At 56.8% G+C, this 121,896-nt stretch overlaps 11 protein-coding genes and 1 long non-coding RNA gene across 25 annotated transcripts; 8 read left to right on the forward strand and 4 right to left on the reverse strand.

Annotated features, from left to right (window-relative positions):
- The first annotated feature begins 9,794 nt into the window (after positions 1 to 9,794).
- Tubb4a (tubulin beta 4A class IVa) lies at positions 9,795 to 15,410 on the forward strand. Its single transcript, XM_003461107.5, has 4 exons — positions 9,795 to 9,996; positions 10,408 to 10,516; positions 10,637 to 10,747; positions 13,897 to 15,410. The coding sequence occupies exons 1-4, from the start codon at positions 9,940 to 9,942 to the stop codon at positions 14,952 to 14,954; spliced, it is 1,335 nt and encodes a 444-aa protein (XP_003461155.3). The 5' UTR covers positions 9,795 to 9,939; the 3' UTR covers positions 14,955 to 15,410.
- Positions 15,411 to 15,902: 492 nt separating this feature from the next.
- Positions 15,903 to 24,253, forward strand: Dennd1c (DENN domain containing 1C). 4 transcript variants are annotated; one of them, XM_063228745.1, is made up of 23 exons: positions 15,903 to 16,132; positions 16,948 to 17,012; positions 17,083 to 17,126; positions 17,242 to 17,312; positions 17,656 to 17,775; positions 17,866 to 17,935; positions 18,075 to 18,155; positions 18,237 to 18,299; positions 18,387 to 18,440; positions 18,525 to 18,635; positions 19,489 to 19,589; positions 19,684 to 19,729; positions 19,809 to 19,910; positions 19,998 to 20,123; positions 20,916 to 21,020; positions 21,665 to 21,755; positions 21,843 to 21,883; positions 22,155 to 22,226; positions 22,759 to 22,803; positions 22,879 to 22,986; positions 23,159 to 23,226; positions 23,331 to 23,538; positions 23,618 to 24,253. In XM_063228745.1, exons 1-23 carry the CDS (start codon positions 16,116 to 16,118, stop codon positions 24,194 to 24,196), a joined length of 2,388 nt encoding a protein of 795 aa, XP_063084815.1. In that variant the 5' UTR covers positions 15,903 to 16,115; the 3' UTR covers positions 24,197 to 24,253. The 4 variants fall into 4 exon arrangements, with proteins under 4 accessions (XP_063084815.1, XP_063084817.1, XP_063084816.1 ...); XM_063228747.1 differs by having other exon boundaries at positions 15,904 to 16,132; positions 17,263 to 17,312; XM_063228746.1 differs by having other exon boundaries at positions 15,918 to 16,132; positions 23,639 to 24,253.
- A 190-nt stretch (positions 24,254 to 24,443) lies between these two features.
- Crb3 (crumbs cell polarity complex component 3) lies at positions 24,444 to 28,990 on the reverse strand. Of its 3 annotated transcripts, XM_063228785.1 has the most exons (6): positions 28,610 to 28,990; positions 28,371 to 28,449; positions 27,847 to 28,022; positions 27,069 to 27,133; positions 25,074 to 25,217; positions 24,444 to 24,732 (listed from the first exon to the last, which is right to left on the reverse strand). In XM_063228785.1, the coding sequence occupies exons 1-6, from the start codon at positions 28,678 to 28,680 to the stop codon at positions 24,569 to 24,571; spliced, it is 699 nt and encodes a 232-aa protein (XP_063084855.1). In that variant the 5' UTR covers positions 28,681 to 28,990; the 3' UTR covers positions 24,444 to 24,568. The 3 variants fall into 3 exon arrangements, with proteins under 3 accessions (XP_063084855.1, XP_063084856.1, XP_013003754.1); XM_063228786.1 differs by lacking the exon at positions 28,610 to 28,990 and having other exon boundaries at positions 28,371 to 28,388; XM_013148300.2 differs by lacking the exons at positions 28,371 to 28,449; positions 28,610 to 28,990 and adding an exon at positions 28,229 to 28,363.
- A 1,585-nt stretch (positions 28,991 to 30,575) lies between these two features.
- Slc25a23 (solute carrier family 25 member 23) lies at positions 30,576 to 44,121 on the forward strand. Of its 3 annotated transcripts, none has more exons than XM_013148307.3 (11): positions 30,580 to 31,095; positions 32,084 to 32,213; positions 32,792 to 32,879; positions 33,201 to 33,312; positions 34,201 to 34,359; positions 34,608 to 34,760; positions 34,927 to 35,034; positions 36,277 to 36,444; positions 41,490 to 41,640; positions 42,489 to 42,669; positions 43,944 to 44,121. In XM_013148307.3, the coding sequence occupies exons 1-11, from the start codon at positions 30,940 to 30,942 to the stop codon at positions 44,104 to 44,106; spliced, it is 1,569 nt and encodes a 522-aa protein (XP_013003761.1). In that variant the 5' UTR covers positions 30,580 to 30,939; the 3' UTR covers positions 44,107 to 44,121. The 3 variants fall into 3 exon arrangements, with proteins under 3 accessions (XP_004999409.1, XP_013003761.1, XP_004999407.1); XM_004999350.4 differs by having other exon boundaries at positions 30,582 to 31,095; positions 43,331 to 44,121; XM_004999352.4 differs by lacking the exons at positions 41,490 to 41,640; positions 42,489 to 42,669; positions 43,944 to 44,121 and adding an exon at positions 36,666 to 37,259 and having other exon boundaries at positions 30,576 to 31,095.
- A 1,389-nt stretch (positions 44,122 to 45,510) lies between these two features.
- On the reverse strand, positions 45,511 to 50,438 carry LOC134471058 (uncharacterized). Its single transcript, XR_010040401.1, has 3 exons — positions 50,276 to 50,438; positions 49,199 to 49,413; positions 45,511 to 45,670 (listed from the first exon to the last, which is right to left on the reverse strand). It is a non-coding gene; the product is annotated as an uncharacterized LOC134471058 (long non-coding RNA).
- Slc25a41 (solute carrier family 25 member 41) lies at positions 46,736 to 50,430 on the forward strand. Its single transcript, XM_003461110.4, has 7 exons — positions 46,736 to 46,905; positions 46,998 to 47,144; positions 47,652 to 47,804; positions 47,936 to 48,043; positions 49,046 to 49,213; positions 49,325 to 49,472; positions 50,248 to 50,430. The coding sequence occupies exons 1-7, from the start codon at positions 46,774 to 46,776 to the stop codon at positions 50,421 to 50,423; spliced, it is 1,032 nt and encodes a 343-aa protein (XP_003461158.3). The 5' UTR covers positions 46,736 to 46,773; the 3' UTR covers positions 50,424 to 50,430.
- Positions 50,439 to 51,736: 1,298 nt separating the features above from the next.
- Khsrp (KH-type splicing regulatory protein) lies at positions 51,737 to 62,534 on the forward strand. 2 transcript variants are annotated; one of them, XM_063228753.1, is made up of 20 exons: positions 51,752 to 51,885; positions 52,009 to 52,109; positions 53,832 to 53,928; positions 54,493 to 54,531; positions 54,896 to 54,935; positions 55,606 to 55,655; positions 55,862 to 55,933; positions 57,105 to 57,162; positions 57,367 to 57,541; positions 57,662 to 57,760; positions 57,965 to 58,063; positions 58,180 to 58,282; positions 58,916 to 59,016; positions 59,098 to 59,242; positions 59,326 to 59,486; positions 59,566 to 59,675; positions 60,006 to 60,094; positions 60,173 to 60,373; positions 60,471 to 60,548; positions 60,635 to 62,534. In XM_063228753.1, the coding sequence occupies exons 1-20, from the start codon at positions 51,870 to 51,872 to the stop codon at positions 60,910 to 60,912; spliced, it is 2,112 nt and encodes a 703-aa protein (XP_063084823.1). In that variant the 5' UTR covers positions 51,752 to 51,869; the 3' UTR covers positions 60,913 to 62,534. The 2 variants fall into 2 exon arrangements, with proteins under 2 accessions (XP_063084821.1, XP_063084823.1); XM_063228751.1 differs by having other exon boundaries at positions 51,737 to 52,109.
- Positions 62,535 to 73,467: 10,933 nt separating this feature from the next.
- On the forward strand, positions 73,468 to 80,462 carry Gtf2f1 (general transcription factor IIF subunit 1). 2 transcript variants are annotated; one of them, XM_063228770.1, is made up of 13 exons: positions 73,468 to 73,708; positions 73,794 to 73,840; positions 74,377 to 74,449; positions 75,837 to 76,030; positions 77,276 to 77,446; positions 78,382 to 78,566; positions 78,782 to 78,938; positions 79,040 to 79,101; positions 79,221 to 79,349; positions 79,440 to 79,513; positions 79,595 to 79,733; positions 80,026 to 80,143; positions 80,229 to 80,462. In XM_063228770.1, the coding sequence occupies exons 1-13, from the start codon at positions 73,697 to 73,699 to the stop codon at positions 80,431 to 80,433; spliced, it is 1,566 nt and encodes a 521-aa protein (XP_063084840.1). In that variant the 5' UTR covers positions 73,468 to 73,696; the 3' UTR covers positions 80,434 to 80,462. The 2 variants fall into 2 exon arrangements, with proteins under 2 accessions (XP_063084840.1, XP_003461160.2); XM_003461112.5 differs by having other exon boundaries at positions 73,482 to 73,708; positions 79,037 to 79,101.
- Positions 80,463 to 80,846: 384 nt separating this feature from the next.
- On the forward strand, positions 80,847 to 84,232 carry Pspn (persephin). Its single transcript, XM_003461096.4, has 2 exons — positions 80,847 to 83,672; positions 83,758 to 84,232. Exons 1-2 carry the CDS (start codon positions 83,516 to 83,518, stop codon positions 84,078 to 84,080), a joined length of 480 nt encoding a protein of 159 aa, XP_003461144.1. The 5' UTR covers positions 80,847 to 83,515; the 3' UTR covers positions 84,081 to 84,232.
- A 93-nt stretch (positions 84,233 to 84,325) lies between these two features.
- On the reverse strand, positions 84,326 to 85,740 carry Alkbh7 (alkB homolog 7). Its single transcript, XM_003461097.5, has 4 exons — positions 85,492 to 85,740; positions 84,958 to 85,131; positions 84,747 to 84,871; positions 84,326 to 84,541 (listed from the first exon to the last, which is right to left on the reverse strand). The coding sequence occupies exons 1-4, from the start codon at positions 85,693 to 85,695 to the stop codon at positions 84,388 to 84,390; spliced, it is 657 nt and encodes a 218-aa protein (XP_003461145.1). The 5' UTR covers positions 85,696 to 85,740; the 3' UTR covers positions 84,326 to 84,387.
- A 1,731-nt stretch (positions 85,741 to 87,471) lies between these two features.
- Clpp (caseinolytic mitochondrial matrix peptidase proteolytic subunit) lies at positions 87,472 to 93,220 on the reverse strand. Of its 3 annotated transcripts, none has more exons than XM_063228780.1 (6): positions 92,987 to 93,220; positions 92,836 to 92,907; positions 92,233 to 92,329; positions 90,617 to 90,804; positions 89,700 to 89,805; positions 87,472 to 87,814 (listed from the first exon to the last, which is right to left on the reverse strand). In XM_063228780.1, exons 1-6 carry the CDS (start codon positions 93,170 to 93,172, stop codon positions 87,681 to 87,683), a joined length of 783 nt encoding a protein of 260 aa, XP_063084850.1. In that variant the 5' UTR covers positions 93,173 to 93,220; the 3' UTR covers positions 87,472 to 87,680. The 3 variants fall into 3 exon arrangements, with proteins under 3 accessions (XP_063084850.1, XP_003461161.1, XP_063084851.1); XM_003461113.5 differs by having other exon boundaries at positions 87,472 to 87,777; positions 92,987 to 93,217; XM_063228781.1 differs by lacking the exon at positions 87,472 to 87,814 and adding an exon at positions 88,111 to 89,535.
- An 11,083-nt stretch (positions 93,221 to 104,303) lies between these two features.
- Positions 104,304 to 121,493, forward strand: Acer1 (alkaline ceramidase 1). Of its 3 annotated transcripts, none has more exons than XM_003461099.2 (6): positions 104,304 to 104,551; positions 117,436 to 117,550; positions 117,629 to 117,770; positions 118,314 to 118,451; positions 120,227 to 120,364; positions 120,592 to 121,493. In XM_003461099.2, the coding sequence occupies exons 1-6, from the start codon at positions 104,459 to 104,461 to the stop codon at positions 120,758 to 120,760; spliced, it is 795 nt and encodes a 264-aa protein (XP_003461147.1). In that variant the 5' UTR covers positions 104,304 to 104,458; the 3' UTR covers positions 120,761 to 121,493. The 3 variants fall into 3 exon arrangements, with proteins under 3 accessions (XP_003461147.1, XP_063084853.1, XP_063084854.1); XM_063228783.1 differs by having other exon boundaries at positions 117,441 to 117,550; positions 117,663 to 117,770; XM_063228784.1 differs by having other exon boundaries at positions 104,418 to 104,551; positions 117,441 to 117,550.
- Positions 121,494 to 121,896: the final 403 nt, after the last annotated feature.

Raw genomic sequence — 121,896 nt, forward strand, 5'->3', positions numbered from 1 at the left:
TTCTCCCTAGACTCCACCCATTTCCCCGCCCACCCGCCACCTGAGGGCTCCGCCCACTCACCAGTCCCTCCCACTTGTCTGTCATTCTCCCTAGGCTCCACCCGTTTCCCCGCCCCCACCTGCAGGCTCCGCCCACCAACCCCTCCCACTTCCCCTGGCATTCTCGCTAGACCCCGCCCACCCCCCAGTGGGTAGCCTATAGCCCTGCCCACCCTGACCCCTCCTACCCCCCCCATTCTCCCTAGTCCCCTCCCCCAGCTCGGAGCCTCCAAGCCCCGCCCACTCCCCCCCCCCATACTTGCAAGAGGAGCGGCCCTTCCCCGGCCCTCCTTTTTCTCCCATTCTTAGTCCAGCACCAGGCTCTCACCAGGCTCCAGCTCTCTGAGATCCCTTATAACTCCAGTCCTCAACCTTTTCTTGGGATCTGCCTTCCAGGGCCCTGTCCCCTCTTCCCAGTCCAAGTCTTTTGTTTTGTTTTGTTTTTTGAGACAGAGTCTCGCCATGTAATAAAGGCCGGCCTTGAGCTCACTTTGTAGCCCTCGAACTCACAATGATCTTCCTGCTTCAGCCTCCCGCATGCCGGGATTACAGGCCTGAGCCACCAAAGGCCCAGCTCCATCCCCAAGCGACCTCTCTGGCACTTGGGGACCTGTGGTTCTCCACCCCTTGTGCTTACCCTTAGGTTCTCTTTTTGTTCAACCCCGTTTCCCTCCCGGGCCCAGCCTCACCCACCAAGACCCCACCCAACCCAGCACCTTCGTTCCTCCATCTAGATTGCTAACTCACTGACGGATCAAAAGAGGGCGCTAGGCAGGATGCCCTCCCCAAGTCCAGGGGACAGTGGCCACGTCTGTCTACCTGAGGGCCGCCAGCCTGGGGGCCCGCTGTCTGCCCTGGCTGTGTATATATCTCTCCCCGTGTGTCCCTGTGTTCTGGGGAGTCTCCATCAATGGTAAAGAAAGGCCGCACCACACTTGCCCAGGTTGGACTCAAACTTTCCATCCTGCCCGCCTCAGCCTCCCAGAGTGCCGGGATGACAGGTGTGCACCACCAGGCCTGCCTGAGTATTGCATTGGTGCACATCTGAGTGTGTGGGGGGCCCAATTGTGCGTGCACTGTGTCCTGTGTGTCAGACTCTGGGTGTGTGCCTCTGGCACGGAGCTGGCGTCTGCTGCAGAGCAGCCCCTGCCCTGCCCTGCCCAGCTTTGGGAGGTGAGGGCCCTGAGCGACATGGCTCTCGTCCCCAAGGGCTTCCTCCTCTTCATCTCCTTGGTAAGAGGCTGGCCGCTGTCACCCCAGGTAGTGGTGCGATGCCACCGCAAGCTTCCCTGTTTTTCCGGTGGCCTGAGAAGCCCTTCCCTAACGCAGCAGAAGTCTCATCCTCCTTTTGCTGCTCCAGGAAGAAACTTTCCTCATCTCTAAGGTGCAGAGTAAGAGGACGCTAAACCCCTTCCCTCGGAGACAGGAAACCCCCGTCCTTCCGGTGCATAAAGCAGAAGGCGAGTTGCGGGACCTCCTAACGGGGAAGGCCTTCCTCCCCCAGGGACACCGGAAGTCCCATTATTTTCAGGTGTTTAACCGGAAGTCTCTTTTCTTTTCCTGGTGTAACAGGAAGCCCCGCCCCTTCCCCCCCATGAAACCGGAAATGAAATGCTGCCTGTGTCTAATATGAAATAAAGAGATGCCCCACCCCTTTTCGTAGCCTAACTCGAATTCCCACCCCTTAGAGATGTGGGGCAGGAACTCCTACCAGTGTCCGATATAAAATAAGGAGACTGCCCACCCGTTCTCTTGGTGAGATGACAAGCCAGGCCTCTCCTCTGAAAAGATAAAATCTGTCCAAGCCAGGCATGGGCGTGAGGGACGTCTTCCACTGATGTTCGTGCCTTTGCCTAGTTTAGCAGAAAATCAGAAACTCGTACCCTGGGCCAGGCATGGTGGCGCATCCTGTAAGCCCAGCGCTTGGGAGGCTGAGGCACAAGTGTCATGAGTTCTAAACCAGCCTGGGCTACAAAGTGAGTTCAAGGCCAGTCTGCACTGCAGAGTGAGACCCTGTCTCAAAGAAAAGAAAACTGACATCCTCTTTTCCATATAAGAGAGACCGAGCAATCTATCAGAGACAAAAAGTTTGGCTATTTCCCACTCTCTGTCCTCCAGGCCTCCAGCAGTATCGCATACCCCACCCCACCCCACCCCACAGGGCCGCAGATCAACGTGGGAGCGATGATCCACATCCAGTGCCCGAGCTGAGGTCACCGGCTGTCATAAACACCTATGTGGTCCTGCAGCTACGTCACTAATGACACCTGCATCCTCCACGCCTTGAAAGTGGGGTGAGCTAGAGAAGCACCCCCACCCCCAGCTCAGCCCTACTGCTCACCCCCCTCCCAGGAAATCCTCCTATTCCGGGCAAAAACACGCCATTGTCCCCTCCCCAGGCTGCCCACCCGCACCCACTGCTGGGTGCCAGCGGCGCCAGGCACGGCTTGCATAGAGCCAGTGTGTGCCCGGACTCGGGACGGGTTCTAACGGCTCATTCAGCCTCCGGCCCGCACAGTCAGTCCCAGATGGCTCTGTCTCCCCCTCTGGGGGGCAGGTGGGGTCCACACCCAGCGCTGGAGGAAATCAGACCCAGCTGAGGTGTCAGGGCTAAGGTCTGGGTGCTGAGCTGGAAGGCAAGCGGCCAGGGAGAGAGGACAGGGGCACCTCCAGGACAAGGGGGACCTCCAGGACAGGGGTCAGGGGTCCACAGCCCCGCACAAAGACAGCGGAGGCCTGGAAGCTGATTGCGCATGCGCACACGCACCACTGTCCCAGCCAGCTCTGTGGGGGGCAGACACGTGACCCACGAAGAAACTCGACACGTGATGGTCACACGGCTGCCTCCACACTAGCAACATTTTGTCCCTGAAAGACAATCCATTTGACTGCCAGTTTTTCCTTTTTTTTTTTTTTAAAGACCAAGTAACAAAGTTGCTACGGCATCCTGTGCTCTGATAAAGAGCCCAGGGCCTTGGCCTCAGAAATCGCAGGCTCCCTGGCTGTGTCCCCAGCCTCCAGTCTGGGGCCACACCGGACCCGGACCCGGAGCCTCCGCTCCTCGCCTGGAAGGTGGGCGTGCGGTGGCACCTGCTGGTATATTTAAAGCTGTAGGATCTATCTGTGGATGTTTGGGGGTTTGCTGGTTTGTTTTTTATAGTGCTAGGGATAGAAGCCAGCCGGGGCTCTGCCACTGAGGTACGGCCCCAGCTAGAAACGTCCTTTTTGTCATTGATACAGAGCAAAGGACTCCCTGTCTCCCTGCAGGGTGGAGGGGGGCTGGGCTGCATCTCAACAGCGCCAGAAAACTCACACGGAACAGAAATGCCAGCACCACACCTCCAAGAGGGGCAGCTCACAGCTCGGGCAGGACTTCCCCAGGTTTCATGGACCTCAGAAAGGGGGAGACTTGAGCAGAATGCGCCCCATCTCCAGGAACTGTTTCTCCCTTTGTGGTTGTTGTGGGTTTGTTTGTTCTGGACTTGGAGATGGAGCCCAGGGCCTTTGCACTGAGCTACATCCCCAGCCCCTCCTCCCCCAGCGCCCCTTTTTGAGACAGGGGCTCACTAAATCACTCAATTGCCTGGGCTGGGATTGAATTTGTGAGGCTCCTGCCTCAGCCTCCCAGAGTGCTGGGCATATGCGTGTGCGTGCCAGCCTTCCCTGTGACCTCCACATCCCGAGGCCTGAGTCCTAATAGCCACCCTCACGTGCTGGCTGCCCATTTCAAGGAAGGCGATGAGCCTGGTGGTTGAAAAAATAGGAATCTGGGGGCTGGTGCTGGAAATAGAACCCCAGGCTCCGTGCCCACATTGCAGGCAAACAATCTACCGCGGAGCTCCCTAGAAATGGGCACCTTTTGTTTCCCATTTCCCACTTAAAAATAGGGAGCCTGCTTACTTGCTGGCTTGTTTTCCTCTCTCTCTCTCTCTCTCTCTCTCTCTCTCTCTCTCTCTCTCTCTCTCTCTCTCTTTCCCAGGGACACAACCCAGGGCCTCACTCACGCCAGACAAGCGCTAACCACTGAGCCACACCCCAGCAGCTGTTTGCTTTCCGGTTAAAGCTGAGCACATTTGATCCCCTGCAGGAGGAGGGCACCGAGTCCACCTCCACCTCTTGGGTGAGGGCCTGGCAACCCCCATTCCTCATCCAACAACCCCACACTAGTTAAAAGGTGGGAGATCTCTCCCAGTGAGGTTTTGGGGCCAACACCAATACCCTCTCTATGCTAGGGAGATGGAAAATGTACTTGTTCAGGTTTCGAATTTGAGGTTGAAGCGAGACATGAGGGCATGGCAGGCTCATTGGACAAAAAGATGTAGCCTGTCAATCACACAGATCAGACAGGATGGGCCACCAGGCATCACCTGCTAATCACAGCCAGGGCGCATTTAGGAACACCTCCTGAATGACCAGGCCAGGAAAGACGGTGGCCAGTGACTCGAGTGCCACTGTTCCCTCCCTGTTCTCACTCCAGAGTTCAGGCTGGCTTTGAACTCACTGTGTAGTGCAGGGTGAGCTCAAATGCAATGCAGCCCTCCTGCCTCAGCCTCCCAAATGCTGAGATGAGAGGCAGGAACCAGGCCTGGCATAATAGAAAATTAGCCAGGGTAAGCCAGGCGTGGTGGCACATTCCTGTAATCTCAGCACTCGGGAGGCTGAGGCAGGAGGATCTTTGCAAATCTGAGACCAGCCTGGGCTACAAAGTGAGCTCAAGGCCAGCCTGAGCTGCAGAGGGAGACCATGTCTCAAAAAGACAAAAAGAAGATTACCCAGAGTAATCAGTAATCCCTCCATTATCTACCTCTAAGTCCATACTTCACTGGAGAATGCTCTATGGCAAAGCTTTCTGCCTCTTCACTCTGCCTGGGGACGCACATCCCTTACCCACCCATAGCTCCCTGGTCACCAACACAGACCCAAGATATCCTGTAGGAAATGGATCCTTCAGGACAAAAAACCCATAAAGAAAAATCCGGAGAACAGCAGCAGCCAGGCGGGGCCCTGGCTCTCCTCAGCCTGCTCCGGCCTCCTGCAAATAAGTTCAAGCTGCCCACCTGGAGAAGCCAGGGCACTGCCCACGGTGACCTCAGCCTAGGCTGACTCCCAGCATGCTTTGCCCAGGCCCATGCAGCTGTGCACCCTCAGCTCCCAAGGGGAAAGGGTGCCACTGGCCATACCAAACACGGGTCCACCAAGGCCACAAGGCACGTGTTGGGCTCAGCTCGGGCTCCCCCACTCAGGAGTCAGGGAGGAGGGTGGGGGCCCAGCAGAGAGACCTCCCTGGCCCGTGCTCCCAGCCAGCGCTCACCTTGGGCCTGCATTCGGGTCCGCACCAGAGCCAGGGGGTAGCTGGCGATCTGGCCACAGGTGCTGGAGACGGTGCCACAGGCCAGGAGCACGGGGATCCCCGGGTTGGCCGATTCCTGGCTGTACTGCTGCAGCCACCGGTTCTTGAGGGTCTGCAGGAGAAGGGCAGGGTGGCAGCCCAGGGGCCTGGCTGCAGGGGCCTCCCAGGCTGCTCTGCTGCTGGGTGACCGCTGGCAGGGGTGAGCTCAGAGCCCCTGGCCAGGCCGGCCAGAGTTTTGCCTCCATCCCTTCCCGGAACCCTCACCTGCATGGGTCGGGAAGCCCCTGCCACTGGGACCTGAGTGTGGGATCCGGCCCGGGGCACCCAGGGCTTTGCAGATTGGGAGAAGCCAAGGGCTCTGGGGTGAGGAGTCCTCCTGAGCTATCTGAGGGGGTCCACTGTCATCACATTTGTGTTGGGGGTACTGGGCTTCGAACCCAGGACCTTCACACTGACCGACATCCCCAGCTCTTTTTTTTTTTAATCTATTCATTTTCTTTTGAGGCAGGCTCTCACTAAGTTGCCCAGGCTGGGCTCAAACTTGTGATCCTCCTGCCTCAGCCTCCCAGATGGTTGGGATGACATGTATGGCCTCACCCTCTGCCACCTTTATGAAGAATCATAAAGGCTGAGCCCATGCTCAGCACACCCAAAGCCCTGGGACCGCTCCCCAGCACCTAAAATCATAAATAAATCAGATATGGGGGGGGTGAGATAGAGGGGAGATGATTCTATGCAGCTGGCTCTGAAGATGGTGGGAGGGGCCACACGCCAAGGCATGCTGGGCCCTCAGAAGCAGAGAGATGGGATTTCCTGGAGCCTCCAGAAAGACAGGCAGCCTGACAACACCTGTAGTTCATGAAGCACCAGGAGTCTCTGTCCTGGGCTTCTCAGCTCCCTGAGCCTGAAATGCTACAACTGTGATAGTTTGTAACAGCAGCCACAGGAACAGAGGCAGCCTTGGCTAGGTCACTGGGCAGAGGCCACAGCGCTGCCCTGGATGCCACAGGGCGACCTCTGCTCCCAGCTAGGAATCTTGAGTTGCTCTGCCCGCCAGCCCTGTGCCCAGTGATCAGCATTCCAGGAGCAGCCTGGAAATTCTGCAGTGTTAAACTGGGCATGGGGTGCACACCTGTCATCCCAGCAGGAGGCAGGAGGATCCCCATGAGATCAGGCCAGCCTGGGCTACAAAGTGAGCCCAACCGCAGCGTGAACCACATATCCAGACCCTGACTCAACAAAACAAAACAAAACACAACAATTGTGTCTCACAGAAGCCAAACCAAACCGAACTGAGGGTCCATCAGCCCCTGTGCCCTTCCTCTGTGCAGCAGCTGTTCTGATCCTGGCGGGGCAGAGCTCCATTAATCTACTTCTTTGATAACACAGCAGTTGGTTTTGTTTTGAGACAGTGTTTGATACATTTTCCAGGCTGACCTCAGACATGAGACCCTCCTGCCTCAGCCTCCCAAGCAGCTTGGATGAAAGGCATGGGCCACACCCAGCCAGGTAGCAGGCTTCATTGTGTGTCCCCAAAAGGTGTGCTGATGTCACAATCCCCAGTACCCTGAGGTGCAAGGAGGCTCTTGGGGTGCAGTCCTACAGATGAGTGGGTGTCACAGGTATCATTATCTACTTGGCTTTCGGTGCTGGGGATGGAGCCAGGGGATGGTGCATGCTGTGCGCTCTGCCACTGAGCCACATCCCCAGCCCTTTTTGCATTCTGAGACAGGATCTTGCTAAGTTTCCCAGGCTGGACTCAAACTCGTGAGCTTCCTGCCTCAGCCTCCCAGTGTCTGGGATGACAGGCAGGAGCCACCACATCTGGTCCTGGTGTTCTTCAAGAACAGCAGACACACAGAGAGACACAGACACAGGTGAAGGACAAAGGCAGGTGACAACAGAGGCAGAGAGGGGGCTGCCCATAGCCAAGCAGTGCTGCCAGCCGGGTGGCATCCCTGACGCTCAGGAGGCTGAGGCAGGAGGACTGCCCGGGTGCAGGAGTCTGAGGCCAGTTTTGAGACCCTTGTCTGAGAAACAATCAAGGAATAACTCTGATTGTTGGCAAGCAGCAGGACGTAGGAAGGGGACAGCGGGGCTCTGCTGATAATTTAAGTCTGGACTTCTGACCCCAGAACTGGCTAGTAACGCAAGTCTGTGGTTTTAACAAATGGCCTGGGATACTCTGTTACCAGCAGGCCTAGGAAACAGACACCCACAGCCATTCCTGGCTGCCTGCCTTTCCTTCTCTTTGTTTCTTTGTTTCTTTCTTTTCTGGCTTTTCCTGAGACCAGTTCTTGCTATGCAGTTCAGGCCAGCCTTGAACTCGGTGATCTTCCTGCTTCATAAGAAACTGTTCCACCAACCTCCGCCTTCCCGTTTTCCAGACTTGGTCATTTTGCTGTTTGCCTTTTGTTTTGTAAGACAAGGTACACCACACTGCCCCAGATCCTTGCTCAAGTCACACTTCCCAGTGTTTGGGACTCCAGAGACACACTACCACCACATCAGAGTTCACGTCTAGGAATGACACCTCCGGGTAAGGGACACACTCCGTAGAGATGTTAGTAAGCCCGATTCACAGGATGCTTTACCCTCGCTTGCTTGATAGAAGCAAACACCTTGATTCAGGTAGATATCACAGCTGAAGAACCTGTAGCTCTCACAGGTTCTTGCAAAAAGGAGGGACAGCAGGGTACTGTGGACGTGGCCAGGGAAAACCTCGGATGGATGCGTGGGGAGGGGACGCAGCCCTGACAGAGAGGTGCTAACCCAAGCTGATTCCCCATGCAGACGTGCAGCCCATAAAATCAGAGGCTGAACCACCAGAGCCAGCACTGCTTTTCCCACGACAGTCCCCAGCCCCAGCTGTGGGTGGCACAGGCCTGTGGTGCAGGCACTCAGCGGCCGGGCAGGTCGCTGGGAGTTCAAGGCCAGCCTGAAAGTACATGGCAGACCTCGTCTCAGAACAAACCATGGGTGAGCAGGGGGCAGCAGGAGGAGGCGGTGGCTTCCTGGGAGGCAGAGCAGGAGGCAGGAAGTGGCCCCCAGAAGTGTGACCTCCACTTTCAGGCAGCCCCGGAAGTCCTGCAGGTTCCTGATAATAAGTGCACAGATATGACCGTGCTCACCGGCCTTCGCCCTGGTCCCTCCCACAGCCTGGAGTGCAGGCCTTGGCCACATCACCAGGCAGACGACAAAATGCAAACAGAACTGGCCCGAGCGCAGTCATAGAGCTAATAATGAGAGATGTGCAGGAGCTGGGTGCGGTGTGCACACCCGCTGTCCCAGACACTTGGGAGGCTGAGGAGGAGAGTGGAAATTCTAGGCCACTGGGCAAGACTCAGGGTCAAAATAAAAATAAGTTTCATCCCCAGTACCAAAGGGAGAGGGCAGGCATTGAACCATGAAGGTAAGAGAAGGGTTTGTAAGAAATTGGAATCAAGCCGGGTGTGGTGGCTCACGCCTGTCATCCCAGCACTCGGGAGGCTGAGGCAGGAGGACTGTTGTGAGTTTGAGACCAGCCTGGGCTACAAAGTGAGCTCAAGGCCAGCCTGAAGTGCATAGAGACCCTGTCTCAAAGAAAAAAAGAAAAAGAAATTGGAATTAAAAAAAAAAAAAAAGACAGGGGCTGGGGATTTAGCTCAGTGGCATAAGCACCTGCCTTGCAAGCAGGCAGTCATGAATTCGATTCCCGGTACCGATAAAAAGGAAAAAGACCAAAAAACAAAGAGGGGCTGGGGGTTTAGCTAAGTGCCTGCTTGACAAACTCGAGGTCATGAGTTTGATCCCCGGCACCAAAAATAAATAAATAAATACATACATACATACATAAATAAAAAAAACTGAAGCCAGGGATTGTGGCTCATGCCTGTAATCCCAACACTCAAGAGGCTGAAGCATTAGGATCACTGTGAATTTGAGGCCAGCCTAAGCGACTTCATGAGGTCAAGACCAGACCGGATTACATATCAAGACCCTGTCAGAAGAGAGAGGGAGAGACAGGGGAGCAGAGATCTTGATCTGGGAAGACCCATTGTAATCCAGCTGTACATATTAGACTTTGATGTGTCTGCCCGGCTGTGTCCACCTGCAAGGGTGGCACTCAAGCCCAGCAGAGGTGCCCAGGGCCACTCTCAGGACCCCTGGCTACCCGGAGCCCCCAGCTCGGCCTCACTCCAAAGCGCTCCAGGCCAAGCGAAAGTTCTAGCAAAAGAGGTCTGCGTGGAGCAGGAAGGCAGGCACGCGCAGGGAAACTGAGGCAGGGAGGGGGCGCGATGGGGACACGCAGGGGACCCCGCGGCCTCGCAGGCTCCGGGAGGGCCGCGCCTGCCTCCCGCCCAGCACACACAGCTGCGTCCCGGGGCGGGACCGGGGGCGGGGCGGACGGACCGGCGGTGACGGTGACGCGCGCCCGCCGGCCTTATAGCGGCGCTCGGGGGCGCAGGACAGAGCTCGCCACCCGCCGCTGTCGCCGCAGCTCCGAGCGCCCGCGACCCCGCGTCCAGCCCCGCGTCCAGCCCCGCGTCCACCCCGCGTCCGCAGCAGCCATGCGGGAGATCGTGCACCTGCAGGCCGGCCAGTGCGGCAACCAGATCGGGGCCAAGGTGCGTGCGCCCCGGCTCGGCCCCGGCTCCCCCCGGCCTGGCGCTCCGGCGGGACCGGGGTCCCCAAAAGGCCGGCGCCCCCGGGGCAGCGGGGGAGGGGCGCGGGGCGGGCGGCTGGGAACAAAGAGGCGGAGGACGCGCGGGGCAGGGCCCAGCCCCCTCCGCTGTCCGCTGGCCACAGCTGGCCGCACAGCTGGCCGCTGCGCCCTCCGCGCGCGCACAAAGGACCGCGCCCTCCCCGGGCCACGCAGCCGGGCTGGCACAGGCCGTCACCCGCCTGCACCCCGGCCTCCCTCTCTCCATCTCGGCCAGGCCCTGTCACCTTGCCCGGGAGCAGGCTGCAGCCTGAGTGCAGTGCGGGGAGCTGGGCCTGACCCCCATTCGCCCTCCCCCGTCCCCGCACCCCTGTAGTTCTGGGAGGTGATCAGCGACGAGCATGGCATCGACCCCACCGGCACCTACCACGGGGACAGTGACCTGCAGCTGGAGCGGATCAATGTCTACTACAACGAGGCCACGGGTAGGGCAGGGCGCAGGGCAGCCCGCGGGTGGGGCGGGTTGGCGGGGAGACAGCAGGTTCCCGGCGCCTGCCTCGGCTCCCCGCGCTCAGGCCACCTGCCCTCCATCTGCTCCCCCGCAGGAGGGAATTACGTGCCCCGAGCGGTGCTGGTGGACCTGGAGCCCGGCACCATGGACTCCGTCCGCTCAGGCCCCTTCGGCCAGATCTTCAGGCCCGACAACTTCGTGTTCGGTGAGTCCCGGTCGGGCAGGCCCAGGGCGCAAGGAGGGGGCTTCCTTATTCCGTCCACCTCAGGGAGACGCGATGACCTACACCGGTCGTCCCAGCGCTGTGGGAGGCTGAGGCAGGAGGATTGCAAGCTCCAGCCCAGCCTGGGTAACTGAGGGACTTGGCCGGGGATGGAGCTCAGCGTGCAGGCCCTGGGCTCAAACCCCAATGCCAGAAAAAAATAAATGAAAGAAGGGAGAAAGAAAATGTTCCACGTAACTCCACAGAGTCAGTGAGGGCCCCGGGAAATGTGAGGGGACACAAAGGCTACTCGGTACACAGGGATGGAGAGAGCAGACAGGTCGGGAGGTTTCCAGGCATGGCCGCTTCCCTTTATGTTCTCTTTTTTGAGACAGAGCCTTACTGTGTAGCCAGTCAACCTTGAGCTCACCTCACTGTGTAGCCGAGGTCATAATCAAGTTTGCCCTCCTCCTGCCTCAGCCTCCCAGAGGGATGGGATTACAGCCATGAATCACGGTGCGAGGCGGCGTCTTAATGGTGCATTTGCAGGGTGCAAATGCCGGCTCTGCCACTTCACTAATTCAGCAACTAATGAGCAAGGGCTAAGGGGGGTGGCGCACGCCTGTCATCTCGGCACTGGGGAGGCTGAGGCGGGAGGATCACTGCAAGTTCAAAGCCAGCCCAGGCTATAAAGTGAGTTCAAGGCCAAGCTGAACTGTGTAGAGAGACCCTGTCTTAACAAAACAAAAAAATTAAGGTTGTTCACTGGCTCCCGGGAAAAGGTAAAACAGCATTTGTTGCTGTTGCTATTATTTCTTTCTTTTTTTGTACCGGGGATCGAACTCAGGACCTCACACTTGGTCATGCAGGGGTGAAACACAAGGGGGTGGTCTTACCCTGTGATGCTGCTTCAAAGGGCCTCTTCTGCTTCAGGCTGGCTGCAATCCCCACCCCGGCGCACACACACACAGGGCAGGTTAGAGCCTGACATCCAGGGACTAAGGGTATACGCTGTGTGACCCCAAACAAGCGACTGCTCCTCTCTGATCACCTCAGAGATCTGAAAGATGATGCCACGCCCTTCCGGTCATAGCTGTGAAGATCCACCAATATTAGCCCAAAAGTGTGAAGCACCCGAGAGTGACCGCGGTGGTCCCTGGTTGGACCAACAGCTTCTGCGGCCTCCAGGACAAGGAAGGACAGGGACAGGGTGGTGAAAGTGTGGCCCCCGAGCTGGATGTGGTGGCGGACGCCTGTCATCCCAGGACTCTGGGAGGCTGAGGCAGGAGGATCACAAGTCGAGCTCCGTTTGCTAATTTAGTGACTTTAAAGACCCTGTCTCAAAATTTAAAACTAAAAAGGCTGGAGCTCAGTGCAAAATCTGTGGGTTCAACCCCCAGGATCAGAGAAAGGAAAAGATTGAGGGTGACTGGTGTTTGCCAAGAAAAACAGAACGAGGTAAGGGCACGGGAGTGCCAGTTGGGGCCACAAAGGTCAGAGGTGGGGACGTCAGAGATGGCTTTTATGAAGAGGCCACTCTGAGCAAAGACCTGAAGGAGAAGGCAGGAAGAGCTATGCAAAGATCTGAGCAAAAAAAAGAAAATTCCAGGCAGCCTCGAGCTCCATGCAAAGGAGGCCCTGAAGCAAGCCAGAGCCTGACAGTTTAGAACAGCAGACGCCTGTGTGGCTGCAGCCCAGGGAGCCAAGAGCAAAGAGGGGACGGCCGGGCGGGTGGAGCAGGCCCCTGCGGCTGCAGGAGGACTGGGCTTTGGCCCCGGGGAGGTGGGAGCTACGGAGGGCTGAGGGGAGGAGGGAGGAGCGGACTCGCTGCTCACGGGCGCCCTCTGGCGGAAGGGAGGACTTGCGCAATGAGTCAAGAAAGAAATTGGGTGGCTGCGAGCTCATTTATGTGACTTGATTTAGTTTTCCTAGGATGCTTCTGCATGCATGGACACAGATGGAAGCAAGGAAAAGAGTAATCATAGTAGGGCTGGAAATGCAGCTCCGCGGCAGAGCGCCTGCTCAGCTGTGGGGGCTCAATGAATGCTAATATTCCCCATGAATAATAATAATAATAATAATTTCATAGCCGTAGAGAGCGTGCTGCTGCAGACAAGGTAACAGGAGCACAGTAATGTACTGCACATTCCAAACAGCTAAAAGGAAAGACTGTGAAGCTTTTTGCCCTAAAAGATGAATGAGAAGATAGATACATTTAACCTCGTATAAATTTACACAAAGTATACATGTATCAGAGCATCGCGTGGCACCCCACAATATGTACTTTGGGTTTTTTTTTCAATACTAGGTCTCACTATGTAGTCCAGACTGGTGTCAAATTCACAGTGATTCTCCTGCCTCAGCCTCCCCAAGTAACGGGGTTACATATATGCACCATTACACCCAGCTAATATGTATAATTTCTGTGGATTTTTTTGAATCAATTAAAAAATAAATTTGGGGATGGGGCATGTAGCTCAGCTGTAGGACTCTTGCCTGAGGGCTCCCAAAGCTCTGGGTTTCATCCCCAGCCCTGGATCTGGGATGTAGTTCAGTGACAGAGCTGGCACTGTGATGCAAGCCTGTCACCCCAGCACTGTGGGAGGCTGAGGCAGAAGTTCAAGCCCAGCCTGACCACTGAGTGACCTAGGCAGACTCTGTTGAGTCTCAAAAATGAAAAAATGTTGAGAGGGGCCAGAGATGTCACCAAGTGAAGAGGGCCTGAGTTCAATCCCCAGCGTCACAAAGAAAAAGAGGCTGGGGTACAGCTCAGTGGCAGAGCACTGCCTGCAATGTTCCCCAAAAAACCAAATTACGCTAGTAAATAATATAACAGTAATTAGTATCAGGTAATTCATAATCTTTTTTTGGTGGTTTTGTTTTTGTTTTTTGCAGTATCTGGGATTGAACCCAGGACCTTTACTCTGACCTACATCCCTGGACCCTTTTTTATTATTACTTTATTGAGACAGGATCTCTCCATATCATATATTGACCAGGCTGGGCTTGAACTTGCCATCCTCCTGCCTCAGCCTCCCGGAGTGCTAGATAACAGCTGTGAACCACTAGTGTGGGTCCTCAGGGTGGAGCAGACCTGTGCAGGGTGGGGCTCCCCAAAAGCACTCACATGGTCCCCCCGTTTCCCTCTGCAGGCCAGTCTGGGGCTGGCAACAACTGGGCAAAGGGCCACTACACAGAGGGCGCGGAGCTGGTGGACGCCGTCCTGGACGTGGTTCGGAAGGAGGCGGAGAGCTGTGACTGTCTGCAGGGCTTCCAGCTCACACACTCGCTGGGGGGTGGCACCGGCTCGGGCATGGGCACCCTGCTCATCAGCAAGATCCGCGAGGAGTTCCCTGACCGCATCATGAACACCTTCAGCGTGGTGCCCTCGCCCAAGGTGTCGGACACCGTGGTGGAGCCCTACAATGCCACCCTGTCCGTGCACCAGCTGGTGGAGAACACGGATGAGACCTACTGCATCGACAACGAGGCCCTGTACGACATCTGCTTCCGCACCCTCAAGCTGACCACACCCACCTACGGTGACCTCAACCACCTGGTGTCGGCCACCATGAGCGGGGTGACCACCTGCCTGCGCTTCCCGGGCCAGCTGAACGCAGACCTGCGCAAGCTGGCGGTCAACATGGTGCCCTTCCCGCGCTTGCACTTCTTCATGCCAGGCTTCGCACCCCTCACCAGCCGGGGCAGCCAGCAGTACCGCGCCCTGACCGTGCCCGAGCTCACCCAGCAGATGTTCGATGCCAAGAACATGATGGCAGCCTGCGACCCGCGCCACGGCCGCTACCTGACGGTGGCCGCCGTGTTCCGGGGCCGCATGTCCATGAAGGAGGTGGACGAGCAGATGCTGAGCGTGCAGAGCAAGAACAGCAGCTACTTCGTGGAGTGGATCCCCAACAACGTCAAGACGGCCGTGTGTGACATCCCGCCTCGCGGCCTCAAGATGGCAGCGACCTTCATCGGCAACAGCACGGCCATCCAGGAGCTGTTCAAGCGCATCTCGGAGCAGTTCACGGCCATGTTCCGCCGCAAGGCCTTCCTGCACTGGTACACGGGCGAGGGCATGGACGAGATGGAGTTCACCGAGGCCGAGAGCAACATGAACGACCTGGTGTCCGAGTACCAGCAGTACCAGGATGCCACGGCCGAGGAGGGCGAGTTCGAGGAGGAGGCGGAGGAGGAGGTGGCCTAGGACCGGGGACAGCCCTCCCCCTGACCCTCAGCCTTCCCTAGATGGCTGCATCCCTGGCCTGCTTGTGACCCTGCACCCCACTCTCACCTCTGACCGCTCCCCAGCTCCTCCATCCCCCTGAGCCCTGCTTCATGGCCTAGTGGACTCCATCTTTAACTTGAGAGGCCTTCTTCACCTTTGACCTCTCCAAAAAAAAAGTGCCACTAGGCACCTCTACACCTGCACGCCCTGGATGACTTTTGACCCCTCGCCACGGGTCCCATGAGGCCCTGGCCCCCCTCTTTTGCTGCCTGCTCTCTGACCCCCCCCACCCCACCTCCCCTCAGTCTCTCCTACTTTGGCTGAACAAGAAGAGATCAAAGGCCTGAAGCCCCAGGAAAGAGGGGTCCCCACCGTGAACCCCACCATCCTCCCCGCTGCCTCGCCCTCTATAAATAAAGAATTGTTTGCCTGGCCTGTTTCTGCAGATTTCCTTTACCCTCCTGCTGCTGCGGAGGGCGCATGGTGGGCCCTGGGCCCTGCCCTGTGCTCTGCTGGTCCCCTGGTGTCCACGGCGTGAGTGTGCGTGTGTGTACATTGTCTGTCTGTGGCAGTGCAAGAGACTGAAGCCGGGCCTTTGTGCTGAGCTCTGGGCTCAAACTTGTGATCCTCCTGCCTCAGCCTCCCAGAGCGCTAGATGACAAGTGTGCCCCCCCACTCCCCGAGAGAGCCTGGGTGCTGACTGCCCCTTGGCCTGGCCTGGCTCCTGCCTGGCCAGCTCCCCTAGGGGCCCTGGAGGGCAGCTCCATGCACAAGGACCAAGGGGCAGAGCCAGAGTTAAAGGAAGGGGAAGCATTTGGGGCCCAGGGTATCCCCGCTGCTGCTGAGAAGGGGAAGGGAGGTGCGGGCCCAACATGGCTCAGCGGGGCAGGACGGACCTGAGGAGCCCTGCTGCCTCCTGCCCACCCGGCCCGGGCAGGGCCAGGAAGCAAGATCGCCTGGGTTTCTCGCTGCCGGTGGGGGCAGGGGCCTGCGTCCGGGGACCGGGACGTCACTACTCTGTCAAACTTCCTCTGTCAGTCACACAGGAAGCTGAGCTGGACGAGGCCCAGCCCTAGCAAGCAGGGGGCCCGGGACCCCTGGGAGAAGGCCCAGCCAAGCCGGGCCAGCCCTGCGGGGACCATGGGAACAACAGCTGAGTAAGAGCCGTCCCCTCCCTCACCCTGTGGGCTGATTCCGGGCCAGGGCCGGGCAGGCCCGGGAGGTACCGCCACCCACAGGGGCAGGTGGCAGGCGCCAGGGCAGGACCACAGCAGGCCTACCCCATGCGCACTGCTCTGGGCCTGTTCGTGCTGGCCTCGGCCGATCTGTCTGTCTGTCTCTCTCTCTCACTCTCTCCATCTTTCTCTCCTGCTCTGGCTCAGGGATTCAGTCTGTCACTCTGGGAGTATCTGTCCACCTCTGGGTGCATGCCCCTTGGCATTTCCTTGACCTCTGTGGGATGTGGGGGCCAGGGAGGAAGACAGAGGCTGTGGGGCTCCGGGGAGGGATGTAGGGTCAGCCACAGGGCTAGGCGGTGTGCCACTGAAATTTCCTGCAGAGCCACGGCTGAGCCACGGTGTCCTTGCACGCTTTCCCAGCAACACAGCCCCGAGCGAACAGGCAGGTGTGATGCAATCCACCTGTCACACTTGTTCACCGCCCTGCCCCACAGATCCTGGGGACAGTCATCCTTCCAGACAGAACCATACACTCACACGCGCGTGCACACACACAACTGCACGCGCACACAAGCCAGGCACACAGATGCACAGTTACACTCTCACTATGCACAAGCAACTCTGTTGTACATACAGCCTCGCACAATCACACACCACTACATCCCCCTGGGGCCATGCACACGCCAGCACACTTGGGCTGCATGCACAATCACACACTTGTGCTGAGGGGCAGGTACAACCCCACATACCCAGAAGCAGGCCCTGGACCCCTGAAGCCCCCTCCCGTCCCACAGAGGGAGCCCCACTGCCGTGTTTGACTGGTTCTTCGAGGCAGCCCGCCCCAGCTCCCTACAGGAAGGTAAGTGGGGAGCATGGGGAGGGTACGGGGGACTCGATGCCCTGAACTTAGAAGCTTCTCTCCTATACAGATCCCCTCATCCTGCGGCAGTTCCCCCCGGACTTCAGGGACCAGGTATTCAGGGGAGCCCCTACTCCCTCAGGGCTGGGCCAGGGCCAGACCTGGGGGCAGGACAGCAGTCTGTGCTTTGGGCCCAGAGCCTGGGGATGGGGTCTGACCCGAGTGACAGTCCTGTTCCTCTCATCTCCAGGAGGCCATGCAGATGGTGCCCAAGTTCTGTTTCCCTTTTGATGTGGAAAGGTATGGAAGGGGTCAGACACAGAAAAACTCTGAGGATTAAACACCCCAGGGCTCTCCAGGGACCCCAACAATCAGGGGCCCTGACCACCAGGGAGGGCCAATACACATACATATGGACCCAGAGACTCGGGCATTGAAATTCTGACCCCCACGGACCCCGGGCCCCAGAGACTGACTATTCCAGACCCCTCCACTCAGAAACCTATGACAGAATTAGCTACTAAGTGACCAGAAAAGCTAGGGACCTACACAGTCAGGGCCTGGCCTGGCGGGCACAGCACTACCCGGGGGGTGGGGGGCAGCTGGGACGCCAGGTCTCCCCGAGAGCCTCTTCCAACCACAGGGAGCCCCCCAGCCCTGCGGTGCAGCATTTCACCTTTGCCCTCACGGACCTGGTGGGCAACCGGAGATTTGGCTTCTGCCGCCTGCGAGCCGGGGCCCGGAGCTGCCTCTGCATCCTCAGGTGTGGTCTGGGGGAGTCTGGGATGGCGCCCAGTAGTAGAAAAGCCGGAGGTCTCCAGAGGCTTCTGGACCCTGCCTCTTCTCTCCACAGCCACCTGCCGTGGTTTGAGGTGTTCTACAAGGTGCTGAACACCGTGGGGGACCTGCTAGCCCAGGACCAAGTGAGACCAGCTGCCGCTTCCCCGAACCCCAAACTCCCACCCGGACCTGAGTCCCTCGGCTTCTCCCTGACCACTCAGCCTGAGCCAAAACCGGGAGTCTCAAAGCCACCTTCTGACTCAGACCCCCGCTTTCACCCAGGTCTCCGAGGCCGAGGAAACTCTCCTAAATCTGCTGCAGCAGGACCCGCCCGGACCCCAGGCCACACCGCGGCTGGAGCTGGTGAGTGCCCCACACACACTCCCAGGCAGTGATGGGGGGCTGCACCCAGGCCTGACGACCACCGCTCTCCCCGTCCCCCAGGGCAGCGGCGCGGCCATCTCCAGCGGGCAAGGAGCCCCGCCTGTGCCTGGGAAGAGCAGGCTGGTGAGCACTTTGGGGGCCCGGGGTGCTGGGCAGCGGGAGCCCCGAGCCCGGGACTGACCGAGTCCCCTCGCCAACCTGTCCCCACAGCTTCCCTGCTTTGTGGTGCCCGACTCTGGCTGCCTGCCATCCATTCCTGAGAATGTGAGTGGGGCGGCGGGCGGGAACTCGGGGAGCTGATCCCTGCACCCCAAAGGAGAGGCCCAGCACGTGCCCCTCTTCGTGCAGAGAAACCTCACGGAGCTGGTGGTGGCCGTGACGGATGAGAACCTCGTGGGCCTGTTCGCCGCGCTGCTGGCGGAGAGACGGGTGCTGCTGACGGCCAGCAAGCTCAGCACCGTGAGCAGGGCCAGCCCGGCGGGAGGACACGGAGCCCACTCCCACCCGGGGCCCAGCGCAGTCCCGGCGCCAGGGGGCGGGGCCGTAGCTCCGCCCCTTGAGCGCAGCGTGCAGGCTCCGCCCACTGCGCGCCGGAGCGGGCCTGGCTCCGCCCCCTGGACAGGGAGTTTGGAGGTTTACACTGTAGCTCCACCCCTAGGTCAAATGTGGGTGTGGCTAAAGATAGCCCCGCCCCGTGGGTGTGGCCAGTGCGCCGGATTCTAGTCTCTACTGAGGTGGAGCAACCAGGGTGAGCTTTAGCTCAGCTTTATCCCCAGCACCACAAAGAGGGAAAATACCATCTTTAAGTGGCCTGCGATACTCATACGATGTAAATGCTACGAAAATAGTTGTCATGGTACCTCTTTTAGGGACAGCGGAAAGAAAAACATTGGTGCATGTTCAGTACAGTTCTGGGGATGGAACCCAGGACCTTTGCACTGACCTCCATCCCCAACCCTTTTTTATTTTCTGAGACAGGGTCTCCCTAAATTGCCAAGTTGTCCAGGCTGGGCCGGACCTTGCCACCCTCCTGCTTCAGCCTCCCAGAGTGCTGGGATAACAGGCATGCGCTTACCAATGTAAAATTTTTCTAAATATTTTTGACCCGAGCTTAGTTGAATTGGAGCATACAGCACCCCCACCCCACCCCCAGATGCCGACGGCTGACTGCCATTAGCCCGTCCACTGGATTGTTAGAGAGGTCTGAGGTTATGCCCGGTGCCCCAGTATCCGAGAGAGGACGGGGCCTGGGGCGGTCTCAGCTGCCCGCTCAGGCAGGGCCCTTGACTCCGTGACCCCCATTGGTCCCCAGCTGACCTCCTGCGTCCATGCGTCCTGCGCCCTGCTGTACCCCATGCGCTGGGAGCACGTGCTGATTCCCACGCTGCCCCCGCACCTGCTGGATTACTGCTGGTGAGGAGCCAGGGGCTGAGGAGGGCCAGGCCCGGCTAGGGAAGAGGCCTGGGGTGTGGGGGGCCCCAGCATGACCCCGATTCTCTGTGTGCAGCGCGCCCATGCCCTACCTCATCGGAGTGCACGCGAGCCTTGCGGAGGTGAGCGGGAGCCCCGCCCCCTGTCCCCCTCTTCTGCCTGGGCTCTGAGTGGCCATCGCCCCCCTTGGGTCCCCCGCAGAAGGTGCGCGACAAAGCCCTGGAGGACGTCGTGGTGCTGAATGTGGACTCTAACACCTTGGAGACGCCCTTCGAAGACGTGCGGGCGCTGCCCCCCGACGTGGTGAGTGACCCCTAGACCACCCTCCCCCTCCTCCTCGCCCTCCGGGAAGGAGGCTCCCCACAGCGCAGCACCCCCTCTTCCCCCCAGGTGTCCTTGCTGAGGCTACGGCTCAGGAAGGCCGCGCTGACCCCCGGGGAAGGGGTGTCCCGTCTCTTCCTCAAAGCCCAGGCCCTGCTCTTTGGGGGATATCGCGACGCGCTCGTCTATAGCCCGGTGAGCCGAGGGGACAGATGCCAGGGTGGGGGTCTTTCCTAGCTTTGGGAAGGAGTCACAATGTGAAAGATACCTAGCATTGTGGAGGGTTTACTGTCACCTTGTTTTATGGATTTTTCATCTGTAAAATGGGATCCCACTAGCAGCCACCCAAAAGACACTGTGTATAGACACTTGGGGCTGTGCCAAGCATACAGTGAGTGCTCCACTGATACTAGGTTCTGCCATTTCCGTTTAATGCTCGGGGTATTCCAAGACTGATGCTTTTATAGTCCCATTTTACAGCAGGGAAAACTAAGGCTTGGGGAAGCCTATTGAGCCAGGGACCTCCATCTGCCCACTTGTGAGCACTGCCACCCCTCCCCCGTTTTTCACAACTATTCCCTAAGAGATTTGGGGGAGGCCGGCGTGGTGGAGCACACCTGTCATCCAGGCACCAGGAAGGCTGAGGCAGGAGGATCATTACAAGTTTGAGGCCAGCCTGGGCTACAAAGTGAGCTCAAGGTCAGGATGAACTGCATAGCGAGAGACTTGATTGGAGTATCATTTGCACATCTAGCATTCTTGTTGGCCCTTAAGGATATAACCTGTATGTGCCCCTGCCCCACCTCCCCCAGGAGCAGGCTCCTGCCCCTACCCCCATAGTCTATGGTCCAGGCAAGATCAGAGGTTACCTGTCAAATTCCTGCTCTGCCCTCCCAGGAATCCTGGCCCTCTTAAGGGAAAAGGTCAAGCCCTCCCTCCCAGACACCCTGTAGGGCAGGGCCTCTGAAATCACGGGCCTTCTTCCAGGGCCTGCCCGCAACCTTCAGTGAGGAATCCTTCCTGGCCCAGAAGCCTGGGGCGCCCCTGCAGGCCTTCCACCAGCGGGCCGTGCACCTGCAGTTGTTCAAACAGGTTTGCAGAGAGTGAAGGGGTGAAGGGCGGGCCGACCGTGGGGTGGATTCCTCGGAGTGGGAGATCAGGTCCCGGGGGCGGGGCGGGACAGGGCAGCGCAGCCTGGTCATGTCCATAGTCAAAGCTGCAACAGATTCCTGGGTTTTAGGGAAGGATTGGCGCCTCTCCAGTGGGGTACCCCCTCTCCAGGGTCCCCAAGTGGAAGACAGGCAGCCCTAAAACCTGCACTCCCAACAACGGAGAGCCGCTGGACTCTGAGGGCCAGAAACATTTTTAGGCCCCTGGAGGATGAGGTTGGACCCAAATTTCTGGGTCCCTGATCAGGAATGGGGGTGGGGGGGGCAGGATTCCAGTTTGGGTCCCGAGTGTGGGGAAGACCCCTTAGGTCTGGAGTGGGGCTAGACTCGAGTCCTTCAGGGTGTGGCCTGGTTCTAAGGTTCTTAAAGATGGGGTGCAGTTCTCCCAACCAGGCTGAAAGGGGGTGGGTCGTCTGGAGGGCTGGGGTCTGATCCCTGGGGACCAGTCCTGATTTGGGGACTGGAAGGACTGGGCTTCTGGTACCAAGATAGGGATCCACATTCCAGGGTCCTTGGGGTGCGCGGGGTGGAGCACAGCCCTGGCTCTGATTCTCTTCCCAACCCCAGTTCATTGAAGCTCGGCTGGAGAAGCTCAACTCAGGGGAGGGGTTCTCTGATGAATTCGAGCAAGAAATCACCCGCTGCGGAGCCTCCTCAGGTCAGCGTGGGTCCTGGTTGGGGTCCCTAGCCCACCACACCGCAGCCCCTGCCTGCTGGGGTTACCATACGCTCCTCCCTCACCCAGGTACCCTCCGCTCCTACCAGCTCTGGGCAGACAACCTAAAGGTAATGACACCAACCCATCCCTAGTTCTGTGTTTTAGTTTCTGCTGTGTTCATTCAAAGAGCACTGGGGAGGCTGAGGCAGGAGGATCTTTGCAAATCCAGGACTAGCCTAGGCTATAAAGTGAGCTCAAGGCCAGCCTGAACTGCATAGCAAGACCTTGTTTCAAAAAAAGAGGTTAGGGAACTTTGATTCAGGGAAAGAGGGGTCTGTCCTGGAGGGAGGGTCCGCGCATGGGCCCCAGCCAGTCCCCAGTGACTTCCCTCTTTCCTAGAAAGGTGGCGGGGCCCTCCTGCACTCGGTCAAAGCCAAAACGCAACCTGCTGTCAAGAACATTTACCGCTCGGTGAGGCTGGGCTGGCCAGGGCACACTGGCCAGGGTGAGGGGGTGGGGGGCGCACAAAATACTGCTCTGCACGGGGAAGGGGGCACTTCGATGCCCGATACACGTAACCCTTATCAGAACCAGCAGGGAAACCATTAAAACTCTGCACTTTAATTTCCCACTGATGGTATTCGTGGTTGTCAGAATCATCTTTTATCCATTTCAAATCGGCACCCAAGCCTCCCTGGGGAATCTTCGGTCCTTTCTCGGGTCCGCAAACCAAGACCCATACTTGAGATTTCCACCCAACCCCCCAAAGGTTCCTGGACCGACTTTTCCAGCTCAAAACTGTCCGACTGATTTGATTCTTCACTTGACATCAGTTTCCAAGGTCCCTGTGCCAGGCCGTTTCCCACAGAGGTTATTTCTCCAGGAATACTTTCCTATTAGTAGTCAGCAGGGCAAAAGTTTGCACAACTTGGGTGGTACAGAGGGCTGAATTCCAATGCCCAGCGTCCTGCCCTCCGTCTAACCCTCCCATGCCCCTCTGCAGGCTAGGAGCGGCTGGAAGGGCATGCAGAGCTTGCTGGTGTACAAGGTGAGTAGCACGTCAGTGGGCAGCACCCTGAGGGGGACTGCGGTGTGGCCCACCGGCCCTGCATCCTCTTCCTAGGACGGGGACTCTGGCCTGCACAGGGGGGGCTCCCTGCGGGCCCCGGCCCTCACCAGCCGCTCAGAGCGCCTGCAGCAGCGTCTACCCATAACCCGACACTTCGGACAGGTAAGGAAGTCGCCCTCCCCACGCGGCCAGCGCAAAGGATCCCCTGAGACATTCAGCTCCTTCCCTACTCACCCCACTTCTAACTGCCTTCCTCCTCTTGGGAAACCCCAGCCCCCCGACTCTGCAGCCCCTGAGACCCCCAACCCTCCCTCCGGACCTTGGTCTTTTGCAGAACCGGCCCCTGCGCCCCAGTAAGAGACTGAGGCTGGAAGAGATAACTTACAAGCCCCCAGGGGAGAGGTGAGGCTGGGGAGAGCCAGCATGAATCAACAGGGTCCCCAAACTCCAGGGAGGGGGGCAAAGGGGGAGTCTCAGGCAAAAAAAAAAACATCCATTGGACTCAGGTCACCCTCTCTGAGCCCTGAGGACACCCCCGGTTTGTGGCCAGAGGAAGCCCTGGACAGCAGCTTTTTGGGGTCTGGGGAGGAACTGGATTTGTTAAGCGAGATTCTAGACAGTCTGAGCATAGAGACGAAGAGCACAAGCAGCCTGCGGCCCAGCCAGAGCTTAGACTGCTGTCACCAAGGCGACCCAGGGACCTGCTTCAGCCTGGTGAGAGCCCCCACAGCCAAGCCCCTCCCCACCGGTTCACCCAAAGGCCAGCTGCTTCCCCCCATCGACACAAGGGCAGTTTGTCTTTCCCTCTACCCAGCCCCACAGGCCCGGAAGAACCAGCTGGCAACCAGAGGATCAGACAGAGCTGGAGCCCCAGCCACGCTCCCTGCCTGGGGACTTGTCAACCCTGCACAACTGCCAGTCTCTGGACGCCACAAGCTACCCCCAAAACCCTACCGCCCAGACGCGCCCCAAGGCCAACCAAGTTCCATCCCAGTTCTCAGCAACCGCTGCAGACCTGAGCACAGAAGGAAACCCCGAGGCCTCTCCTGCCATCCCTCCCGGGATCCAGCACCACCCAGGCTCCGGGCTTTCTGCAGAGCCCACTCAGCCCAGCCCTCCAGACAGCCCACAACTTCTTCTGGTCCCCCCAGAATCCACCTCCGACACTACCTGGACATCCCCATCGCTTGAGTCTTCCCTGGACCCCAGTTCTCCAGAGGACCCCGGAGCCCAGCTTCCCGAGCTCCTGCTACCGCATGCTGAGGAGCAGGGGATCCCTGACACCTCTGTCTCCCACACCCGCGGCGGGCCAGAGCCCCAGGCTGCAAGGCGGCCCCGAGTTGCTGATCTAAAGAAGTGCTTTGAGAGTTAAAGAGGTCAGGCTCTGGAAGAAGCCCTGGTCCCCTAATAAAGCCACACAGAGCCCACAGCCGGTTTTCCCTGGTGGCTTCTTTGGGGCCTCTCTCTGCTGGGAAACCCCCCCCCATCTACCACCTCTGATGGTAGACGCTCCTAGGGGACTCTAAAAGCCCCTCCTTTGGGGGCCCCCATCCTGGTTCCCTAGGATTCTTGCCACCTTATGCCTCCGTGTCATCATCTAGGCTAACACTGCCACCAGCTCAAAAAAGAAAACTTTATTACAGCTCACTACCAATGTCATATAAATATATAAAAAGTGAACAGCCCGCCTTGCCTTGCCTCGCCCCTGGGGCAAGGTCCTTAAGCACCTTCTTCCCCTCTATGCTTAAGCACAGGACGAATCTGATTGCCCAGAGAAGGCGCTGCCTTCCCCCAAGGTCACACAGCAGGAAAGGGAGATGGGGGAAGAGAGGGGACCTAGATGGGCAGGCAGCCCCGAACCTTCTCCTTGGAGTCCTGGGGGGCCCGGGCCTCGGCCGTGTGGGAGAACTGCAAGAAAGGACAGGGGTTGTGGGGCGCGCAGTGGCAGAGGGCTAGGACACGGCAGCGCGGAGCCGGTGGGTGCCGCAAGCGGGGAGGTGGGTCCCAGCCCCGAGCGCGCGGCTGCATGCAGAGTTAAGCAGAGGCAGCATGCTGCAGAGCCCGGGGACCCCACGTCCCCCGAGTCGTCCTGAGCCGTCAGAGCTGGCATCTCGGTGGCGGCTGCGGGGGCCAGGGTGTGCCGAGCGGTCCTTTGCGGTGGCGGTGGCTGTAGCTGGCCCCAGCGTTCAGATGAGCCGCTCCTCCGGGGGCAGCTTGAGGTTGGGGGGTGGGGGCGCACGGGCACCCACCTGCTCCTCCACGCTGGGCCGGTAGGTGCCCTCTGTCTGCCGCTTCTCCCGAAGTTTCCGGACCAGCAACACCAGCAACACGATCACAATCAGGGCGCCGAGGATGGAGAAGACCACGATGATGGCAGTCAGACCCTCCGTGGACTGCGGGCAGGGGAGGCAGGTGTGACCACCTGGGGGCCAGAGTCCCACCCACCTGCCTGCTGTGCCCTGCACCTGGGCTCCTCCCCACCCCACACACACCTGCCACTTCCGGTGACCTGCCCCTACCTGGGGGTTCTGGGACCCAACACTCCTTCCCCCACACACATACACCTGCCACACCTGGGGCTCCCGTCCCCACCGCACCCGCCAGCTCTGGGCTTCTCAGCATTGACACAGGGAGCCCCCACCAGGTACAAAGAGTGATCCCAAAACATGGTGAGTGTTAAAATTGCAAAAATGTAAATACGGCTGGGTGTGGCGGCCCAGGCCTGTGATCCCAGCCCTCAGGAGGCTGAGGCAAGAGGATCACCACGAGTCTGAGGCCAGCCTGGGCTTCGAAGTGAGCTCAAGGCCAGCCTGCACTGCACAGGAAGATCCTGTCTCAAAACACTGAAAAAGAAACAAACAAACTAAAAGACACGTTGGCGTCTTTCTTAGTATTTTCCGAGCAGTTCTGAAGTCCCCGTGCATGAGATTCTAGGAGGTGTGGTGATCAGAAATAGGTTCAGAGCCCGGCCTGTGCACATGGCTGTAATCTCGGCATTTGGGAGGCCGAGACAGGAAGGGCTGCCGTGGTTCCAGGTCAGCCTGAGCCACAGGTAAGTTTAAGGGGAGCCTGAACTGCATGGTGAGACCCTGTCTCAACAAAGAAAATAGGAAAAAAAAAATGTATATATATATACACATATACCTGTATTCAATGCGGCTGCCCGTGCCATCCAATGGAAAGGCTCATAAAAATATGCCAATCAAAGTGTAAAAGAGGACCAAAATGTGTAACAGGTATTGTGAAAGATGAAAAACACACTCAAATGGGGAAGGGAACAAGGGGGTGGAGGAAAGCACAGAAAAGTACAAAAAGAGAACAGAAACAAAGCTTTTGTGAATGGTGAGGAGACAGACAGAGGAGGAAGAATCAGGTTACAGCACCTGCAGGGGGATCCCTACAATGCATGCGATCATCCTTATGGGTCTCTAAAATGTACCAATAAAATTATTTTCTTTGGGAAGCAAAAACACCATGGTGGTGTCCGCATCTATCCTGTTCACCAGATCCGTCACCACGCGACTTCTGGTTCTTCCCCAAGCTCAAAATGAGCACAGAAGGGAAATATTTTGCACCAATTCAGGACACAGAGATGTAGCTAAGGACTCAGGAGAGGACTTCCAAACCTGCCTCAGAGAGGGCGTGAACAACGGGGTGAGGAGCAACACTCTGCAAGGGATTCATGGGACTGCACATTTTGCTATCATAAAAATGAATTTTTATTTTTTACTTAAACACATAACCATGTTTTTGTTTTGTCTTTTTGGGACAAGGTTTCACTATGCAGTTCAGCCTGGCCCAGGCTGGTCTCAAACTCGCAAAGATCCTCCTGCCTCAGCCTCCCGAGTGTCGTGATGTCAGGCGTGTGCCACCACGCCCAGCTTTTTTTTTTTTTTTTTCTTTTTTTGAGACAGGGTCTCACGATAAACTCAGGCTGGCCTCAAACTCATGGTATTCCTCCTGCCTCAGCCTCCAGAGTGCTGGAAGGACAGGGCTGTGCCACCTCGCCTGGCCAAAACCATATTTTCAATCACACCTTGTCGTTCCATCTCCCCTCCTCTGGGGGATCCTAGTAGCCTTATTCTGAGACTCCAGGTCTGCTGGCATCTTGCTGGCATTCCGGTCTCTCTGGCTTGGGAGTTCTCCAGTGCCACCCTGTCCGGCTCACCTCAGTCCCTCCACCCCCTGCTGCTTATGGCAGAAAGGCACCCAGGTGCTCTCTTCCCACACACACCCCAACTCACCAGGCCCCCTACAGTGGTGTGGCCATCCATGGTGCTGCTGGCAGTGGGGGATACTGATGTAGAGTCTGGGTAGAGAGGAAAACTCAGTCCACATCCAACCCTGCTGCCTCAGCCTACCTCCCCCTCACCACCAAGAAGGGCCCAACTTGGCCCTTCCAAGTCCTCCTGAGAACAGAGATGCAGGTGGCCACAGGTGGCCGGCCCCACCCCCACCGCCTGCTCTGGGTCACTCGGCCTAGCAGGGCCCAGCAGGGAGTAATCGGTTGGTTGTGTGAGCAGGAGACTGTTAGGGTAGATGGTGCCCCAGATGCCACCCGAGAGTGGCCACTCCTGGCCCTGGGCTCTAAGGACCTGGGCGGGTCCTGCCTTTCCCAGCAGGACCTGACTCACAAGCCTCCCCCAGGCTCCCCCAAAGCAACAGGACAGAGTGGCCGACTGGGCCCACACCTACAGCCAGCCGCGTCAGCCTGAGCTCAGGGGCCGGCAGCCTTCCTCCCTGGTCCCCTTCTGTCCCACACTGTCAACTACGGGGAGTCAGGGACACCTGGCTGCCCTCCCCCAGCCCAGCGTCCACCTCCCCACCCTGAACGCTGGAGGTCTAACCCAAACCGCCCTGTCCAAGAAGCAGCCACAAACTCCACAGCCCCAGGCCCTCCCCGGCCAGCCCCAGGCCCACTGCCCAGGTCTGCACGCTCCGGGCGCCGCAGGTGCCCGGCACCTCTGAGCCCAGGAATGCAGGCCCCTCCCCGCTCCCCCAGGGCCCCGGGCCGGTACCTACTTTCGCCCCGGGCTCGGCCCCAGCGGGCAGGCAGCAGCATCAGGCCAAGCGCCAAGAACAGCCCCAGGCCTGGGGTCGCCATGGGCTGGGAGTTGAGTTGGGGACTCCAGGAACCGGGCTCCAGCGCGCGCCTCTCCTACTGCATCTTGGGCTGGGGGTGCAGCTGCACCCGGCACCTGGGCACGGGAGGAGGAAGAGAGGCCCGGCGCGGCGGTGGGGAACCGACCCGGGCGCAGGCAGGCGGGACAGGACACCGGAGCAGCCCCGCCTCCGCCGCCGAGGGTCAGAGATTAAAGATTAACTCGGGGGCGCGATCCAGGGCTGGGCAAGGACGGGCCGGAGCGGGGGTGGGGACGGCCATCCGCGCGTCCTTCCGCCTTACCTGGCCCAGGTGTCTCTGACCTCTCACCCGTGCCCTGTCCCGGACCCGCGCTCCGCTCGCACCCCTGGGTCCGTGGTCCGCCGCTCCCAGCGACCCCGCTGGCCCCGCCCGCTCACGTGACCCGGAAAGTTTAGTCACTCACCTGGGAGCGCAGCGCTTCCGGCTTGTGCACCTGAGCTGGGGGGCGGGCCCGGAGGGGCGGGGCCGCGGCGCCGGCGCACCTGCAATCGCAAGGGGGGGGGGCAGCGAGAGGGAGGACGCGCGCAGGTGCACGGACTGCACACCTGGCCTGCGCAGCTGTAGGGCCGCACAGGTGTGCAGACGCACAAGGCACGGAGACGCAGGCGAATGCGCCCGGGGAGCTCCGGAAGAAGTAAACACCTGCGTAGACGACGCCTGCAGGTAAGGACTTTGCGGAGACTGCGACATTCAATCATCACCAGACGGGGCATAGCTGAATGAAATCACAAGGTGTGGGGAACGTCTGAATTACATCCGGAGGTGCGCCTGTGTTGGACCACACCTGTTTTTTTGGAAACGAAAACTGCTTGGCTCACCTGTGAAGTGTACACTGCTCGAATGCGGAAATTATTGTGTGGAGATGCGTAGGAAATACCTGTCTTGAGACAGGCCTGCATTTAGATGCACCGTGGGGGACCCTGTTGCATAGAAATACACCCGTATGGAGGGATAGCTGACCGGAACGTACCTATGCGGTCCTGTGTAACACATGCCTAGGTACAGGGCACCCGCTTGAAAACATTCCTGTAATGTAAAAGAAGAGCATGGATTAAAAGCACTTGTCTACGACTAAGCTTTTTTTTTTTAATGGAACAGGCTCTCATTATGTAGCCCAGGCCTGCTGGGAGGTCACATCTGTCTACCTACCCGCCTGCTCAGCCTCCCGGAGGAATGCAGGGACACAGGCATGCGCCACCACACCCAGCACACAACAGCTCCTGGGAAGTCCCAGGAGCATCTACAGGAGGCGCCCGCACTGGGGCGCAGCTGTGGAACAGTGGGCAGGACAGACGGTCCCGTGCCCTGAGCCTCCCTGGGCAGGGATGGACCGGGGAGAAAATCAGCTCTGGGAGCATTCCCATGGGAAAACATCTGTACCCCCCCCAGATGTTTTCCCATGGGGAGGGCACGCGAGAGGAACATCTGTGAATAAAACACCTGTTAGCTCTCAGAGGTTTCCTTGGGACCCACCTGTTCACAAACACCTGTCTGGCAGAGGTTGGGCTGGAACCGAATGAACCCTGAGGGCTGGGCTGTGTATAGGAGGGTGATGGGCAGACGATCCAGTCCCGAGGACTCATAAGTCCAGAGTGACCGGTGAAGGGCGGTGATTCCCTTCCAGAGACTAAAGGAATGGTTGAGGATCCAAAATGTATTTAAATCCCCGCTCTAAACCTGGCGTGGTAGCACATGCCTGTAATCCAGCACTGGAGAGGCCGAGGGAAGAGGCCAGCCTGAGCAAGACCCTGTCTCAAAACAAAACAAAACAAAATCGCTGCATTCCTGGGTGCGAGGACTGGGAAATTTAATATCTCCTTGTCCATAAAGTGGGCCCTTACCGTAAAGGGCCAGGCCAGGACAATGCGAGAGGTGAGAAAAAGGCCTAGCAAGGGCAGGGCAGGAAGTGGAGTTAGCTATTACGATCATGATCATTATTATTATTGTTGTTATAATTATTATTATTATTCGAAGTCAAGTGGGCCCCCCTCCCCCTAACGGCGATTGCAGAAACTGCTCCCGAAAGTACTGGGCGGGACATGAGCAGGTGCACCGAGAGCGCAGGGCTGGCGCCCCGCCTGCAGGGCAAGGCCACCGCACGGCTGACCACAGAAAGCCTCCAGGCTGGGGGCAGTCAGCCGGGCGCCCGAAGCCGGCCGCGGCCCCTTTAAAAACTCCTGGCGAACCCTGCGGCGCCGGGACCTGAGGCTATTCAGGGTCATCAGGGAAGCCCCGCCCTTGTGGGAAGGGCGGAGGAATGGGCGGGCACAACTCAGGCTCTGACCAATAGGAAATCGACTCTGCAGCCGCGCCGGGGGTTGATTTTGCGTTTCCCGGCCCGAGTGAGCCCGAGAAAGGAGGGGCGCGGGAGGGCTGAAGCAGAGCCCGGACGCTTGATCTTGAGTTTCTGTCACCGAGTGGAGAATCTGAGCGCGCGGACGGGCAGAGGCAGGGTTTAGTCGGCTCAGGGTTCATGCGTTCGTCTGGGAAAAGCGAGAACTTTACTTCCTGAAGAGGATTAGTAGAAGGAGGTCAAGTGGAAAAGGGATTATGAAACCCCATCCCTGACGTCTCCCTTCCTCCTCCCCTTAGAGACGGGGGAAGGGGTAAACTGAAGCAAGCTAGGGAGAAGTCTGAAACCAGAACGAATCTATTGAGCTTGCTCTCCTTTTTCCCCGGTGCTCCCCGCCCATGCCATCGCGAGCATCCTGAAACATCCCTCCCCACGCCCCCAGCTCCGCCCCCGCCCCCCACGCGGGTGGGGAGGAGACTCAAATTCTGGCGCGGGCGGCGACAGCCAGCACTCATCCCTCCAGCCGGTGCCCGATCCGGCTTTGCAGCGCAGAAGCGCCGGCTTCCCCGGTCGCGGAGCTGGCCCTGCGGGGCCCGGGGGGGAGGGGGAGCCCTGAAGCCCCCGCTGAGGCTGCCGCCGTCAGGCCGCCCCTCCCCCCCACCCTCCCCGGGCAGGCACCATGCGGGGGGGCCCGGGCGACGCGGAGCGGCGACAGCGCTGGAGTCGCCTTTTCGAGGAGCTGGACCGTAACAAGGATGGCCGCGTGGATGTGCACGAGTTGCGCCAGGGACTGGCCAGGCTGGGTGGGGGCGACCCAGATCGCGGCGCCCAACAGGTACCCTCGCCGCTGGGGACCCCTTTCTTGGTGCACCCGCTCTGGATCCCCTGGAAGGAGCCGTGGCAACCCCCAGGGACTACCTGTGGCTGGACTCGAGGACCTCTGGATCCTGCGTTCCCTTCCCCTGCCCACCCGGGTCTGGCCTAGTGGGATCAAAAGGCAGGTGGCCAAGGGCCCGCGCCTGCAGGCTGGCTGCCGCTCTGGTACCCTGGAGCTGGGCTGTGTCTGCCAGGAGACAGGACAAGGGCTTCCCTGCCCACTGTCCCAGGCACACTCTCCCGTGGACTCTGCATAGCACAGGACATGTCCTGCCTCCCAGAGGACTCACTCTCCGCCTCCTGTGGGCACCCGCCATCCGCTCTCTGCTTATAATCCCTTTCCTGGCCTGGCTCTGTGCCCCAGGCTGTGCCCAGGCCGGGACTCTGTCCAGTCAGAGGCCACCCTGAACTCAGGCTGCACCTGTGGCCCTTCCTTCTGGCCACCCCACTTTGCCCGTCCTTTGTGCCCGTAGCCCCACAAGTGCACCTGAGTCTGCTGGCAGCATCCTTGGGAACTTCAGTCCCAGCTCCCACTTTCCAGATGGGGAATGTGGAGGCTGCTGGCCTCTGGGCCCCACGTGGCCCACAGCTGGCCCTAAAGGACTGAGGCAGGACGAGGCTTTTGAAAGTAACAGCTGGGAGGATCCCCTTTGGAGACCAGAATCCAAGGTTACCACTTTTCTGGCTCTGTGACCTTGACCTAGTTACGTGACCTTTGCAGAACCTCAGTTTGTTCACCAGGAAAAGGGGACAGCGGCCACCACCTGGCCTAGCCGTAGTGGCCTCGGGCATCTTGCTGAGAAGGGCGCTGATTAGGAGTAGGGGGTGACATCCTCTGTCCCCTTCCTGGAATGGCTGGGATCCTGGGGCATGGAGCTCCTCCTCGGGGCTCCTTCAGATAGGGTGCTGCTTCCTGAAACCTGTTCTGTCCCCTTCCCCTCTGCCAGGACCTCTGCCCCGAGGAGGGAGAGGCTGATGCAAGTGGCGGCCTGGACCTGGAGGAATTCTCGAACTACCTGCAGGAGCGGGAACAGCGCTTGCTTCTCATGTTCCACAGCCTGGACCACAACCAGGACGGTAAGCCCCGCTGCAGGTGGGGCTCGGCATCGGCATCGGCATTGGGCTGATGGGGTTAGAAGTGGCAGCCAGCTGGGAGCATCCAGGAGGGGGAGGGCTTCTTCTTCTGGTGACTCATGAACTATTTTGGGAGTTCTCCTCACCCCCATCTAGGTGTTGCAGTCCCAAACAGCCCAGCCCACTTCCGGTTCCCTTCTGGAGCAGGACCCCTTAGATGTTGCTGGGCATGATTCTCCCATAATGCCTCTGGGTTCCTTAGGGGACAGAGATGCCCTCCCCCCAGGAGCTCCTGGGATCTGAATATTACATTGTAATAACTTGTAAGGTAAAGACCCTTGTGCTTGGCCCTGGATTCATTCATTCATTCATAGACCAGAGGACTCTCCGGTACTTACCTGGCCACCTCTCTGAGCCCAGGATATCGGGGACCTTGCTGCACCTCCTACAGCCTTGCCCTGGGTTTCTGGTTCTCCTGGTCTTGCTAGATCTCCATTTCAAGCAACACTAATCCTTAGTCCCAGGGTCCCCCAGAGCCTCCCCCCCACAATGCCCTTCCCCGCCTCCGACCCACTTTCCAGGTCATATCGATGTCTCAGAGATCCAGCAGAGTTTCCGAGCTCTGGGTATTTCCATCACGCTGGAGCAGGTGGAGAAGATTCTGCACAGGTGAGTGGCTGACGGCGCCGAATCCCGGGTAACTCAGGCCCCCGGGATCCCTTAGACACCACCAGCTTCTGAGCCACTGAGTCAGTTCCAGGGAAGGCAGAGCTGAGAAGTTGGAATAGAGCCTCAGTTTCCCCTTGACTGTAAGACGAGGGTCCCAGGGTGCCCTGATGGGCTGGAGCGAGGAATGGACGACCTAGGGAATGTGATTAGAGCAGTCCAGGAAATACAGAGAGCTCTCTCTCTCAGTGTGCCCCAAATCTGCAGACCCCACAGCACCTCACCCAGCCTGAGGCCCTGAGCTTGTCCCAACCCTGCCCCCAGCATGGACCGCGACGGCACCATGACCATCGACTGGCAGGAATGGCGTGACCACTTCCTGCTGCACACGCTGGAGAACGTGGAGGACGTGCTGTACTTCTGGAAGCATTCCACGGTGAGCAGCCTGGAGGCCGGCAGGACGCCCTCTCTTCCTCAGCGAGGACAGCTGTGCCTCGACTGCCCGGCTGGGAGCCTCTGAGGAAGGGAGCTGTTTCTCTTCTTCCTGAATGTGGGGTTCAGGGGCCTGGGGACCCAGCCAGGGCATCTCTGCTGTCGGGGGCGGGGGGCATGTCTAGGGGGCCTCTGGGGACAGAGGGCACAGGGGAGAAAGCTCACCGGGTGGCTTCCGGCCCCCCACACCCACACGGCTCCCCTCCTGCTCTTCCTGTCCATGGAGGATCTGCTCCTGGATAGAAAGGTTAGGAAGCCCCTGGCCTTGTAGGGCCCAAGGGATCTGTCGGAAGTGGGGTGGTTGCTCCCAGAATCACCAAGATTCTCTGGAGTGATCAGAGACTTCCATGCCAGGACATGTCGGGTGGACCCGATTGAGAATTCCACAATGGGAGGGAGGGATCGATGGGAGACAGAGGCCTCAGGAGGGACCCGCTGGGCTCCTTAGATAAGAGGGTCCTCGTAAGAGCTGGTGTGGCTCCGCAGGGATCTTCTGGAAAGGTCTACGGGAGACCTTTGAGTGGGATCTAATAAGCTCTGGCGGGACCCTCCGATGGCAGATGCTTGGCTAGGACCCATTGGTGGAATGGCTGGATCCTTTGGTAGGACCTCATGGGTCCTGTGGTGGAACTGGTGGGCGGATCTCAAAATCTTACATAGGGACCACCGCGGCGGGTGTTCTGGTGGCATTCCTGGGGTCCCAGCAGGACCTCCTGACCTCTCCAGCAGCACTTATTAGTGGGCTCCCTAGAGTGTCCCGGGATTCATGGAGGAGGCACCCCATTTAGGACCCCCATGGGGCATGGCACCTCCAAGCCCTGCCTGTCCTTAGGTCCTGGACATTGGTGAATGCCTGACGGTGCCCGACGAGTTCTCAAAGCAGGAGAAGCTGACGGGGATGTGGTGGAAACAGCTGGTGGCCGGTGCGGTGGCAGGCGCTGTGTCCCGTACGGGGACAGCCCCTCTGGACCGCCTCAAGGTCTTCATGCAGGTGAGGGACCCTGTCCCCCGGGTCAGGGATCTAGGATGAGATTCTTTTTTTGTCTTTCTGGGGTCTTTTTTGTCTTTTTGAGACAGGGTCTTGATATGCAGTTCAGGCTGGACTTGAGCTCACTTTGGAGGGTCTCAAACTTTGCAAAGATCTTCCTGCCTCAGCCTCCCGAGTACTGGGGTGACAGATGTGAGCCACCACACCCGGCTTAGGCTGGGATTCTGAAGTCACCGTGTCTCCCTGCTCAGGTCCATGCCTCAAAGACCAACCGGCTGAACATCCTGGGGGGCCTGCGGAGCATGGTCCAGGAGGGGGGCGCCCGCTCGCTGTGGCGGGGCAATGGCATCAACGTACTCAAGATCGCGCCCGAGTCGGCCATCAAGTTCATGGCTTATGAGCAGGTGAGGGCGCGGGGCTCGGCCTGGGCTCGGGGATTCGGGGTTGGCCGGGGTGGGGTGTGCACGGGGCTGCTCTCCCCACGATGCTCACAGAGTGGTGGAGCAGCTGGTGAGCGGGGTGTTCCGGGCCTGCACCCCGAGGCCCACCCGGCTCCGTCTCCTCCTGCAGATCAAGCGGGCCATCCGGGGACAGCAGGACACACTGCAGGTGCAGGAGCGCTTTGTGGCCGGCTCCTTGGCCGGTGCCACGGCCCAGACCGTCATTTACCCCATGGAGGTGAGGAGGCGGCAGGCGGTGGCCCATGGAACGGTGCCCTTCCCCATCGGCCTGTCTGGGAATCACAGTGCCAACTGGCTGTGGCCCTGTGGGCAGTAACTTTTGGGAACCAAACCTCGGCCAGAGCTCTTTGGGTAGTAGCCATAGCAACCAGCGTTTCCAGATATCTAAGGGATGCATTGTTGTTCCCAGAGGAACGAATCCCTTTAGGTTTCAGGTGACGAGGTGTAATCGTGAGGCTTCTGAGAGTGACAGAAAACCCTAACAATATAAAGCAAGTCTCGAAGCTGGGCCTGGTGGCACACGCCTGTCATCCCGGCACTCAGGAGGCAGAGGCAGGGGAATCTCTTGTGAGTTCGAAGCCAATGTGGGCTACAAAGTGAGTTCAAGACCAGCCTGGACTGCATAGTGAAACCCTGTCTCAAAAAAGACAAAAATAAATAAGTAAAGTCTTGAGATGAGTAAGTCAGGCCGGGGGTGGAGACCCAGAGTGACCCCGGCTTCCTCCGTCCATTTTCCCGTCCCATCATCTTGGCGAGCAGCATCTACCTCCTGGTCCAATGTGGCTACTTGTGCTCCGCTCATCACCTCCCACATTCCAGCCAAAAAGTCCCAAAAAAAGGAATACTCCTCTTATCTTTTTGTGAAAGTCATACTTACCTCTTTCCTTTCCTTTCGTTTCATTAGCTAGGAGTTAGGAACAGGGCCATACACCTAGAGAGGCTGGGAGAGAGGTAGAGTCTATTTCTTTCTTTCTTTTTTTGGTACTGGGCATCGAACTCACAACCTCACACTTGGAGGCAGGCGCTTATGCCGCTGAGCTAAACCCCCAGCCCTAGATTCTATTTCTTATGGCCGTGTGGGTAACAAGGTCTTGGGGGATTGCCGTTTGCTCCCCTGGGAGGCATAACCATTTCTAAGAGGTTTGGGGACAGCAGAAATTGTCAAGTGTATTCATGTTTTTACTTTAAGGCACTGGGGACCAAACCCTGGGCCTTTGCTCTGAGCTACGTCCCCAGCTCTTTTTATTGTTAATTTTGAGACAGGGTCTTGTTAGTTTGATCAGTTGCGCAGTCTGACCTGAAACCTGTGATCTTCCTGCCTCAGCCTCCCAGGATACAGGGATCCAGTTACAATTTTTGTTTCACTCAATTCTTCTCAGGGTGTCTGCTTCTAGGGGTGACTCTTTCTAGGTATCATCGGGGCTGAACCCCTCCCGTGGGGGTCACTGGCTTCTTTCAGGTGCTGAAGACCCGGCTGACCCTGAGGCGGACTGGCCAGTACTCGGGGCTGCTGGACTGTGCACGGCGGATTCTGGAGCAGGAGGGGCCCCGCGCCTTCTACCGTGGCTACCTGCCCAACGTCCTGGGCATCATCCCCTATGCGGGCATCGACCTGGCCGTCTACGAGGTCTGTGAGCAGCCCGCCCTGCCCTCCCGGTCCCCTCTGGGGTCAGTCCTGGGGGACGCCCCTCTTTCCCCTGGGGATGGCTCAGGAGACCTCCTGTAGCCAGAGAGGGGAGTCGTGGGGTGAGCGTGGCAGTAGGCCTTGCAGTCCTGGGGACCTCCGGGTGCCAGGACCCCCTGCCCCATCCCCACCAACTTCCTGCTGCAAGAACCTTTGATTGGCAGCCCTCCCCCTGGGAGCTGGGGGTCACTCAAGCTCCTCAGAGCCACCATGGAAGGAAAGCGAGCCCCAGAGAGGCCCACCTGGAACGTGCCTTCGCCTGGTCTCAGAACTCCTTGGGCCCGTTGGAACACCTTGTCTCTTCATGAACCGAGGCCACGCCAGGCATCTTTCTGCCTGTGTCGGCAGAGACCGGGGTGCAGGGGGCTCCCGAGAGCCCATCTGCCACTTAAACCCCTCCTGCTGGCCTCACGGGGCTCTCCCAAACATCCTACTATATTTGAACAAAGAGCCCCATATTTTATTATATATCAGATCACCCCCCTGCCCCCCCCTTTGGTACTGGCGATTGCATTCTCCCTGAGCTACAACTCTAACTTTTTTTGTTTTTATTTTGAAACGGGACCCAGCTAAAGCATTCAAGCTAGGCTCAAACTTGAGATCCTCCTGCCTCAGCCTCTCAAAGAACTGAGATGGCGGGCGTGCACCCCCACACCTGGCTCTGGGCTACATTTTGTTCACTCGTCCTACATTAGGATTCTCAGTAGCTGCCCCAGCAGCAGGACTGAGACAGCCAGATGAGATCATTCCATCCGTTGTCCATGTCTTGATTCCTTTCTTGCTTCGTACGGTCACTTAGTTGAACCTTAATAAGCACCCGCTGTAGGCCGGGCATCACTGCCGCAAGTTCATTCATGCACGGGACCAAGGGCGGATGGGATGGTGGCAGCTCCTGCCCTGCTAAAGTCTCTCAAGATCTTAAGGCAGAATTGGTCAGCAGAAGCAGTGGTCAGGAGGGGGTAGAGGATCCCTGGAGTTAGTGACATGGGAACCAGGACACTGAAGCCAAGCACACTGCCAGGAAGGAGTGGACCCCATGATGATCTGTAGGGGTAGCAGCCTTGAGGGACCAGAGAGAAAAGATTGGGGTCCATGAGAGGAACCTGGTTTACCTGTAGTGTGCGGTGAGAAGCCAGTGAGGCTCATGAGCAGAAATAAGATGCAGAATTCTTTATTTCCGACCGGGTCTCCCCATGTGGTTCAGGCCGGCCTTGACCTCCCTGAGCGGCCCAGGCTGGTCTTCAGCACATGGTGATCCTCCTGCCTCAGCCTCCCGAGTGCTAGGCTTACAGAGGTGCACCACAATGCCTGGTTTGTTTTTGGCTTTTGGTTTTCTGGTTTGTTGTTATCTTTTGTTTTTAGATTCTGATGCTAGGAACCAAAGCCGAGACCTCCCAGGTGCATCCTGCACCCCGGAATGGCTCTTAACAAATCACTTAACTTCTACTTGGAGAAAGCTGCTTTAGACCCAAAAGAAGGCTGATAAATGTGCAAAGTGCTGGGTGCCGGAGCACTGTAGTCTCAGGCACTGGGAAGGCTGAGACAAGAGGGTCACCTGTGTGCAGAAGCTCAAGGCCAGCCTGGACATCACGGCGACAGCCTGAGGCCCTGGCTTAAAAGGGAGAAAAAAAAGCCAAGCAAATAAAATAGCTACATTTTTATTCGTTGCAAAAGCAATAAAAAGCTCTCCTCAGTCACTCAGTCTACGGCTGGGCCAGCCGGTGCTGTCAATCCCAGTACTGAGTCCCTCTCAGCACTGCCCCAGTTGCCGACGATGTTATGAATGGATTAGAATTGGCATAGGAGGCCCGGTGTGGTGGTGCACCCTGCAGTCCTGGCACTCGGGAGGCTGAGCAGGAGGACCGTTGCGAATTCAAGACCAGCCCGGGCTACAAAGGGAGCTCAAGGCCAGCCTGAATTGCATAGAGAGACTCTGTTTCAAAAAGACCAAAAAAAAATTGGCCTAGGAAATAGAAACCTGGGCACAGGTTTGTAAAGGGCTGTCCCCACCGAGGGCGAGGTTCACCTCGCATGAGTGAAGCCCTGGGGTCCATCTCTGGCTCCACAGAAATGGGGAGGGGGAGGAAAAGAAACTAAAGTTTTGGCAAAAGCCGGATTTGCAAGCGCGTAACTACCCTGAAGACTTTAGGCCGCTGGCCGGCCATTACCAGCACCCAGAGGCTGAGGCAGGAGGGCTGCCACAATTTCGAGGCCACCCGGGACTACAAGACCAGACCTTGTCTCAAAGGCGTGTCGGAAGTCAATGCACAGGTCAGGACTGCGCTGTAGCGATACGGTTTAATTACCAGCCAGGGTGACCGGTGAATGGGCCGTGTAATCCATTCCATCTTCCTTTGAGATCTTCCAGCAGTGGCCTGACCAGAAGCTCGATTGAAATTCCCTGGTGCCTCGATTTCCTCCTAAAGGAAAAAACCTTCACTTCCTATTGGGAAACACGAACAAACAACTCCACAAATCCGAGTGTTAATCTTAGTTTAAGAACTAAACACAGAGGGGCTGGGGATTTAGCTCAGCGGTGTAAGCGCCTGCCTTGCAAGCAGGCAGTCGTGGGTTCAATCCCCGGTACCGATAAAAAGGAAAAAGACAAAAAAAAAAAAAACAAAAACTAAACACAGAGAAGTAAATCATTAATTCTGTCTCTCTAAAAAAACAAAACAGAAAAAAAAAAACAGATCTGAGACAGGAATGCGAGAGCAAGTGGTTTATTGAACTAGGAGACAAAAGGGGAGGCTGAGGCAGGAGAATCTTTGCAAGTGCAAAGCCAGCCTGCACTACACAGTGAGTTCTGAATTATACAAGGAGACCCTGTCTCAGGAAAACAACAAAAAAGAAAAGAGAAGGAAAGGCAGGCAGCCAGGAATGGCTGTGGGTGTGTTTCCTAGGGCTGCCGGAAACAAAGTATCCCAGACCATGTAGTTAAAACCACAGACGTGTGTTATTAAGGTTGTGAGGTCGGAAGTGCAGACTTAAATTATCAGCAGAGCCCCGCTGTCCCCTTCCTACGTCCTGCTGCTTGCCAACAATCAGAGTTATTCCTTGATTGTTTCTCAGACAAGGGTCTCAAAACTGGCCTCAGACTCCTGCACCCGGGCAGTCCTCCTGCCTCAGCCTCCTGAGCGTCAGGGATGCCACCCGGCTGGCAGCACTGCTTGGCTATGGGCAGCCCCCTCTCTGCCTCTGTTGTCACCTGCCTTTGTCCTTCACCTGTGTCTGTGTCTCTCTGTGTGTCTGCTGTTCTTGAAGAACACCAGGACCATGTGGCAGCTACTGCCTCCCAGACAGTGGGAGGCTGAGGCAGGAAGCTCACGAGTTTGGGTCCAGCCTGGGAAACTTAGCAAGATCCTGTCTCAGAATGCAAAAAGGGCTGGGGATGTGGCTCAGTGGCAGAGCGCACAGCATGCACCATCCCCTGGCTCCATCCCCAGCACCGAAAGCCAAGTAGATAATGATACCTGTGACACCCACTCATCTGTAGACTGCACCCCAAGAGCCTCCTTGCACCTCAGGGTACTGGGGATTGTGACATCAGCACACCTTTTGGGGACACACAATGAAGCCTGCTACCTGGCTGGGTGTGTGGCCCATGCCTTTCATCCAAGCTGCTTGGGAGGCTGAAGCAGGAGGATCTCATGTCTGAGGTCAGCCTGGAAAATGTATCAAACACTGTCTCAAAACAAAACCAACTGCTGTGTTATCAAAGAAGTAGATTAATGGAGCTCTGCCCCGCCAGGATCAGAACAGCTGCTGCACAGAGGAAGGGCACAGGGGCTGATGGACCCTCAGTTCAGTTTGGTTTGGCTTCTGTGAGACACAATTGTTTTGTTTTGTTGAGTCAGGGTCTGGATATGTGGTTCACGCTGCGGTTGGGCTCACTTGGTAGCCCAGGCTGGCCTGATCTCATGGGGATCCTCCTGCCTCCTGCTGGGATAACAGGTGTGCACCCCATGCCCAGTTTAACACCGCAGAATTTCCAGGCTGCTCCTGGAATGCTGATCACTGGGCACAGGGCTGGCGGGCAGAGCAACCTGAGCTTCCCAGCCCTGAGCAGAGGTCGCCCTGTGGCAGCCAGGGCAGCGCTGTGGCCTCTGCCCAGTGACCTGAGCCAAGACTGTATCTCTTTCTGTGGCTGCTGTTACAAACTATCACAGTTGTAGCATTTCAGGCTCAGGGAGCTGAGAAGCCCAGGACAGAGACTCCTGGTGCTTCATGAACTACAGGTGTTGTCAGGCTGCCTGTCTTCTCCAAGGCTCCAGGGAATCCCATCTCTCTGCTTCTGAGGGCCCAGCATGCCTTGGCGTGTGGCCCCTCCCACCATCTTCAGAGCCAGCTGCATAAAATCGTCTCTCCTCCATCTCACCCCCACCCCATATCTTATTTATGATTTTAGGTGCTGGGGAGCAGACCCAGGGCTTTGGGTGTGCTGAGCAGGGGCTCTGACACCAAGCTCCAGCCCCTGCCTTTATGATTCATGGTGGCAGAGGGCGGGGCCATACATGTCATCGCAACCATCTGGGAGGCTGAGGCAGGAGGATCACAAGTTTGAGCCTAGCTTGGGCAACTTAGTGAGAGCCTGCCTCAAAAGAAAATGAATAGATTTTTTAAAAAAAAGAGCTGGGGATGTTGCTCAGCGTGAAGGTCCTGGGTTCGAAGCCCAGTACCCCCAACACAAATGTGATGACAGTGGACCCCCTCAGATAGCTCAGGAGGACTCCTCACCCCAGAGCCCTTGGCTTCTCCCAATCTGCAAAGCCCTGGGTGCCCCGGGCCGGATCCCACACTCAGGTCCCAGTGGCAGGGGCTTCCCGACCCATGCAGGTGAGGGTTCCGGGAAGGGATGGAGGCAAAACTCTGGCCGGCCTGGACAGGGGCTCTGAGCTCACCCCTCCCAGCGGTCACCCAGCAGCAGAGCAGCCTGGGAGGCCCCTGCAGCCAGGCCCCTGGGCTGCCACCCTGCCCTTCTCCTGCAGACCCTCAAGAACCGGTGGCTGCAGCAGTACAGCCAGGAATCGGCCAACCCGGGGATCCCCGTGCTCCTGGCCTGTGGCACCGTCTCCAGCACCTGTGGCCAGATCGCCAGCTACCCCCTGGCTCTGGTGCGGACCCGAATGCAGGCCCAAGGTGAGCGCTGGCTGGGAGCATGGCCAGGGAGGTCTCTCTGCTGGGCCCCCACCCTCCTCCCTGACTCCCGAGTGGGGGAGCCCGAGCTGAGCCCAACACGTGCCTTGTGGCCTTGGTGGACCCGTGTTTGGTATGGCCAGTGGCACCCTTTCCCCTTGGGAGCCGAGGGTGCACAGCTGCATGGGCCTGGGCAAAGCATGCTGGGAGTCAGCCTAGGCTGAGGTCACCGTGGGCAGTGCCCTGGCTTCTCCAGGTGGGCAGCTCGAGCTCCAGTTTGCAGGAGGCCGGAGCAGGCTGAGGAGAGCCAGGGCCCCGCCCGGCTGCTGCTGTTCTCGGGATTTTTCTTTATGAGTCCCCCCTCCACGATCCATTTCTGTGGGTATCTTGGCACCTGTGTTGGTGATTTTTTACCAGGGATCTATGGGTGGGTAAGGGCCAGGGGTCGTCAGGCAGAGTGAAGAGGCAGAAAGCTTTGCCATGGAGCATTCTCCAGTGAAGTATGGATTTAGGGGTAAAGGGGAGCCATGGGAGGGTCCCCGAAGTGGTAGCTTGTGCATACAGCTGGGGTGCCTTCCTAGAGGTAGGCAGGAAGGGAGGTGGGGTTTGAGTTCCAGGAGAACATTTCTGCCCTCCCCCACCACACACGCACACACACGCACCCCATTCTGTCCCTGTGCACCCCCTAGGGTGGGCCCTGTACAGGAGCTGGCCCCTGTCCCCGGCCTGTGCAGGTCCTGCAGCTGCGAGCTGGTCCGGCTGTCCGTCTAACCCCTCCTTGCTAGTGCAGCCTGGGGTCCTGAGGGGGAGTCGAGGGGGGCTCTTTGGCCTCACTCTTCCCGCCCCCCCAGCCTCCATCCAGGGGGCCCCGAAGCTCTCCATGACGGGTCTGCTGCGACACATCCTGGCCCACGAGGGCGTATGGGGGCTCTACCGGGGCATCACCCCCAACTTCATGAAGGTTATTCCAGCTGTGAGCATCTCCTACGTGGTCTACGAGAACATGAAGCAAGCCCTGGGGGTCACGTCCAGGTGAGGGACCCGGAGCCCCTCCCCACCCTGACCCCTCACCCCCATCACGACGTCCCCCACCACTGACGTCCTGATAACGGATCCCAGATCCCCCCACCCACAGCACTGGATCCCCACACTTCAGTCCCCGCACCCCCACTCCCGATCCTCGTCACCCCCCAACTGCTGCTGGACCCCGCACTTCAGTGTCTCAAGTCTGATACCGGAACCACAAGAGCCCAAAAGATCCACACCCGGGTCCTTAACACCTGGTCCCCCAAGTCCCCGGATCCCGCATTCCTATACCCCAAAAGTGGATCCCACGGCTCCCTGTGCCCGGACCTGTGTCTTAATCACTGGATCCCCAGCCCTGGAGCCCACGTCCTCTGTACCTCATCATCAGCCGGCCCCCAGCCCGATCCCTCAGGCCCCAGGGGCAGACCCTTGCCAGCCCTGGGTCCCTGGGCCCGGCCACACTGCTGCGTCTCCAGCTTAGGCCCTGGATCCCGGATGTGGAGAAACCTCAGCCCCGGGACCCCGGCAATGCAGGGCCTAGATCCCGGGGCCCCCCACCACTGGATCCCAGATCCCTTCACCCGGCCACTGGATCCCCGAATTCCTTTACCTTGACCCTGGGTTCCAGGGCCTTCTGCTCTGACGGCCGGACCCCTTCCATTCCCAGCACCCCCTCCCAGCCCCAAACTGACCACTGGCTCCCAAGTCTCCAACCCCCCAACCAGTGTGGGGGCCCCACCGCACAGCCGGGGGATCCTGGCAGCTGAAGCTGCTGGTTCCGGATTCCGGATTCTACATTCCTTCCCCCCGCCACTGGTGACTGACCTCTTCCCCACGGGGGGCACAGGCTGACCCCCCTGGGCACCGGATCCCATGCACCCCCATCCTAGGCTCAAGCCCGGCCCCCAAGGGGCAGGTGATCAGGGGAGTCCAGCGTCCTGCTCCCACCTTGCACCCTAATTCCCCCCAGAGTCCAAGTCTGTGGGAAGCTCTAGTCCCTCTTCCTGGGGACTGGCAAAGGGCACCTGAGATGGGGTCACATTACGGGGTCCTCCCTACCCCGCAGCACCCCACTGCCAGCCCCTCCTGAGCATCAAAGATGCAGGAGCAAATCCACTTGCGTAAACCCAAGCACCCAAAGGTGCAGAAAGAAGTGAACAAGAGTCACCCCCAAACTCACCCCAGGTCTATTTTTCTACCAGAGAGAGGTGCAAAACCCCCACCGCCACCCCGCACCAGCCTGACACCCCCCTCTGCCCCCACGCCTGTGCACTTTACAGATGTCCTGAGCTTAGAACGGAGCCCCCACTCCTCCCAGGCCTCAGGGGACCCCGCGAAGGGACTGTGAAGGGGCTGGGGGGCCCCGTGACTGCCACCGCCACCTCATCCCTTGCCCTGCCCGTGTGTGTGTTTCAAAGGGGAAAAAAAATCCAGAAAGAATAAATTTTCTAAGCTCTTTCATTGTGTTTTTTTGTGAAAAATAGTAGACGGATGTGGGAGCCAGTCAAGCCACAGGGAAGGGACAGAGGTGCTGGGGGAGGGGGGCAAATGGGGAGACTCAGAGTACAACTTCCATGACCTTGTTGTTGTTGTTGTTGTTGGATTTTTGATAGAGGCTCAGGCTGGCCTTGGCTACAGCCTCCTGCCTCAGCCTCCCAAGCGGTGGGATTACAGGCATGCGCCTCGTCACCCAGCATAATCTCTTCTAATTTCATGCATTTTTTCTGATTCTACATGCTTACTAGTTTCATACAACTGCCACAACATATTACTATGAATTGAGTGGCTTTAAAAGCTGGGCGTACAGCCGGGTATGGTGGTGCACACCTGTAATCCCAGCACTCAGGAGGCTGAAGCAGGATCGTTGCAAATGTGAGACCAGCCTGGGCTACAAAGTGAGCTCAAGGCCGGCCTGAACTGCATAGCAAGACCCTGTCTCAAAGAGACAAAAAAAAAAAAAAAAAAAAAAAAAAAAAAAAAAAAAATCATTGTTCTTACAGTCCTTACGTTTCCAATTGAGAGAAACTAAGAATCAGTGAGCAAATATGTAACAGTGTAGAAATCAAATGTGCACACAGCAAGGGTGGTCCTGGAGGGCCACATTAAAAAGGTGAGCATCTGAGTAAGTGTTTAAAGGTGGTGAGGGAGACAGCTACGGCCGTGACTAAAAAAGGCAAGGTAGGCAGAGGGTGTAGTATGTGCAAAGGCCCTGGGGGCAGAACAGAGCCCTTGGCTGTGTGGCTGGTGCAAAAGGAGGAGAGGCTGGGGGGGGGGGATGGGAAGGTCGTGCAGGGTGCTTCAGGCTGCAGGAGGATTTGGGCTTTGGTGGGCGCCATGGAGGGCTGAGGGCGGAGGAGGGAGGATCTGCCTCAATGTTCATGGCGCCCTCTGGCTGCTTGGGAGGGACTGCGCTAATCCCGCAGAGCCCAGGAGCCTTGGGGGCCACAGATACTGTCCCATCTGGCTGCTGACTAGAGTCTGTTGACCTAAGCGACTCAGAGGATGGAGGTGCTCACAGATCCAGGGTCCTAAGCACACAAGAGAATTCAAGCCTTCCTATTCAGAAAGGGAAACTGATGCTCAGAGAGGAGAAACAAAAAAAACTTTAAGGGGACATAGCAAGAGCTGGGCCTGGTGGCACACATCTGTGACCCCAGCACTCGGGAGGCTGAGGCGGGAGGATCACTGTGAGTTCGAGGTCAGCCTGGGCTACACAGTCAGACCCTGTCTCAAAAATAAATAAAGTAATAAAGAAAAGTAAAGTAAAATAGGCTGGGAACAGAGCTAAGAGCAAAAGGTCTATGTTCCACCCCACAAAAAAATAATACTAATTATAGATCAAGGGGCTTTAGCGAAAGGTATTTATTTCTCAGTGCTGGGAGGCAGGAAGGCCAGGATCAAGGCTATAGCTACGTCCAGTCCTGGCGAAGGTTTCTCTTGCTGTGAAGTTACCTCTTGTCACGTCTGCTCTCAGGGCGGGGATGGAGCTCAGCGGCACAGCACCTGCCTGGCAAGTTCAAGGTCCCAGTTCAATTCCGGGTACCAGGAAAAAAAAAATCTTTGCTCTGCCCTCCTCTCCAGTTCTGGAGATTGAACCCTGGGCTTTCACACTGACCTACATCCCCAGCCCTCTTTATTTTTCATCGATGTCCTCCTCGTTCTTTTTGGTTTTTTGATGATGTGGTTCGAGTTGGCCTTGGGTTCACTCTGGAGCCCAGGCTGGTCTCGAATTCACAGCGATCCTCCTGCCTCAGCCTCCCGAGTGCAGGTATGACAGGCGTGCACCGCCACACCTGCTTAGGATTTTTACTTTGAGATGGGGTCTCCTTAAATCCCTGAGTCATCCAGGCTGGATTTGAACTTGAGATGGTTTGTACCTCAACTTCCAGTCACACCTCTGGCCTCCAGAGACCCAGCTGTCCAGCCAGGACCTGTGTCCTAACCCCACACCTTGGAATCAATGAGTGTAGCCACTGAGTCCAAGCAACCCCAGGACCCAATCCCTTTCCAAAGTCCCACCTCTGAACATGTGTGCCTTTTGGGGGACATCTAGATCTAAATCATCATGTAAAGTCACATGGGCCTAGCGTGGGGGTGCACACCTATCATCCCAGCACTGAGGAGCTGAGACAGGAGGATGGCCAGGAGCTAAAACCCAGCCTGGGTAACACAGTGAGCCCAAGACCAGCTTGAGCAACACAGCAAAACTCTGTCTCAAGAAACAAAAACAGGGCTGTAGATTTAGCAGCTCAGTTGCACAGCGCCCACCTAACAAATGTGAGGTCCTGAGCTCAATTCATGGTACCGCAAAACTAAGGTCACTAAGCCCATCCATGTGGACCCAGCAACACATCCTCCCAAATTCCCAGCCTCCAAATTCTATGCCACGGAGGGGCTTTAACACAAGACTTTCAGCAGGACACAGTTTAAGCCCAAGGCTGTGACACAGTCACAGGGCTGGGGGACAGTGTGGGCCACTGCTGTGTAGCACAGCCTCAAGGTCACAGGGGTCTCTGTGACTTCACCCCTAAGACTTAAGGGGACCAGGTGTGCCCACCCACTACTCCTATCTGGCAGTTGCTAGATGCGGTTTGAACGTCTGAACTTGCCATGGCTGTCGGTCCTGAGGACACAGGAAAGTCTCCCTCTGGGGTCCAGACCCCTCCCTCCCACTCCTCGTCCCGGAACCCTGATGGCACACACAAGTGTGCTCACTTAGGTAACCAACTCCCAGCCCAGCAGGTGAGTCTGGGGGCCGGGAGGGGGAGTCCAAACCTGGCCCAAAGTTGCAGGACCAGTGCTAAGGACTGGTGTGACCTGGGTCTTCCCCAAAGGTGCTGGACACGGGAGAACATCTGATGGTCCCCATGGAGGTGCACCCCAAAGGGGCTCTGTGGAAGTTCCTGCTGTCGGGGGCCATGGCCGGGGCGGTCTCCCGCACGTGCACTGCGCCTCTGGACCGAGTAAAGGTTTACATGCAGGTGTGTGCCCAAGAGGCCCAGCAGGGAGAGGGTCTGGGGGCGGTGCAGGTGGCCTTGAAGGGACTCGGGAGGGGGCCCCCGGAGGTGACACTGGATGGGAGTTGTGTTGGGGACCGGTTGTAAGGACCCTACTGCGCGGAGGTTTTGGGGTCCAGGGAATCGGGGATGGGCAGTGGGGAGCAGGGTTTTCTGGATGGGTTTGAAGACTAAATGGGACGCCGAGGTGTCACACAGCTGCCATTCCAGCCCTCCAGGAGGCCGAGGCAGGAAGACGGAAAGTCTGAGTCCAGGCTGGGCACCTAATAAGCTAATGTCTCAAATTTTTTAAAGAAGGGCTGAGAATCTAGTTCAGTGTGCAAAGGTTTTGGGGTTTCCTCTTCAGTCTCCAAAAGAGGAAAATAAAACAGAGAAAATGAAGCTGGGAATTGGGCGGATGTCGGGCGGGTGGGTGAAGGTGGGGATGGGGTAGGAGAGAAGATCAGCTGGTGCTCCTCTGGGGACCCCCAGGTATACTCGTCCAGAAACAACCTCCTGAACCTGCTGGGAGGCCTGCGGAGCATGATCCAGGAGGGGGGCGTCCTCTCGATGTGGCGGGGCAACGGTATCAACGTGCTCAAGATCGCGCCCGAGTACGCCATCAAGTTCTCGGTCTTCGAGCAGGTGGGGAGCCGTCCAGCCTGGACCCCAGAAGTCCAGCTCCTAATCCCCGGACACCCCCCACCCTGCAGCCCTTCTCTTTGGGTTCGGGGCAGGAAGCCCTGGCCTCTCTCACTGGGCTCTCTCCCACTCAGTGCAAGCATTATTTCTGTGGGGAGCAGAGGGCGCCCCCCTTCCAGGAGCGGCTGCTGGTGGGCTCCCTGGCCGCGGCCATCTCGCAGACACTCATCAACCCCATGGAGGTGAGCGACCCCCATCTCCCCTCTCCTGCTTTCCTTTCCTCTTCTCCTCCTCCTCCTCTCTCCCCTCCCCCCTCCCCCCCACCCTCCAGCCCTGACCATTGTGAGCTAAGTGCCCAGCTTTGACCTGGCACAGTCAGGCACTGTGCACTGGACATCCGCCCCTTCAATGACCCAAGATGGACCTTTGAAATTTAATTTACTAAGTTCCTATGTATATCTAGTTGATTCGGGGCCTTTCTAATCCCCCCCCATCAATGGTATTGAACCCAGAGCCTTCCCAAAGAGCTACATTGCACAGTCCCTCCCTCCTTATTTTCTGAGACAGGGCCTTGCCAACGGCTAGATTGCCCAGACTGAGCTCCAATTTGTGATCCTCTTGCCTCAGCCTCCCGTTAGGATTATAGGTGTGTGCTACCATGCCCAGCAACTTGGCACCTCAAATCAACAGGATGCTGGGCATGGTGACAATTGCCTGTAATCCCAGCACTCAAGAGGCTGAGGCAGGAGGATCACAAGTTCAAAACCAGCCTGGACTATATAACAAGAGTATGTTTTTTATAAAATAAATAAGTAACAGGGTGTGGTAGCGCACGCTTATAATTCCAGCACTTGGGAGGCTGAGGCAGAAGGATCCAGGAGCTGGGAGCCAGCCTGCGCTATAAAGTGTGTTCAAGACCAGCCTGAACTACACAGCAAGACCCTGCCTCAAAATAAAAAATTAAAAATTAAAAAAACAGAAGGAAAGCGAACACAGAACTCCCTCGGCCCATATCCATTCCCTGACCCCTTTGACTCAGTTGCCACATGAGCTCTGGAACCCACAACTCCAGGTGTAGCAGGCAGGCTCAGGACAAGGAGTGAGACGGGCCAGGGGTTAGAACCCTGCTCTTGGCACCCTGGGCCTCCGTACCCTCGATTCCAGCATCTGTAGGGCGGGGTGGGGGACGATGACAGTCACTGCTGAGGTCATGAAGAAGATTAAGTGAACCCCACCCTCTCCAGGTCCTCAAGACCAGGATGACCCTGCGCCGGACCGGCCAGTACATGGGGCTGCTGTACTGCACGCGGCAGATCGTGAAGCGGGAGGGCGCCCGGGCCCTGTACCGCGGCTACCTGCCCAACATGCTGGGGATCATGCCCCACGCTTGCACTGACCTCGCCGTGTACAAGGTACGCGCCCTGCAGAGCCGCATAAGAACGACACCTCTTGTCCCACATGTCTAGGTCGAGGGCTCGCGGCGGCAGCTCTTAAGGATGGTATTCTTGTCCCTTGTCTTGCAGGCACTACAGTACTTATGGCTGAAATCAGGCAGGGATATGGAGGACCCCAGCAGCCTGGTCAGTCTGTCCTCTGCGACACTGGCCACAACCTGTGGACAGGTGGCCAGTTACCCACTGACTTTGGTGCGCACGCGGATGCAGGCCCAAGGTCAGCCTGGCCCTGGTGGCCACTGCGCCTGCCCTTGTGTCCTCTCCCTTGACACAAGGATTCTTCTTGATTTCCTCATCCTCTTGACCTGACTCCTGGGCCTGTTCAGCCCCGCACTCAACAAGACTTTTTTTTTTGATACCGGGGATCGAACTCACGACTTAGCATTTCCCAAGCAGGCACTTTTGCTGCTGGGCTAAACCCCTGGCCCTAAGACTTTTTTCTTTTTTTTTTTTTTTTTTTTGCTACCAGTAATTGAACCCAAGTCCTTTCCAGTTAGCTACATCCCCAGCTTGTTTTTTTTTTTTTTTTTTTTGAGCTAGGGTCTTGCTAAATTGCCCAGACTCAAACCTGTGCACCTCCTGCCTCAGCTTCACAGACTATTGGGATTACAGGTGGCAGACAGCGCCATGCCCAGCTGCACCAAGACTATATTCAGGCATCAGTTTGATCTCAGGTCGCAGATCAGTACTTTCAGAAGTCACTACAGCTGGGCATGACTGTGCACATCTGTAAATCCAGCACTCTGGAGGCAGAAGCAAGAGGACGGCCTGTGTTACACAGTGACTTCAAGGCCAGCCAGAACTACAAAGGAGGAGACCCTATCTCAAAAAATAAAAACAGGCAAAACAATCACTAACGCTAACATCTGTCTCCCACATAATTCCCTCAATAGGTGATCCAGACATTCACACTGACCCCCAAGAAACTCCCCAAATGACCTCCCGGTCTCACCAAATCAGAGCCAGTTCTGAGCCCGTTTCTGTCCCCACAGACATGGTGGAAGGAGGAGCCAAGCTCACCATGAGTGAAATCTTTCGAAAGATCCTGGCCGAGCAGGGTTGGCAGGGGCTGTATCGAGGCGTGACTCCCACCTTATTGAAGGTGTTGCCAGCGTGTGGCATCAGCTATACGGTGTACGAGGCAATGAAAAAAACATTGGGCGTATAGGCCACGAGCTGGATGGCACGGCCTAAGAAGGAATAGGACTGCAAGCCTCAGGGCCCCTGGGCCCAAAAGAACCCACCGGGGACACCAAAGAGACCACTGGTGCCGTTTTCGGTCTCAAAAGCCAGCTAGGGACTGGACTTAATGATATGTGGAGGGCCCTCCCCAGACCACAGCCTGAGACTTGAGTTTGGCATCCAGCCTGGTTTCTGCTTGGCTCCTCGTAGCTCCAGGACTAAATGCGGACTACGGAGAGAAGCGGATATAGTTTCTACTGGATATATCTGGGATTCGTGATTCCAGGAGGGGAGCTGGCAACCTGAGAATCCTTCGTTCCAAGGTGGGAGCCAGGGCTTGGATCCCTAAATTGAAGGCAGTAGGGAAGGAGTAAAGATGGGAAGAGGAGTTGGTCCCATAAATCTCCGATGATTAGGAGCTCTAGAATCCCTATGAGTTTCCTCCAACTCTCAGGCCACCTCGATTCTAGCAGCATTCAAGCTACAAGGCTTCAAGCAGGCCACGTGCCCGGCCTACCCAGCCAGGCTTCCTAGGCGCTAACCCAGACTGCAGGCCTGACTTCAGCTAGCCGGTCACCGCCGCCCACGTAGACTGCCATTCACCCTGGCTCCAGCTAATCCCCTCACTCGTTCTAGTGACCGACTCCGCCCCAATGCCGCTGCGCTTCCATTGGCTGCCACCAAAACTGGGCAATTTTACTTCCTTTATTGCCACTTGCACAGAGTAGTGTCAGTCATCTAACACCCGCCCCCGTCGCTCAACTATTGGTTTAAGAAGTGAAAGCTAGAAAAGGATTCTGGTTTATAAGAAAAGCAATCAAGAGCAAATCCAAGCTCGTCACTCTATATTCATTAGTGATTGGTTTAAATTGACTGACAATCACCACAACCACTGGCTCTCTTGTAGGTTCATTGGCTGTGTGCACGACAAGCGCCCGCCCTACCAGTCCTAAGAGATCTTTGCTAAGCCCCGCCTTCCAGCCCACGTGACTCTTCGGCGCCATCAATGTAATTCCGAAGCCGCCCCGGGAATCTAGAACTCACACCTCATTGGGCGGCCTGCCTTCCCAGACTGCCACGATTTGCTCGTCCAGCGCAGGCAACCCGCAGCCCATTGCGTCTAAGAATCGTCAGTCACTGGGCGCCTTCCGCCCACTCTCTCTCGGGGCACTCCCATTGGCCGCCCGCTTCGAAGGCCCGTGATTGGTGTGCGGGGAGCGACGGCCGCCCCCCATTGGCCCAGCTGCACCGTCCGTCACGCCGCCGGCGGGAGGGGGCGACCCTCTCCCCCTCGTCGTCTTCCCTGCCGCTGGGTTCCCAGAGTGCTCCGCGGCCGTGTGGAGCGAGGCCTTGTTCCCGCGTTGAGCCGCCGCCGCCGCCGCCGCCTCCTCCTTAGCTTCAGCCTCCGCGCCAGGCCCGGCCCCGCCGCGCCATGTCGGACTACAGCACGGGAGGACCCCCGCCCGGGCCGCCGCCCCCCACCGGGGGAGGTGGGGGAGCTGGGGGAGGCCCTCCGCCGGGCCCGCCGGGCGCGGGGGACCGGGGCGGCGGCGGCCCTGGTGGCGGCGGCCCGGGCGGGGGCTCTGCCGGGGGCCCCTCGCAGCCGCCCGGCGGGGGCGGTCCGGGCACCCGCAAAGACGCGTTTGCCGACGCCGTGCAGCGGGCCCGCCAGGTGAGGAGGCCGCGGGCCGTAGGGGCGCGCGCGCGCCGGCGGGGGAGGGGGTGGGGGTCACGTGCGCGCGCGCGGGGTCGCCGGGGGCGGGGGCCCGAGGCCGTCGCCGGGTCACGTGGGTTTGGCAGGCGGGGTCCTGGCCTTCCCGTGGGTTTCTCGCGGGTGACCCCCCCTCAGGGGGTAGGGGCGTACTGGGGGTCCCCAAGAGCAGCCCCTGAGCGTGTAGGGAGCCCGGAGTTGGGGCACCCACTTTGGATCTCCTTTAGACTTAGGAGGACGTGCATGCTCCAGTCCCCTGGAGAAAAAGGGCGCTCCTTCCCGAGTGAAGGGTCTTGCTTTTGCGCCCTGCCATTTCCACATGAGAGCCAGGGGCTGCGTTTGACCCCAATTCTCCCATTACCCCCCACGCTAGGACGAAGGGACTTGCAGGGGCAGTCCCACATCTTGTTTGGAAAGTGTTGCGGGGGGGATCTTTTTTCGCCCAAAGTGGCTGATCATTTGGGTGAAATGGGGAAGAAGAGCCTACCGATTGGCCCTGGGTGGCTTTGGGAAAATGGAGAGGGTCCCGTGGCCGCGTTTTCAGGCGTGATGGCAACAGGAAGTGTCACACATTGGGTTCCCCGGCCCTTAGAATGGGCAGACCTTTCAGGAAGCAGATCGGCTGTGTGGGCCCGACTCTTCGAGGTTGTCCCAGTGCCTCCGGGCTGAGAACTGGCTCCTCCCAAGGTGGGAGGATCCGTTAGACGCCAGCGGTTTCCCCAGGTGTGGTCTCTGGCCGCCTCGCCTCCGGAGTGAGAGTCGGTTGTAAGATGCATTTGATTTGGTTGCCCCTTCCCCAAAATCTTGATTCTGAGGCAGCTTTAGCTGGGGAAGTTGGTCCTGTCAGTTGGGGTGCTCTATGATAGCATCCCAAGAGATTGGTCTCATGGTAAGCATTTGTTAAAATTATTTTTGAGAGCGTTGGAAAAATAGATTCTGAACTCAAAAGATTTGGGCTGCGGTCTTAAGTTTTATTTACTGGGTGAAAGTTTATTTGAAAGTTACTGTTAGTGTATCTAAAATGTAGCATGTGTATTCAGAGGGGCCTTTGAGCCTTGGAAGGTGGCCCTCACCTGTAATCACCTAATCCCTTCACTCAGGAGGCTGAGAGGAGGCTAACCACAAGTTCAAGGCCAGCCTGGGCTACATAGTGAGTTTAAGGCCAGTCTGGATTTAAGACCCTGCCTCAAAAGAGGGTGGTGGTTTGTTTTGGTCACGTGAAGATTGCAGGTGCCTTGAGGCAAAACGTGCCCTGGTGTTTGTTCCATATACTTTTCGGGAAGGTTTTGGAAGGTGAGGGAGAGTTGTGCTGGTAGTTGGCGCGGAGAGAGAGCTGAAGTCGCACATTCCAGCTGTCTGTTTGCAGCTGGGTGCCTGCATGTGTTCCTGCTCTTGGGGGTGACCCCAAGACCCTCCCTCAAACCAGAGCTGCTGTTTCTGTGACCCCTCGGAAAAGAATCCGTATGGATGTCAGCCTGGCTGCAACAGCCACGGCCCAGATCTCACCAAGAAAGGGTGAGGGGAGATGTCGGGGTTCCTAGAGGCCTTCTGAAGTCTCCTTCCGGGGCGCTTCACACCTGCAGGCTCTTCCCCAAGTGAGGGAGCAGCTCCTCCCAGCCGCAGCCACCCCCGAGCTGCTGGGCTCGGGGTGGTAATTTTTCTGTGCTTTCTACTTACTTCCAGATCGCAGCCAAAATTGGAGGCGATGCCGCCACAACCGTGAATAACAGCACTCCTGATTTTGGTTTTGGGGGCCAAAAGAGACAGTTGGAAGATGGAGGTAACTCCTGGCAGGTGCCTTCCCATTGGGAGGCCAAGCCAGGGCAGGGGCAGCACTTGATCCCGTGGCTGGCTGGGGCGCAGAGTGGGCGCTGCTGTGCAGTCTCCTAAACCCTCGCTGAGCCCAGCTTTGTTCCTTGTGTTTTGTCTGCCACCCTGAGGTGTCAGGTGACTGAGGAGGGTAGATTGATTGTGGCTGGGGCCAACTTGTAAGTTCCCAAGATCGTTGTCCCATAGTGGGAGGCCAGGGAGCCAGGGAGCCTGCCTGCCACTGTTGGTCCAGCCCTAGGACACCACGTAGGGGACAGCCAGTGACCTTCCACTTCTGACCAAAAGCCCCCTGGCCCTCAGGCAGGCCTAGTCTGAAATAAACTGGGAGAACTCAGCACCACCGTCACTGTCCACTTGTTAAAATGGGCTCGGGGTCTTCTTGGCAGGGTTGCCGAGGGGTGTGTGTGTATCCCCTGCCCCCCAGCCTGGTTTCTGTGTCTGTCTGGGCTCCCAGCAGGGAGGGGCACCAGTGTTGGGTGGGTAGGTTTGGCAGCTGACATCCTTCCTTCCACAGATCAGCCAGAAAGTAAGAAGCTGGCTTCGCAGGGAGACTGTAAGTTCGTTGGGTGACACGGGCATGGGCAGCTTCAGGGCTGGGGGCCGTGGGGAGGCCAGAGCAGGCCGCAATGAGCAGACAGCGCTGCTCTTCCATAGAAAGCCCCAGCATTCACGTTCCCGGGCACCTGTGCATTTAGGGATCCCAGAGCCCCCTGCGGCTGGGGCTGAAGCCTGTGTGAGACGGCCCTGCCTGGAACGCTTGTGTGGGGAGGGTCCGTAGTGCCCATCTGGTGTGGGAGCCAGCGCAGGACCCCGTGATAAGTAGCCATTGCCCTGCATGGGCAGGGGTGCCTTGCGACAGGCACGTGTGTGCCCAAAGAGGAACCCCGCCAACATTTCCTTGGGATTTCTCTCCACAGCGATCAGTTCTCAGCTCGGACCCATCCATCCTCCCCCACGGTGAGTTGTGGCGTGGTGCGTCCTCTGCAGTATGTACTTCCCATCTGAGGTACACCGTTGGGGGTCTTCTCCCATGGCAGCAGAAGGGGGGTGGAGAGCCCCCTCCGTGTTGTTGCTGCCGCCGCCAGGCCCAGGCTATGGCACGGACGGGCTCCGGGTGGTCTTGGCCCCCATCACGCCCTCTCGGGGCCTGGGGATGCCCAGGCCGAGGTCCCACCTTGGTCCACTCCGTGGTCTGGGCCCACGGTCTTTGCTACCTTTACATGGGTGAACCCGATCTGGGCTGTTTGAAAGGGGCCACAGCTTTTCTTTTCCCAACAGACTGATAGTTGTAAAATTATAAGTTAAAAAAGGACTTAACTGCAAAACAAACTGAGCGGGATATGTCAGCAGCTTCTCACTGAGACAGAGAGTGACTGTCGGCTTGCTGTAAAGACTCCCAAGCTCCTGCTCCCACTCTGAGCATGCGGGCTTCCGGCACAGACGGTCACTGGGGCTTCATCTCATCGGGCTGCTTAGGCCTTGGAGACTTGGTCCCCAGCTGTGGGCAGCAGGGTGTGCGCTGGAGGGGCAGGGCTGTGGCTTCCAGCAGGGCATTTGCTCTGAAGGACCCTCTCGGGCTCCTCTTTCCGGTCCTCCCGGGGGAGACTGACCCCCTGTGTCTCTGCAGAACTTCGATGACAGAAGAGTACAGGGTCCCGGATGGAATGGTTGGCTTAAGTGAGTGGGGGCTCCGTGGTGAGGGGCAGACTCACTGGCCTGGGGGGCTCCTGTGTCCCTCTCATGAGCAGGGAGGGCAGGAGAGCTCTGGGATGACTTGGGGGTCCCCCCCCTCAGAGGGGCTGCCCTAACCCCCTGTGCTGTGCTCTGCTGTGCTCTGGGCTCCCTCAGCTCATCTCTGCCTTTCTCCTTTTGTCTCCGTCTAGTCATTGGTAGAGGTGGTGAACAGATTAACAAAATCCAACAGGACTCGGGTTGTAAAGTCCAGATCTCCCCAGGTAAGTGTCGGAGGGCCCGCTTCCTGCCGGGCGGGCCGAGATGGGGGACTGGCGACTGGGCTCAGCCTTGGGCTTGAGCGCTTTTCTTTAAGGCTTTGATTTGTCCTGGGCCTCCGTGGAAGTCTGCGTGGCTTTTTACTGGGTGCTGATCGTGTGCCAGGCGCAGAGCAGTGCTGGGATCGGGACAGCGCTGCGGGAGTGGCTGGGAGTGGCTGGGCGGCCTCTCTTCCCGGCAGCGGCTCCCGCTGGTCTCGGGAGCTGTCACTGAAAAGAGATGCCCGCAACGGACCGAGAGACGGGTGCCCGGGGTGGGGTGAGAGGTGAGCCAGGCCTGGCTCTCAGGTCAGAGGGAGCCTCGCGGCCCTGGGCTGCGGCGCGGCCACCGGCAGGCACCTTGCTGAGGCATCTCAGCCGGGTGACCTGCGGAGTGGGCGTGGCGTGGGGTTCAGACCTAGAGCCCGCCTCCCGGCCCCTTGGTCTTTTTCTCCCGTGAAGGACTGAAGGTTTTTGTGTTTTTGCCTTGTTGTTGGTGGTGGTGGTGGTGTTTGGGAGTTTTTATTTTATTGTCAGGTTTCAGTTTTAGCTCCGCTGTAGGGAATCTGTGCCTGTGCTGCCTCCTGCCTCTTTCCCTGCGCCCGCCCTCCGCTCCTCAGCTGCTGTGTGCACGTTTCCCTCTCTGGTTGCCCCCCTTCTCCCCACCCCTCCATCCCCTTCTGGTTTCCCAATGTGTCACACACTTTGGTCCTTAGGTACACTTTCAGTTTTCACAACACAGACACGGTGCTTAACTGTGTCCTGTGTTTCACTTCAGGGTATTGTTTTAAGGTGCATCCGTGTAGCTGGAACGTGTCGAGCAGGGTAGTACTGTGTTGTATAAAAATACTGCATCTTTTTCACCCACCCATGAGTTTTTGGTTTTTTGTGATGGTCTCACTGTGTAGCCCAGGCTGGCCTTGAACTCCACGAGCAAGCCTGCCTCAGCCTCCCCAGTGGTGGGGTTGCAGGCATGCGTCACACACCTGGCTGGGCTGGAGGTTTCTTGACCGAGTCTTGCCTCAAGCCATGGGGGCAGGGGGATAAACTGGCTTCTGGAACCTTCCTCTTCACCCTCACAGGCCTGCCTAAGGTGTGGGCCTGGGTGGGCCCTGACCCTCACTTCTCTTCTCTCTAGACAGCGGTGGCCTGCCTGAGCGCAGTGTGTCCCTGACGGGAGCCCCAGAGTCCGTTCAGTAAGTCCCCAGTGGGCCCTCTGAGGAGGGGGCTGAACAGGGTTCCCGCTGCAGAGAAGTGGGCAGGTTGATTCCCACATCTGGGAAATCCCCGGGCCCTGTGTCTGACCCTCCTCTCTGATGTCTGGGGTGCACCTCCTCTTTGTGCTGGGTGGGGCGCTGGACCGTACTGCCCCTCCAGCAGCCATGTTCTGTTTTTCTCAGGAAAGCAAAGATGATGCTGGACGACATTGTATCGCGGGGTCGAGGGGGCCCCCCTGGCCAGTTCCATGACAACGCCAATGGGGGCCAGAACGGCACCGTGCAGGAGATCATGATTCCTGCAGGCAAGGCTGGCCTGGTCATCGGCAAGGGTGGGGAGACCATCAAGCAGCTGCAGGTGTGTGTGGGGCTGAGGCTGAGGCCGCACTGCTCCCGTGTCTGCACAGGCACACCCCGCCCCGTCCTGGGCGCGGGAGCCCCTGAGCACCGGTGCTGACGATTCCCCTTGGTTGTCTAGGAGCGTGCCGGGGTGAAGATGATCTTAATTCAGGACGGATCCCAGAATACAAATGTGGACAAACCCCTGCGGATCATCGGGGACCCTTACAAAGTGCAGGTAAGCACACCCCGGGGAACAGGGCTCAGGGTGTTTTGGGAGGCTGCCTGTCTGCTCTGTGTGGTGAGCACTCGGCCCAGGTCCCACCTTTGATCACTTACCTGGAGACACAGCTGCCCATTTGGGTAGCAGAGATGGAGCTCTGTGGGACATTGTGGTCTCCCGGGGGCTGTGCCTATGCCCACCACGCCCCCATCCTTGCAGCAAGCCTGCGAGATGGTGATGGACATCCTGCGGGAACGTGACCAGGGTGGTTTTGGGGACCGGAACGAGTATGGATCCCGGATCGGTGGAGGCATTGATGTGAGTCCTCGTCCACAGTGGTAGGGGAGGGAGGGACAGGAGGTGGGTGGTGGCCGCCCCTCTCAGGGCCCCTGGGGAGAGAAGTGGACGCAGCCCTTGTCTCCCTGTCGCCTCAGGTCCCCGTGCCCAGGCATTCTGTCGGGGTAGTCATTGGCCGGAGTGGTGAAATGATCAAGAAAATCCAGAATGACGCAGGGGTGCGAATTCAGTTCAAGCAAGGTCAGGCTGAGCCTGGGGCATTGGTCAGCCACGTGGGTGGGCAACGGGCCCCTGTCAGGGCACGGTCACAGCTCGGGGCCCACCCCACCTGCCCACAGTCCTTCCTTGGAGGCCGATCGGAGGTAGTGAGGCTTGGTGGGCAGGCAGCAGCCTCCGGGCCCTTCTCTCGGGCCCCCAGCAGAGCACACCTAGTCTCTGAGTTCCTCTGGGGCAGCTATGTTCCAGGCGGCCATATGGGTCTTTCCAAGTCCACAGGGAGCATACTGCTGTCCCCACTAAACAGCCCAGCACCATAAGGCAGCCCAGGGCCCTTGCTCGACTGGGTCACACTGCTGTGCCAACTCGGACCCTCGCCAGCCCACATGTAGGCCTCTGAGCAGCACGTCTGTGGGCAGAGGTGCACACATGCCCACACAGCTCCTTGGAAATGTGTTCTGGAAAATTGCTCAGTGGGAACTGGGTGCTGAGGCATGAGCTCTAACTGGCCTGCCTGGCCCCTAGTCTGGGCCGGCCCCCAGGATTGGCACCTCCCTCTGGACCTGCAGGCAGCTGGCTGGGCCAGGGTCTCAGGAGTCACAGATAGGGAGTTTGGTTTGTCTCTGAAATTGTTCTCTCTGCTCCCTGGTGCCTCAGATGATGGCACAGGACCCGAGAAGATTGCTCACATCATGGGTCCCCCGGACAGGTGTGAGCACGCAGCCCGGATTATCAACGACCTCCTGCAGAGCCTGAGGGTAGGTGGCCCGGGGGCCTCTGGCTGGGCTGTAGAACCCAGGGCCAGGCCCATTCCCTGAATCCTTCCTTCCTGTCCACAGAGTGGTCCCCCAGGCCCTCCAGGAGGGCCGGGCATGCCCCCAGGAGGCCGAGGCCGGGGCCGAGGCCAAGGCAGCTGGGGCCCCCCTGGCGGGGAGATGACCTTCTCCATCCCCACCCACAAGTGCGGGCTGGTCATCGGCCGAGGTGAGTCCGCCCCTGCCTTCCTGCCCAGGAAGCGCCCTGTGCCTACCCGGCGCCACCACCTCTCACTGCCACCCCGTCCACAGGGGGTGAGAACGTGAAAGCCATAAACCAGCAGACGGGCGCTTTTGTGGAGATCTCACGGCAGCTGCCACCCAACGGGGACCCCAACTTCAAACTGTTCATCATCCGGGGCTCACCCCAGCAGATTGACCACGCCAAGCAGCTCATCGAGGAGAAGATTGAGGTGCGCTGCAGGGGGCTCTGCAAGCCTGGCGCCACCCCAGCTCCTTTTACCCCTGACCACCTCCTCTCCGCTCCTGCAGGGTCCACTGTGCCCCGTCGGACCAGGACCAGGGGGACCAGGCCCTGCTGGTCCCATGGGGCCCTTCAACCCTGGCCCTTTCAATCAGGGGCCTCCAGGGGCCCCCCCACAGTGAGTATTCCCCTCCCCTTTCTGGGAGTCGGGCCAGGGTCGCTGTGCTGTTTAGAAAAGGGACAGAGGCCTTGTCCAGGTCCCACCAAACGGTCCTCTCCATAGACAGACACACAGCCGCGGTGGTACCCCGAGCTGCAGGCTCCGCGATGCAGGGGGTCCCTGCCCTGGGCCGCCACGGTCTCACCCACCTGTCCCTGATGTGTCCTTGAGTCAGCAGTCGGGCCGCCTCATGGAGTGCGGGGCCTGGGCCTCTGGGCCCTGCCATTGCCCCACAGGTGGCTCCGCTTTGGTCACCGCAGCCCCTCACGTGTCCTTTCTCTGTCCCAGCGCCGGTGGCCCCCCTCCTCACCAGTACCCACCTCAGGGCTGGGGCAATACCTATCCCCAGTGGCAGCCGCCCGCTCCTCATGACCCAAGTAAGTGGCCCGGGCTTGGGGCTGGGGCCCTGACCCCCTGGTCCCTTCCTGCCTCCTGGATGCCCCTCTTGCCCGCAGACAAAGCTGCCGCTGCCGCCGCAGACCCCAACGCCGCCTGGGCCGCCTACTACTCGCACTACTACCAGCAGCCCCCCGGCCCGGTGCCCGGCCCCGCCCCTGCCCCTGCGGCACCGCCCGCCCAGGGCGAGCCCCCGCAGCCGCCACCCGCCGGCCAGTCGGACTACACCAAGGCCTGGGAGGAGTACTACAAGAAGATCGGTGAGGCTGGGCCGCCTGGCTGGCCAGGACTGGACGGGGTGGGGTGCGGGCGGGGTGAGGCGGGGCGGGACCCCACTGACCACCACACACCCCCCAGGCCAGCAGCCGCAGCAGCCAGGCGCGCCCCCGCAGCAGGACTACACCAAGGCCTGGGAGGAGTACTACAAAAAGCAAGGTGAGTGCTTCGAGGCTACCCAGCAGTGGGGGGACAGATACTGGCCCATGACAGCAGCCGCTCACGCCCTGCCCGCCCACCCACAGCGCAAGTGGCCACTGGAGGGGGCCCAGGCGCGCCCCCTGGCTCCCAGCCCGACTACAGCGCCGCCTGGGCCGAGTATTACCGGCAGCAGGCCGCCTACTACGGACAGACCCCCGGGCCCGGCGGCCCGCAGCCGCCGCCCGCCCAGCAGGGACAGCAGCAGGCAAGTGGGAACTGCCACCCTCCTCCTCCTCCTTTCTCCTTCCAACCCCCGGCCACCGTGCACCCTGCCTTAGTGGGGAGCGCCGGAAACCCCTTCCCCTGCGGGGTGTGCCCTTGATGCCGCCCCGCGGGGCCGCCGCCGAGGTCTCTGAGTGCCCAGCCCCGCCGCCACCGCCGGGAGCGCCCGGGGCGGAGGGCACCGGAGGAGGCCGCCCGCCCCGCCCGCCTCTTGTTCCTGTGTCCGCTGCCATGATGCTGGGGAGCACCGCCACGGAGGGACTGTGTGCTGGTGGGTAGGAGCCGGCCGCACCCAGGGCCAGGCGCCACCACGCTGCGCCCCCGGAAGTGACGTCCATCCATCCTCCCCACCGCGCCACTCTGGTTTTCGTTCTTCTGATTCTCTCACTTCTCAAAGCCACGACCTCACCCGGTGTCCGAGTGACTGCGTCGTAGGGGGCCCGGCCCGGCCCAGCGAGTGAGCTGGGACCCCAGGGTCCCCGGGCCCCCACCCGCCGCCGCTCTCCGCCCGCTGCCCGCGCCGCCTCTGTGTCCTGGTCCTGTCTGTGAAGGGGGCACGACGATCGCTGCCACCTTCCAACCTACCTCACAGGGGTGTTGTGGGGACACCGTGATCTCTGAATGTTGGTGTGACGCCGGGAGCCGCCCACCTGCCGCCCTTCCCCAGACAGAGGGCACCCCTCGCCATCCGCGCCCCCCCCTCCCCCCCCCCCCGTCCCCTGTCGCCTCTGCCTCTCTCTGCTCAGCCCCAAGTCCAGCGCAGGGCGCCGGGCCGAGCCAAGGCCCGGCCCCGCCGTCCCCTGCCCTCCCATCCCAGAGTGACCGATTCCTCTCTCCCTCTCCGCAGGCTCAGTGAATCGAATGAATGTGAATTCTTCATCTGTGAAAAGTCTTTACTTTGTTTTTCTCCTCCATTTGTTCTGTCGAGGGCTTTCTGGGTTGGCTGTCCAGGAAGTGGTCCAGGGGAGGGTGACGGCCGCCAGGGGCCCGAGGTGGCGGCTCGGCCTGGCCCTCACCCTCCCACCTTCCCTTCCCAGTGCGGGCTCCACGCTGAGCCAGCCTTAGAAGAGCTGAGAATTAGATCTGTGCCCAGCCTCTGCAGCTTCCCAAAAGCCAGCCGAGCAGGCTATAAACTGATAGAGAGAGGTGTCCGTCCCCAGCCCTGGCAGCGCCCGGGCAGGACCCCGTGTCCGCCCGCCCCAGCCGCCTTCGTTTTTAAAATAAACTTCGAAAAGGAAAAACGTAACTCTTGCTACATTTTTTTCTGTTTTTGGTTTTGCCTTTCTCGCTCTCCTGTCCTTCCTCTCTCCCTGCGCTGGGCCCAGAACATTCCTAGGACCAGGTGTCGGTGTGCAGGGTCCCCGCTGCTCCCCCAGCTCCCCTCCCCTCCCAGGACTGATCTGGTCTTTAATCTTTTCATCTGTTCAAGACAAGATTGAAACTGAAACAATGAGAACAAAAAATTGTACGGCAGTTTTTACTTTTTATCGCTCGTTTTTAACTTCACAAAATAAATGATCACAAAACCTCCCGTGTCTGCTGGGTGCCGTCCGTCTGTCTGTCCTGCCCCGCCCCGTCCCGTAGAGTTTTGAAGCAGATGTTTGTTCTTTATAGATGTTGTTTAAAAAGAAAAAGCCTGGTAATGGTGATTGGAAATTACTTGCTTTGTGTTGTTTTTGTTTTTGTTTTTCTAAGAAAACAAATATAAAATAGTTTTCTGCAGGTGCATTGTGCTTTCTTAAACTCTCCCTCCCCACCCCACCCCCTTCTTTTTGGTTAAATAAAGTGCTTTTTGTTTAAAAAAGAAAACAACCCTGCATGCCCGCCGCAGTTGTGTTTGTGGGAAGCAGCCTGAGGGGTGCGGGGCTTGGGGAGGGGGTAGGTGGGTGCCACCCACAGTTGGCAGCACAGGTGGGACGGGGTGTGGCCTGGCAGCCCTGCCTTCCTTGCCACCACGGGAATCGGGCACCCTGAGCCCCGGGGACAGGTGTTCCCATGGACACCGCTGCCAGCATGGAGGCTGGCTGCTGCCACCCTCCAGGGAAGCCGCCGAGGCCGAGGTGGGGGACCCTCGGGGCCACGTTCCAATCCTGGTCCCGCCGGACGTGGCTCATGCCTGTAGCCGAGGCTGAGGCAGGAGGGTCGCTGCAAGCTCCAGGCCAATCTGGGCTACAGACTGAGCTCAAGGCCAGCCTGAGCTGCACAAGAGACCCTGTCTCAGAGAGAAAAAGCACAAAAGACCAACCGCCCCTGCGAGGCCCGCCCAGGAGCCTTTATAGCTGCCGCCTCTAGGTGGGGCTGTGGGCCGGCGCTGCCCAGGTGTGCCCGCACCTGCTCTGAGCGCGGGGAGGGATGGGCCGGCCAGGTGTGTCCGCACCTGCTCCGAGCGCGGGGAGGGAGGCGCCGCCCAGGTGTGCCCGCACCTGCTCCGAGCGCGGGGAGGGAGGCACCGCCCAGGTGTGCCCGCACCTGCTCAGAGCGCGGGGAGGGAGGCACCGCCCAGGTGTGCCCGCACCTGCTCTGAGCGCGGGGAGGGAGGCGCCGCCCAGCTGTGCCCTCACCTGCTCTGAGCGCGGGGAGGGAGGCGCCGCCCAGGTGTGCCCGCACCTGCTCGGAGCGCGGGGAGGGAGGCGCCGCCCAGGTGTGCCCGCACCTGCTCCGAGCGCAGGGAGGAGGCGCCAGGTGCACCGGCTGAGCGCTCACGGCCTCCACCGCCCGCGCGCACCGGGCCTCTCCGCACCGGCCCGCACTCCAGTCCTGCGGGTTGGGGGAGGGGCAGGCGGCCGCTCCCTGAGCCCTGCGGACTCCAGACTTGGTGACAGCAGCGCTTGGCAGGGATGCCCTCCGGAGCAAGATCTAGAGAACGGACAGCCACCAGGCAGCCCGTGAATCCCGGGCCGGCGCTGGCCCGCCCACTCACACGAGCCACGTGGGGCAGCAGGGACAGGGCAGGGACCACCGGGCCTGGCCTGGGCAGAGGAGGAGAGGGGGTGGAGGACCTCGGATCTGTTGAGCTGTCTAGCAAGCTGGCGGCCCACTTGGGGTTCCGGTTCTAAACAATCCCCACGGCACGTGGGAACCCACCGTCCGGCTCAGCACCAGAGCTCCAGGGGCTTGTGCGGCCCGTGGAGGGCAGGGGACCCAGGCCATGGTCCCCGGGAGTACGTGAACCTACGCTTCGCAGCAGGTACCCTGCGGGTAGCAGGCCAGGACCCGGCGCGGCAGGTGCAGGGCCGGCCCGCGGTCATGCTCCCAGAGCTCCCCCAGGCCCCGCTACAGCACCCTGCACACCGTGGTTGGCATCGAGCAGTCGAGCACGATGACCATGTTGGGGCGTGGCACACTCCAGGAACCTGGGGAAACCGGCCGGCCTCGGCTCCCCTCCACACACCCCACTGCTGGAGATCGAACCCAGGACCTTCACACTGGGATGCACCCCAGCCTTTTTTTTTTTTTTTTTTTTTCTTTGAAACAGGGTCTTGCTAAGTAGCACACTGACCTCTAACTCGAAGGGATCCTCCTGCCCTACCCTCCCAGAAAACTGGGATGACAGGTGTGTGCCCCATGCCGGGCTCAGTTCCAGTTGCAATTTTCTAGTTCACCTATTAAGTCTTGGAGAAGCAGAATGTTGTATTCCCAGAGCTCCTACTCCTAGGCCAAATGTGCTCATGGGCAGGGCAGGGTGGCATATGCCTGGCATCCTAGCACTGGGGAGACTGAGGCAAGAGGATTGCTTTGAGTTTGACGCCAGCCTGGGCTACAGAGTGAGACCCTGTCTCAGAAAACAAAACAAATGCACACATACACACCCACACACACGCACAGGCACACACCCACGCGTGCATGTGGGGCAGAGGAAAAGGTTTCCTCGAGGTGCCCTGGCCTTGTGTCACCCTCCCTGGAGACATCCAAGTCTCCTGCGGCTTGGACCTCCTCCTGTGACTATTTTCAAAATCTATTTTACAAGCACGTATGGCTTGCATTCTCCCCTTTTTAAACAGATTCCTGCAGTGCTGGGGTCACACCTCCCCACCCCTTTCCCACTTTTATTTTGAATCAGGGTCTTGCCGAGTTGCTGAGGCTGGGCTCAGACTTGCATCCTCCTGCCTCAGTCTCCTGAGCAGCTGGGATTAGACACGTGCCACCTCCCCCAGCTCTTTTCCTATTTTATGTATGTGGTAGAAGCGATGACTTGCCCATGACTTTATTTTTTCAGTGGAGATGACTTCATATAGGCACCTAAAGTGTCTCCTGATTCCCGTCTGCAGCTGCAGTCCAATCCCCGCTGCCCCTCCAGTGCCCAAATCCCAGGCGGGATTCTCACGTCACTATAAAGACAGAGGCACAGTATTTGCATAAAACCCACATAATCCTCTCAAAGGTACTGGGAATCGAACCCTGGACCTCTCACTGAACTACATCGTAGCGTTTTTTTATTCAGATGGGGTCTCACTAACTTGTCTGAGCTAGAGCTGAGCTTGGATTCCTCCTGCCTCAGCTTCCAGAGTGTTGGGGTCACAGGTGTGCACCACCACACCCAGCTCTCCTGTGGATGTTAGCATCTCTATGTAACCTGCAGTACCCACTGCAGTGTACACGCTGTGGAGCTGTCATACTGTATTATTTAGGACATAATGAGAAAAGCTGTGTGTATGTTTTCACCAAATATTTTTGATCTGAGGTTGATTGTGAAAATACAGACCACAGGGGCTGGGGATTTAGCTCAGCGGCATAAGTGCCTGCCTTGCAAGCAGGCAGTCGTGAGTTCGATCCCTGGTACCAGTAAAAACGAAAAAGACAAAAAAAAAAAAAAAAAAAAAAAAAAAAGAAAATACAGACCACACAGAAATGGAAGACTGGGACGGGGGTTTAGCTCAGTGGCATAAGCGTCTGCCTGGCGAGCATGATGTTGTGAGTTCGATCCCCAGTACCAAAAAAAGGCTTGCTGCAAATTTGAAGCCAGCCTGGTCTACACAGTAAGATCCTGTTTCCAAAAAAAAGATAGAAAAGAAACAAAGACTGAAGACCAACTACACATACAGGGTCTCACTAAGGTGCCCAAACTGGCCTTGAACTTGCTACCCTCCTGCCTCAGCCCCCTGTGTGCACCATCACACATGGCTGTATCTGTAAATTTTTTTTTTGGAGTGGGAATCAAACTCACAACCTTGCACTTGCTTGTACCACTGAGCCAAATCACCAGCCCCCTGATTATAAATTCTTGAGTAAGAAATCTAAACATTAAAAAAGAACAAAATCTGTCTAAAATAGCTGATAATTTAAATGCGACCAGAATATAGTTCTAGTGCAGTTTTGATTGTAATATTCATCACGAGAAACCCTCAGGAGTGGCCAGGAGACCGGGAAGAAAAAAGCCCCAGGTGGCGGGGGACCTCGGCCCTACAGACGGGGCGCCCTGCGGCCCCTGTAATCTGAGTGACCCCCAGGAGCAGAGAGCCCAGCGAATGTGGGGGTCAGTGTACACCAGCAGGCTGGAGCCTGGAGCCCAGGGAGAGACTTTTAAAATAAAGGCCAGTAGGATCAGCGAGGTAGCAGTTTAGGAAAAGATGAAATTGGTTTTCACCCTCATTCTCCAAACTTAGGGTGGGTTTCCAGCAGATCCGAGGTAAGCACGGAAGAAAGAAACCCTTGCAAGAGCTTAAAGAATCCCAAAGGCATCACCTGACGACCTGCAAGTGGAAAGAAACCATCTCAAATCCAGAAGCCATCGCAGAGAAGGCTGAGAAATGGGATCCGAATTCAAGTCCTGCCGGGGGAGCTCAGTGAGACCCTATGACAGCACAGGACTTGTTCTTGGGCTGGGGACTCAGCTCCGGGGCATAAGCGCCTGCTTGGCAAGCATGAGGTTGTGAGTTTGATCTCCGGCACCAAAAAAAGAACGGCTCATTCTTTTCTGCAGAATAAAGTAGCAGGTGTGCAGCCTACTTTCTCATTTCATACCTATTTTAAAATCATTTATATATATAATTTCCCAGACTAGTCTCAAATTTGAGCTCCTCCTGCCTCAGCCTCCAAGTCGCTGGGATTACAGTCATGTCCCACGGAACCCAGCTCAGATGCACACCCTTTTGTATTTCCCTTTCCTGTCTTTGAGACCAGCTTTCCCTAAATAGTCCAGGCTGGGCTTTACGTCACTATGTAACCCAGACTGTCTTGAACTCACCACAGTCCTCCTGTCTCAGGCTCCAGAGGGCTGAGATTACAGGCATGTGCCACCACTCCCAGCTCTCAAATGCAGTTTTTAATGAATTTTTTTTGTCTTTTTGAGACAGGGTCTCTATGCAGCTCAAGCTGGCCTTGAGCTCACTTTGTAGCCCAGGCTGGTCTCGAACTCGCAACAATCCTCCCGCCTCAGCCTCCCGAGTGCTGGGATGACAAGCGTGAGCCACCACGGCTGGCTGAATATTTTAATCTATGGTTGCTATAATCCATGCACAAGGGACCCACAGGTACAGAGGGCCAGCAGTACAGGAAAAGCCAGGAGTTTACAGAGATGAGAGAGAAAACAACACATAGCAACAGATAACGAAATGTCACTGTCACCATTGGGGGTAACTAGGGCACCACCTGCTCAGTCTGAAAATTGGCCTTTGGTTTTCATCGCAGCTGTCAGAGGTGCCGTGAATAACCAGATAGCTCCGGCTGGTGAAGGGGAAATTCTTCATTCAGGAATGTAGCTCAGTGCAAAGGCCCTGGGTTCAGTCCTCAATACTGCAAAATGTGAAAATTAAACTGAAAAGATAAAACAGAATAATAACAAAATAACTTGGGCCAGTAACAGATGCCACCGTTAAACCAGAAGTCCACAGGGCAACAGTCCGACCTGCTGGGATTTGCAAGAGTTGAGTCATGAGGTAGCTTGGATCTGCAGAAAATCTCTTCTATGTTTCTGGAATGGCTCTTGAGGGCAGGCACTGCCCTTGGGGGCAGGGGCCCAGCCCTCATCAGACAGGCACAGGCCCTGCTCCTCAGGTGCCCTCATTTCCCAGCAGGGGGTTTTGGTTTGGGTAGTCAGGGTGGTGGGCCCCTGAATCTGGAACAGAGAGGTAAGCCGGGCGTGGTGGCTCATGCCTGTAATCCCAGCACTCAGGAGGCTGAGGCAGGAGGATCTTTGTGAGTTCGAGGCCAGCCTGGGCTACAAAGTGAGTCCAAGGCCAGCCTGAACTGCATAGTAAGACCCTGACTCAAAAAGACCAAAAAAAAAAAAAAAAAAGAACAGAGAAGTAACCCCAGGCTGAAGGCCCCTAGGTTCTGCTGGGGCTCACTGGATTTGATTAAAATCCTTTTAAAGGCCAGTACTCTCAGCACTCGGGAGGCTGAAGCTGGAGGATCCCCAAGAGTTCCAGGCCAGGCTGGGCTAAAGAGTGAGCCTCTGGCTCCAAAACTGCAAACAGAACAAAGGGGGAAAAATCCCCTCAAAGAAGTCTGGGTACAGGGCTGGGGGTTCAGCTCAGCAGCACAGCGCCTGCCTGGCAAGTGCAAGGTTGTGAGTTCGATCCCCAGTCCCCCCCCCAAAAAAAAGCCTGGGTGCTTTGATGGAGTCACAGGTCCCCCAAGGGTTTGGGAAGGTAGCTCGGATCTGGAGACTTAAACTGCAGAAAATCTGTTCTATGTTTCCGGAATGGCTCTTGAGGAAGCTGTTCCCATGGGCAGGGTGGAGGGGGTTCCCTTCTGTGGTCGCCTCCAGTGAGTCAGTCACCCCAGACTCCCCCCGACCAGCTTCAGGGGTCTAATGCACCTTTTCAGGCCTGGTTCATTCACCCCTGCACCCCTCAGCCGGGGCTGAGGCAGGTGGCCGGTGACAGCCAAGCCAGCTGGATGGACACCTCAGGTGGCTGCAGAGCCTCGGGACGGTGGCTGCAGACCTGACCCAGGTTCCAGCGTGTTCCGAACCTTTGGACAACACGGCCTCTCACCATTGTTGGTTGCTGGATTGTTCTAGTACTGGTGATGGAACCACAGCTCTCCTAACAGCACATTTTCTTTTTAAGAATTCATGGCCAACACCGGGCGTGGGCGCGCCATGTCTGTCATCCCAAACCTCTAGGAGGCTGAGGCAGGAGGATCGAAAGTTGCAGCCCACCCAGGCCATTTAACCACTTAGTTAGGGCCTGTCTCAAAATAAAGAAATACACACCTAAGTAAACGGCAGGAGGCAGCTCAGTGTAGAAGCCCCGGTTCCATCTCGGGATTGCAGGAAGAAACGGGGGGAGCCGACACCTCCCAATCCCCAGCTTCTCTGGAGAAGCTGCACTAGGCAACGCGGGGCACGTTCCCATGGCAACAGCGATGCGAGGCTCGCGGGGCTTCCGGGAGCCGGGCCCGGTCCTCCCGCTGCACAGATGGACTCACCTCCGGAGCCGTCCACGCCCCCCGCCCCCTGGCCCCCCAGGTTTTGCAGAGGGACGCTGGGGCTATTTTATTTTTTATTTTTTCCACCACTCGAATTGAACCAAGTGTTCTCCATGAGTTACAGCCCTAACCCTTTAAAAGCATTTTTTTTTTCAGACAGGGTCACCAGCGAGAGGATAAACTGTACAGAGTAGACCGGAGCCTGTGCGATCCTCCTGCCTCGGCCTCCTAAGTAGGTGGGATTCCAGGTGGGCATGGGCTATGGAGCCTGACGGTGTCCACTGTGCGAAGGATCGCAAACTCTGGGTGCTCCTGGTCACATCTCCTTTGAGCCTCAGTCCCCAGGGCAGGCGCGCACCCGCGCCTACACCTGCGCATGCGCACACGCACTCGCCTGGAGTCGCGCCCTAAGAGCTCAAACTCCTACACCTGCGTCAGCACCCGCGGGAAGCCGTGGGTGAGGAAGCCGCAGCTGCTCGGTTGGGACATCTTTTCGCTGACCATGTTCAAGACCAGACCCTGAGGGCTGAAGAGGTGGGGTCAGTGCCTGGGACAGCCTCACCCGGCGCAGACTGATTTCTACAGCCTGGAAATCGGTTGGGGACAGGGGAGACCGTGTCCTGCCAGTGCCCAGATTGCTTTTTATTTCTTTTCTTTGCAGCCCTGGAGATTGAACTTCAGCACCATTACCTCCTGGGCAAGTCCTCTGCCAGGGAGACACACCCTGGCCTAAATCGCTCCTTCCCCCCCTCAAGAAAAGGCTGAGGCAGGAGGATCACAAATTTGAGCCCAACCTGGGCACTTTAACTTAGCAAGACCCTGTTTGGGCTGTAGCTCAGTAGAAGACCCTGGGTTCAAACCCCAGTACCAGAAAAAAAAAAAAAAAAAAAAAGGGAAGAGAACAGTCCCACCCCATCCCCCAGGCTGGTCCTGAATTCCTGGGCACAGGAAATCCTCTTGCCTCAGCCTCCTGATTCACCCTGAATCCTGAGTCTGCTCTGGGGTGTGAGAACTAGACCGTGCACTGGTCCCAGACTTGCTGGGTGTCATTTAGTCCTCCTGTCTCCTGATGTTAGGAAAGGGACGTGGGTGATGTTGCTTTTGCAGGTGGCAAAATGGCCTCAGGAGGGGCGGGTGAGGCTTGCGTGCTCTCACAGGGAGTAGCCGTTTCGTTCTTGGTATCCTGATCGGTGTGATCCCAGGATCTCCCTGGATACCAACAGGCCAGCACGCTCAGATTCCTCAGATAACATGGTGGTGCCAGGTGTGATGGCACACACCGGTGACCCCAGCCCTCTGGAAGGCCGAGGCAGGAAGATTCCAAGTCCCAGCCCAGCCTGGCCAATTGAAGGACTTACAGAGACCCTATTTCAAAATAAAAATTTTTAGAGGCAGACATGATGGTGCATGCTTATTATCACAGCCTGGGAGGCTGAGGCAAGAGGATTATCATCTCAGCATTTGGGAGCTCCAGGACTACACACTGAGACTCTGTTTCAGCTAGAAAGAAAAAAAGGGACAATAAAAGAATCTACATACATGCTCTTATAGAATTAAAATAGCTCCAGATGACATTATTATTGTTGTTGTTGTTTTGGCTTTTGAGGCAGGGTCTTGCTGTGTGGTTCTGGCTGGACTCTCAGCAGTCCTCCTGCCTCAGCCTCCCGAGTTCTGGGGTTACACGTGTGAGCCGCCATAACTAGCTCTTAGCACTTCTGGCACTAAGGTGGCCTGTAGGGGTAGTCATTGTGCGCAGGGATAGGGCCAGGGACACTGTGGCATGATGCTGCTGAGAGATGCTTTACTGAGACATGGGCCTGTTGAAGAACCTAATGACTCCATCATCCCATTTTACAGCTGAACAAACTGAGGCTCAGCGAGGGGCAAGGGTCTCAGACAGCACCCTCCCTGTTCAACAGCTTCCATTCTGTTCCCTGCATTCTTCCCTTGCTGTTCCCTCCACCAGAAAAACCCTGGGCTGCCTCAGTTTCTCCTGGCCACAGCTCACCCATTTGACATCTCCATTTCCATCCACAGAGCCTCCTACCCGGACTTTGCCTGCCCCAGAGCCCCCTTGCCCACCCAGCAGTGGCCACCAGGGGTCCTGAGTGCCCCTGTTTTTCGGTCCCCGTGGAGAATCTGCTCTGCGTGACAGCTAGAACCACTTCTTCCTCATTATCCTTATCTTCCCACCAGCTGGCACAGTCCCTGACATCCAGTATCGACGAGGGAATACGTAATGTCCAAGGCCACCATAGTTTATGGTCCAGTGTTTGTGTCTTGCTTTCCTTCCCCTTTGTTTAGCCAACTCCTATGCATCCATCAGGGGCCTGTCGAAACCACTCAGGACAAGAGATTCCATTTACTCAGTCTTTTCCCTCTGCTACACTGTCATCACCAAGAGTATGCGTAGCTTGTTTTACTTTGAGAGCCCAGAAGTCATTTAACTATGTCTGGAAAAGATGAATGAATCGCCAGGCGTGATGGCGTACACCTGCCATCCCGGCACTCGGAAGACTGAGGCAGGAGGATTAGCATGAATTTGAGTCCAGCGTGGGCTCCATGTGAGCTCAAGGCCAGCCCTAACTACAGAGCAAGACCCTGTTTAAAAAATAAAATCAGAAAAAGATGAATAAATAGCTGAGCCAGGAGCATGAGCAGTTGTTACCGCCAGGACGGGGTGACACATGTGGATAGAGGGTACACTTGCCATGTCCCCAATGCCCTCCGCTGTCTCCTTCCCTTCCCCCTCAGTAAGGCAGCCATCCTTGCCCTATCATCCTTTTCCTGCGGCCGCAATGCTCTGCCCACCTGGGGCAGCTTGGATTTGCACAGCCCCATCCGGTCAGCAGCCCTCGGGGAAACCATGCCCCACCCCCATCCTGGGCCTGACCCCTTCTGGTTTGGCTCGGTATCACAAAGGCCGCTGCCCTGATCATTTTTGCAGAATGACAGGGATATCTGCCTTCACACACAGTGGCAGGGCGCTGGAAATGAACGTTAAACAAGGCCCCAGCAGAGCCTGGGGAAATCGCGACCCTGGCAAAGCCGGCCTCGGTTGCTATAGCGACGAAGACTCCTTGCACCGCTTCCTGAGCGGACTGGCGCATGCGCACAAGCTACCCCAGGTCAAGAGGCTTTCGTCTGGCTCACCCCGGCGCCCCGCGGTCCCTGAGTGTGACGTCATGGGGGAAGGCGTTCCCACGAGTCACGATTACTTTATCGCTCTATAAGCGCCCCAACCATCGGTCGGGCGTGCACTAAACTACATGTCCGGGCTTTTTAAAAATCTTTTTTGTCTTTTTGAGACAGGGTCTCGCTATGCAGTTCAAGCTGGCCTTGAGCTCACTATGTAGTCCAGGCTGGTCTGGAACTTGCACCTCTTCCTGCCTCAGCATCCCGAGTGCTGGGATTGCAGGCGTGAACCACCACGCCTGGCTTTTAAAATTTTGAGATGGGATCTCACTAAATTTCCTAGGCTGGCTTGGAAATTGAGATTTTCCTGCTTGCTTTTTTTTTGAGACAAGTTTTGAATTTACTATGCATCCCAGTCTGGCCCGGAACGCGCAGTGATCTCCTGCCTCAGACTCCTTATTGCTGAGATTACAGGCGTGCACCACGAGCCCACGCTGCTTCAGCCTTTCAGGTAGCTGGGATTAAAGGCCTGTGAGTTATTGATGTCAAATTGGCTTGGGTTTGAAAAAAGGCAGGAGGCCGGGCGTGGTGGCTCACGCCTGTAATCCCAGCACTCCGGAGGCTGACGTGGAAGGATCGTTGGGAGTTCGAGACCAGTCTGGGCTACAAAGTGAGCTCAAGGCCAGCCTGAACTGCAAAGCGAGACCCCGTCTCAAAGAAAAATAAATTACTTACTTACTTACTTAATTAATTAAATAAAGAAAAAAGGCAGAGACCCTGTGATGTCATAGTTTTTCTTGTGGTACTGCGGCTGAAGCCAAGAGGTAATTTGCCACTGAGCTACATCCTCAGCTTTATTTATGTAGTCCAGGGGCTGACCTGGAACTCATTATCTCTAGCTCACATCTATCCACCTCCCTCAGCCTCCCTGTGCTGAGATTACAGGCGTGTGCCACCATGCCCTGCTCTTTTTTCTTTTTTGAGCTAGTCTCGCTAAACTGCCCAGGTGGGATCTGGATTGCGATTCTCCTGCCTCAGCCTTCCTCAATGCTGGGATTACAGGTATTTGCCCCAAATTGGGTTCCTAAATGACAACCGTGAGTAGAAACGCCACCACTAAGAAGGTTGCCGTGGCGACGCGGTTCGAGAAGTTTAACTTCCGGGTCAGGCTTCTGCGCAGGCGCCCGAAGGAACCAGTCAAGGGCTACTTCCGGGTGAGTTTTCCTGTGGCCGGCTGTGCGGGGTGTTTGGCGCCGTAGGTCAGGCGGACCCGAGACCCAGCGCCGAGAGAGCGGGTTCCCTGGACTGAGGGCCCAGTCCCGGGGCAGACGGAAAGAATCAGGGTCGGAGCGGACCCCAGCGGCCGAGTCTTACCGATGGCGACCCTGGTGAGTATGAATGGGACGGGGTTCGGGATCGCCGCGGCTGCCTGGCGCCCCTCCTCACGCGACCTCCCACCTGCCCTCTCCGCAGGGCCCCGGCAGCCAGAATGTCACCGAGTACGTCGTTCGCGTTCCCAAGTAAGTCCCTGGGCCCACCTCCACTCCTGGTCCCAGAAGGAATTAAAGCAGCTTGTGGGGGTTCCCAGCTCCGCCGCCGGTGCTTCCCCGAGGCAGGGCTTGAGACGGAGGCTTCGCCCGCGAGTCAGGGATGATAGGTTTGCACCACTACACCCGGCTAGATGGCATTATTACTGTTCCTTCCAAAACCAGTTCGCAGCTGGGCATGGTGGTGCACAACTGGCATCCCAGTATGTGGGTTGAGGCAGGCAGATGGCTGTGAGTTGGAGACCTGAATTACATAGCAAGACTGCCCATTTGCCTTCCTCCCTCCCTCCTCCCCAGTTCTTAATGATCCCCACACGTCTAGTTCTGCCAGATCTTCTGCCCTTCTTCTGTACGGGGTGTAAATAGATGGCTGTGGCTTCCCTGACAGTCTGAGAACCTTAGGGTTTTTCTGAGTCTCTAGCATTGCTCAGCACAAAGGACTGAACCAATATGGGTTTGTTGAATGAATAATTGATTGGTTCATCACTACTCCTTTTCGGTTACTCCAGGAACACAACGAAAAAATATAATATAATGGCTTTCAATGCGGCCGACAAGGTGAACTTTGCTACGTGGAATCAGGTAAATCCCTGGTTTGGGAGTTTAGAGGGAGGGAGCTGAGACAACCTGACCCTGGACTTGAAGGCTGTAATAGCTGCTCAGCTGTAGTGGTAACTAAGCTTTTGCTTTCTTTGCTTTCCCCAAATGGACATAAAAGGACAGCGGAGTCGCGGCCAAGCAGCTCGCTGTGGTTTGTTAGGCCCCAGAAATGGTCTTCTCCTTAAATGAAACATTTAAGTGGGGTACACCTGTAATCCCAGAAGTCGGGAGGCTGAGGCAAGAGATCACAAATTCCAGCTCAGCCTCAGCCTCAGTGGTTTAGCAACTTAAAACGCTGTCTTCAAACAAACAAACAAACAAACAAACTAGGGATAGTGCTCTGTGCAAAGGCTTGAGTTCAGCTCCCAGTTCTGCTGCACAAAAGAAAAAGAAGAGTGATTTGAAATTATATCCAGGGTGGGAAATTGTGGGTCGAGATTTGCCTGGGTGGGGAAGTGGCCTGAGCAGGGAGCTGAGACTAGCTTGGAGAGGAGGAGGTTAGGGTGCTGGCCAGATGCCCGGGAGCGGGGGACCTGGAAGTCAGAGCCTACGGGGTCTGCTGGCAGATTGGATCAGGGGTGAGGGAGAGCCGTGGTGCCGACGGTGCCGTCTGAGGGCCCCTCACCCTGTCTGCCCTTTGCCTTCTCGTCATTTGATTCACATATTTGTATACATTTTTGGTACTGAGACTCGAACTCAGGATCTTGTGCTTGCCAGGCAGGCACTGTGCCGCCGAGCTGTGTCCCTGGCCCCATCCCGTGACTTCAGTCACCTACAGTCAACTTGTCCTGAAAGTGTCCCATGCAAAGCTCTGGATTTAGACAGCGCCTCACTGTTCCCATCCCGGCTCTGCTGCCTGCCGGGTCTCATCTGGGACACGCGTCGGCTCTTGGCCCAGCGCATCCTTCCAGTTACGAGGCCGGCTGTCGCAGCGTTTGCATCCACGGGACCTTTGTTTTACTGAGTGATGACTCCAAAGGCCAAGCCGATGATGCTGGAAACCCACATACACCGCAGGGAAGCTGTCGGGTGCCCCCCTCATGTTGTTTTGAGACAGAGTCTCTTTAGGTAGTCCAGGCTGGCCTTTGAACCCTGACTCTGTAGCCCAGGCTGGCCTCGAACTCATGGTGACCCTCCTGCCTCAGCCTCTCAAGTGCTGGGCTGACCGTTCTGTTTCACTGCTAGTTGTTTAAGCCTCCCCCCCCCCCCCCCGAAGTCTCTGTACCTGATTCTCCAATCCTGGCGTCCGGTACCCTGTGCCCCCAGCAGCAAGTTGGTTCGAGTGCCGGGGGCGCAGCACAGGGAGGCAGAGTGTCCCCCACGGGCCAGGGAAGGGGAGCCCTGACAGGTTTCTCCTCCTGCTCCCCAGGCCCGGCTGGAGCGGGATCTGAGCAACAAGAAAATTTACCAGGAGGAGGAGATGCCCGAGTCTGGCGCGGGCAGCGAGTTCAACCGCAAGCTCCGGGAGGAGGCACGACGCAAGAAGTACGGCATCGTCCTGAAGGAGTTCCGGCCCGAGGACCAGCCCTGGCTGCTGCGCGTCAACGGGAAGTCGGGCCGGAAGTAAGCGGTGGGGGGACTCCTGGGGGTGGGGGTCCCCTCCCCGCCTCAGCTCCTCAGTGCCGCAGGGCACCAGCACCTCCTCTGCTGGTGATGGACTTCTCATGGGGCCACATCTCCAAGCCCGTTCTGCTTTGGGACCCGGTATCGCTAAGTTGGTAAATTGCTCGGGATCCTCCTGCCTCAGCCTCCCAGGGTGCTGGAATGACAGGCGGGCACTGCAGCCCCTGCCTGGCGCCCTGGCCTAGAACTCGCAGGGATCCTCCTGTCTGAGGTCCTGGGGATTTAACCCCGGGCCTTCACGCCAAGGTATATACGCAGCCCAGGTTAAATTTTGTATTGTTTAATATTAATGTTATTATTACCATCATCATTTTGAAACAGGGTCTAGCTAAGTCGGTCAGTTGCCCAGGCAGGGCTGGAACTTGCCGTCTGTCTGCCCCGGCCACCCAGAGTGCAGGGACCACTGGCATGCGACACCATGCCAGGCCGTAGACGGGGGGAGCTGGGTGTCGTCAGGAGATGAAGCTCACTGGCGTTTGTGCCTGGCCCCGCAGTCCTGTCGGCAGGCAGGCCTGCATTTGGGGGGTGAGGAGGCTTGGGTCACCCTATTGGAGGGGCAGCCTGCGGGCAGGGCAGAGCACTGAGGTCAGGGTGCTGAGAGCAGTTCCAGGCAGACCGCATGGCAGTGACCGATGGCAGACGATTGCCCAGGACAGGAGGCGCCAGGACGCAGGTGACCTTGGGGGCCCTTGCCGCTGTTAAGCCAGGTTAGGCTCTTGGAGCAAGATTGCAAATGGGTATGGCATGGTGGTACATGCCCGAATCCCAGCACTGTGGGAGGCTGAGACAGGAGGATCTCAAGCTTGAATCCCACCTGGGAAACTTAGAGCCCCTGTCTCAAAAAATACAAATGGCTGCAGACACAGCTCGGTATGAAGGTCCTGAATTCAATCACCGAGACTAGAAAATCTGAACAGGCAAGATTGCCTGGGTGTGGGGCGCGGCAGCAGGCCACACGGGGGCTGGGGAGTCGCTGTGGCCCAGTGAGACGCGGCTTGGGCTGCGTCCACTGCGGCTCAGGCCGTCCTGTCCCGGCTCCCCGCAGCAGCCTGTCGCAGTCTGAAGCGATCACGGTACACAGAGACCTGCTCATCCTGGGAGAACCCAGGCGGGCTCCACAGCGGGGCAGACGCAGAGGGTGCAGGCTGGACGGGTGCTGCCATGACCTGACCGCGTTGCCCGCAGGTTCAAGGGCATCAAGAAGGGAGGCGTGACAGAGAACACGTCCTACTACATCTTCACCCAGTGCCCCGACGGGGCCTTCGAGGCCTTCCCCGTGCACAACTGGTACAACTTCACCCCGCTGGCCCGGCACCGCACGCTGACGGCCGAGGAGGCCGAGGAGGAGTGGGAGAGGTGAGCCGCACGGGCAGGCAGGAGCCAGGCGGCGTGGGGGGCACCCAGAGCGGGCGGCAGGCCCAGGCTGTGGGCGGGGGCGGAGCAGAGGGGTGGGGCTCCCGTCCAGCTGAACACGTGTCCTCCTGAGGGTCACTCCGTCGTGTGGGGAGGGTGCCCTGGGCTCTGCGCCGCCTGTAAAGGTGTCATCGCATCTACTCAGGAGGCTGAGGCAGAAAGTCACAAATTCAGTCCCGCCTGGCAACTTAATCACTTAGATTATGCCTTAAATTTTTTTTGGTACTGGGGAGCTCACTATTTCATGTTCATGATGCAGGTGCTTGTACTGCTGAGCTAAATCCCCGGCCTTTAAAATAAAATTTAAAAAGGAACCAGGAATAGCGGAGCAGGCTTGTAATCCCAGAATTCGGTAGGCTGAGGCAGGAGGCTCGCTGTGAGTTTGAGGCCAGCCTGAGCTACATAATGAGTTCAAAAGCAGTTTGAACTTCACAGCAAGACCTTGTCTCAAAAGAATAGGAAAAGGCCTCACTGGGGCCAGCTCAGTGCCGAGGCTCTGGGTGAATCCCCAGCACTGCAGAAAATACAAACAAACTCCATCCCTTTCTGCAGTGCTCATGAATTTTCTACGTGTGGAGTGGATAGACATAGTCTTAAAGTTTCTCATTAAATGTAGCGCCAGGATTTGGGGGTGCTCTTGTGTTTGCTGTTTTTTTCCTTTGAGGCAGGGCCTTGCTGCCTAGCCCAGGCTGGCCGCGGAACTTGCAAACCTCCTGCCTCAGCCTCCTAGTGCTGGGCTTGCAGAGCTGCGGCACACTGCTGGCTCAGGCAGCAGCTTTCTCCCTGGGGTTTTGGGGCGCTCTGTGGCCAGGCCCAGGCCCTGAGGAGGTCCCGAGGGTGGTTCCCCTCCTCCCACCCCACCCCCTGTCACCCCACAGGAGGAACAAGGTCCTGAACCACTTCAGTATCATGCAGCAGCGGCGGCTCAAGGACCAGGGCCAGGACGAGGAGGAGGAGGACAAGGAGAAACGCAGCCGCGAAAAGGCCAGCGGGCTGCGCATCCACGACCTGGAGGACGACCTGGAGATGTCCTCGGATGACAGCGAGGCCAGCGGCGAAGAGGGTGGGCCGGGTCCCCGCCGCACAGGGGAGGCCGACAAGCTGGGAAGCCAGGGTCCCCATGGGGAAGGACACCTCGGGCCGGCCACAGCACGCGCTGGGTGCTGGGGGACAGCCCTCCCGGCGTATGCTTGGGCTGTGGGTGGCCTGGGGAGCGGCCATCCTGGAGCAGGAAAGGTGCCCTGAGTCGCAGCCCAGCCTCTGTCCTTCCCCGCCCAGGCAGCAGGGCCTCCAAGACCAAGAAGAAGGCGCCGCTGACCAAGGCCGGCAGGAAGAAGAAGAAGAAGAAGAAGGGCTCAGACGATGAGGCTTTTGAGGACAGCGATGACGGGGACTTCGAAGGCCAGGAGGTGGACTATATGTCCGACGGCTCCAGGTGAGGCCAGCGGGCGGCAGGTGCGAGGCCCCGGCCGGCCTGGACCCTCCGATGGATTGATTCCCACACGCCCTCCCTGTGTGCGCCTCCGCCTGCAGCAGCTCCCAGGACGAGCCCGAGACCGGCAAGCCCAAAGTGCAACAGCAGGAGGAGGGGCCTAAAGGTAGGCGGGGCCTCGAGGGGTGGGCGTGGTCGTCGTGGTGGGGCGGGGCCTGGGTGGTGGGCGTGCCGGGAGCCGCGGGACACGCCCCTGCCCTCACCCCTCTCGCTGGGCCTTCCCAGGCGTGGATGAGCAGAGCGAAAGCAGCGAGGAGAGTGAGGAGGAGAAGCCAGCTGCTGCGCAGGAGGAGGACAAGGAGGAGGAGGAGGAGAAGAAGGCCGCCACCCCGCAGGAGAAGAAGCGCCGGAAAGGTGGGCCCGCCCGGTCGGTGCTGGCCGCCAGGGTGAGCGCGGGCGCCCGGCTGTGCCCACCATCCTGACCCCCAGCCCTGGTCCCCGCAGACAGCAGCGACGAGTCCGACAGCTCGGAGGAGAGCGACATCGACAGCGAGGCCTCCTCTGCGCTCTTCATGGCGGTGAGGCTCGGCCGGGGCGGGCAGCCTGGGGGCTGGCAGGTGCGGTCCGGTCCCAGACTCATCCCCGTCCCGCCTCTGCAGAAGAAGAAGACGCCCCCCAAGCGGGAGCGGAAGCCCTCGGGAGGCAGCTCTCGGGGAAACAGCCGCCCCGGCTCCCCCGGCGCGGAGGGTGGCAACACCTCCTCCACCCTGCGGGCTGCTGCCAGCAAGCTGGAGCAGGGTGAGTCCGGCCTCCCCTGTCCTCCTCCCGGTCCTGCCCCTGCCTGCCCAGCGGGCCCGTGGTGCCAGCCCCAGCCGGGCACACTGGCAGACACTTCTCATCCCAGTGTTCCGGGAGGCTGAGGCAGGCGGATTCTGGGTTTGAGTCCAGCCTGGAGAACTTAGTGAGATACTGACCCAAAATTTAAAAAGTAAACCGGAGAGCTGGGGACATAGATCAGTGCAAGGGCTCAGGGTTCAGTCAAAAACAAAAAGGCACCGAAGAAAAGATTCAGCCCCGAGCCTCCCCACAGGGAAGCGGACCAGCGAGACGCCGGCCGCCAAGCGGTTGCGGCTGGACGCCGGGCCCCAGAGCCTTTCCGGGAAGTCCACGCCGCAGCCGCCGTCCGGCAAGTCCACGCCCAGCAGCGGGTGAGTCCGCGGGGCGGGCGGGGCAGGGGAGCCAGCACCCCTGGGCCGAGGTGGCTCCTCGGTGACGTTTGCTCGCGGCCCACAGCGATGTGCAGGTGACCGAGGACGCCGTGCGGCGCTACCTGACCCGGAAGCCCATGACCACCAAGGACCTGCTGAAGAAATTCCAGACCAAGAAGACCGGGCTGAGCAGCGAGCAGACAGTGAACGTGCTGGCCCAGATCCTGAAGCGCCTCAACCCCGAGCGCAAGATGATCAATGACAAGATGCACTTCTCCCTCAAGGAGTGAGGCCGCCCCAATAAAGGGCTGCGCACCCCGCCCGGCTCTGCCTCCCAATTCCTGCGCCCGCGTTCATCTGGCCCATCTGGCCGGGGCTCGGCGCTCGAGCTCAGAAGGTCCCACTATGGACTGAGCCCCGCCGGGTAACCAGGACAGCCCAGATGTCCCTGCCCCCTTCTGCCCTCGCGTGAGCCCAGCATTATCCACTGTATGCTCCGTTGTCATTTACCCAGAGTTACCTGTATGTGTTTCAGATTGATGTTGTTTTTCTTTTTTGGGGGCAGGGGTCCTTTTGAGGCAGGGTCTCGCTGTGCAGTTCAGTCTGGCTCTGAGCTCACTTTGTAGCCCACGCTGGTCTTGAACTTGCAAAGATCCTCCTTCCTCAGCCTCCCGAGAGCTGGGGTGACAGGCGTGGGCCACCACACCTGGCTCTTTTTTTTTTTGAGACAGGATCTCCCTGTGAAACCCAGGCTGACCTTCAGCTCACCACACAGCCCAGGGTGGCTTTGAACTTAGCATCCTGCTGCTCCAGCCTCCTCAGGGTGCTGGAATTACGGGCACTGGCCATCATAACTGGCTGCCTTTCACATCTTTGTATTTTAAGCACGTTTATCATACATTCTGTCAGACACATCTAGCATCCGGTTAACCAGCACCCTGTGTGCCTTCCACCGCCGCGCCCCTAGGTGATTTCCTGGCTTTGGGTGTTGGGGTGGGTGAGTCCCCCACATGGCATCTCTTTGGCTTTGCCAGCCACCCAGTGGTACCCACCTGTGCCCCTCTCTCTGGGGTTCTCAGCTCAGGGACTCTGTCCCCACATGGCCACCGGAGCCCACACCCTCAGTGCTGGCGTTAGCATCCAGGCCCTGTTTTCTGTCCCCCACAGATGTCTGGGGTTCTGCTCACGCCTTGCCAAGCTGAGGACTGATTTATCAGCATTGCAAAGCATTCTTTAGGAAGGGTGTTTCAAGGTCCCGGGCAGTAATGTAGCCAAGAATGGAACCAGGCTGCAGCCCCGCTGTGAACCTGGGTGCCAAGCGATGGGGCTGGGAGCCGGATGCAGGCTTTCCTGCTGCCGGGCTGGAAACCTTGGTGGGAAAGTTCCCTGTCCAGGAGCATGTGTGTGCCGAGCAGGGATGCCGGAGATGTCAGGCTAATTCCTAGGAATGTCCCTGCTGGACCTCTCTGGGGGCTGGAAGGCAGCTCTCGTGCCTGGCCCTGGAGGCTCAGCCCCTGCTGTGCCCGACGTGGACCGCAGTCTAGCCTCTGTACCAGGAAGACGAGCAGCATGGCCAAGGGTCAGGAACAGGGTTCAAAGCCCAGGCCTGTTTGGTAAATCTGGGTGACTGCAGGCAAGTGACTTTCCAGGGTAATCTGTTTTGTTTTTGTTTTGGGTGTTTGTATCAGGATTTGAACTCAGGACCTTGCACTGGTGTTCCATCACTGGCCCCAGAGTGATCTGAGTAAGTATAGGCCAGTAACCACCACTTGTGTCCCCTGAGGACAGAGTTTATGGTCTTCCAGGGTGGACTGTGGCCACCCTTCTTGGCTGTCCTGGGTGAAGGTTTCTTGGGACAGATGACCTCCTGTGTGCATAGGGTCGGATCCCTGCTTAAAGTCACAGCAGGCAAGCACTCCTCGGCCTCAGAAGCTCTTGGACCCAGGGCAGGGGTGCACACCTGGGGTCCCCGCAGCTCAGGAGGCCAAGACAGGAGGATCTGGAGTTTGATGCTGTCCCAAGGCAAAAGGGTTGGGATGCCTGGCTTAGCGACAGAGTGTTTACCTGCCATGTATGATCCCTGGTGTTACAAAAACCAACCTATGCCAGGCTTGGTGCCTTATGCTTTTAATTATAGCACTCAGGAAGCTGAGGCAGGGGGACTGCCACAAATTTGAGGCCAGTCTAAACCAGGTAACAAGACCCTAACTCAAAAAATGAAACATTCATGCCATAGTACGTGTTAAAAAAAAAAAAAATGAAGCATATTGGGGGCTGGGGATTTAGCTCAGCGGCATAAGCACCTGCCTTGCAAGCAGACAGTCGTGAGTTCGATCCTCGGTACCGATAAAAACCAAAACAACAAAACAAAAATATATCTAAAAAATGAAGCATATATATGCACACAATCCCAATCAAGTTTGAAGCCAGCCCGAGTAATTTAAAACCTTGTCTAATAATAACAAGGAACAGGGGGGCTGGGGATACAGCTCAGAGGCATAAGCACCTTCCTGGCAAGCACAAGGTCCTGAGTTCGATTCTTGGAACCAAAAACCATAATGGGACGCGAATGGGGTCAGTGGTGAGCGTCTGCCATGCATGCCCAAGGTCCTGGGTTCCATCCCCAGTGTGGGCAGCTTCTCAGTGCAGAGACTGAACTAAACCCCAGATGTTCCCCAGATCACACCAGGTCACAGTTGCATCTCACCTCCACCTGCCAGTGGCTCCATCTCGCACACGATGGGTCTCGGCCTCCCTTCAGGCCCTGGTACTCAGACCCTGGAAGAAGCCTCAGCCAAGGAGCGCTGAGCTGGCCTCCGAGCCACAGCGTCCCTGGCCCCCTGGCCCAGCACCTGGCCGTCCCCAGCCTCTCCCTCTTCCTGTTTTGATGCTGGCTCAGCCAAGCCCGGAGACGGGCATGATGGCTTAATCCCCGCTGCCTCCCTACCTGCCAAGCCGCCCTTCCCAGCACCTGCCCCACCCAGCACCCACAGGGGCACTTGGGCCCTGCTCCTGCCGTCATGGACTGGGATCCCTCCAGACAGCAGGTGGGGTGGGGACACCGGTGATCCATCCAGGCTTGGCCTTGGCAGCCCAGATGACTCGTAAATCAGGGGGTGTCAGAAAAGGGTCTGTGGAATGTCTGGACGGGGTGCGGTGGGACAAGCCCTTAACCCTTAAAGGATGGGGTGTGAAGCAGGAGGAGCCCATCCTTGGACCTGAGAGCCAGGGACAACCACACAGGGTCAGGACACGCTCTCCCTGCCTGTGGGACCCAGCAGTGACAAGTCAGTGCTCCCCCTGCCCCTCCGCCCCCGGCAGGGGATAAATTCAGGGCTCCAACTTCCTCAGCCTCAGGACCCTCCTGCCACCATGGCCACTGGGAGAGTCCTGCTGGCTTCGCTGCTGCTTCTGTCACTGCAGCTGGGCCGCGGCAGGGGCCCCGATGCCCAAGACGCTCTGGTGGCAGAGGGAGAGTTCTCGCCTGAGCAGAAGGCAGAGGCTGCAGGGATCTGGAGGCCACCGCTGGGTAAGGACCCACAGGGAAGCCCAAGTGACCTCCCGTCTCCTTCCTGCTGGGACCCTACCTTCGTCAGTGTCCTTTGTCTCTCCAGAGACCCACCACCCCCACATCCGCCTGCGCAGAGCCCCTGGCAGCCCGTGCCAGCTGTGGAGCCTGACGCTGCCCGTGGCAGAGCTAGGACTGGGCTACACCTCGGAGGAGAAGGTTACCTTCCGCTACTGCGCCGGCAGCTGCCCCCGTGGTGCCCGCACCCAGCACGGCCTGACGCTGGCCCGACTGCGGGGCCAGGGTCAAGCGCACGGTGGACCCTGCTGCCGGCCCACCCGCTACGCTGACGTGGCCTTCCTGGACGACCGTCACCGCTGGCAGCGGCTGCCCCAGCTCTCGGCCGCTGCCTGTGGCTGTGGTGGCTGAGGGTGCCCAGCCCGGTGCCCTGCAGCCGTATGCACCCAACAGCTATAGCACTCCCAGGGCTTGGCTGGCTTATTTATGGGAGCCTGGGTGCAAGAGGCCAAGATGGGGAAGGGGGCTGGACGCCATCCGTGCACACAATAAAGAACTGCTTTCCTGGCCTCCTGAGTGTACCGCCACCACCTTGGGCTCCCACACCCTGGGACTGGTGGGTGCCACCCTGGGCTCCCTCTAGCAGGCCAGACAGCTGCCTTGTCCAACTTTATTTACAAATCCGGCTTCTGGGAGAAGCTGAGGGTCTGCCTGGGGGTCAGCAGGCTGGGGGTAGCTGTCCTGGTCCCACCCCCTCAGGGACAGAGCGGCAGATCACAGAGATGCGTCGACCCCGGGGAACCCGGTGCTCCCCAAAAAAGGATTCTTCATCTCGGAGGATCTCATGGGAGAAATCGTAACGGGCCGAGTCCCTGCAAGACAAAAGGACTGTGAAGGGAAGGGCCAAAGGCAGAGCTGCTCCAGGCAAAACAGGGTCCCAGTCCCTCTGCTGTCCCCCACTCCTGCCCGGGATATGGGGGGTAGCATCTGCAGTGGGAGCCCAATGAGAAGGGGCCCCAAGTGCCAGTGGGTGTCCTGCACGACCCCGGGGTGGCAGTGCCCTTGGTTCTGCTGTACCTTAGGATATAGAGGGAGCCAGGCTCCAGCAAGAGTTCCAGCCACTGCCCTGGCTCCTGGGTGTGTACCAGCCGCATGACACTTGGAGACAGGAGGGACAGGCCAGCGATGGTGGCTCCACAGAACTGCAAAGGAGCCGCAGTGGTGGGTCAGGCTCCAACCTGCCCTGCGCACCGCTGGCTGGCAGCTCGGGGCAACAGCCTCTGCCCACCTTGACGCTGTCCACGTGGGGCTTAATGTAGCCCCGAGGCTCCAGGTCCAGCACGTGGATTGGAGACAGCAGAGTTTGGCCAGGGCCAAAAGCAGCCACTTGCACGCGCTGTAGGATGACCCGGCTGGCCTCTGTCCAGCGGGACTTCTCTATTTCCCGAAAGCCGTGGATGGCCTGCAGGGAGACGGCTGGGTCAGGCCAGGGAACCCCCAGGGGAAACAGGGAAAGCGAAGGGCAGAGGGGCAGGGTTTCCCCAGCGCGTCCCTGTGCTCAGCTCGCAATGCCACCTCTACCTGGCCCCCGCCACGACTCCACACCCACTTTTGCCCCTCAACTTGGTCCCAAAACACTCCTGGACTCCAGACCCTGGTCCAGTTCTGGCCCAGGCCTCATTATCAAAGCGCTCTCTGCTCCACTCGCCAGAGGAGATCCCGCCCCTTCGCAGTGCATACTTCATGCCCCGCCCACAGCCCCGCCCACCACGTTACACGCCGCCCCGCCCCTCCAGCACCCGCCCCGCCGCCTCGACCTCACCGCGTCCCAGTGATCGTATTCGTAGCGGCGACGCCGAAGCTCGGGTTCCAGCTCGCCGCTCAGCGTGTCCTCCTCGTCCTTGCTCAGGAATCCGGGACGCACCACAGCTACATCCTTCAGGCGGCCCAGCAACGCGGAGCCCGAGCTCCGCACCCAGGCCGACCCCGGCAGCGTCCTCAAAGCCAGTCCCCCACTCCCGGCCATGACGCCGGAGCTGGGTAGTGTTAAGAGGACCGGGGTCAGGGCCACGCCCCATTCTACAGTGATTGGATGTGGTCTTGCCAGATAGCTCCAGCGATTGGCTTCACCTAAAGTCCCGCCTACCGCTCCAGGCTATTGGTCGCTGCTCGGCTCGCTCTCTCGAACTATTGGCTCCCCCTGAGCCCGCCGCCGCTCCCGAGCTATTGGGCGCCAGCAAACACACCCACTCAGATTATTGGCTCTGTCGCAAGTCTATCTACAGTCGGACCCTAGCCACGCCCCTTTTATCTGCAATGGGAAAATACCCAGTTGATCTGGTGCGTGGTGAAGACCTGGTACAGAGGGGAGGGAAGGATCAGGCTTGGAGTCCGAGGTCAGCGGTCATAGGAGGATTTGGGCTAAGGTTACAAAATTGGCCAGGGTTAGAGATGAAGCGCACGGTTGCAGTCAAGTCAGTGCCAAGCAGGCCAGCCGTGGCGCTCACCCTTGTCATCCCAGCACTGGGTGGCCGTCGCTGGGAGTTCGACAGCAGCGTGGGCTACAAAGTGAGTTTAAGGCCAGCTGGGACTACATGACGGGACGCTGTCTCAAAAAAACAAAACAGAATCAATGCAAGGTGTCATCCATTTTCTCTTCTCAGAAAATACAGTACTTGGTTTTGTTGGCTTTGTAAAGATTTATGTATTTTGCAGCACAAGAACCCTCGGCCTGGCGTATGCCAGGCAAGCGCTCTACCACTGCGCCCCCACCCTTTCCTGCTCCACTGTTGAGACAGGGTCTCGAAAAATTGCCCAAGGTGCTCTGGAGTCCGTTGGTCCTCCTGAGAGCTGCGATCACAGTTCTGTGCCAGCACACGGGCTTATATAGCTCCTTCGAAGGCGTCTCTAATGCTATTTTTTTTCCTCACATTCCTTTTTGATCCGCTAGCTTTGTGCTGTGATCCTGAAACGTGCTGCGATTTAAAGCCACCAAAGCAGCCATGATTGCACACCCAATAGACAGGTCTGTCAGATGTATCCACACCATCCGGCTAGCGTTTTCAACTGACTGTGCCCCCTGCCCACATGGAGAGGCTAGCGACCATCAAGACGCATCTGAATTGCTTCTGCCCTACCCAGCCTCCTGTACCCCTTCAGCTCCACACCTCAGTAAACAGCTACCTTTCTAGCTGTGTTGTGCAGACAGCGTGGTTTTTGTTTGTAGACAAGGTCTCACTGTGTAATTCAGCTGGCCTTGAATTCATCATGTAGCCCACACGGGCCTCAAAGTCCCAGCAGTCCTCCTGCCTCAGCCTCCCAGAGTGCTGGGATGACAGAGCTTGGTTCCACAAGCTAGTTTCTTTCACATCTCAACCCCGAACCCAAGCTAGAGTCCCTCTGCTCAAAGCCCTGCATGGCCCCCTGGAACCCCAGCCCTTCTGCTCTGGCCCAGCCAGGAGCCCTCATGGCCCTGCCCCCATGCTGGCCACAGGCCTGCTGCAGTCCCTTTGCACTGGCTGTGCCCACTGCCCAGACTGCTCTTTGCCCATGCGCTGAGGTGGCTGCACCCTGACACCTGTGCCCTGTTGCCTTGTCAGTGTGGCCCTGTGAGCACCCCATGTACCCTACAGCACTTCCGCCTGCCTCCTTCTACGTGCTCCCGATCCCCACCCACACAGGATCATGCACCCTGGAAGACAGCTGTGTGTCACCTCCTGGGATGCAGCTGTGCTCTGAAGGGGGCCGTGGTCCGGGTCTGGGGACCCACAATCCTTGCTGTAGTGAGCCGAGGCGCCGCAGGTGCAGAAAAAGCACTGCAAAGGTTTAATTTACATCACAGTGTCTCAGCCAGGCTGCCCGCCCATTGGGGCGCCCGCACCCACAGTTCCTCCAGGGCCCCTGCGGGCTCCCACGTGCCCTGGGAGGTGGTCTGGCTCTCAGCTGCTGGCCGGCTTGGAAGGCTCTGTTGGCGCTGCCGTGGGCTCCTTCTGCACCAATTCTGGCTCGTCCTCACCGTCCTGGGGCGGGTGGACCAGGACCTTGTCCAGGATGCCGAACTCCTGGGCCTCCATGGGGCTCATGTAGCGGTCCCTCTCCATGGCCGACTCTGGGGGGAGGCAGAACACATGGCGGGGAGGAGCAGACTGGAGGCCAGGTGTGGCGGGGGTGCACACCTGTGATGCCAGCACTCGGGAGGCTGAGGCAGGAGGATCACTGTGAGTTCGAGACCAGCCTGGGCTACGTGTGAGTTCACAGCCAACCTGAATAACGTACTGAAGCTCTGACTTTAATTGTGGATGGCTGTGAGAACACGGCGACAGGCGGTCACCTGCAAGCCGGGCGGATGCCTCACCCGCAACCAGCCCCTCCAGTCCCTGATGCTGGCTTCCAGTCTCCAGAAATGTGAATCAGTGTTGTTCAAGCCACCCCGCTGATGATATTTTGTTTCTGCAGCCTGAGCAGAGGCAGGTCCTCATTCTGCTAATTCTTATGACCCTGGCCTTAGCTGCTGTATGCCTCGGTTTCCCCCACAGTACAATATATATATTTATTTTTTTAAAGCGGTGTTAGGGATGGAACCCAGGGGCTCACATGTGCCAGGCAAGTGCTCCCCTGAGCCAGATGCCAGCCCCATAATGCTGCCGTTACATCGAACACCCTCTCTTTTTCCCTCCTTCCTCTTCTTGCAACACTGGGATGAACCCCAGGGCCTTTGCACTGAGCTGTTGTGGCGAATCACCTGGATTACTCTCCACTCTCCACGAAAGGAGCGAAGTCATCTGCCCTTTGGCTAAACTCAGCCCTGTACAGAGCTGGCTGGGCCATTTCGTGGTCCCTTCGATTGGCTATAATAAGCACTGTAACTTGGGCTGGCAGGGGAGCTGATGAGTGATCTTTGAAGTGAGGCAACAGGCACCGTTTTCCTGCCTCGTCACTCCCCAAAAAACATGGTTGAGCCGGGCTGGATGAAGATACACTGCTCCACACTGTCGGCTACGATGGCGCCTCGAGATTACGGGGCTGTGACTTCCCAGGGCAGAACAGATCACGCATCAGAGCTGAACACCGAGCCCAGAGCATCGGCCGCTCCTCCGGCCGTGTATGCGGACGGCTCACTGCACATCACAGAGGTGATCTCAGGCCTGCTGCCCAGCCAGCTCACCACACTTGTGTATTTCCAGACACTCTCATGGGGAGGTAACAAAACTCGGCTGGGCCCTGGCCGTGGCCTCTGTCCCACCGTCCTGGCTGGACTCAGGACCCCGTGGCTCCCGACACCTATAAATATGTCTTAGTGTCTTTAATCTCACGTTGGGTTGCACAGGAAGTGGTCGGTAGTAACTGAACTCTCTGGAATTCCAGTAACTCTTTTGGGACTACAAGTATAGACCTCCCCACACTGCCCGAGGACCAGGAAGGGGTACGGATAAGCTGTTTCTCCAGCCCTTTTTATTTTTCATTGTGAGGCAGGGTCTTGCTACATCTCAGTTGCTCAGGCTGGATTTGAATTTGTGGTCCTCCTGCCTCAGCCTCCCCGAGTGCTGGGATGACAGGTGTGAGTCACCTACCAAGCCCTGCTAGCTGGGTTTTTTTTTTTCCAGGTTCGGGGGACTCAACCAGTAGCTCACACTCTCCCTCGGAGCCACCCCCGGCCGCTAAGTGGAAGCTTTAAAAGGCCAACAATAGTGGTTCTAAGTGGAAGCGATTCTGGCTGCCAGGCGACCCGACTGCCAAGTGCAGTTTATTTTTTTATTTTTTATTCTTTGGTTGTTTGTTTTGCGGCGCTGGGGATGGAAGCTCAGGCCTCGTGCACTGGTGGCGCGAGTGGCCGGAGATGTCTTTGGTCATCGCAGATGAGAGACACCTGGCAGGGAGCCAGCGGGGACCGGGCTGCTGCTCTGTGTCCTCAGGGCTGGGCTCCCTCACCACTGAGAACAGCTGCTGGCAGGCCGCCGAGGCGGGAAGCCCTGTCTGAGGACAGTGCCTGACGCCCCCGGGGTGCACCGGAGACCGAGGGGGGACACTCACCGATCACCTGCAGGCTCTGCTTGGTGTGCTTGGCGTAGATGTTGTACAGCTGCTTCTTCAGCTTCATGATCTCTTCTGCCTGGATGGCGATGTCTGTGGCTTGGCCCTGAGGGAGAATCCCAGGGGAGACAGATGGTGAAGGCCGGAGCGCAGGCAGCTCCCATGGGGCGTGGTGGCCTGCCAGGCCCCCCACATCTTACTTAACCTTAGCCTCTACCTGGAAAGCTCTGGCCATAGACTGCAGTGTCTTCTAATCTGTTCTTTTTGCTGCTGGGATGGAACCCAAGGCTTCATGAATTCTGAGTGAGCCCTCTACCACTGAGCCGCACACTCAGCCTGTGTTTCCCGTCTTTTGTTGTTGTTGTTGATGTTATTAACTGTATTTTTTTTCCTTTCTCTGTTTGTTACCTGACAGGGTCTCATTATGTAGCCCAGGCTAACCTTGAACTGGCAGTGATGCCTCAGCCTCCCGAGTGCTCGGATTACAGTGCAGGCACCACCACGCCCAGCTTTTTTGAGACAGGAGCTCATTAAACTGCTAAACTGTCCAAGCTTGGGCAAAACTTGCAATCCTCCTGCATCGGCCTCCCAGCATGCTGGAGTACCCGTGTGACCCATCACACCTTGGGCACAGGGAGGGTAATGAAATCTGCTGCAGCGTTTCCTTCTCTGGGATGCGGGCGGACAGCACCTGTTCAGCGATGAGAACAGCACAGAGTGTCTGCCGCCTGCATTTGTAAGCAGCACTGGGGTTCGAACCCACGGCCCGGAGCAACCTGACTTGGTCTCTGTTCTCAGTGCTCAACCTGCCCCACTGGCCAGAGCCCACATTTGAAAACACCACGACCTCCCATCCCCACCGTCTGACCCTGACTTGCAGCCTGGGACAGGGCTGGGTCAGGGAGGCTGCCACTCACCCGGGCACCCCCGGAGGGCTGGTGGATCATGATCCGGGAGTTGGGGAGAGAGTGTCGCATGCCAGGGCTGCCGGCAGCCAGAAGCAGCGAGCCCATGCTGGCGGCTTGACCCACGCACCACGTGCAGATGGGGTTCAGGATGTACTGCATCGTGTCGTAGATGGCCAGCCCTGCAGTCACCACGCCGCCTGCAGGCGGGCAGGAGAGCAAGTGAGGGTTGTGCCAGCCCCTCCCCAGGCTTCCCCATCCCGCCCCTGGCCCTGGGGAGAGGCTGCTCTTTGCAGCGGGGCACAGACAGATCTGCCTCTGGGGGCAGAGAGGTGACGCAGGGCGGGTACAGGCAGCAAGGTCAGTCCTCACGCCAGAGCCAGGAGACTACATCTAGGTTAAGGGCCAGGGGGACCAGGGCCACCATCTGCCAACAGAGGCCAGAAACCAGAGGAGCTCAGAGGCTAAGGGCAGGCGCACTGCAGGCACCCTATTTGCCCCGAATGTCGGCTGGGGGGTTCGTCACCAGTGTGACCTTGGGCAACCCACCCGGCATCTCTAGCCATGCAGATCTGAGTGACAGCAAAGATAAGAACACTTCAGAAAGAACTCGGCACAGTGTGTGAGCAGTCAAAATTATCCAGTCTCTTGTTGGGGAGTGGGCACAATCTACCCACTTATGTATTTTAGCAGTACTATGTACTGAACCCAGGTCCCTCGCCCAGGTTAAACATTTCCAGTCTTTTCCATATATATATATATATATATATATATATATTTTTTTTTTTTTTTTTTTTTTTTTTTTTGACACAGCATCTTGCTAAGTCACGAACTTGGCCAGACTGAGCTCAAACTTTCGATCCTCTTGTCTCAGCCACTCAAGAGTGCTAGGATTACAGGTCTACACCTTCTTGCCTGGCTTAGTTTTTTGAGACAGGGTCTCACTACACAACCCAGGCTGGCCTTGAATTCCCTATGTGGTCCAGGCTGGCCTCAAAGTCAAGATCCTTCTGCCTCAGCCTCCTGAGTGCTGGGATTACAGACATATGTCACTGTGCCCAGCTATCTACCAATTAAAGCGCTGACCAGGTCAAGTTGGCAAAACACTGTACGTGGGGTCAAAGAGGGCACATCGTACGTATGGCATGAATTTAGCTGTTGGTTTGTGAACCTACACTTTTGGTAAATCTGCACTTCAAAGCAAGCTAGAGGCCAGGTGTGGTGGTGTAAGACTGTCCTCTCATCCCCGAACTCAGGAGGCTGAGGCAGGAGGACCACCAAGATCCTGAAGGCAGCCTGGGCAACAGGGTAAAGAGCCTGTTTCAAGAAATAAAAGCAGCCTGGCATGGTGGCACATGCCTATGAGCTCACCACAGAGGAGGCCATGGCGGGAAGATCACCGTGAGTTCCAGACCAGGTTGGGCTACATAGTGAGTTCAAGGCCAGCCTGAACTACACAGCAAGATCTTACCTCAACAAAACGAAACAAAGCAACCAGATAACAAAAACAAGAGGAAGCTATAGGCTCCTTTTGGTGGTTTCAAGACACTGAAGGGGTTTCCAAGGGAACCGGGGATGTCAGACCTGGGTCCCTCAGTGCCCCCTGCCCCAGGGAAAGGCCCGCTCACCCGGGCTGTTGATGTACATGTGGATGGGTTTCTTGTTGCTCTCTGACTGCAAGAACAGCAGCTGCGCAATGACCAGGCTGGCAACACTGTCATCAATCTGCAGGTGGGGAGACGGCGGCATTCCCAGATTGAGGTGTGGGAGAGAGATTTAAGGGAGGGGTTTTCAGGGGTTGCTGGGGATGGATCAGGAAACCAGGAAGGCCAGTCATGTCCCAAATAAAAAGGGACAGGAAAGCCTGGCTCGGTGGTGCACACCAGCACTTCTGGGAGGCTGAGGCAGGAGGATGGAAAGTTTGTGCCTTAACAGGGAAACTTGGTGACTTTGCAAGACCCTATCTGAAAATAATCAAAATACAGTGCCGGAGACTTAGCTCAAGGCCCTGAGTTCAATATCCTGCACAGACCCCCCCCCCCCAAAAAAAAAAAAGAGAGATCAGGAAGAATTCAGGACACAGGGCAGAGGACTCTCGGGTGCAGTCAGGACCAAGGAGTTTGGAGCACAGGACAGTCTCGGGTCAGCACTAGCGGGCTGGAGCGTAGGAATGGAAGCGGGGTCCTAGGTGTCAGGGAGGCCGTCAGGGATGGGGGCCCGCCGGCGCTCACCGGGCCCATGACGCACACGATGCGCTCCCGCAGCAGCCGCGAATAGATGTCATAGGCGCGTTCGCCGCGACCCTGGAGTGCAGAGACGGAAGTGAGAGGCCGGGGGACCCGCAGTTCCCCCAGCCCGGGCCGCCCCACCGGGCCGCTGTACCGTCTGCTCCACCACGATGGGAATGAGCGGGATGGTCCGGGCGGCCGTGGCGTGCAGGCTCCGCCGCAGGGCCAGGTCGCTCCCGAGGATCCGCTGCGACGGGACGCGAAAGGCGAGGCGAGGTCTCAGCACCGAGAACTTGCCTGACGCCCCCCGGACCTCCCGCACTAACATTCCGGGCCACATGCTGGCGAGCGTCCTTCTCGGCTTCCGTTCGATAGCGGAACTACGATGCCCGGCATGCCTTGCGCCTAAGGCGCATGCTCTCTAGGTCGAGGGGCGGGGCGAACAAGGTTAGGAAGCTGAGCGAATCTGGGGCGGGGCCTGGGGAGGTGCCCGGGAGGAGCTGGGCAGGTTTGAGAGTGCTGGTTCGAGTCCCTTCTTCGGTCTTTTGTTCTTTATTTAGTTTTTTTGAAGGGTCGGATGAAGCTTGGGTGGCTGATTTGTTTCATTCACCATTGTGGTCTCTAGGTGCATGTATTTTCCTATAAATGACTCAACTTTGTAGCAGAGATATCCCTTGTGTGTAAATCCTACGTTTTTCTTTTCTTCTTCTTCTTTTTTTTTTTTTTTTTTTTTTTTTTTTTTTTTTTCTCTCTGAGACAGGATGTCTCTATGCAGCTCTGGCAGGTCTGGAGCGCACTGTGTAGCCCAGGCTGGTCTCGAACTCGCAGGGGTCCTCCTGCCTCAGCCTCCCAAGGGCTGGGATGACAGGCGTGCCCGGCTCAATACCACATTTCCTTTATCCATTCATCTGTTGGACATGCAGGCTGCTTCCAGGCCTTATGCTGCTGTGACCGTGGGTATGCGTGTGTCACTGTGATGTGATGTCCCAAAGGAAAGTAGCTGGGTGAAATAGATTTTCTAGTTTTAGTTTAGTTTGGTTTCTGGTACCGGGGATCGAACCCACGACCTCGCGCTTGCCAGGTGGGCGCTTGTGCTGCTGAACTGTATCCCCGGCCCAGGTTTCAGCTTTCTGAGGGATCTCCACACGAATTTCCACAGAGGTTGTGCTGGTAAACAAAATAGAAACCTCCCCCGGCCGTCGCAGCATCATTACAGATTTCCTGTTGATAGCCTTTCTATCCGGGGTAGGATCGAATCTCAGTGTTTGTTTGTTTGTTTGTTTGTTTTAATTTTATTGGTACCGGGGATCGAACTCACGACAGCCTGCTTGCAAGGCTGAGCTATGCCACTGAGCTAAATCCCCAGCCCCCGAATATCAGTGTTTTTTAAATTTGCATTCCTCTAAGAGACAGAGATGGTGAGCATTTCTCCATGTGTTTATTAGCCATTTATATTTCTGCTGTAATGTATCTGCCCATTTCAAGGGCCCATTTTTGATTGAGTCATTTATCTTGGAGGGCTTTTTTTTGGTTAGTTCTTTGCATATCCTGAATAATAGTCCTCTAAAAATAACTGGCAAAAATTATTTTCCCTAACCTAGATGCCCATTGACTGAGGAATGGATGAAAGAAGATGTGGTGTTTTTATACAGTGGAGTACTACTCAGCCATAACAAAGATAAACGGGACACTTTTATAGGTAAATGGGTGCACCTGGAGAACACACTCATTAGTGACACATGTGTAAATGCCACATTGTTTCATTAGTGTGAGAAGCAGAAAGAAAAAACATGTTTATGTGTGTGTATATGTACATAAAAATAGTTGAGATAGTTACACTACTGATTTCTCTGAGTTCAGTGAAGAGAAAGATTTATATTAGTGTTGTTTGGACAATACCCCCGTTGATGTACTCTAAAATTCTGTGGTAGTTTTTCTTCTTCTTCTTCCTCTTCTTTTCTTCTTCTTCTGTTTGAATAAAATGGATTTTTTAAAAGGAAAGAGAAAGATAAATTATTTTCCCCTTCTGTAGGTTTTCTCTTCAGTCTGTTGGTTGTTTCTTCTGCTGTGTGAAAGCTTTCTGATTTGATATGATCCTATTTACTGCTTTTTGATACTCTCCAGTGCAACCAGGGAAAGTCCAGTTCAAAACGTCTTTGCCTACACCTAGGATTTCAAGAGTTTTACCTATTTTGCCTTTCCCCAGGTTAAGTGTTTCTGTTTTAACACTGAGATTTTTTGTTGTTTTTTTGACACAGGGTCTCGTTATGTGGGTCAGCCTGGCCTTGGGCTCTCTTCGTGGCCCAGGCTGGCCTCAAACTTGCGAGGATCCTCCTGCCTCAGCCTCCCCATGCGGGGATGACAGGAGGGCGCCACCAGGCCTGTTTTAATATTTAGTTCTTTAATCCATTTTGATTTTAGGTTGGTGCATGGGAAGAGATAAGGATCTAAATTCTGCATGTGGCCAGCCAGCTCTCCCAAACCCTTCACTAAAGAGGCTGTCTTTCCTCCCGTGTGTGCTGCTCCTGCCTCTCCTGTTCTGTTCCATTGACCCTGCTCCTGGGTTTCCGTGTCAGTACCGCACCCTAGCCTTGTAATATAACTTCAAGTCTGGGATTGTGAAGCCCCCGCTTTATTAGACCCAGAGTGGCTTTTGCTCTTCTGGGTCTTTTCTGGTTCTGTATAAATTTTGGATTTTTCTCCAGTTATTTTTTGGGTGGTGGGTTCCGGGGATTGAACTCACGACCGCAGGCCTAGCTGGCAAGCGCGGGCACCGCTGAGCTAAAGCCCGGGTCCTTTTCTCCAGCTCCGTGGCGAACGCTGCTAGTATTCGTACTGAGACTGCGTTAAATCTGTGTATCCGTTTTGCCATTGGGTCACTGGGTCTATGTTGCTTCTGTTTATCCAGGGACGGGCCAGTCTGTCGTTTGCTAATGTCTTGTGTGATTTCCTTTTTCAGAACACTGTGGTTTTCGGTGTAGGAGTCTTTCACTGTCCCAGTTGGATTAATTCCTAAGTATTTCATTTCTCTTGGCGCTCTTGTGAATGGTACAGTTTCCTAATTTCTTTCTTAATGCAATCATGCTTTGTGTACAGGAGAGCTGCTGGCCCCGAGCTCCGCTGTGCTGGGCCGGCACCGGCACCGTGCTGGGTGCTGGACCCTGTCTCACTTGCTTGCTGATTGTTGCCGGCCGCCCATTGTTTATTTAAGGGTGTGTGGTTCAGTTTCCGCCCATTTGCATCTTTCCTGCCTTTTCTTTTGCAGTTTCATCTCGGGTAATATTCATGGTATAATTTTAATTCTTTGACATTTATTTAAGCTTAATGCCTACTATGTGGTTTCTTTGGGGGAGTTCCACATGCTGATGAGAAATATTCGTATTTTGAGGTTTTTTGCGGAGAGAAGCACAACAAATATTAGTGAACATCAGCAAAGTCCATTTTCTTTATTCTTTATTGTAAAAATCAGTTCTAGGGCACCCACAGATCACCTTGGAAGTGATAGCCCTGACCTGGAAGAGCTACCCACCCAGCGAGGCTGACACCCCCAGAAGACTTCCCATCCGGTTTTGCTAACCCGGTGCGGCAGAGGGGAGGCTGGGGAGCCCAGAGGTGGGTGCTGTGAACTCCACCTGGAGCCGGGTCTTCAAAACTTTCATAGAAAGCAGGGTCTTAGTTTGGAGCTTTGAAGGATGAGCAGGAGTTCGTTAGCTTGGGGAGGGAAGGCATTTCCAACAAGGAGAAGAGATTGGAGAAAGGAGAGGAGGACTAGGGGGTCTGAGACACCCTCTTTGGTGAGGGTCGGCTCCATGTGGATTGTTTTTTCTTTTGAGACAGGGTCCCCCATGCAGTTCAGGCTGGCCTTGAGCTCACTTTGTAGCCCAGGCTGGTCTGGAACTTGTGAGAAGCCTCCTGCGTTGGCCTCCTGAGTGCAGGTGTGCGCCACCACGCCCGGCTTGCTGTGGATTTGGATGTACAGGTTGTTCACCAAGAAGTTATTGCCTAAGTGCTGGAGTCAGAGTTGATGCTGGGTCCCCTGGTAGTTATCTAGTGTGCCGTGCACGCCCTTTCGGGGATCCTAGTGTGACAGACGACGTGAGACGCAGACTCCTACCTCCTGGAATCAGGGCCAGGACGGGTTAGACCCGACGCTGACAGTTTGCAGGAGACCCTGCAGGCAGATGCAGGTGCACGCTTGCAGATGGGCGCTCAGGGCAGCTGGCACAGACACAGAGGGTGGTACCCCGCCGTCTGGGACTTAACTTGCACCATCACCGACCCGGCTGGGACGAGAAGAAGCTAGGTGGATGGGGCGGCTCAGTTTCTGCCATGAGTCAGGTGGGCGGCCCTGCCCGGCTGGTTCCCCGGGCCCCCGAGCTCCTGCCCCACCCTGGCCACCAGCTGCCACCTTCCCCACAGCCCTGTCCCATCCTTTGCTTGTGTCTCCACCCTGCAGCCTCCCTGGGCTCCACCCAGTTGCACCCCAGCTCCTCGGCGCCTCCTCCATGGCTCCCTGCGACCGGGGCCTCTGCAGCGTGTTCCCCCCGACCCTGCACCGCGGGACTCAGACACTGTCGGAGGAAACAGTGTTGCCCGTCGCCCCTGCCAGCCGCAGCCTCTTTCCTTCAGCCTGCTGCCCTCACTGGGCGGGGCACGTGCCAAGCCACGCTCTGACCCTTTTTAGAAGTATTATTATTCTTACTATTATTATTATTGTTATTATTACTATTATTTTGAATTTGTGAATCAGGATCTCACTATGCAGTTCAGGCAGCCTTGAGCTCACTGTGTAGCCCAGGCTGGCCTCAAACTCACAGCGATCCTCCTGCCTCAGCCTCCCGAGGGCTGGAATCCTAAGTGTGGGCCACTACATTTAGTTTTTTGGTGGATTTTTTTTTTTTTTGGTGTGTATTGAAACCCAAATATTGCATATTGTAATCCAGATATTGTGAGCACTTTTCCAGAGCTCACAATCCAGAAAGTCATATTTGTAATCCCATTGAAATGGAATTGGAATTCTGACAAATTAATTCCAAGCTCTCACCTCCAGTGCAACCCGCAGTGACAGTAAAGACACCAAGACATACTCAAAGTTATGGCAGCCGAGGGGTGGTGAGTCAGCCCCAAGTGATCCAAGGCCCACACTTGGGATTCCAGCACTCGGGAGGCTGAGGCAGGAGGATCGCCTCGAGTTCTAGGCCAGCCGGGCTACATAGTGAGCTCAAGGCCAAGAGTTTATTATCTCATGAAGAACTACTGGTTCAAAATTGAGTGACGGTGAGGACAGCGGGAAGTACCTGAGTGGCTGGAGCTGGCGCGCGGTGGTGGGGGAGAGCGTCTTTCCAATACGCAGGGAACGCGCTGCAGAAGGAGCTGTCCACGCGGCTCAGTCACAGCTGCATTTGCATAGTTTCAGGAGGCCGTCGCTTCCGTTCCTGACGTGTAAACTCTTGCGCCCTGGGAAGCCGTGGCCTTTTATCTTGAGCCTCGTACCCAGCTGACATTCCGGGAGCTGAGCAGCTCTGCCATCCCGCTGCCTTTCCCCCTTTACCAGGGAACGCAGTTGGAGGAGACAGGACATACCGGCTGGCCTTTAAGATCCCCTGTCAGTACCATGGCCGGCAGGCCGTATTTGCATTGCTTAGGCCCCACTGAAGGCAGAAGGAAATATCTTAGCCAGCTCTGTATATGTGGAAACAAGACTCAGCTTAACTCCGGAGCAGCAATTGTCCTGAATTCCGGGCGGGGGGCTCAGATCGGTCCTACATGGGTGTGTGGTGCTGAGGACCGAGCTCGGGGCCTTGGGCATCTGGGCAAGTGCTCTACCGCTGAGCTACATCCCCCGCCCAACGCCTGTTCATAATCATCTGCACGGATCCCCGGCCCAAAACAGTGCCACTAACTAATTTCCTGACTACGGTGTGAGCTCTCTGGGCCCAGAATCCCTGCTGTCTCTCTCACTTTTGGGACACGGACGCTGAACCTTTCTGATCAGGGCTCCCAGGAAGAGTTTCTCTTTTTGGGAAGAGCTGGAGATGGCCTCACACTTGCCAGCTGTGCACTCGCCATGGGCTGCGGCCCTGAGAAAATGCACCACTGATAAAACGCAATCGGGTTGGGCTGGGGGTTTAGCTCTGCGGCATAAGCGCCTGCCTTGCAAGCAGGCCATCGTGAGTTCCATCCCCAGTTCTGATAAAAAAAAATGCAATCAGGTTGTGATTGGAAATCTGAGAAGTAAAAAAAGGGGGGCACATATGCAATGCTGGGTCCCCCAGAAATGCTCAGCATGTGTTTCATGGCCCTGCCCCACGTTTCCTTGGGATGATTGAGAGTAAATGAATATCTTTGCTCTCTGGGGCAAATCAACACACCTCGCTGGTTTTAGGGTCTCAGTCCATGGTCAGGGAGACGCTCTGGTTCTTCTTAGCTTTTCAGGGATGGACATAAACAGCCCTGCTGCTCTGGCGAGGACTGAGAATTAAAAGAGGCCAGGCACAGCGGCACATCCAATAATCCCAGTTCTCTGGGAAGCTGAGGCAGGAGGATCTCAAGTGAGGCCTCGTTTCCAAATGAAACGTAAGGAAAAGGCTGAGGATGTAGCTCAGTGCAAAAGCCCTTCCTCCATTCCCATTACTGGAGAGCGAGAGAAACAGAAACACAGAAAGAGAGAGAACACTTCCTCGACACTGCTGCAGGTTTTCAGGGAATTAAATTTTGCTAAGAGTTGCACAGATGCCTGCTTGTGCCAAGCCAGAGTTCTAACCTTGAGCCGCACCCACACTTAATACTTTTTTAATGATGAAAGAGGATCTTGCTAAATCGTCCAGGTTGGCCTCAAACTTGCGATCCTCCTGCCTCAGCCTCCCGAGTGTTGGAGCGACAGGCTTGTCTGGATGCTACTTAGCAAAGGACACAGTGTAACCGCTGTTTCCCTGGTGCTGGTGTCCCTCTGTGACTTGTTCCCACCTCGGAATGAGCTGTGGGAGGGACGGTGGGTCCTGTGTGGGGATCCTGGCCTCCAACACCACACCCAGCTCAGCCTGGTGATTTCAGGAGCTTCCCCCTGGGGCGCCAGGGCCGGGACTTTGATCTTGCTTAAACACACCTTGGCCACCTTGGCCAGCTTCGGGTTTTAAATACCTGTGTCCGTAGCTGGCCCCAGGGCCTGGTACTCTGAGCCCCACAGCGCCCAGGTTGCTGTTCCCCTGGGGTCTGTGGTGCCCTCTCATCCCACGTCAGGTTTTTCTTCCCCACCCCGCTGTCCCCGGAGCGCCAGACTCTGCTCAGCCATGTCTCAACCTCAGATTAACAGATGCAAAACTGATCTTTTCTGGCGGCTTAACTCTTCAGCCCTCCATCCTTACAGTCGCCCATGCTAATAAACCTTCTAGTAGAAGCCAGGGGTGGGGACCCACGGCACACGGGAGGCTGAGGCAGGAGGATCTCTGTGAGTTCGAGGCAGCCTGGACCACACAGTGAGGCCCAGGCCAGCCTGAACTACCGGATGAGATGCTGTCTCAAAAAACAAAACAAAACAAATAAATATACAACAACAACAACAAAAACCCCCACTCCTTTCTCGTGTCTTTGTTCTGGAAGCCGTGTGTCTGAGTGTCTGAGGTCAGTGTGTCACAGGCCACTAAGTGCCCTGCAAACTTGCAGAGAAGCTTCTTCTGGCCTTGGGATGCGTCCAACAATTTTCTAGCAGTCTCTGATCTTCCTTGGGGAGCAAACAGACGCTTCACCCAAACCTGTGCCTGTCAGCGGCTGACTTCCCCCGGGGTCTCTTCAGGTGTTTCCCTCTGGTTCTCACAACCTCCAAATCCCCTCTTCCTTCTTTGCAGGAGGCCTGAGGATGGACCCAGGGCTCCACACTGAGCTCCACCCCCGGCCCTTTGTGTTTCTCATTTTGCAACTTGGAGCCAGGCTCTCGCTAAGCTACAATGTTGCCAGACTGAAACTGAGCTCTGGAGCCGCCTGTGTCAGCCTCCCAGTGCTGGGATGAGCGCGGTGGATTTCTTGGGCGGTTGAGGTCACTCCTTGAAATACAGCTCCGATCTGAGGTTTGCTGCCTGCCAGCCTCACCAGCAGGCTCATTTCTGTGACACGGAGGCGTCCACTCTGTGGACTCCTTCTCCTTTTCTATCTCGAAACTTCGCTAAGGCTGGGCTCACACTGGGGACTCTCCTGCCTCAGCCTCTCGGATATATAACCTTTGTCACCGATGGCCTCTGTTCTCCTGGACGAGGGAAAGCTGAGAGCACCTGGCTTCTCAGCCTTGCAACACCCCCCCACATCTGCTGTACACCTGGTCCTGCCCACATAACTCTTGGGTACTTTATTACTTTTATTGACATTGTGCAATTTTCCAAACATGTAGAAATATAGCAATTAGCCGGGTGTGGTGCCACACACCCGTCATCCCATCACTTGGGAGGCTGAGGCAGGAGGGTCACAGGGAGTTAATTCACAACCAACCCTGGGCTTCACAGTGATGTCCAGGCTGCCCTGAACTGCAAAGTGAGACAGTGCGCCAAAACCCAAGCCAAACCAGACCAAAGAAGAAAGAAAGAAACCCAGCAAATGGAACAGGGCCTGCTGGCCGATCGATAGATATTTCACCTTACCTTCCTCTTTTCCAAAGGGAATATTTGGGGAGGACCCAGGGATGCTCCTCCGCTAGGCTCTATCCTCCGATCTTTGTTATTCTTTTATTTTGAGACGTGATCTGGCTAAATTTCCCAGGCTGGACTCAAATTTGTGACCCTCTTCCCACAACCTCTCGAGTAGCCGGGATTACAAGCGTGTGCCGGTGAGCCTGGGGAATACTTTCACTTTTGATATCCCATTGTTTGGATGCATCACATTCTGTTTAGCCAGGGGTGGTGGTGCATGTCTATAATCCCTGTCTAGGAGGCTGAGACAGGAGGGTCCAAATTGTGAGACCAGGGTAATTTTTTTTAATTTATGGGTACCGGGGATCGAACTCACGACCGCCTGCTTGCAAGGCAGGTGCTTATGCCACTGAGCTAAATCCCCAGCCCGACCAGGGTAATTTGGTGATTCAGTGAGTCCATGTCTCAAAACAAAATCAGATGGGAGTGGTTATAAATTTCTGCAATACTAGCACAGGGGGCTGAGGGGTGTCACTTTACTTGGTAGACGTGCAGCCCTGAGTCCCATCAGCGGCTGCCAAAAAATAAATAAAATAAATTTTATTACGGGGGTGACAGAGCTCAGGCCTAAGACATGTGCTTAACGTGTGTGGCCTGTGCGGCCCTGAGTCCCAAGCCCAGGACGGTAGCAGGGGACCGGCCAATGAAGAAACAGTGGCCCGCAGCCACCCCTCGCACCCACACGGGATCCCTCCAACGGTGACAGCTTACATAACCACACGATTTCAAAACCAGAAAATCTGCATTGATGCCATCTGTAAGACTCCATTCACATGTCAACAGTTTCGACCCGGCTTCCCGAGTTTGCACAATCCGTCCTCTGCCTGGGTTTGTGGAGTCGGTGCTGGGATGATACAGCTTCCGAGGACCGTTTTGAAGAGGAAATTGAGCTGCCTTTCAGGAGAAACACACTGTGAACCACTAATGTTGGCATTGCTACATGCCACTGTTCCGCGCCAAGGAGGTTGCTTTCTCCGGGGAGTCAAGCTTACCGCCTGGTGCTTGCCTGGCAGGCGCTTACGAGGCTGAGCTAAATCCCTCGTCCCTGTTGTGCTTTACGCTTGTGTTGGGCACGAGGGCACTGTGCTGATGACCCGAGCGGTCGGGAGGCTGAGACAGGAGGATCTCGGAGCTCAAGGTCAGCCTGGGCTACACAGAGAGATCCTGATTCAAAAGACCAGCCAACTAACTAAAATAAAGTAAAAGCACTTGGCTTTCTAAAAACAAGAGTAAATGTTTGCAGTATGTAACAGTTACATTCCTGTAAGCCTACTTTTTAAAAAAATTCGGAGACAGCTCTCACCCTTTGCACCCCGCCCCATCTTTGTGAGTAGCTGGGGTAACAGACAAGCCATCGCCACATCAGGCTTGCTGAAAGGTTCTGTCCCACAAAGACATGAAGGGGCCGCCAGCCCCAGTGAGCCTCTCCATCTATTGAGAATTGATGGGGAGTGGTTACCGTTTCCATGGCAACCTGATTTCCAATGCAGATGCCTGCTAAGGAAACACTGTATCTTCCCAAGAGCCACCCAGGTGGGCGTGGAGGTGCACGCCTGTTCACAGCACAGCCCTGCCCTGTGGAAGGCTGAAGCAATAAGACCCCAAGCTCTGGGTCAAACTGAGGAATGGGGTGATGTACCAAGGCCCTGCCTCAAAAAGTAAAAAATGAAAAAAGAAAGCGCTCCGGGCAAAGGCTCCAGGTTCAGTGCAGACAACCACCAGGTCTCAGGTGCCATTATTACTCCCATTTTACAGATGGACAAAGTAAGGCTTAGGAGTGCTGCAGCCTGCCTCGTGCTAGTGCTTGCTGGTTGTCTGATCTAGGAAAACTGACCCAAGGAAAATGAAACGACGTCCCCAGACCTTTGTAATCTTTTGGGACAGTATCTCTCTAAGTCACTAAATTGCCCACGTTCCATTTGAAGTTGCAGTCTTTTGGCTTTAGCCTCCTGGGATTACAGGCATGTGTGCCACCACATCCAACTTCAAATTCATTTCTTTTTATTAATTTTTTGGAGGTTTTTCTTTGAGACAGGGTCTTGCTATGTAATTCAGGCTGGCCTCGAACTGAAAACGATCCTCCTGCCTCAGCCTCCCAAGTGCTACAATTACCAGTGTGCAACACGCCCCCCACCCCACCCCGCAATCTGCTTTTGAGGCAGAGTCTCCTTAAGTCTCTGTGTTACCCAGGGTGGACTAAACTTGAGACCCTCCTGCCTCAGCCTCCCAGAGTCCTGGGATAACGGGTGTGTGGTGCCGTCACCAGCAGGCACACAGTCTGGCTGTGATGTCATCAGAGAGATGACATCAGTCCAGTCCAGCACTGGGAGGGGGAATGACGGGAAAGTTTACTTGGCTGAGAGCTCCAGGGGCTAAGCCCAGCCCATGGCAGCGGCTGTCCAGCTGCAGACACCGTCAGCAGAAGCAGCCAGGGATCCTCCTGCCTCAGTCCCTGAGCGCTGGGGTTATAGGCGTGCGCCAATTCGCCTGGGCAAAATTAGTAATTCTAGTGCTCAGGAGGATCGCTCTGAGTTCAAGGCCAGGCTGGGCTACATAGTAAGACATTGCCTAAAACATAGTAACACAGTGCGGAAAAGCCTGCTCCCTGCCAGCCTGGCTGCAGCCTACCAGCACCTGTCAAATGGGGACAGTGACAGTGTGGCTCCTCGTCAAAGCAATGGGCACCCCAACTCCTACCCCTCCAGGGAGCGCCCCAGGCTGGTGATCTCCTCCCGCGCAGCTCCGCCTCACCTGAGCGCCAGGCCAGCGTCCCTGGGCAGCACCTGCCAGGCCGCCCTGGTGCAATCGGGGAGCCGCCCGGCAGGTTTTTCCTCTCACCCAGCCGCCGTGCTCTCCCCGCCTTGCGGGGCTGGACCTCCTCCGGGTACCCCAGCCCTGCCGGCCGGGCCGGGCCAAGCGCAGTGAGCCGAGGCCGGCGCCACGCGAGGACCATGAGAAGCATCGTGGGCTACCAGAGCTCCGAGGTGGACTGGTGTGAGAGCAACTTCCTGCACTCGCCCGTGGTGGCCGAGTTCTACAACACGGTGAGTGAGCTGGGGCAGGCGGGTGCTGCTGCTGCTGCTGCTGCTGCCGGGGAAAGGGCTGCAGGGAGCTCGGGCTGCGGGTGCAAGCCCTGGCCCCTCCAAAGCTTGCTGATCAGTCCCGCTGTCGGGGGTGGGGGCGCACTCATGGGTCACACAAGGACGGTTGCTTCTCATTCATTCATTCGTCTGTATCTGACACCGAGCGCCGTGACAGTGTTTGGACCCGAGGCAGTGGCTGGTGGTCGGGTCCCTGTGTGGAGGATATACCTATGCAACCCGGGGAGATGGTGATGCAATAGGTGGCGCACTTGCAGCCTAGCGGAGACCCCGAGGAGGTCTTTGAGTCAATATCAGCAGACCAAAGGTGGCTTCCTGGAGAGCTGACTGTGTGTGTGTCTTGTTCCCAGCTAGACTCCCAGCCTGGGGTGACTGACTCGGCCCAGTTCTCCTTGGATAATCCCCCTCCCCTTTTAAAAAACTTGAGATGGGGCTTCCCTGCTTGCTTTATCTATTATTTAATAATTATTTAACCATACTGGGGATTGAGCCCACGGATTTACACATGCCAGGCAGGTGCTTTACCACGGAGCCACGTTGCCAGCCAGTATTCCCAGGTGTCTGTATAATCCGGGCTGGCTTCAAGCTTGTGATCCGCCTGCCTCGGCCTCCCCAGCGCTGAGAGAGTCAGAGGTGGTGGTGGTGTGCACCTGTGATCCCAGCTGCTCCAGAGGCTGAGGCCGGAGGGCATGCAGCTCAAAGACAGCCTGGGAGAGTTCATGACTTAGCAAGGACTTGAAATGAAGTGGAGAAAGGGGAAAGGATGTGGCTCGGCGCAAAGCCTGCAGTGTGGGAAGGGGGCTGCTCTGACCCTGTGACCTGTGACCTGTGACCTGTGACCTGTGACCTAGCGGCTCCTGGAGCTTCATGAGCGAGAGAGACCCCGGGCCCCTCATGTCTCCCTGGAACTTGCTCCTCTTGGCTGGAGATGCCGTTTCTGGTCCCCAGAAGTCGTCATGGGAGGCTGAGGCGAGAGGCTTCTCTCCGGATTCCCCGGAAGCCCCGTGGTCCGGAGCGGACCCAACAGAGTGGCCTCTCGGGAGCAGCCTGGCCAGGTCCACTCTCACGCACACAGTCACCGCAAATCCCCGGGACCCTCCTTCCGCTCGGGTGAGATGCAGCGCTTGGGTAATCTACGTAGACGCTTTCAGATCCCACACTTGAATAAATCAGGTGTGGGAAAGAGATTTCCTGTGTTAGGAAAGAGATTTTACATCATCCCCATAAGAACCTGCTTCCAGGCATCGATCCAGTGTTTCATAAATCAATCTTTATCTTCCATGATATGAATGGACAATCTTTCTTATTTTGTTTGTTTGTTTGTGACAGGGTCTCACTGTGTAGCCCAGGCTGGCCTCAAACTCACAGCGATCCTCCTGCCTCAGCCTCCCCAGTGCTGGGATGACAGGTGTGCACCACCCCGGCTGGCTAGATTTGGATTTTTCTTATCAAAAAGGCTCTGCCTGGGCCTGGTGGTGCTGTTTATAATGTTAAATTCTTCCCAAAATCTTAGGATTTGGGGAAATTGAGCAGGAAATTGATCACCATGAGTTTGAGACCAGTGTGGGCAAGTTAATAATTTAGCAGGGCCCTGATTAGATAACAAACAAAAAGAGCTGGGGAGGTAGCTCAGTGCAAGGGCCCTAGGGTTGAACCCCCTTACCACAGAAGAAGAAAAGGGGGGCTTGGAGGCTAGCTCAGTGGTGAGTGCTTGCCTTGCAAGTGTGAGGTCCTGGCTACCATCCCCAGCAACACGAGAGAGAGAAAAAGGAAAAAAAGAGAAAGAAAAAAAGAAAGAAGACTGCAAGCATGGCGGTGAATGTCTGTGACCCCAACACTGGGGAGGCTGAGGCAGGAAGGTCGCCTTGAGATGGAAGCCGGCCGAGGCTACACATTGGGATACTGTCTCAAAAAAAAAAAAAAAAATGCTGAAAATAGAAGGTTTGGTTCCAAGCAGGCCAGGTGTGGAGCGACCGAACCTCTGAGTGTGGGTCACACTGTTTGAGAAGCCGTGGACTGTCTGGGACCAAGCTGGCCAGTCTTTTTGGCTTTAGGGCACAGGCTGCAATTTTCAACCCCGCACCCGCCCAGCGGCCTGGGGCGATATGCAAATGAGTGGGCGTGGCCTCGTGCTCACGGATGCCCGGATGCCCGTGTGACTTTCCATCCTTTTCCAGACGTAAAGGTCGATTTTTTAAGAAAAGCTGTTTGCAATGTGACTCATTGTAGCGTGCAGGTCTTATAACCCAAGGCACAGGGTTCCACCTCGGCCCTGTGCCGTGGTGGGTCAGCCCTACTCTGTTTATGCATTTAAGCAAAAAATCAAATAGCAAACAAGGCGCTGTTGGTTCTGCCTCAAATCTCTGGTTAGCAGCGAATCCAAGAGGCAGGCGCTGTGGTGCGCATGCGCAGTCTGGGCCGCTTGGGGAACTGAGCCGGGAGGATCGCAAGTTCAAGGTCAGCCTGGGCAATTTAAGCAGAGACCTTGTCTCTAAATAAAAATAAAAAAGGGTGTAGCCCAGAGAGAAAACTCCCTGGGCTGGATCTCCAGCACTGCAATCCAGGGAGAGCGATAGGGAGAGCGCTGGTGACGGGTCGCAGCAGAACACCTGCCCTGCCCTGCCCTGCATGCATGAGGTCCTGTTCAAACTCCAGCACCACAGATAATAAAGAGTTTAAATTGGCGTGGCTCAGTAGCACACACCTCGATTCGCTACTGTTCCAGAGGCTGAGGCGGTAGGACTGCGGGAGCCCGGGCGGGAGTTTAAGGCCAGTCTGGACGACACATGCAGATCTTGTTTCAAAGAGTGAAATAAAAGCCAGGTGTGGGGGCGCACGCCTGTCATCCGGCACTCTGGAAGCTGAGGCAGGAGGGTCGCTGCAAGTTTGAAACCAGCCTGGGCTACATAGTGAGGTCCTGTCTCAAAAGTCAACCCCCCCCAAAGCTCCAAATAAAATAAAATTTAAAATGAGTTTATTAAAAGCTGGGCATGGTGGCGTGTGCCTGTAAATCCAGCACTCCGGGGGCTGAGGCAGGAGGATCGTTTTGAGTTCGAATTTAGCCTGGGCTACAAAATGAGCTGAACTGCATAGTGAGAGCCTGTCTCAGAAAATAGGCAAAGTAAATAAAAATAAAATGAGTTTATTTGTAGCAAATATAACACACTTATACAGCTTACTTCCTGTGGGCATTCTGGTGCTTTGATTTGTGTCAGGAGATGAATTTACAAACGATGCTTTTCCCCCATTTAGTCATTGTAACTTTAGGGATTTTTTACCAAATGAATCATCCCATAGATGACAAGAATCAGGAACAAAGTCATCCCTGAATCACGTTTCAATGAACGAAATCAGCAAACAAATAAACCGGAGACCACACTGTAGGCATCTTGTGTGTGGCCGGGCATATTCTGATAAAATACTACACAGCTGTGCACAGGCCCGCTTTGCTCGGGGCGTGAATGAAAGCTGAAACATGCAGCAGAAAACATCTAAACATCTGTTCCTGCTGGTTTTGTCATGACCCGCTTAGGCTTAGGCGTGAATCATGGCTCACAGCTGAAAACTGTTGTGTCCTCAAAGCTGTTGGGAGGGAGTTGTGAGTCGGGTTAGGGTGGCAGAGCCCAGGCCTCCATGTCAGGGTTAAGGCAAAGGGCAGCACCCAACCGATGGGAAGTTGCATGGAGAAGGGCACCTGGGGTTGGGTTTTGAAAGTTGAATAGGAGTTCAAGGACTGGGTAGAAGTCCAGGCAAAGAGAACAGAAGAAGGGGAACAGATACATTAAAAGTCTCTGAAGTACAAGAGGAGTTGGTCAGACTGAAAAAGGACAAAGATGCTTTTCTGGCTGGAAAGTGGTGAGAATCAGACACATTCCAAATACTGGGTCGGAGGATTTGAAACGTATTGCGTTTTTATTGATGTGTCGATTTGTTCCACAAAGGTGCTGTACGCCAGCCCGTGCTGGGTGATCCTGGGGTCCCGGAGAGGCTCTGGGCTCCTCAGCTGTGGGAGTTTAGAATTCCACGTGGGTTCTTGTGGCCTCAGAGGGAGGCAGAAGCAGGATGGTCTCCATCCTGGCAGTGGGGTGAGGTCTCTGCTTACTAGATGTGAAGGTGGCCCCGCTGGGGACACCAGGTCTCCAAGGCCAGGGGGCCAGGGGGAATGGCAGGCGTCAAGGCTTTGGGGTACGGAGCAGAGGCTGTCGGGAAACAGCTGGTGGCTGGAAGCCAGAGCCTGGGTGCTGCCGAATGGTGGTGGTGGGGAGCCCTGCACATGCGCGGTGAGGTCAGCCTGGGGGGGGGGGGAGCTGGCAGAGCCCGGAGAGTTCAAGAGGTCAAGGGCGGGGCAGCAGGTCATCCCGGTTCACAGCTCCTGCCCCAGCCTGGGTCCCGGTTTCCTCTGGAGCTGCTGGCAACTGCGGGGAGTTTCCAGGAGTGCCCATGGAAGTTTCAAGGCTCCCCAGAGGCCGCTAGGATGCTACATTTCTTCTTGGTTTCCTCGGAGGGTGCAGAATAGGGGCCCTGAGGACCAGGAGCCTGAGGGGGGCGGGAGTACTGCAGAGGCAGGGAAGGCTGAGGTGCCACCTCTGCAGGGTGGCACTTGCTTTGAGTTTTTATTTGTTTTTTTGAGACAGGGTCTCGCTAAGTAGCCCAGGCTGGCCCCGAACTCCTAGCGATCCTCCTGCCTCAGCCTCCCAAGAGCTGGATGACAGGCGTGCAGCACCACTCCTGGCCCCAGCCCAGTCCTGACAGGTCTTTCTTGTTTGCTTTTCTCCTCTGGAAGAACCGGGGGCCTCACGAGGTGGGGGGGGGGCGAGTTGGCAGGATAAGAATCTGGGGGCATTGCTCATCCAGCCACAGCTGACAGACAACACACCGTGTGCCAGGCACTGTTCTGAGCTCCGGGACACAGCGGCAATGACAGAAACTCCTGCCCAGGGGGATTGACTCTCCGGATGTGACAGTAAACGGTCGTCATTTGTCATCTTTTATTCCGTGTATAAACAAGCATCTGTGACAGTAGGGGACAGCAGCAGGACACTAAGTGACACAGCCAGGCAGAACATCAACCAGCTGCTAAAACACCCAAATATCCAGGCACAAGGAGTGGGTAAGCCACAGTGGTTTGTGTATGCTGTAGAATATTACACAGCCAGGAAAAAGCAGTGAGGCAGGCTATGACACTCATGAGGGTTAGGGTTAAGCCCTTTTCATTCTGTTTTTTTATTTTGAGACAAGGTCTCCCTCAATTGCCGGGCTTGACCTTGAGATTTTCCTGCCTCAGCCTCCTAAGTTCTGGGCATGTATGACCACACGTGGCTGACAGAATAGGTTTCCTTCTGGCTCCTGAGCGATAGAGGGAGATAGAGGCTCAATGAGAGGAGGAGGAGGTTCCTTCTCCCAGCCCAAATGCACGGCAGCAGGTCCGAATTTCAAAGCCAGGCGCCCTGAGCCTCACAGCACACGGGGCTCTGTTAGGCGACAGTCATGAGGAACATGGGGAGAAAACAGGTGGCCCGTGTGGTGAGAGAAGTCCTGGCAAGAAAGGAGTGAAAGCCGGGCGTGGTGGCTCGCGCCTGTCATCCCAGCACTCGGGAGGCTGAGGCAGGAGGATCCTTGCGAGTTCGAGACCAGCCTGGGCTACACAGTGAGCTCAAGGCCAGATGAACTGCATAGAGAGACCCTGTCTCCAAAAGACAGGGCAGAGGGGAGGAAGCAGTGCACGGAGAGCCCCCGGGTCCCCCAGATCCACCCCGCGACAGCGGCACTGTGGTTTGGACACAGGCCCTGAAGGCCGTGGGGGAAGCCTGTTCAATAACAGATGGGCGGACGGATGGGTGGACGGACAGAGGGGAGGGTGGGGGTTAAGTCAGCTGCCGGGGCCTGGACCAGGGTGTCCCCACATCCTGCATGGGGGTCCCCACATCCTGAGGCGGGAGGATCTGAGCCAAGCCAGGGCAACCGAGCAAGACAGAGAAAGGGGCTGATCACAAAGACGCCCGCTGGCCTTCCTTGAGGCTGTGATTCCCGCAGTGGGACCCTCGGTCCTGGGAGGAACCCTCGGTCCGGTTCTGAGTTTGGGTTTCACTTGTGGGTGCTGCAGGTGTGTGGGGAGACCCCGAGCTGCTGGCCACTGACTGGAAATGGGGCTGCACTTGCCCGGCTGGCGTGAGGCTCCGAGTTCTGGCCCCAGCAAGGAGCTGAGGGGGACCCTCGTGACTTCTGTCTGCAGTACTGGGATCTGAACCCAGAACCTCTGCAATGAGTCTTTTAATAGAATTTATTTTGACACAGGGTCTCACTAAGTTGCCCAGGCAGGGTCCGAACTTGCCACGTTCCTGCCTCAGCCTCACGGAGTGCTGGACTCCCCTGCTGGCTCTGGCCACGCCTTGTTCCCGGCCTGCTGCCAGGAAGGACTGAGGGTTAATGTTTGCATTTGCGGCCACACGTGGAGGTTTAGACGTGCTCCGGCTTCTATTTGGTGTTCAGCAGTTCTCAGGGAGAACCCTGGAATGAAGGAATCAAACACAGCTGCTCCCTGACTTACCGTGCTGACACCCCAGCAAACATCTCATAGGCTGAGAACAACACCTGTCATCCCAGCACTCAGGAGGCTGAGGCAGGATTTTGGTGAGGGAGGGAGAGAGAGAGAGAGAAGATAAGATCCTGAGATGTCTTAGAAAATGCAAAGAGGAGTTGTTTGGGGAAGCCCAGGACCCAGGGAAGCTCTGAAATATTTGCTTTTGCTCTTAGCCCCTGTTGCCTCATGACCACAAGATCGCTGCCATGTCTCCAGCATCACAGCAGTATCCAAAGGCCTCTTTTGAGAGGGGTCTATGTCAGTTTTCCTGCCTTGAATTTCAAATTCTCATCAAAGAGTGTATCTCATGGCCTCAGCTAGGGATGGCTGCCTGCCCCAGTGGTGTGAGGTCTTGTGATAGAGACATCTGGCCAGAGGACCTCACTTTAGTGTTCTGGGACGGCTGCTCCAGAGGTGTCTATGGATCTTGTCTGTTGGCAGACTCCAGAGCAGAGTGGACAACTAGGACAAAGGAGCCTCGAGGGCCAAGGAACCAGTTCACCCATGACGCTTTACTTGAGTCCTGTGTCACCTTTGGGCTGGTTCTGTGAGCTCCTGAGGACAGCCAGGGCTGCCCGAGGACCAGGAGGCCACTGGTCCAGAGCCAGTGCAGTGCGTGAGCGATGGCTCAAGATCCAGGCTGAGGACAGCAGAGGCATCTTAACTACACAACACTTCTTCCCTGGCTAAGGTCGTTGAAGAGACACTGAACTCGATAAGGGGCTCAGGCTGGCCTCTAACTCCATTTCTGTTATGTTCCCAAGGCTCCCTGGTTGGTGGTGAAGGATTCAGCCCTGTATCAAAGTCTGTCACTGGGGTGTTTGGGTTTCAGTCAAACACTCAAGTAAGCTGGGTGCCTGTCTGTAAATCTCAGTTACTCGGGAGGCTGAGGCAGGAGGCCAGCTGTGAGACAGCCTGGTTATCCAGTGAGAGGCTGTCTCAACCCCAAACCAAATCAAAACAAAATGCTTTTTAAAAGCATCTCTGAGCAAAGACCCTGACTTCAATCCCCAGTCCTACAGAATGAAACAAAACCCAAACCCACTCAAGTAAATGTGGCTTCAACAGAAAAGACGCTTTAATTTTTATAGGGACGGAAGGCTTGCGGTAGATGGTTCGCAAATACCTCTTCCCCTCTGTCTGCTCTGCTGTTCTTAGAGTTTGAGTTCTCAGCGTGTTGTCCAGGGCCCTCAGGAATTGCTGAGACCCTTTCCTGGGTTTCGTGAGGTCCACGTTATTTTCACAGTAACATGAAGTTACGCCTTGCAGTCTCTCTCTGATTCTGCCAGGAGGCTGCCATGGGCTGTTCCAAAGGCTACACCACGTACGTGCACTGATATTACCTGCGGTAGCCGAGGGGAGGTGTAGCTGTGGAGTTGTGGTGGTTTTTGTCTGTTTCATTTTGTTTTTGAGGCAGGGTCTTGCTATGCAGTTCAGGCTGGCCTTGAACTCACTTTGTACCCCAGGCTGGCCTCCAGCTCACAGAGATCCTCCTGCCTCAGCCTCCTGAGTTATAATACAACATTGCCCAAAGATTTTTTTTTTTTCCCACTTGGCCAGACTTCAACAAAGAAGACTTTCCCAGAAGTCTCCCCTCAGACTGTCCCTTGTGTCTTCTTGGCCAGAATTTTATCACATATCCGTGTCTTCCCCCCTCCTTCCTGGCTTTTAATTAATTAATTAATTTCTTTAAGGATGGGTCTTGCTGTGTAGTTGAGCCTGGCTTTGAACTCTCAGTAACCCTCCTGCCTCAGTCTCCCAAGTGCTGGGCTTACAGGCGTGCTTATCATGCCTGGCTTCCTATTTGTTTGTTTATTGGTGCTGGGAATCAAACTCATGACTCTGTGCTTGCCAGACAGGTGCTGTGCCACTGAGCTGTATCCCTTGCCCAGTATGTTTTTAAATTTAATTTTATTTTCAGAGACAGTGTCACTACACAGTTCAGGATGGTCTTGAACTCATTATGTAGTAGAGGCTGGCTTCAAACTCACAGCGATCCTCCTGCCTCAGCCTCCCCAGTGCTGGGGTTACAGACCTGGGCCACCAGGCCCGGCCCACAAATGCATTCTCCAGACACTGGAGGTGACTCGTGCCCTGGGTCTCCGTCCTGCCTAACCTTGCAGGCGATGTCCTCCTGGGGCCCATGCAAAATCTGGGTTCATTCAGCAAGAATGAAATGTCACTTAAAGTATTGGTTCAGCAAATGTAGCTAAGATCTAAAATAACAGTGACTTCGCAGAATGGGAGCCTTATTTCTCTCCTACACAACATCTCATCATAAACCTTCAGGGCTGGCGTGGGAGTTCTCTGGTGCCAGGAACCCAGGATCCTCCGCCGTGATCTCTTTGATATCTCTAAGCCACAGTCCTTAGTTGTATGTTCCAAGAAATTACTTCACCACATCTGCTCTCCAGTAGAAAGTGGGTAAGGAAAGAAAGAAAGAAAGAAAGAAAGAAAGAAAGAAAGAAAGAAAGAAAGAAAGAGGGTTAGGGCAAAGTGCATCCTTTCCCTTTAAGAATGCAACCGGGAAATGGCTATCATACTCACATTTCATTGGTAGAAACAAGTCACATGGTTGTGTGTAGCTGCAAGGGAGTCTGGTATCATAAAAGAAAGTGGAGAATCAGAATGACTTACAGTATTGTTATCCTCTCTCTGAATCTGGGGCTGTGTCCTGCTAATTGGAATCAAGTCACACCTTGGTTAGGAAGAAGGGAGAATGGACGTAGAAACACTCAGCCTCCATTCTACACTATAACTGCCATATTTTTTATGGCCTTCATACCTTGACTTCTTAGGTCATCATCAAACACTAACTGTCACCTCTTAAACAATTTTTGTGGCTATGGGAAACAGAATTCTGATCCATCTCATAAGAAACACTTTAATAGAAGAGATAAAACATTTATATCAATTGTAAATGCTGATGACATGCAAAAGAAAGAAAAAGACTTTTAAGATCAAGAATTTGGAGAAAAAAAAGAAAGAAAGAAAAAGACAAAAAGAGAAACTTCTATGTTTTTGCTGAGCATGAAATGAACACCTCACCTCTAATCACAGCACTCTGAGAGGACGAGGCATGAGGATCACAAGTTCAAGCCCAGCCTGGGGAACTTAGTGATTTGATGAGACTTTGTCACAAAATAAAAAATAAACAAGGGGTCTATACATGCTGGGGGAGGGAGATGCTGGCTTCAGTGCCCAACAGAAGAAAGAAATGAAAGAAAGGAAGGAAAAATTTAAAATTCAAAAATTCTTGGGATCTGACTTCAAATTTCAAATCTTCACTTCCTGGCTAATGACAGGGCTGGATGAATTGACCACTCGGAGACTCAGTTCTACCTTTTTTTAGACATGGTCTCACTATATAGACCAGGCTGGACTTGAATTCATTATGTATCTCAGGCTGGCCTCAAACTCCCAGTAATCTTCCTGCCTCAGCCCCCCAAATTCTGGGATTACAAGGGTGCACCATCGTGCTTATCTGAGAATCTAAATGCTATTCTGAGGAAGAGAAAAAATTCTGGAAATAATACACTCTTCCTACGACCTGGAATATAGTAGATATCTAATGATAGGGAGACAGATAATTAGCCCCCAGATAACCTTATCAAACCCAACAACATAATCATGGGATTCTGGGCAGGTACAGTCATACAGAAGCCTCTGGCTTCTATTTCTCCTCCCCCTTCCCCAGGAAGCCTTTTTCAGCCATCTCAGCCCACAATAATATATTTATTTTTAGTCTCAGCTTGTTAATGCTGCATAACAAATCATTCTACAAATTAGTGGCTTGGAAACAAGGCTAGGTTTATTGTGCTCATAAATCAGGATGGGCTTTGGAATCGGCTGGAAGATGGGATGGGGCTGGAACCCACCGAAGTTTTGTCCCTGTGCATGGCATGGAGCTGGAGAAATCAAGCACCTGGTGTTGGAACAGATACTCTCTAGCCCTTCTCTCTATCATAGAGGAGTCATCTCTCCAGAACAATGGGTTCAGGTAGAGCTGGGCTTCTTGTCTTGGTGGCTCAAGGGTCCAAAGCTCCATGTTCTAAGAAAAAGAAATCATGTGGGCTGGGCATGGTGGCACACCCCTGTAACCCCAGCTACTCAGGCACACCTTCAAAGCCAGCCTGGGCAAGTTAGTGAGCTCCTGCCTCAAAATTTAATAAAAAGTGGAGGGAAGGAGAGTGGGGTTGCAGTGCTGCAGTAGAGGATCTGTGGGATTCATCCCCATTAAATGAAACAGAGAGAGACAGGGAGAGAGAGAGACAGAGACAAGACAAAAAATGAACCAGGTGGAAGCCACAGTCCCTTTTAGGACCTAACCTCATCAGTTACGACCTCATTTCTGTTAGAGGTGAATCATTAAAGTATCGTATCACCCTTTCTCGTCTACAAAGTAAAAGCTAACTTACAACCACCACAAGTCTGCATTTCAAACTGCAAGAAGGGCAAAGAAGCTTAGCGAGCAAGCCAGAGGTGACTTAAGAACTGACCCGGAAGCAGTAGTTATTTGTAGCCTCATCCTATTGGCTGTACCCAGTCACGGGGTTCAAGTGAACTGCAAGGTATGCTGGGAAATGTAGTGTTTCATAGGGCACTGGTTAGAGGACTCCTATGGGTACCAAAATCATCAGCACAGACCCTACGGAAGCCTAAGACAATGTAAACTCTGTGTGCCTTGTTGTTCTGCTGTATTGTTTGGTGGATTATTACAGTCTATATGTTCAGAATGTTTTCTTTTAAACCAAGAATTGTGGTTGCACACTTAGAATCCAAGCACTTGGGAGGCTGAGGCAGGAAGATTGTCCTGAGTTTGAGGCCAGCCTGGGCTACATAGCGAGTTTAAGGTGAGCCTCAACTACATAGTGAGATGGTTTTAAAAACAAAAACAAACAAACAAAAGGAGTGTTTTCTTTTTTATTGGTATATGTTCATGGTGTATAATAATTACATTCATCTTGTGTATCGCCTGCTTGCAAGGCAGGTGCTTATGCTGCTGAGCTAAATCCCCAGCCCCACATCTTAGTTATTTTTTTTTGTGTGTGTGTGTTTTGAGACGGGATCTCGCTATGCAGTTCAGGCTGGCCTTGAGCTCACTTTGTAGCCCAGGCTGGTCTCGAACTCACAACGATCCTCCCACCTCAGCCTCCCGAGTGCTGGGATGACAGGCGTGAGCCACCACGCCCGGTGCATCTTAATTATTTTTACTCCCCTTTCCCCTCCTCAGCCTCCCATGTCTGTCCATCTCCTGCTCCCATATCGATATCTGTCTCCTTTTTTCTATCTTTTATTTTGCTGTTTCAATTATTTATATTTTGGGCTTCTCATATAAGAGAAACCACACAATATTTAACCTTCGGTGTCTGATTCCCTTTATTTAGCCTTCTCATCCCAAGGTACATCCCCTTGGACTGCAAATAACTCAGGTTTATCCTTTGTAGCTGGGCCTGGTGGCAGACGCCTGTAATTCCAGCACTTGGGAGGCTGAGGCAGGAGGATCGATGTGAGTTTGAAGTCACTCTGGGTTACAAAGTGGATTGAAGATCAGCCTGATTTACAGAGTGAAACTCTGTCTCCAGAAGGGAAAAAAAAGTATATCCCTGAGTAATACTGCACTGTGCATATACACTACGTTTTCTTTGTACATTCATCTACTGGACTGTATTCAGAACATTTTCAAACAGCATTGGTTTGGTTCCATCGATGGTGATGGAACTCAGGGGTACAAAGTATTTCCTTCCAACAAGAAAATGTGGGGGCTACACATGGGTTAGCAGTCAGGCCTTGCCACATTTTTGGGGGAGGGAAGGCAGGGTCTCGATATGCAGTTCAGGCTGGCTTTGAACTCACTCTGTAGCCCACATTGGCCTGGAACTTATGGTGACCCTCCCTCCTCAGTCTCCCAAGTGCTGGGATGACAGGTGTGCGCCACCAAGCCGGCCTCCGTGTCTGTTGACTGAATCACAGGTGGAGCAAGGGACTGACTGATGGTTGTCCAGTGGGTTGTTGTGACTGGCCAGGGCTGGGGCTGGGGTTCCACGGCACAGCGCTTGCCTAGCACGGGTGAGGCCCTGGGTTCCGCCCCAGCGCCACACAGGGGAGAGAAAGTCCCCCCAGAAGGTGGCAGGGGAGGCAGTGACAGCCCTTGGGTGGTGCGTGAGCAGGACGTGGCCCAGGGTTGGAGCGAGGAGAGGCTGCGGCTGCTGCCCCCGCCGAGTGACAGGGCGCGGGTGTCTTCCAGTTCAGCAATGTGACCTTCCTGATCTTCGGGCCGCTCATGGCCTTCCTGATGCGCTCCTACGTCCACAAGCGCTCCCGTTACATCTACAGCGTCCTGATGCTCTTCGTGCTCACAGGTGGGTGCGGGGCGGGGATGAGGGCGGGCGTGGGGAGCCGGGTGGGCGCGGGACACCCCGACACGCTGCCCTCCCCAGGCCTCTTCTCCATGTATTTCCACGCGACGCTCAGCTTCCTGGGCCAGCTGCTGGACGAGGTGGCCATCCTGTGGATGCTGTCCAGCTGCTACAGCATCTGGATGCCTCGCTGCTACTTTCCCAGCTTCCTGAGGGGCAGCAGGTGAGGCACCCGGGGCCTCTGGGGTGCGCTCTGAGTCCCCCTGAGCCCAGGCCCAAACCCGGGTTCTTCCCTGGCCCAGCCCGACTCACCAGCATGGCCTGGGGCCCTCTCCGGCTCCAGATGCCTCCCTGGGCCCTGGGGACCTCTGAACCCCTTGCTTGGGCACCCCGAGTCTTTCACCTGATCGACCCCACACTCAAGGCGCCTGAGACCCCCGCTCCGCACTGAATGGCCCACCCACATCCATTCCTGGGCAGCCCAGCGAAGCCCTCCGGAACCCCTGCCCCTATGCTCTGACATCGTCAGTCCTCGGGGGCCCCTGAGAGCAAGCTGGCTTTGGGGGGGTCCCACCTCTGAGCCTGCCTGGCTTCCCCTAAACCTCTGAGCTGATGACTCCCCTGGTCCCCGGCGTTCCACTGACTGCCCTGGACCCCTCCACCTCCTGCCCTGAGCCCATCTCTTCATCCCGCCCAGCCGCTCCTGAATCCACCTGGGCTCCCCAGGCCTCCCCAGCACCCACGTGTGAACCCCGGTTCCCCCTAGGTTTCAGTTCACCCGCATGATGCTCTGGGGCACCACGATCGTGACCTTCCTGTCGGTGGTGAGGCCCATCCTCAATGCCTACGCGCTCAACAGCATCGCCATCCATGTCCTCTACATCGTGTGCTCGGAGTACAGGAAGTGAGTGAGCTGGGGCGCGGTGGTCCCCGGGCCCTCAGCCCAGCCGGAGGGGAGGCTGAGGCAGGAGGGCTGCTGCGCTGAGCCCAGCGGGTCAGCTCCTGCCCCCCAACCCAAGAACCTCCCATACCCATCACGTTCCGAGAACTGAATCCCTATCTGCAGGCTCCCGGAGGGGACGTCTCTCCCCTGATTTGCACCTAAGTCTGTTGCACTGTAGAGCTGGCCCTTTTCAGGATAACACCCTTAAAAAATCATACTGGTCAGTGTAGAGAATAGGGCTGTCAGGGTTTGGCTTAAAAACAAAACATGTCCCTGGAGAGCTCCTGTGTTCACAAGTGGGGCTTTTGAAAGGTGATTTGGTCACCCAGGACTAAAGATGAGCTCCTAGGTGAGCGTGCTGCGTGGAGGTGGAGGCTGCCGGAGGAAGAGGTCACCGCGGGCGTGACCCCCAGGGTCACCCTCCGGTCTCCGCCCCTCCTCCCTCTCTGGCTCTTTTTAACTCAGCCGTGAGGTGAGCCAGGCCAGCATGCCTCCACCTGGAGCCAGCAAAGTATGGATCAAAACCTCTGCATCCACCAGCCCAGATAAACGTTTTTCTCCTGTAAGTTGAGTGTGTCAGGATATTTTGTTCCAGCCACAGAAAGGTGACGGTTACACTTCTTTTTTTTTTCCCGGTACCGGGGATCGAACTCACGACTGCCTGCTTGCAAGGCAGGTGCTTATGCCGCTGAGCTAAATCCCCAGCCCCTGACAGTTACACTTCTACACACTCATCAACCAGCTCTGATAACCACCCACATCTTACCAGTGTGTGTTACACAGTTCCCTGTGACCCATGTACTTGCACCCTTAAATTTTTCAGGGGTGAATTCTCCCAATAATTACTAACTGCCCGCAATGGTCCTTGCAGGAGAGACAGGGGGCCTCAAATTGATTCATTTGAGAAGAATCAAGAGATTATAAATGAAGGAAGAAGGCAGGATACAGGAGAATTGTGGGCGTTGGTTAGTGTCCCTGTGCTAGCGAGCGTGGGGTTACGTGCCCATCCAGCGATGTGGGGTCAGTAGTCACGCGAGGGGAGGCGGGAACAAGTGACCACAAGAACCAAGAAGGAGCCATCCCCGTTCTCACGGAGAGAGCTCCTCGGAGACGCCACCTGCAGTGCCCGGTTGCAACCAGCCTGACGCAGCCCCACGGAGGACATAGGGAAGTAAATATTCCATTGCCAACCCACTTGGGTCCAGCAAACTGGACACTGTTGGCCAAGCCAATCGGAAACACCATCAAAGCCAGTGAGTGACCGTGGGGCAGAGTTAACCCCTGCACTTAGTGACCTGTAATTACTTAGCAAGAGTTAGTGTAAGCACAGATCGGGGACCGTGTCAGTCAGATTTCTGGGGTCTGTAACAAAGACCCCAGATAACTACTCACAAAGAGGTAAGCTGAGCTGGGCGCGCAGCTCTGGTCGGGAGGCTGAGGCAGGAAGTTGGCTTCGGTGACATGGCAATGCTCTGCTCCCCTAGCAAGAAAGCTAAGGTGTGTCCGGGCTCTGTTTAGAGGCCCCCGCCTGTGACTGACCGGTCCTATCTCTGGGTCGGGGTCAGCAATGCGTGGCTGGGCGGTCACTGTCTTTTTGTGCCCAGGAAGCACTAACTCGTGGACACCTTGAGGCCCTGAGGCCCTGCCCCTCCCCCTGCCCATCCTGGGATGGCGGGAATTTCTCAGGGGACCCTGCAGGTGCTGCTGTCTGAGCCAGGGTCCCCGTGTCCTCCCAGGACCACCAACAGGCAGCTCCGCCACATCATCCACGTGTCGACGATTCTGTGGGCCAGCGCGGTCATCAGCTGGGTCAGCGACCGTTTGTTCTGCAGCTTCTGGCAGAGGATTCATTTCTTCTATCTGCACAGCATCTGGTGAGTTCCAGGCTGTCCCAGGAATCTGAGCTCCGAGCAGGGGCCTGGGGTGGGATATGGGGGGAGTCCCGGGGGAGGTGTAGATGTTGAGCCTCAGCAGGGAGGGGAAGCTGGGGGCTGGACCCTAAGTCCCTTTGGTGGCCCAGACCCATGAGGCTGGGGGGGGGAGGCTGGGGGAGAGCTGGGGTGCCCAGCGCCCTCACCCTCTGTCTCTCTGCACCCCCCAGGCACGTAATCATCAGCATCACGTTCCCTTATGGCTTCGTCACTATGGCCTTGGTGGATGCCACGTACGAGATGCCAGGTGAGACCCTCAAGGTCCGCTACTGGCCGCGGGACTCTTGGCCTGTGGGACTGCCCTACATTGAAATACAGGCCGATGACAAGAACTGCTGAGGACCGCTGGTGCCATCACAGTCACCCGCTGTGGATTCCTCCGGGTCTTGAGGTGGAGGCCCGCGCCAGCCCTGCACCAGAGGGACACTCTGGGTCCTTCTCTTCTCCCCTGCCTCCCGCTAAGTCCTCCCCCCACCCTTCCCGCAGCCAGGGGACAGTGTCCTGCTGTCCCTGTGGTGGTCTGGTGCCCCTGCCTCGGCTCCCTCCACGACCTGCCTGTGTCCGTCCCTTCCCCATGGCCACTGTCACATGGGCTGGTGTGGGGCTGGAGCCCCGGGGACCAGGGGACCTGAATGATGTGGCTCCGCTTTAGATCTGGAATGTCACCAAGAACAGACATGACATTGGACCCCTTCCCCTGCACCCGCACAGACACACAGAGACCTCACAGACCCCCAGGCAGGTACCCCAGATGCCAGGAGAAGTCATCGCTGGTGGGCATCTGAGGACAGGGAGGGACACCCCGGACTGCTCGGGCCCCGTGGACCACGGGGACCCCCAGGGGCGAGGGTGACCAGTGTCTGTCCCACACCGTGGGAAGCAGAGGGCACATCTGGGAATGGGGGTTAGCATCGGGGCTTGGAGCCAGACAGACCTGAGCGCGGCTCCCTCCATGGTCATGGCCGGCTCTAAGGTTTGATTTTCCCTACCTCCGCAGCTCGAGCCTTGTTTGTAAATAATATTCCCTCTCGCATGGGGTTTCTGCGTGAATAAAGGGAGTTGGTTGTGTAAAGTGTTTCTCACAGCAGTGGCCACCAAGCCTCTGGCCACCTACTTACAGTCAGCTCAGTCGCCGTGTACAGACACCTGTCGACTCCCCCAGATGAATAAATCCCTCTGACCTACCCATCCACCTGCTGGCAGATACACTAAAACAATTGATTTATCTATGCATTAAATCACCCATTCATTCATTGATATTTTTCTTTCTTTTCGAGGCAAGTTTGCATTATGTCATTCAGGCTGGCCTTGAATGTGTGGCAATTCTCCTGCCTCAGTCTCCTGAATGCTGGGATGACAGGCTTGTGCCACCACACCCAGCCTGCCATCCTGTGAATCAATCTATCCGTTAATCTATCTGTTCACTCTTCCTTTATCTATCCATTCATCCAGCCTCCATTAATGTATGTATCCAC

The sequence above is a fragment of the Cavia porcellus genome, unplaced genomic scaffold (assembly GCF_034190915.1).
Source record: "Cavia porcellus strain 051 isolate PalLab524CR breed Dunkin Hartley unplaced genomic scaffold, mCavPor4.1 scaffold_17, whole genome shotgun sequence".
NCBI classification, from domain to species: Eukaryota; Metazoa; Chordata; class Mammalia; order Rodentia; family Caviidae; genus Cavia; species Cavia porcellus.

Bases quoted from the DNA above. Each gene is read 5' to 3' on its own strand.
- Dennd1c (XM_063228745.1), top strand. The intron at 19,590-19,683 runs GTGAGGAGCCAG...CTCTGTGTGCAG, and splicing joins CACCTGCTGGATTACTGCTG to CGCGCCCATGCCCTACCTCA. The intron at 19,911-19,997 runs GTGAGTGACCCC...TCTTCCCCCCAG, and splicing joins GGGCGCTGCCCCCCGACGTG to GTGTCCTTGCTGAGGCTACG.
- Slc25a41 (XM_003461110.4), top strand. From the start codon at position 46,774: ATGGCTGTCGGTCCTGAGGACACAGGAAAGTCTCCCTCTGGGGTCCAG. The intron at 47,805-47,935 runs GTGGGGAGCCGT...TCTCCCACTCAG, and splicing joins AGTTCTCGGTCTTCGAGCAG to TGCAAGCATTATTTCTGTGG. The intron at 49,473-50,247 runs GTCAGCCTGGCC...CTGTCCCCACAG, and splicing joins CACGCGGATGCAGGCCCAAG to ACATGGTGGAAGGAGGAGCC.
- Clpp (XM_003461113.5), bottom strand. From the start codon at position 93,172: ATGTGGCCCGGAATGTTAGTGCGGGAGGTCCGGGGGGCGTCAGGCAAG. The intron at 92,908-92,986 runs GTACAGCGGCCC...TCTGCACTCCAG, and splicing joins CCATCGTGGTGGAGCAGACG to GGTCGCGGCGAACGCGCCTA. The intron at 87,778-89,699 runs GTGAGTGTCCCC...GCCTCCCCCCAG, and splicing joins GCAGAGCCTGCAGGTGATCG to AGTCGGCCATGGAGAGGGAC.
- Alkbh7 (XM_003461097.5), bottom strand. From the start codon at position 85,695: ATGGCCGGGAGTGGGGGACTGGCTTTGAGGACGCTGCCGGGGTCGGCC. The intron at 84,872-84,957 runs GTGGGCAGAGGC...GCTCCTTTGCAG, and splicing joins CCCACGTGGACAGCGTCAAG to TTCTGTGGAGCCACCATCGC. The intron at 84,542-84,746 runs GTACAGCAGAAC...TTTGTCTTGCAG, and splicing joins GGCTCCCTCTATATCCTAAG to GGACTCGGCCCGTTACGATT.
- Gtf2f1 (XM_003461112.5), top strand. The intron at 73,841-74,376 runs GTAAGTCCCTGG...CGGTTACTCCAG, and splicing joins TACGTCGTTCGCGTTCCCAA to GAACACAACGAAAAAATATA. The intron at 78,939-79,036 runs GTGAGGCCAGCG...CTCCGCCTGCAG, and splicing joins TATATGTCCGACGGCTCCAG to CAGCTCCCAGGACGAGCCCG.
- Pspn (XM_003461096.4), top strand. From the start codon at position 83,516: ATGGCCACTGGGAGAGTCCTGCTGGCTTCGCTGCTGCTTCTGTCACTG. The intron at 83,673-83,757 runs GTAAGGACCCAC...TTGTCTCTCCAG, and splicing joins GATCTGGAGGCCACCGCTGG to AGACCCACCACCCCCACATC.
- Khsrp (XM_063228751.1), top strand. From the start codon at position 51,870: ATGTCGGACTACAGCACGGGAGGACCCCCGCCCGGGCCGCCGCCCCCC. The intron at 53,929-54,492 runs GTAACTCCTGGC...TTCCTTCCACAG, and splicing joins GAGACAGTTGGAAGATGGAG to ATCAGCCAGAAAGTAAGAAG. The intron at 60,095-60,172 runs GTAAGTGGCCCG...TCTTGCCCGCAG, and splicing joins GCCCGCTCCTCATGACCCAA to ACAAAGCTGCCGCTGCCGCC.
- Crb3 (XM_063228785.1), bottom strand. From the start codon at position 28,680: ATGCCCCGTCTGGTGATGATTGAATGTCGCAGTCTCCGCAAAGTCCTT. The intron at 28,450-28,609 runs GTGTTTACTTCT...TTGCGATTGCAG, and splicing joins TGCAGGCGTCGTCTACGCAG to GTGCGCCGGCGCCGCGGCCC. The intron at 28,023-28,370 runs GTGAGTGACTAA...TCCCGTGCCCAG, and splicing joins CGGAAGCGCTGCGCTCCCAG to GTGCCGGGTGCAGCTGCACC.
- Slc25a23 (XM_013148307.3), top strand. From the start codon at position 30,940: ATGCGGGGGGGCCCGGGCGACGCGGAGCGGCGACAGCGCTGGAGTCGC. The intron at 32,214-32,791 runs GTAAGCCCCGCT...CCCACTTTCCAG, and splicing joins CCTGGACCACAACCAGGACG to GTCATATCGATGTCTCAGAG. The intron at 35,035-36,276 runs GTGAGGAGGCGG...GGCTTCTTTCAG, and splicing joins CCGTCATTTACCCCATGGAG to GTGCTGAAGACCCGGCTGAC.
- Acer1 (XM_003461099.2), top strand. From the start codon at position 104,459: ATGAGAAGCATCGTGGGCTACCAGAGCTCCGAGGTGGACTGGTGTGAG. The intron at 118,452-120,226 runs GTGAGTGAGCTG...GTGTCCTCCCAG, and splicing joins GTGTGCTCGGAGTACAGGAA to GACCACCAACAGGCAGCTCC. The intron at 120,365-120,591 runs GTGAGTTCCAGG...TGCACCCCCCAG, and splicing joins TTCTATCTGCACAGCATCTG to GCACGTAATCATCAGCATCA.
- Tubb4a (XM_003461107.5), top strand. From the start codon at position 9,940: ATGCGGGAGATCGTGCACCTGCAGGCCGGCCAGTGCGGCAACCAGATC. The intron at 9,997-10,407 runs GTGCGTGCGCCC...GCACCCCTGTAG, and splicing joins GCAACCAGATCGGGGCCAAG to TTCTGGGAGGTGATCAGCGA. The intron at 10,748-13,896 runs GTGAGTCCCGGT...TTCCCTCTGCAG, and splicing joins GCCCGACAACTTCGTGTTCG to GCCAGTCTGGGGCTGGCAAC.